This window comes from Mesoplodon mirus, assembly GCF_964341445.2.
Source record: "Mesoplodon mirus genome assembly, chromosome: 16".
NCBI lineage: Eukaryota > Metazoa > Chordata > Mammalia > Artiodactyla > Ziphiidae > Mesoplodon > Mesoplodon mirus.
In genome coordinates this window covers 41015937-41160115 of record NC_138992.1, presented here as the reverse complement: position 1 = coordinate 41160115, position 144179 = coordinate 41015937, and the positions used below count along the sequence as shown (strand labels likewise).

At 39.0% G+C, this 144179-nt stretch overlaps 2 protein-coding genes and 1 long non-coding RNA gene across 6 annotated transcripts; 1 reads left to right on the top strand and 2 right to left on the bottom strand.

Moving 5' to 3' along the window:
* Positions 1-39165: 39165 nt before the first annotated feature.
* Positions 39166-101596, bottom strand: LOC309792127. Its single transcript, XR_014291606.1, has 3 exons — positions 101516-101596; positions 40430-40616; positions 39166-39560 (listed from the first exon to the last, which is right to left on the bottom strand). It is a non-coding gene; the product is annotated as an uncharacterized lncRNA (long non-coding RNA).
* Positions 101597-101842: 246 nt separating this feature from the next.
* On the top strand, positions 101843-128934 carry CIBAR1 (CBY1 interacting BAR domain containing 1). Its single transcript, XM_082601438.1, is given in 9 exon segments — positions 101843-101959; positions 102496-102730; positions 104971-105039; positions 106012-106123; positions 106126-106154; positions 110085-110189; positions 118956-119069; positions 124132-124251; positions 126010-128934. Coding segments are annotated over 9 exon segments (897 nt in total). The 5' UTR covers positions 101843-101933; the 3' UTR covers positions 126097-128934.
* A 68-nt stretch (positions 128935-129002) lies between these two features.
* RBM12B (RNA binding motif protein 12B) lies at positions 129003-138480 on the bottom strand. 4 transcript variants are annotated; one of them, XM_082601436.1, is made up of 4 exons: positions 138314-138480; positions 137137-137202; positions 134443-134489; positions 129003-133861 (listed from the first exon to the last, which is right to left on the bottom strand). In XM_082601436.1, exon 4 carries the CDS (start codon positions 133831-133833, stop codon positions 130849-130851), a length of 2985 nt encoding a protein of 994 aa, XP_082457562.1. In that variant the 5' UTR covers positions 133834-133861; positions 134443-134489; positions 137137-137202; positions 138314-138480; the 3' UTR covers positions 129003-130848. The 4 variants fall into 4 exon arrangements, with proteins under 4 accessions (XP_082457562.1, XP_082457563.1, XP_082457560.1 ...); XM_082601437.1 differs by lacking the exon at positions 137137-137202 and having other exon boundaries at positions 138296-138480; XM_082601434.1 differs by lacking the exon at positions 137137-137202 and having other exon boundaries at positions 138314-138345.
* Positions 138481-144179: the final 5699 nt, after the last annotated feature.

Genomic DNA, 144179 nt, shown 5'->3' with positions numbered 1-144179 from the left:
CAGAAGCTCTGTTAAATCAACCCATACTGCATCCAATTCTTCTGAACGCAGTACTGATAAGGCATTGGTAGACCCAGGAGAGAAACATCTGAGACAAATTGTCAGGTATCAGAGAAAAGCAGGTCAGAATGGAAGCCTATTTTTTTAAAGCAATTTGTCCAGAAAGCCAGACAAAGGGAAAATATTGTAGAAGATTCGTGACTTCATGCTTCCATTATTAAGATGACGGTAATAATAGGCCAAACAGCAGATTTTTAGGGTAGAGGGAGAAGGAACAAATCAAGCCCATGATTCATTTTTTAGAACTTTTAAATAATCATAAAAATATGTGTGTATAGAGGCAAGTTTGAAAAATATTGAAAAGCAAAATTAAGAATCTCTCCTCTTACCATTTAGAAATAAAAACAATCATTAACACCTGGCATAAATTCTTTCAGTCTACTTTGTGTGGAGTTATATGTATTTGATGGTGATGATAATCTAAAACACACAAATTTATATATATATATATATATATATATATATATATATATATATATATATATAAAATTCTCCCTGAAATAGGATTTGTATTACATTAAATATTTATAACCTGCTTTTTTCACTAAACATTCTTGAATATTTTAATTGTAATGTTACAATATTTTAGATTTGGTTACACTCATCATCAAAAATGGTTTTCAGCACCAATATAAAGTTTAAAAAAATCTTAACACAGGATTTTGACACAAGCAATTTCCTGACATATAAGACATGTATACCCGATCCTAGCTTTGCACTATCCCATAGGACATCATGAATTGTCTGGGAAAAGAAAACAAGTAAAACAACTTCTCTAAGCTTCAGTTTCTACATCTGTAAAATGCCATAGTGTTGTTGTGGGCTCCTTATCCTGCATCATTCAGGCCTGGAATTAGTTACACAAGCAAAATGTCAGTTAAAAGGGGAGTCCTAAAATGATACAAACACACCTAAATTATTTTACAGTAACTTAAAACATAAAGAAATATTCATCAAGCTTATGAAATAGTACTAAGGCCCTTTTTTCCTTCCTTGCATAAACTACACCCATAATGTTTCTATAATTCCCAGTTTTACTTTTCTTTTGAATTTTATTTTATTTTTTTATACAGCAGGTTCTTATTAGTTATCTATTGTATAAATATTAGTGTATATATGTCAATCCCAATCTCCCAGTTCATCCCACCACCCCATTTTACTTTCTTTAAAGAGAAACAGAAGATTGTTTTACATTCGTAAAACAATCTAAATGCAAAATCCTTCTGCATTCCCCCCGCCCCCCCCACTAAATTTAACAGCAACTTGGTAGTGACTTCTCTTATTAAGACTTTCTAAACATTCAACTTCGTTTTCATAAAAGAAAAAAAAAACCCTCTTTCTTTCCCATCTATATATCCTCATTTTCCATAATATTTAATCAATTACTATAATTCCAACAAGAATAACATCTGAAAAACAGGTTTGGGAACAAGCTTAACTGACCCACAAGAGCCCATCCCTCTGCTGAGAGCAGCTGAAGGACTCAGCCCTTCAGAGAATAATGCAGTGGCCTTGAGCACCCTGTGTACTACTAGACCAGTCAGCATGTGTTAGAGGGAAGGAAAATGTCAGATACAATAGCCATGGGCTAAGTGCCCAGGTTGCTGTAAACATTAAATGAGGCAATGCATGCAAAATACTTAGCACAATGCTTGGCAGTAAATTAGCTCTTGATAAACATTAGCTAAAAAGAGAGAGAGAGAGAATAAAAAAAATAACAAAACCTGTTCTGGTGTTTGCTCACAACCATTGAAATCTAGTCAAGCTTCACCAAGATCAAGCAAAGAGAGCCTAGATGTTGAGAACTTGATGTCATGTCATGTCATCAGATCTTGAAAAGCATCTGGTATGAATCAGATGCAGCAAAGTGAACGTACTTTCTAAAATGCAAGTTTTCTGGCTCTGATGACAAGTTATCATTGGATACTTGGATCCCAGAGTCAGCTGAAACAGTATAGACTTAGAAGCTGAAAAAAATGTTGGATCAAACAGGCTAATAATCAGGAAAAAAAGAAAGTAACTGGGAACATTAAATATTGGCTGTCCTTTTAGGCCCAAACTATCTGCTTCATTATCTCTGGAATTTTTTTATGTTTATATTTGTAAATGGCTGTTGAGTGTGCTTATTTTTCACTTCAAGCCAAGTGCCAGTAAATAAAGGGCCAGTGAAGATTTAACTTAAAAGAAATTATAAACCTGCAACACCCTGGCTTTAATCAATATGTGCCATCATCCTTCTCTATCCTAGAAAATTCATCTCTCACCACCAGCCTGAGCTGAGCTGTTTCCTTTCAAGTTTTCCCTGCAGCAAAAAGGATGATAGCTAACACAGGGTTTCAATGAGTTGCACTTTGAGGACCTATGGAATGCAGTTCAATAGTAAGTAGAAGGGCCTTAACTTTCTATAAAACACAGAACAGAGCAGACACTCACAATCAGTAGATGGAGTGCAAACAATGTAAATAAATAAGAACAGTGTGAGGAACACAATCAAAATCCTTGAGAACAAGTTATTGCTGATTTTTCTTGCAGATAATGGATGTTTAAAAGATTTTAGATGAATAGGAGTTAGGGGAGTCCTAGGACCAGGGTTGTGAATGATGAGGAAATGTCATCAAAGAACTATTGCTGAAGTTTTAGTGTGAAATGCCCATTAGTAGTAAAAGAAATAAGAAAAGAGAAGTTTCCTTACATGACAATTTGGAGCAAATAATTGGGTCACAGGCCAAATCTGGGTCATGTCCATTTGGTTCAACCTTCTTAGAGTCATAGCTCTCAGAAAATCTGTGGGAAAGCTATAGACCCCAAAAGAGTTTTGCAGCATCTTATAAAACTACATGCACTTATCATATAAGCCAGCAATTGTACTGTTGGGCACTTGTCCCAAAGAAATGAAAACTTTTGTCCACACTAAAACCTGTACACTAATGTTCATAGCAGCTGTATTCATAATAGCCAAAAACTGGAAACAACTTAGATGTTCTTCAATGGGCAAATGACTAAAAACAAAATTGTGGTACAACCCTACAGTACCACTTACTGCTTAGCAATAAAAAGGAGTGAACTATTGATATGCTCAGCAACTTGAATGAATCTCCAGGGAGTTGTGCTGAGCAGAAAAAAAAAAAAAAAGAGAATCTCAAAAGACTACAAGTCACATGATTCCATTTATATAACATTCTTGAATTAGCAAATATACAAGATTGAGGAACAGATTAGTGGCTGCCAGGGATTAGGGATAGCCAGGAGAGAGGTGGACGAGGCTGCAAAAGGGGTGGCAGGAGGGATCCTTGTGATTATGGACAGTGCTGTACCTTGATTATGGTAGTGGCTAAGTGAATCTGCACGTGATACAATGGCATAGAACTACACACACACACAGGTACATGTAAAACTGGTAAGATCACATGAAGCTCTGTAGTCAGCTACCAATGTCAGTTTCCTGGGTTTGATATTGTACTACAGTTATGAAATATGTTACCAATGGTCCTGAAACACAGGACACTTCTATACATTTTATTAACATGCCCTGAAGCTATAATTCTTTCAAAATAAATATTTTTAAAAGGTAGGTCTTTATATACTGATATGGTAATATGACTCTATGTTATTAAAGTCACTATCAAATAGAATTATGGTATGAACTTCTTATCAGATTGAGAATGTGAAGAGTGAAAAGTGGAGAAAAATGAATTCTAACTTTTTACTTGATATACTTCTGTGATGGTTGATTTTTTTACTTGATATTCTTCTGTACAATTTGAAGCTTTTACAGTGTAAACATATTATTCATCATTTATTTTTTTAACATCTTTTTTGGACTATAATTGCTTTAAAATGGTGTGTTGGTTTCTGCTCTATAACAAAGTGAATCAGCTATACATATACATATATCCCCATATCTCCTTCTTGTGTCTCCCACCCTCACTATCCCACCCCTCTAGATGGACACAAAGCACCGAGCTGATCTTGCTGTGCCATGTGGCTGCTTCTCACTAGCTATCTATTTTACATCTGGTATAGTATATATGTCCATGACACTCTCTCACTTCGTCCCAGCTTACCTTTCCCCCTCCCTGTGTCCTCAAGTCCATTCTCTATGTCTGGGTCTTTATTCCTGTCCTGCCCCTAGGTTCTTCAGAATCTTTTTTTTTTTTTAATAGATTCCATATATATGTGTTACCACACAGTATTTGTTTTTCTCTTTCTGACTTACTTCACTCTGTATGACAGACTTTAGGTCCATCCATCTCACTACAAATAACTCAATTTTGTTTCTTTTTATGGCTGAGCAATATTCCACTGTATATATGTGCCACATCTTCTTTATCCATTTACCAGTCTATGGACAATTCGGTTGCTTCCATGTCCTGGCTATTGTAAGTAGAGCTGCAAAGAACATTGTGGTACATGACTCTTTTTGAATTATGGTTTTCTCAGGGTATATGCCCAGTAGTGGGATTGCTTGGTCATATGGTAGTTTTATTTTTAGTTTCTTAAGGAACCTCCATACTGTTCTTCATAGTGGCTGTATCAGTTTACATTCCTACCAACAGTGCAAGAGGGACCCCTTTTCTCCACACCCTCTCCAGCATTTATTGTTTGTAGATTTTTTGATGATGCCCATTCTGACCAGTGTGAGATGGTATCTCGTAGTTTTGATTTGCATTTCTCTAATGATTAGTGATGTGCAGCATCCTTTCATGTGTTTGTTGGCAATCTGTATATCTTCTTCGGAGAAATGTCTGCCTATTTAGGTTTTCTTCCTATTTTTGAATTGGGTTGTTTGTTTTTTGATATTGAGTTGCATGAGCTGCTTGTATATTTGAAGATTAATCCTTTGTCTGTTGCTCCATTTGCAAATATTTCCTCCCATTCTGAGGGTTGTCTTTTCATCTTGTGTATGGTTTCCTTTGCTGTGCAAAAGCTTTTAAGTTTCATTACATCCCATTTGTTTATTTTTGTTTTTATTTCCATTTCTCTAGAAGGTGGGTCAAAAAGGATCTTGCTGTGATTTATGTCGTACAGTGTTCTGCTTATGTCTTCCTCTAAGAGTTTTATACTGTCTGGCCTTATATTTAAGTCTTTAAACCATTTTTAGTTTATTTTTGTGTATGGTGTTAGGGAGTGTTCTAATTTCATTCTTTTACATGTAGCTGTCCAGTTTTCCCAGCACCACTTATTGAAGAGGCTGCCTTTTCTCCATTGTATATTCTTGCCTCCTTTGTCAAAGATAAAGTGACCATATATGCATGGGTTTATCTCTGGGCTTTCTATCCTGTTCCATTGATCTATATTTCTGTTTTTGTGCCAGTGCCATACTGCCTTGATTACTGTAGCTTTGTAGTATAGTCTGAAATCAGGGAGCCTGATTGCTCAAACTTCATTTTTCTTTCTCAAGATTGTTTTGGCTATTTGGGGGTTTTTGTGTTTCTATACAAACTTTGAAATATTTTGTTCTAGTTCTGTGAAAAATGTCATTGGTTGTTTGATAGGGATTGCACTGAATCTGTGGATTGTTTTGGGAAGTATAGTTATTTTCAGAATGTTGATTCTTCCCATCCAAGAACATGGTATATCTCTCCAGCTGTTTGTATCATCTTTAATTTCTTTCATCAGTGTCTCATAGTTTTCTGCATACAGGTCTTTTGTCTCCTTAGATAGGTTTATTCCTAGCTATTTTACTGTTTTTGTTGCAATGGTAAATGGGAGTGTTTCCTTAACTTCTCTTTCAGATTTTTCATCATTAGTGTTTAGAAATGCAAGAGATTTCTGTGCATTATTTTTGTATCCTGCTACTTTACCAAATTCATTGATTTGCTCTAGCAGTTTTCTGGTAGCATCTTTAGGATTCTCTATGTACAGTACCATGTCATCTGGACACAGTGACAGTTTTACTTCTTTTCCAATTTGGAATCCTTTTATTTCTTTTTCTTCTGATTGCTGTGGCTAAAACTTCCAAAACTATGTTGAATAATAGTGGTGAGAGTGGGCAACCTTGTCTTGTTTCTGATCTTAGTGGAAATGGTTTCAGTTTTTCACCATTGAGAACGATGTTGTCAGTGGGTTTGTCATATATAGCCTTGATTATGTTGAGGTAAATTCCCTCTATACCTACTTTCTGGAGGGTTTTTTGTCATAAATGGGTGTTGAATTTTGTCAAAAGCTTTTCTGAATATGTTGAGATGACCATATGGTTTTTAATCCTTGAGTTTGTTAATATGGTGTATCACATTGACTAACTTCCATATATTGAAGAATCCTTGCATTCTTGGGATAAACCCAACTTGATCTTGGTGTATTATCCTTTTAATGTGTTGTTGCATTCTGTTTGCTAGATTATTGTTGAAGATTTTTGCATCTATATTCATCAGTAATATTGGCCTGTAGTTTTCTTTCTTTGTGACATCTTTGTCTGCTTTTGGTATCAGAGTGATGGTGGCCTCGCAGAATGAGTTTGGAGAGTGTTCCTCCCTCTGCTATATTTTGGAAGAGTTTGAGAAGGATAGGTGTTAGCTTTTCTCTAGTTGTTTGACAGAATTCACCTGTGAATCCATGTGGTCCTCGGCTTTTGCTTGATGGAGGATTTTTAATCACAATTTCATTTCAGTGCTTGTGATTGGTCTTTTTCTATTTTCTATTTCTTCCTGGTTCAGTCTCAGAAGGTTGTGTTTTTCTAAGAATTTGTCTATTTCTTCCAGGTTGTCCATTTTATTGGTATATAGTTCCTTGTAGTAATCTCTCATGATCCTTTGTATTTCTGCAGTGTCAGTTGTTAGTTCTTTGTTTTCATTTCTAATTCTATTGATCTGAGTCATCTCCCATTTTTTCTTCATGAATCTGGCTAATGGTTTATCAATTTTGCTTATCATCTCAAAGAAGAGGCTTTAAGTTTTTTTGATCTTTGCTATCGTTTTCTTCATTTTTTTTTCATTTATTTCTGATCTGATTTTTATGATTTCTTTCCTTCTGCTAACTTTGGGGTTTTTTGTTCTTCTTTCTCTGATTACTTTAGTTGTAAGGTTAGGTTGTTTATTTGAGATGTTTGTTGTTTCTTGAGGTAGGATTGTATTGCTGTAAACTTCCCTCTTAGAACTGCTTTTGCTGCATCCCATAGGGTTTAGGCCATCATGTTTTCATTGTCATTTGTCTCTAGGAATTTTTTTATTTCCTCTTTGATTTCTTCAGCGATCTCTTGGTTATTTAGTAGTGCATTGTTTAGCCTCCATGTATTTGTATTTTTTACAGTTTTTTTCCTGTAATTGATATCTAGCCTCATAGCGTTGTGGTCGGAAAAGATACTTGATATGATTTCAATTTTCTTAAATTTACCAAGGATTGATTTGTGACCCAAGATATGATCTATCCTGGAGAATGTTCCATGAGCACTTGAGAAGAAAGTGTATTCTGTTGTTTTTGGATAGAATGTCCTATAAATATCAATTAAGTTCATCTGGTTTAATGCATCATTTAAAGCTTGTGTTTCCTTATTTTTTTTCATTTTGGATGATCTGTCCATTGGTGAAAGTGGGGTATTAAATTCCCCTAGTATGATTGTGTTACTGTTGCTTTCCCATTTTATGGCTGTTAGCATTTGCCTTATGCATTGTGGTGCTCCTATGTTGGGTGCCTAAAGATTTACAATTGTTGTATCTATTCTTGGATTGATCCATTGATCATTATGTAGTGTCCTTCTTTGTCTCTTGTAATGGTCTTTATTTTAAAATCTATTTTTTCTGATATGAGAATTGCTACTCCAACTTTCTTTTGATTTCCTTTTGCATGGAATGTCTTTTTCCATCCCTTCAATCTGCATGTGTCCCTAGGACTGAAGTGGGTCTCTTGTAGACAGCATATCTACCAATCTTGTTTTTGATTCATTCAGCCAGTCTAGGTCTTTTGGTTAGAGCATATAATCCATTTACATTTAAGGTGGTTATCGATATATATGTTCCTATTACCATTTTCTTAATTGTTTTGGGTTTGTTATTGTAGGTCTTTCCCTTCTCTTGTGTTTCCTGCCTAGAGAAGTTCCTTTAGCATTTGTTGTAAAGCTGGTTTGGTGGTGTGGAATTCTCTTGGCTTTTGCTTGTCTGTAAAGGTTTTGATTTCTCCATCAAATCTGGATGAGATCCTTGCTGCATAGAGTAATCTTGGTTGTAAGTTTTTTCCTTTCATCACTTTAAATATGTCCTGCACTCCCCTCTGGCTTGCAGAGTTTCTGCTGAAAGATCAGCTGTTAAACTTATGGGGATTCCCTTGTATATTATTTGCTGTTCTTCCCTTTCTGCTTTTAATATATTTTCTTTGTATTTAATTTTTGATAGTTTGAATAATATGTGTCTTGGCGTGTTTCTCCTTGGATTTATCCTGTATGGGACTCTCTGCACTTCCTGGGCTTGACTGACTATTTCCTTTCCCATACTGGGGAAGTTTCAACTATAATCTCTTCAAATATTTTCTCAGTCCCTTTCTTTTTCACTTTTTCTTCTGGGACCCCTATAATTAGAACATTGGTGCATTTATTGTTGCCCCAGAAATCTCTGAGACTGTCCTCAATTCTTTTCATTCTTTTTTCTTTATTCTGCTCTCCATAGTTATTTCCACTATTTTATCTTCCAGGTCACTTATCCATTCTTCTGCCTCAGTTATTCTGCTATTGATTGTTTCTAGAGGATTGTCAATTTCATTTATTGTGTTGTTCATCATTGTTTGCTCTTTAGTTCTTCTAGGTCCTTCTTAAACGTTTCTTGTATTTTCTCCATTCTATTTCCAAGATTTTGGATCATGTTTACTATCATTACTCTGAATTCTTTTTCAGGTAGACTGTCTATTTCCTCTTCATTTGTTTGGTCTGGTGGGTTTTTACCTTCCTCCTTCATCTGCTGTGTGTTTCTCTGTCTTCTCATTTTGCTTAACTTACTCTGTTTGGGGTCTCCATTTCACAGGCTGCAGGTTCATAGTTCCCATTGTTTTTGGTGTCTGCCCCCAGTGGCTAAGGTTGGTTCAGTGGGTTGTGAGACTTCCTAGTGGAGGGGACTGGTGCCTGTGTTCTGGTGGGTGAGGCTGGATCTTGTCTTTCTGGTGGTCAGGACCATGTTCAGTGGTGTGTTTTGGGTTGTCTGTGATCTTAGTATGATTTTAGGCAGCCTCTCTGTTAACGGGTGGGGTTGTGTTCCTGCCTTTCTAGTTGTTTGGCATAGCGTGTCCAGCACTGTAGCTTGCTGGTGGTTGAGTGGCGCAGGGCCTTAGTGTTGAGATGGAGATCTCTGGGAGAGCTTGTGCTGTTTGATATTACTTGGGGCTGGGAGGTCTCTGGTGGACCAGTGTCCTGAACTGGGCTCTCCCACCTCAGAGGCTTAGGCCTGATATCCGGCTGGAGCACCATGACCCTGTCAGCCACACAGCTCTGAAGAAAAGGGAGAAAAAAAAAGAAAGAAAATAAATAAATTAAATTAAATTAATAATTAAAATAAAGATATATTATTACAATTTAAAAAGTAATTAAAAAAAGAGAGATGAGAGCAACCAAACCAAAAATCAAATCCACGAATGATAACAAGCACTAAAATCTATACTAAAAAAAAAAAAAAAAAGGACAGACAGAACCATTGGACAAATGGTAAAAGCAAAGCTATACAGACAAAATCACACAAAGAAGCATACATATACACACTCACAAAGAGGAAAAGGGGGAAAAATATATATACATATATTTATAAAAAGGAAGAGAGCAACCAAATCAATAAACAAATCTACTAAAGGAAATAAGCTCTAAATACTAAACTAAGATAAGCATAAAACCAGAAACAAATTAGATGCAGAAAGCAAACCCCAAGTCTACAGTTGCTCCCAAAGTCCACCGCCGCAATTTTGGGATGATCGTTGTCTATTCAGGTATTCCACAGATGCTGGGTACATCAAGTTGATTGTGGAGATTTAATCCGCTGCTCCTGAGGCTTCTCGGAGAAATTTCTCTTTCTCTTCTTTTTTTGCACAGCTCCTGGGGTTCTGCTTAGGAATTGGCCCCGCCTCTGCGTGTAGATCTCCTGAGGGCATCTGTTCCCTGCCCAAACAGTACAGGGTTAAAGTAGCAGCTGATTAGGGGACTGTGGCTCACTCAGGCCAGGGGGAGAGTGGGGAATGGAATGCAGGGCAAGCCTGCAGGGGCAGAGGCCAGCATGATGTTGCAACAGTCTGAGGCATGCAATGCGTTCTCCTGGGGAAGCTGTCCCTGGATCACAGGAGCCTAGCAGTGGTGGGCTGCACAGGCTCCTGGGAGGGCAGGTGTGGATAGTGACCTGTGCTTGCACACAGGCTTCTTGATGGCTGCAGAAGCAGCCTTAGTGTTTCATGCCCGTCTCTGGTGTCCGCGCTGATAGCCGCAGGTCGTGCCCATCTCTGGAGCTCATTAAGGCGGTGCTCTGAATTCTCGCACACCCTGAAACAATGGTCTCTTGCCTCTTAGCCCGTTCCAGACTTTTTCCTGGACTCCCTCCTGACTAGCTGTGGCATACTAGCTCCCTTCAGGCTGTGTTCACGCAGCCAACTCCAGTCCTCTCCCTGGGCTCTGACCTCTGAAGCCAGAGTCTCAGCTACCAGCCCCCATCCACCCCGGCAGGTGAGCATACAAGCCTCTCAGGCTGGTGAGTTTTGGTCGGCATCGATCCTCTGTGAAGGAATCTCTCTGCCTTGCCCTCTGCACCCCTGTTGATGCGCTCTCCTCCGTGGCTCCAAAGCTTCCCCCCCCCCACCCTCCGTCTCCACCAGTGAAGGGGCTTCCTAGTGTGTGGAAACTTTTCCTGCTTTACAGCTCCCTTCCAGAGATGCAGGTCCCACCCCTATTCTTTTGTCTCTGTTTTTCCTTTTTTCTTTTGCCCTACCCAGGTACATGGGGAGTTTCTTACCTTTTGGGAAGTCTGAGGTCTTCTGCCAGTGTTCAGTAGGTGTTCTGTTGAAGTTATTCCACATGTAGATGTATTTTTGATGTATTTGTGGGGAGGAAGGTGATCTCCACCTCTTATTCCTCTGCCATCTTGAAGGTCCCTCTACACATCTTTTAAAAAGCAAATAAGAATAATATAATAAGAAAAATTTTTTTAAATCTGTAGACCCTCTCCCTGAAAAAAATCATATGCAATTATGTACACAATTTTAGCAATCTCATGGACCCCAAATTCCATCCATATATTTCCTAAAGATAGATATGTCCTTCTGACTAGGTATTGCTGCTTTAAAACATGGATGCCTGCATGAGTGAAGAGAAGTAGGGTCAGGGGAGCTATTACATATATTCTGTAATCACCCTGTGCTCTATTGGCTATGACACCCAGCTACCCTCAAGTGGGAAATAAAGATATTTTGTTTGTTTCTTTGGAAGTGACTAGATGTGGAACTCTGAATTGCAACTTTAGGAACCACACCAACGGTGTTCATATCCTGGTGTTTGCCTGGGTCATATGGCCAGTGAAAGGCAGAGCCAGGATTCGAACCCAAACCTTCCTGACCCTAGACCAGGTTCCACGCCTACTCCACTATTCCGTATATTGTGGGGGAAGGCGTCAGCTCCATTTGTGGACACATGGCTAGACCTCCAGATGAATTTTTTGAACGGACAATGGAAAGGCATAAAGTCAGGGGGAAATCGGAGCTGGTGAATGGAATTCAGAAGCTTCATGGAGGTTCTGTAAGGATTAGTGAAGTCACTGAACTGGATAATCAATAACAGATCATTTATAATTATTAACTTGCACATTCGTGGGCTGGGATGTAATCATGTTTGCCTGAAGAGCCAACACAGCAGTTTTAAAGGGATTCGCAAACACAAGAAAGCTGCTGTTCTCTCCAGTAAGCAATATTTTAGTGGCAAAACACCCTGTGAATGGTTGGTGAGTACAAAGCAGCAAGCATGTGAATAGCTTTTTACAATGTCACGTTCTCTCCTTCCACTTGGGAAGGAAGCACAATGCTACCATAAGCAGATACTAACAGCACAGATGCTGGCACTGATGTGAGCATAAATGCTGTCCCGCACCAAAAAAAAAAAAAATATTCCCAAAGTACCATGCCTGCATAAATCTTATATTTTTATGAATCACTGCCATTATGGCAAACCACACACTGAAAATTTGTCATAGGATGTGAATGATCTTTCTAGATAGTTTAGCTTATCTTAGACTCCTCATAATTTATACTTGTCCATGTATCATATCCAAACAGGGCTTTGCTTCCTAGATTGCTCAAGTGGCAGCCTGTATTTTGTATGGCTAAAGTTCGAAAATATAGTTTAATTGTAATCAGAGGAGCAAAGTCTTTCTGATGCCTCTGCTGCCATGTTGTAAACATCCAACCACAGATTCAACATTAATTCTTCCATTTCTTATCAACAGCAGTTTTCCAGAGCCCACATATATATCTACCATACAATTTTATGCTTTGTAAAAGGTGACCTATACTTTCTCTTCAAATGCAGTTTCTTTAATGAAAATAGTGTAATGTCAGTCCATGCAAAGCAAATGCATATTAATATGCGTTTACATCTGTCTCATATTAATATTCATGCCTGAATCCACATCCCTACACAAAGCCAATTTTCTGACCATCTGTGTGATGGCTGGTGGATGCAATGAATAAATTTTATTTGTGAGGGGAGTGATAAATCATGTATCTTCAGTTTTTCACCCACAATCTTTCCTCTTAGGTGCAAAAATGTTTTCATCATAGTTTGGAATATTTAAGTAAACGAAACAGATTAACACTTTAATATTCCTACAGATACAGGCAATTTTATGCAATCTCAACACCTCTAACCAAACGTAAGAAGGAACTATGGATTTGCTTGGTTGAATTTGACATCTCTGATTCCTATGTAAATTCCAGTCTTTTATAATAATTTTCTATATTGTTTAAAATGTACTCTAGCTGTTTTTGAAAAGAAATTTTGAAAAGCTTCTAGATGTAAACAAGGTCTCTGCAAAGAGAGTATATTCCTGAAGAAAGTCCTTTCATCCATCAAATAACTTAAAAGTTATATCAAGTACAACCTTACACAAGGAAAGATTTCAAACAGGGCAAGTTTATCAGTATTTAGATAATGATCTCGGTACTTACAATTTTACCCAAGTGAAATATCAAGATTTCAGCAGTAACAATGTTTTTGTAAATTTGGTGATCTTCTGGGGAATACTGCAACCAAATCTTAAAAACAATTACCTTTCAGGATATGAGACAAATGCAGTTAATCAACCTGGCAAGCAGAGCCCAAAAGGAAGGATTAAATTAAAAATCATATCATGGTAGGCAGAGTCTGAAAAGTATTGCATGCTGAAGAAAGAAGTTAAGATCTGATGGCTTGAACAATGAAAACTGTATCGGGTGGTCTAAGGTGCTTTCTTTGCCTTTCCAGGGATGCTTTCTATGAATTCTAAATGGTTGGGCTACTAGATTGAATCCAAACCCAAAGTTTACATTTTATTTAATTTACCTTCTCTGAGTTAACAGGGCTATTCTAAGGTCCCTAAAAATGTCACAAATAGCACAAACCACAACTTCGAGATCAAAGCAGAAATCAAGCTGCCGAAAATTTCTACTTCTGCTGTAATGGCACCAAACAGAGTGACAAGGTAAATCGAGAACCCTCAGAGCTATCAATCTCCTGTAGATACAGCCCCACTTAGCACATGAATTTTCAAAACATAAATAGAGCAGAGTCAGAGAAATTTTGTCTCAAATAAGCACCAGTTACTGACTGAGCACCTGCTCCTTGCAAGGCACCATGCTGAGAAGGAGCTTCTGGTGCCATGCTGCACTCAGAAAGCTTAGCACCTAGTTGGTAATGAAGGCAGGTTCTCCCACAAGAAGATTCTCAATCAACCATTAAGTTGGTGTATGATAAATATGAAGTGAGTGCTGTAAAAGGAATTTAAAGGAGGCTGAGATTTCCACAAGCCCAGGAAATCAAGGAATCTCATCCAGAGGAATTTAGAGTCAGTCTTAAAGGCTGAAAAGATTCAGATAGTCAGAAAAAAGGAGAAGTCATATCAGATGGGATAAGCTTTACAAAGGCTCAGAGCAGGAAGTATTTAGCAGGAGGATGCAGAAGTAATAGGGGAAATTGTGGGTAGGCCACTCTGGTTACTTCTGAGAATTAATGTTCAAAACTAGGGGAGTTAAGGGAAATGATTTTAAGTAGTACACATGTGGGCATTAAATAACATTGAATTATAAAGTCAGAAAAATAATCTCTTAGTAACTCTGTTAATTCTCCTAATTGCCTCAAGAAGCGAATCTCGCTTTGGTGCCAATATATCTTTCACACCACGCCAGTACTTGCTAAATCTCTCTTTTTAACAAAGAGAGAGCCAGCCTCAGGCTCAAAGGATAAAGAACAGAATTAATAATATAGTTTGGTTTCATGGTGTTTGTTTTTGGTATTGTTTTATTTTATACCAAGTAGAACTTACTGGTCTTCCATTTGTGGTGGTAATATAAAATTTCTTTTTAAGGAAAATGTATTTAGGACTTTTTAATTAGTTGTTTTTAAAGATAAATAATAAATTACTGAATGTGATGAAAAAAATGACTAAAGTTTGGAAAGAACTAGTCTGACATAGTAACTGGCAAGATGGAAAGAAGGGTTGGATTCAGTCCAGCAGTACCTCAATATAGAAGCTGACCAGATTGAATTACAGCCTTTGATTTCAATTCCATTTGTACTTCTAAGTATGTCGGTTTCCCTTATATATGGGCATTGCTGAGGTCACGTTTGTAAAATCTCCTTAAGGCCTAGAATTTTTTCAAAATATATCTAACTTTTTTTCATATAAATGCAAAAGGAACATTATTTAAATGAGAGGTAGAGAAAAACAGAATAGGTCACCAAGCCCTATCCATTGGAGATTTAACATAAGAGATATAAACATAAAACACTTCATCTGCAATAAAAGGATTTTGCTTTCATTAGATTGCTCAGGATTTCACACCATATACTTAAGTATGATTTAGCATAATATTGATACTTGTTTATATTTGCCACCTACCTATTTCACAGTGATATTGTAAGGATTAGTGATATAATATTTCTTAAGCCTTTTCTTCTCTTAAAAGAAACTATACACTATAAAATCAAGGTAATAGTAATAATAGTCATCATCATAATAGCAATAACTGCTCATGCATTTTCAAACATGGGCTCTGTGTTGATGGAAAGGGAAATTAGGCTGTAAGCTAAAAATACAGGCTTATCAGCTGGTTAGAAAACAAAGATGTAGGATGGTATAACAGTGATGCTATCTACAGTTTTTCAAGGTCTGGAGTAGGGTCTGAGGTTCTGCATTTGTAGCGACTCCCAAGTAGTTGATGCTGCTGGTCTGAGGCCACACTTGGGGAGTAAGGCCTTAGACTACACCACTCTTTCAGAGGCACATCTGAAATATGTGCCATTAACTGTCAGAGGACTTAAGGAAGTATGTCTAAACACACCTTGACAAATCCGTCACTGCTGCTGATGTCTTCCATTTTTCTCACCTTTGCGCCCAGTATTCTGTTTCCATTGTCCAATCCGCAACATGCATGAAAATTATTTCTCTCATTATCTCCCTGCCCTCTCATTCCCAAGCCAGAAGTGAACTCTTTGAGAGCACAAAACCATCATTTATTCTAAAAATTGATCATAGGTTGGAACAAAGATTTGTGCTCAAAAATGTTGATGTGAGAATTTTTTGTAACATCAAAAAGTAGGAAAATTGTTTCTTTTAAAATATTTTAAAATGTGGGTTATGTTCATGATATGGCATCAGGATAAAAAGCAGGATCAAAAACTATGGATGGGGCTTCCCTGGTGGCGCAGTGGTTGAGAGTCTGCCCGCCAATGCAGGGGACACGGGTTCGTGCCCCGGTCTGGGAAGATCCCACATGCCACGGAGCGCCTGGGCCCATGAGCCGTGGCCGCTGAGCCTGCACGTCCGGAGCCTGTGTTCCACAACGGGAGAGGCCACAACAGTGAGAGGCCCGCATACCACACACACACACAAAAAACTATGGATGTATCATTTAAATTTAAATATAGTGAGATTTACCCATGCAACTCAGACCAGCATGAAATTTAAAGCTTCTGAATTGTTTACTTCTGGAATTTTTCTGTTTAGCATTTTTGGACTGAGGTTGACCTCAGGTTACTCTGCCAGTAGCTGCCTTGTAGGCTTAGCCTTACTCCAGAATTCCTACATTTTTCATGAGATTACAGGATGTCCTGGAACATGGACCCTTGAGAAAACCTGAAAACCAAGTTTTAACATTGGCACTCCTGGTTCTTGCGCCTCTGGACACCCTGCTTTCCCTGGTTCTCCGGGGTGAAAATGGCAGATCTAGGGACTTCTGGAGCTCCAAAATCATCTGTGTGCCTGACAGGGTCTTGGTGCTCCGGCCAGGTTTCAAGCCTGTGCCTCTGAGGTGGGAGACCTGAGTTCAGAACACTGGTCCAGTAGAGTAATCCCAGTTCCACATAATATCAAATGGCAAAAACTCTCCCAGAGGTCTCCATCTCAAAGCTAAGACCAAGCTACAGTGCTGGACACCCTATGCCAAACAACTAGAAAGATAGGAACACAACCCCACCCATTAGCAGAGAGGCTGCCTAAAGCCATAAAAAGGTCACAGACACCGCAAAACAAACCACCGGATGCATTCCTTCCCACCACAAACACAAGATCCAGCCTCATCCACCAGAATACAGGCACAAGTCCCCTCCACCAGGGAGCCTACACACCCACTGAACCAAACTTAGACACTGGGGGTAGACACCAAAAACAATGGAAATTACGAAACTACAGACTGCAAAAAGGAGACCCCAAACACAGTAAGTTAAGCAAAATGAGAAGACAGAGAAACACACAGCAGATGAAGGAGGAAGGTAAAAACCCACCAGACCAAACAAATGAAGAGGAAATAGGCAGTCTCCTGAAAAAGAATTCAGAGTAATGACAGTAAACATGATCCAAAATCTTCGCAATAGAATGGAGAAATATGAGAAATGTTTAACAAGGACCTAGAAAAACTAAAGAGCAAACAAACAATGATGAACAACACAATAAATGAAATTGAAAATTCTCTAGAAGGAATCAATAGCAGAATAAGTGAGACAGAAGAATGGATAAGTGACCAGGAAGCTAAAATAGTAGAAAAAACTAACGCAGAGGAGAATAAAGAAAAAAGAATGAAAAAAATGAAGGACAGTCCCAGAGACCGCTGGGCAACATTAAACGCACCAATATTCTAATTATAGGTGTCCCAGAAGAAGAAGAGAAAAAGAAACGGATCTGAGAAAATATTTGAAGAGATTATAGTTGAAAACTTGCCCAATATGGGAAAGGAAATAGTCAATCAAGTGCAGGAAGTACAGAGAGTCCATACAGCATAAATCAAAGCAGAAACACATGCCAAGACACATATAAATAAAACTATCAAAAATTAAATACAAAGAAAAAATATTAAAAGCAGCAAGGGAAAAACAACAAATAACATACAAGGGAATCCCCATAAGGTTAACAGCTGATGTTTCAGCAGAAACTCTGCAAGCCAGAAGTGAAAGGCAGGACATATTTAAAGTGATGAAAGGGAAAAACCTACAACCAAGATTACTCTACCAGGCAAGAATCTCATTCATATTCGACGGAGAAATTAAAACCTTTACAGACAAGCAAAAGCAAAAAGAATTCCACATCACCAAACCAGCTTTACAACAAATGCTAAAGGAACTTCTCTAGGCAGGAAACACAAGAGAAGGGAAAAACCTACAATAACAAACCCAAAACAATTAAGAAAATGGTAATAGGAACATATATATTGATAACTACCTTAAATGTAAATGGATTATATGCTCTAGCCAAAAGAAACAGACTGGCTGAATGGATACAAAAACAAGTCTGCTAGATATGCTGTCTACAAGAGACCAGCTTCAGGCCTAGGGACACATATAGATTGAAAGTGAGTGGATGGAAAAAGATATTCCATGCAAATGGAAATTAAAAGAAAGCTGGAGTAGCAATTCTCATATCAGAAAAAATAGACTTTAAAATAAAGACTATTACAAAAGACAAAGAAAGACACCACATAATGATCAGGGGAACAATCCAAGAAGAAGATATAAAAATTGTAAATCTTGGGCTTCCCTGGTGGCGCAGTGGTTGAGAGTCCGCCTGCCGATGCAGGGGACGCGGGTTCGTGCCCCGATCCCGGAGGATCCCACATGCCGCGGAGCGGCTGGGCCCGCGAGCCATGGCCGCGGAGCCTGTGTGTCCGGAGCCTGTGCTCCGCAACGGGAGAGGCCACAGCAGTGAGAGGCCCGCGTACAGCAAAAAAAAAAAAAAAAAAAAAAAAATTGTAAATCTTTATGCACCCAACATAGGAGCACCTCAATACATAAGGCAAATGCTAACAGCCATAAAAGGGGAAATAGAAAAACCAGCATAGTAGGGGACTTTAACACCCCACTTTCACCAATGGACAGATCATCCAAAATGAACATAAGTAAGGAAAAACAAGCTTTAAATGATGCATTATACAAGGTGGACTTAATTGATATTTATAGGACATTCCATCCAAAAACAACAGAATACACTTTCTTCCCAATTACTCATGGAAAACTCTCCAGGACAGATCATATCTTCGGTCACAAATCAAGCCTTGGTAAATTTAAGAAAATCGAAATCATATCAAGTATCTTTTCCAATCACAATGCTATGAGATTAGATATCAATTACAGGAAAAAATCTGTAAAAACTACTAACACATGGAGGCTAAACAATACACTAATAAGTAACCAAGAGATCACTGAAGAAATCAAAGAGGAAATCAAAATATACCTAGAAACAAATGACAGTGAAAACACGATGACCCAAAACCTTTGGGATCAGCAAAAGCAGTTCTAAGAGGGAAGTTTATAGCAATACAATCCTACCTCAAGAAACAATAAACATCTCAAATAAACAATCTAACCTTGCACTTAAAGCAATTAGAGAAAGAAGAACAAAAAACTCCAAAGTTAGCAGAAGGAAAGAAACCATAAAGATCAGGTCAGAAATAAATGAAAAAGGAATGAAGAAAACAATAGCAAAGATCAATAAAACTAAAAGTTGGTTTTTTGAGAATATAAACAAAATTGATAAACCATTAGCCAGATTCATCAAGAAAAAAAGGGAGAAGACTCAACTCAGTAAAATTAGGAATGAAAAAGGAGAAGTAACAACAGATAGGGCAGAAATACAAAGGATCATGAGAGATTACTACAAGCAATTATATGTCAATAAAAAGGACAACCTGGAAGAAATGGACACATTCTTAGAAATGCACAACCTTCCGAGACTGAACCAGGAAGAAGTAGAAAAGATAAATAGAGGGAGACGCAGGAGGGAGGGGATGTGGGATCAGATGTATATGTATGACTGATTCACTTTGTTGTAAAGCAGAGACTAATAAAAAAAATTAAAATAAATTAAAAAAAAGATAAACAGACCAATCACAAGCACTGAAATTGAGACTGTGATTAAAAATCTTCCAACAAACAAAAGCCCAGGACCAGAGGGCTTCACAGGTGAATTCTATCAAACATTTAGAGAAGAGCTAACACCTATCCTTCTCAAACTCTTCCACAATATAGTAGAGGGAGGAACACTCCCAAACTCATTCTACGAGGCCACCATCACCCTGATACCAAAATCACAGAAAGATGCCACAAAGAAAGAAAACTACAGGACAATATCACTGATGAACATAGATGCAAAAATCCTCAACAAAATACTAGCAAACAGAATCCAACAGCACATTAAAAGGATCATACACCAGGATCAATTGGGGTTTATTCCAGGAATGCAAGGATTCTTCGTATACGCAAATCAATCAATGTGATACACCATATTAACAAATTGAAGGAGAAAAACCATATGATCATCTCAATACATGCAGAAAAAGCTTTTGACAAAATTCAACACTCATTTATGATAAAAACCCTCCAGAAAGTATGCATGGAGGGAACTTACCTCAACATAATAAAGGTCATATATGAAAAACCCACAGTCAACATCGTTCTCAATGGTGAAAAACTGAAACCATTTCCTCTAAGATCAGGAACAAGACAAGGTTGTCCATTCTCACCACTCTTATTCAACATAGTTTTGGAAGTTTTAGCCACAGCAATCAGAGAAGACAAAGAAATAAAAGGAATCCATATCGGAAAAGAAGAAGTAAAGCTGTCACTGTTTGCATATGACATGATACTGTACACAGAGAATCCTAAATATGCTATCAGGAAACTATAGAGCTAATCAAAGAATTTCAAAAAGTAGCAGGATACAAAATTAATGCACAGAAATCTCTTGCATTCCTATAGACTAATGATGAAAATTCTGAAAGAGAAATTAAAGAAACACTTCCATTTAAAACTACAACAAAAAGAATAAAATACCTAGGATTAAACCTACCTAAGGAGACAAAAGATTTGCATGCAGAAAACTATAAGACACTGATGAAAGAAATTAAAGATGATACCAACAGATGGAGAGATATACCATGTTCTTGGACTGGAAGAATCAACATTATGAAAATGACTATACTACCCAAAGCAATCTACAGATACAGTGCAATCCCCATCAAACTACCACTGGCATTTTTCACAGAACTAGAACAAAAAATTTCACAATTTGTATGGAAACACAAATTACCCCGAATAGCCAAAGTAATCTTGAGAAAGAAAAGTGGAGCTGGAGGATCAGGTTCCCGGACTTCAAACTATATGACATAGGTACAGTCATCAAGACAGTATGGTACTGGCACAAACAGAAATATAGATTGATGGAACAGGATAGAAAGCCCAGAGATCAACCCACATACTTATGGTCACCTTATTTTTCATAAAGGAGGCAAGAATATACAATGGAGAAAAGACAGTCTCTTCAATAAGTGGTGCTGGGAAAACTGGACAGCTACATGTAAAAGAATGAAATTAGAACACCCTAACACCATACACAAAAATAAACTCAAAATGGATTAAAGACCTAAATGTAAGGCAAGACACTATAAAACCCTTAGAGGAAAACATAGACAGAACACTCTACAACATAAATCACAGCAAGATCCTTTTTAACCCACCTCTTAGAGAAATGGAAATAAAAACAAAATTAAACAAATGGGACTCAATGAAACTTAAAAGCTTTTGCACAGCAAAGGAAAACATAAACAAGACGAAAAGACAACCCTCAGAATGGGAGAAAATTTTTGCAAATGAAGCAACTGACAAAGGATTAATCTCCAAATATACAAGCAGCTCATGCAGCTCAATAACAAAAAAACAAACAACCCAATCCAAAAATGGGCAGAAGACCTAAATAGACATTTCTCCAAAGAAGATATACAGATTGCCAACCAACACATGAAAGGATGCTCAACATTACTAATCATTAGAGAAATGTAAATCAAAACTACAATGGGTATCAGCTCACACCAGTCAGAATGGCCATCATCAAAAAATCTACAAACAACAAATGCTGGAGAGGGTGTGGAGAAAAGAGAACCCTCTGGCACTGTTGGTGGGAATGTAAATTGATACAGCCACCATGGAGAACAGTATGGAGGTTCCTTAAAAAAACAGAAATAGAACTACCATACAACACAGCAATACCACTACTGGGCATAAACCCTGAGAAAACCATAATTCAAAAAGAGTCATGTACCACAATGTTCATTGCATCTGTATTTACAATAGGCAGGTCATGGAAGCGACCTAAGTGTCCAACGACAGATGAATGGATAAGAAGATGTGGCACATATACACAATGGAATATTACTCACCCATAAAAAGAAATGAAATTGAGTTATTTGTAGTGAGGTGGATGGACCTAGAGTCTGTCATACAGAGTGAAGTAAGTCAGAAAGAGAAAAACAAATACCGTATGCTAACACATATATATGGAATCTAAAAACAAAAAAAAAGTTTATGAAGAAGCTAGGGGAAGGACAGGAATAAAGACGCAGACATAGAGAATGGACTTGAGGACACATGGAGGGGGAACTGTAAGCTGGGGCGAAATGAGAGAGTGGCATTGACATATATATACTATCAAATGTAAAAAGATAGCTAGTGGGAAGCAGCCACATAGCACAGGGAGATCAGCTCGGTGCTTTGTCACCACCTAGAGTGGTGGGCTAGGAGGGTGGGAGGGAGATGCAAGAGAGAGGAGATATGGGGATATATGTATATGTATAGCTGATTCACTTTGTTATAAAGCAGAAAGGAACGCACCATTGTAAAGCAATTATACTCCAATAGAGATGTTTAAAAAAAAGAAATTTAAATATAGGTAGAGAGAAATATTGATAGCATGTGTAATTACTAAATTCATTAGCATCTTGTCTTTTCTCTTCTGCTGAGTAATCATTAGCAAGCAGATGGAAATGTAATTTTCCCCTTCCCTCTTGCTGAAGAACAGCAAGGCCTCTGAGACTGGAGACTCTTGCTCCAAAATGGATTGAACATCTTTGGTATTTCAGTCATAGCAATGAGCAGTGAGCAAGCTGGACATTTTTCTTAGTGGGGTGGATGATTTAAGGGTAACAGAGAACATGGCCCAGACATAGAGAGAGAGTTGGATTTCTTAAGACTAGGAGATGGAAGAATCAAGTGATGGGTTTCTGTTCCTGGGCTGTATTTTATGTGCCCCACAGGTGTGCATGGCTCTTGGAGATCTGGGGCCTGAACATCAGCCCCTTTTGAGCCCTGACACCAGGAAGCTCCACCACTGAATGGCCTGTGAGGGCTGGGACCACAGCTTAAGCTCAGAAACTTTTCCAATTTTCCCAGGTTATTAAGCCTTTGGAGTCTTTAACAATCTCAAGGGAGTCACTGGTCAACCCCAATATCAGGTAGGTGAGGGGCTAAGTCATATTTCATGGGATGTGGGGGAAATTTTTTTAATGTGATTTTTTTCTTGCATTAAAATATTATAGGAAAGAACATATACATTTAGATAGATAGATAGATAGATAGATGATAGATAGATCGATAGACAGATAGATATACATGAAACACTAGAAGGAAATACTCCAAAATGTTAATGGTAGTTAACGTTTGGAAGTTGGTTTGTAGGCAATTTTTTTCTTCTTTATATATTTTATATTTTTCAAAAATTCTGAAAAACACCTAAGTTGCTTTTAGAATTAGGAAAAAATACAAGAAATGTCATTCTTTAAAATCAAAGCACATAGCTTATTCACCTTTTTTATATGCAGCATCTAGCCTACTTCTGGTACACACAGCAGGCAGTCAAAAAATGATAACTATATCAAATTAAATAAACAATTCAAAGCCCAGGCTATCATGGTAAGTTAATATAATCACCCTGCTGTGCAAGAAACAGTCCATGCACATATGAAAGAAAGTTATTCTGAGAATAGCTATTCTGAAAATATCATTCTATATAAGACTATTAAAATTATCATGAGAGGAGTATTATGTAAGCATTAAACAAAGGCAATCTGGGCTCATGGACAGTGTCCTTAATTTGGAGATAGACTTCATTTAGGTCCCCATGTTATCACTAAGCTTATCCTTTTGGTTAGTCATTGACCTCTCCAAACCTCCAATACCTCATCTATAAACATAAGTTCTATCAATTGAAACATGGCATTGTTAAGGTCAAATGGAGCATAGAATGTCAAAGCAATTTTGAAACTATGATATTCTATACCAGACTAGTTTTGTTATTAGAGAATGTATTTGGTAGAATGTAAAAGAAAGACTAAGAACATATTGGTTAATTATTTTAAATCATTTATCAAGCGAAAAAAAATTAAACTAGACATCCATATCATGCTCCTGCCTCTTTGTCCAGTCAGTGATCTTATATCAGCCGTTAACATAATGACAAACTAATGTGATAAAAAATAAAGTTAGAAGAAATGGAGGCAGGTTAGTGACTTCCTATACTTTGCCACGTGGTTCAATTACATTTTCATTCATTCAAGAATATTGATCGTGTCAGACATTTCTAGGGGCTGGAGATTCAGGAGTGAGCCAGATAAGTGTCTCTGCCCTTGTATAGCTTTCATTTCAGTGGGAAAGAGATCAAAAATCTACAAGTAAACAAATAAACAAGAGAATCTAAGATTGAGATACATGCTATGAAGAAAATAAGCAAGGCTGCGGTCACCACCTCCAAGATGGTCCGCAATGATCCTGCCTCCCGATATTCACACCCTTGTGTAGTCCTCTCCCCCTTATATAAAGCTGGTCTGACTGACCAGTACAATGTGGAAGAAGTAATGGTTTGTCACTTTCAAGATTAAGTTAGAGAAGACACTATGTCTTCTATTCCCGTCACCCTCTCATGTTCTGGCTCACTCTGGGGGAGAAGCCAACTGCCATGTATTGAGGACACCCAGACAGCCTATGAGGAGTCCCATGTGGCAATTGAGTGTCCTCAATAAGACACTGAGGTCCCCCTGGCAATGGGTGAACAGTCTTAGAAGCAGATCCACCAGCCGTTCAGGGGACTGTACCCAGCTGACAGCTTGACTGCAGTCTCATGAGAGACCCTGAGCCAGACCACTAGCTCCCAGATTCCTGACACACAGAAAATGTTAGGTAGACAGTAAGCCTTGTTTTAAGCTGCTGAGTTTGGGGCAAGTTGTTAGACTATTGTTAGATAACTAGTTACAGGTACGATGAAATAAAGTGGGCCATGGTTTGAGAAGAACTACTTGAGGAGATTATATTTGTTCCAAGACGTGAAGGACAAGAATGACTATGCAAAGAAAAGCTAGATTAAGGGGAGAACCAGCAGAAGTGGCAAGGACTTGGAATGTTTGAGAAGCAAACAGCCTTTTCTCCCCAGTCTGAGTCTGTGCACTGATTTGACAAATCTCCATTCTGACCCTCACAGGTACCCTAATGCTGGCAATGCCCATTTCCCACGGCCTCATCTCCCACATTTATGCTCTTTCCTCCAGGCTTTCTCAATAGAGGAACTAATGGGTTTAAAACCCCACAGTCTGGTCTATTGAGACCCCAGAGTATAGTGACCAGAAACACTCAGTGGCACCAGAGTTTCTTAGATACGAAACTCAGCTCCACGGTCTTCATCTCTCTAAACCTCATTCTGGTCATTTATTAAATAAGCCTTTCAAAGATTAAATGAAATAACATATGTAAAATAGCACAGGCCTGGCCATGGGAAATACATAGAGATGGGAGCTATCATTCAATTATTTCTCTTCCTTGCCTGGCCAAATCCCTCTCACCCTTTAGAATCAAACCAAAGGCAGATCTCATCTAAGAAGTTTCTGCCACTACACTTACCCCCTCTTTTGAACTTGTAATGCATGCATTGCCAATTGACACCCTCCCTGGGGATAGATGGCGCATGAGGGCTATTGCTCTCTGTGGAAACTACAAGGGTGTTCAGGACAATTTTTTAAACCATGGGCAGGCTTCCTTTTCTTATCTGCTACAGGCCCCAGTGACGGAAGGTCTGCTCCCTCCCCTCTCTTCTGTACCACCTTCTTGAGGTTGGTTGTGGAGTAGGACACAGCCTCTAAAATACCCACCCCTTCCTTGTTGCCACAAAGAAAAACACGGGGGCCTTTATAACCCGATGTCAGCTGCCTCATGTCCTCTTGAAACTTTCTGGAACTGAGGGGCCAAGATGGGGGACAATCTCGGCATCAATTTAAGAAATGCTCAAGCATGAATTAACGTCACCCCAGTATCTCAGGACTCTCAAAAAATGCTGTTTCCCTAGTCTCCCCTCGTTTTGATTGCTTGCTTCCAGTGAGTTCTTTCCACTGCTGGTTTGCGTCTTCCCTCTTCCAGTCATTCTCTCCTCTCCAGCCCGAATCCACACCAACGTGGGATGGGGTTCCCTTTACCTTTCCAGTCTCCCACAAATGATCACCACTGGACAGGGGTGTAAGGCAGAGCTCTGAGAGCAACAAAGGAACTTCAATGCAATCTGCACAACAAACAGCCAAACACTTATTATTACAACTCCTGTTACTAACATTCCACCAGCTCCAACCTCTTGAAATTTGTCGTCCTTCCCCAAACACACTGATAATCACCACGGAGAAAAAAAGCTTAAAAAAAAAAAAAAAAACACAGGAAGTTTAAAGGGTAAAAAATGTTACAAATTTCTTGCCATGGATTCTAGACCTATCATTCTGACTCTCTTTCTCAAATGGCACTAAAGCCCAGTTAACCAAAGATTTGTCCTTTTCTTTTCTTCTTGCTGTTGTTCTCTCTAAAGGATTGCCTCTTTTCTAGTCACCCACCTTACCTTAGATTAAACTCTATTTTCTTCAAGAACCCTCCTTGCCTTAAAGACACAAACCAGAGTTGTGAACTATTGTCTATGTGCCTACCTTCCTCCAATGTGTGATCGACATTTCCAAGCTCCTCCACAATGGAGGGTCCCACCTCCAAGGGTTCCCAAGTTCTCACCCGCCCTAATTGATGTTAACAGCTTAGCTTTCCTTCCCCTGCTTGATTAGAAATCCTTTGGGGCACATGCCTATGGTCTTTACTTTTTTGACCCTGTGCCCCCAGTACCTACTCCAAGTCATAGAAGGCCTTATGTCCTAATTGATTGATTGATTCTCAAACCCACACCCACTTATCAGTATTTGCTTTCTTTGTAACTGACCTCATCCACATTTACCCATGGCAAAGGCACCATATGTCAGTTCTTATGTTGGACTAAATAAAGAAAAGAAATTTAGAAAGAGCTTCACACATCATCTGGGTAATTATCCTGCATTTATAATAGAGCAGATTAATGTCCCTGCATTAATAAATGCCTCAAATGCTGCTGTAAGGGCTGAGCATGATTATCTGAGTTTATTACTTAACTCACTCTATTTTTAAAAATCCTGTGATCTGATGTGGCAGAACAGAAACGAAATGTTCTCTAGCTTCAGCAAGGAATAAAGTTGTTCTCTGATATGGGGGTGGGGTGATTGGCTGGTGGATTCCAGACTTGACAGCACAGCCACAAGAGCCCAAAGAGCGGGCGGTTTTGTGGTCTGCTTGGCTCCTTGCCTGGCTTCCTTCTTAACATTCAAACCTAAATCCACTTAAGCCTTTACTTTAAAATCTGGCCCTGCTCCAGACTCAGATGACAAGCTTGTCCACTGGCCCTAAGCTGAGGGAGTACAAGGAGCCTTAAGCCAATAACCTGGACAGTTGGTAGGACTTTATTCTGGGTTCCGGCTTCATTTTGGTACTGGTACCCTAGTTCCCAGACAAGTCGGTTTCTGCTTTGTAACCAAGTGGCAGTATCTTGCCCTATAGGTAAGTCCCAGCTCCCAACCCCATGTGGGCATCCATGGCAAAAAAAAATTGCCTTCCTGGAATCCTGGAATTCACCTATCCTGTCCTTGCTTGGGTTTGATAAATCTTGAGTTTAGCTTGAGCTTTCCAATGATACTTTACCCCATCTCTTCCTGCCTCCACAGACAATCCTCCCCATTGTGGATCAGACGTGCTCAATCCTTAAATCAGTGCTTCCCAAACTTTTACAATGTCCTGGCACACATAGGAAATAAGACTTATTCATTTCTGAGATGTAATTGACATATAACATTGTATTAGCTTCAGAGGTACAACATAATGATTCGATATTTGTATATATTGTGAAATGATCCCCACAGTAAGTATAAAATCCATCACCTCACATAGTTACACCAGTTTTTTTTCTTGTGATGAAACCTGTAAGATCTCCTCTTCAGTGACTTTCACATATACAAAACAGTATTATTAACTATAGTCACCACACTGCGTACACAAGACTTGTTCTCAGTCAGAGGTGACTGGCCCAAGGAGGGAGGCCAGCCACCCCAGACCCTTCCGAGCCACATACCTGCTTAGGGGACCACTACTTGGGCACACTGGTAACCCATTCATGGCCTGCCTGCAAGCTTATTCTTTGGACAGCCTGTCCTTAAGGGGCTAGGTGTCCTCTGGGTCCATTGTTCTCACAGTTGATCTTTGGGGCAGCTTGGACTTTCAGGCCTTCTTAACCTTTAGCCCTGGTTTTCTCTGTAAAGTAGTAATGTTTCTATATTGTACGTCAACTCAAACAAAGGTGTGAGGGAGGCAGGTATGAAAAACTTGAATTTTCCTCAAACCTAAGTTGCCCATTCAAAAAGCCTGCCAATTCAAAAGAATGAGAATCTCAGAGATAAGGTAGAAGACTTGAAAAAAAAGGTTTCTCTTTTCCTACCTTCCATTACACTTTTCCCACATATATTTAGTGTTATTACATTACGTGACTTTAAATAATATTACTAGCTCCCAAACACTTGGCAACTACTTTATGCCACGCAACAGGCTAAACTCTTTCCAGGCATCATCTTGTTGATTCCTCACATCATCTTTGAGGCAGAAATCATCCCCATTTCACAGGTGAGCAAACAGAGGCTGAGGGTTAAACAACTACCCCAGGAAGTGATATCCAGAACTTGAACTCAGATCAGTCTGACTCCAAAATCCTTGCTCTTAAGTGAGATCAATCACATAAAGCATTAGCATTGTGTCTGGCATATTGTAATATACTAGGTATAAAACTTATTCCAAAGACTCTTTTTTAAGCAATATCATATTTCTTTATTTTCTTTTAACCAAATTAAATCTGACTTCAAGTCCTTATTCCATAGCTGAATTTTAACCTCAGTCATTATGGAATGTCCCCTCCATTGGGAGACTCATCTCCTTAGGTCTTTCGTGTTTCTGCACATCTGGTGAGCAGAGGTACTAACTGTCCTTTGTTCCAGATCATCTTTTCAAAGATATTTCTATAGCAAACAGCCTCAGAAGATAGAGGGAGTGTCTCCCTCCAGAGAAAAGGGCAGGCATGCTTACCGTCCATTATACAAGACTGGCGTTCCCTAAGCTCAGGGTTCCTGTCCTATAATATAACCCACTGCTTGTGTAGATATCATCTGGCCCTCCTCACGTCACCCTATGGGCACTGGAACTGAGGGAATCAATACAAAAATGATACAATGGTTACTAGTATCGCTGTAATAATCTACCCTTTATCTCTGATCTAAGAGTGTAATATCTCCTGCCAGCATCCATTAAACAGTTATGCGTTAACGTATCAGCTTGGAAGTAGGATAAGGTCTCAGACCCTTCACAGTTCTTAAAGCCCCTCCCTCTCTAAAAATCTCACAAAAACCTGAGAGGCTTATATAGTACCCAGAAAACAGACACAGACCTTCAATCTCCCATCCATGTGGTCACAGCAGATGCTTTATAACTAAGATTCACTTTGTCCAGAGAGGGACCTCGACCCCAATGGCCCTGAGTCAAAGTAGACAGTGGAATCTTTGCCTTGACTAGCAAATCCTGGGCCTAGGGTCCAGCCTTCGTACTGCCATTCCCCTCTAGCCCTGCTACTCCTGGGTCCGCTGTGACAGAACAGAGTGTAGTTCTCCTCAACGTTAAGATCTTGCCAGTCTCGGAGGATTTCTTCTCTCTCCTGTTCTTCCGTCTCTTCTCTCTCTTTTTCCTGCTCTCTCCTGATCTCCAGGGCACCTTAGTATAATCACCTCAACAAGTTTCGGCTTCCACCAAAGACAGGAAGAGAAGTTCCCTTCTGGGCCATGCTTCCCCTGAGGTAAGTGAACCCAAGGAGTGGCCACCTCCTCTCTAGCACAGGAAAGACAAAACGCAGCTCATGTCTCAATAAAGGATCCTGCCATGACAGTAACCTCCCAGTGTGATTAATTGTGACTGTTCACTTCTTCTACCAGTAGTATCTCTTTACCCCATTTTTGTATCTTTGGCTTCAGGTGTACGCAGGGAATGTTTCTCTTGGTCTCTCCCTCAATTACATTGAGCCAATGGGAAGGAAACTACCTTAGCTTTCTTTCTTCCAGCCCATCAAATTAAGAACATTATCTGAAGTACCACCACAAAAAAATAAACAACATAATGATGATGATGTGATGATGACGACAATTAACACTCTCTTTGTAACCTACATATATTTCTTCTTCTTGCTTGGCTGGCCCCAACAAAGAAGTTTGGGGAAATGAGCTGAGAGAAAGTGAAACCAATTCTGCTTTAAAAGGATTCTTGACAATCTTTGGGTTTTGCCTTATTTGCAACCAATTAGGTCAACGCTGATAGACTTTAACCACTGATTTTACTGAAATGTGTGTGGCAGTTGATATAACTGCACTGGCAAGATTTCCTACAGATGCCAACTCTTCTGTTCTCCCAATTTTAAATAAATCTTCAACTCTCTTACTCCCTGAGCAGTCCTGGGTATGTGTCAGCACTTGGTTTTAATGACACAGTCTCCAACTACCTCTCCTGCAAGGCATGGACAATGCATACACCCTTGGGGTTACGAGCTTGTCTAGTTACAAAGAAATGTGGCCCTAGTTATATTTTCAGAGATCCCACATAAATAATTCTAGGCTGCAAAAGAAGCAACTGAATCATCTCTCTCATGTTTTATCCCCCTTGGAATTTGGGGGATTGTAAACTCCCTCTTGCGTGAGGGCAGCGTCGTCTTCATGCTGTCTCCCCTAAGCCTAGAACAGTGCTTTGCCCCTAAAAAAGTATTCAATAAATATTTGTTGACTAAATGAATGACCATGTGAATAAATGAATATATTTTAAGAGCTAAAAGATTAAAATATCGTTGGATTCAGATCCAACGTGAAAATGCTGCTGTTTTGGTTTTTTATGGAATCAGCCCTTAAATAAATTGTTCCCTGTAGGTTTGGTACTTCAAGCGGGTCCTCTCCTATCAACAAACCAAAATTATTCACCACCTGAACCCTGTAAATATCAGGGTGCTTTCCTTCCAGGTGTTTGTTAGTGTTATCATGCACTGTGTTTCTCAACAGGGGCACCTCCACCAGTTAGTCTGGGATAGTTCCAAGCACTGCAGGATACAACCCCGTTCCTGCCCCCACTAAATGTCAGAGGTGTTGCCCAGTGTGACTTCCCAAAACATCCCCACTTATTACTCAACGCTCCCCTTCAGAACTGATTTTAGGTTTTTATTGGTTGAATCATATCTAGGACTCCCCCATTTCCTTAAAGATGAAGTTCAAACCTAACCAAACCTGATCAAGTCCTTCATGACTTACTCCGTTGCCACTGGCATTTTTATTTCCTGCGATAGCCCCACATACCCTTGCCTCCAGCATCACCAAGCTCCCTGCCCTTGCGCACATGTGCCTTGCTCTTCCCTGTGCCTGGATCTTCACTCATGCTGCTCCCTCTGCCTAGATGTCCATCCAGTCCCTGCCCCCCACACCCACCCAACTAACTAGGACTCATCCTCCAAGGACAGCTCAAGGATCTCCTTGTTTTGGCTGCATGTCCTGACAATCTCTCCATATCGGTCGCCACTCAGAAATTTTACACTTGTTTGTTTCATTATCAGTCTCCCCCCCTCCCCCCCATTGACCACAGGGATCTCTGGAAATAGAGAGTTTGGCTTCCCCATTTCTGATTCCTCAGTACTTCACACTACATGCACTAGAGCACACCACGTAACCCACTGAGGTGTGCCGTGTGCAGTATGCACATAAAGGATGTCACTCAATAGCAATGCCCTGGGAGCCTGCCACATGTTGGGCTCTGGGAATAAGACTGACATGAGCCCTTCCCTCGTGTCTAGAGGAAAGGACAGACATTAAACTAGTAATTTAAAGTGTGGTGTGAATACTAAAAGAGAAGATACAGAGGGAGGGCTATGGGAGAGTAGAGCTTGGGGTTCTGTCATGCCTGGGCCCCACAAGGGCAGGATGAGCAGGATTAGCTGAGCAAGCTTCTTTGCTTGTCCCCTCTCAAGCTTCCTTGAGAATGCCCCCAGCAGAGGCAGGATGTGGAAGGGTCAAGAGTGACGCTCCGTTCACTCTCTTTTACAGCTTTATTAATGCATTCAGAGTCAAGTTCTGAAGTCCAGCTCCCTAGGGCAGCATGCAGGGGCCACCGTTCCTGATGCACCTGACTCTAAGCAAGTCACAAATCAGCCTCAGTTCTCATTCCTGTCAAATGGGGATCATGATCTTACTCTATGATAGACTTGCTATAGACAGGATTATCTATTTAAAGTGCCTAGCACATAGTCTGGCACCGTAGAGCCCCGTAAAGATTACCTCTTATCATTTATTATTATTGTTCAACAAACATTTATGGGCCTGCACACCATGTGCTAGCTACTCACTAATCACAGGATGAAAAAGAAGTAAGACGTGATGCTGGCACTGGAAGGGCAGGAGACAGATGTGAGCGAATGCAGGCAATGCACACAAAGGAAATGCTCCATAAAACATGGTTTGGGTGGCTGCCGTTGTTGTTGTTAGAAGTAATAATGGTAATAAACTAGTGCAATGGTGTGCCCACGGGGTTACGGTGGAATCATGGGCTGCTTCCATACCCCACCTGTGATACCGTCCTTATCCCCTAAGCCAGCCCCAGCACTGTCAGCATTAAAGACCTAATACCGGCCGCCCCCTCACTGCTCCAGTTTAGCGCTGAATGAATAAGAGTGTCTTGTCTTGTTTGCTGCTTTTTCACAAGTGGGATTAGAAAAATACATAGGCCTGTAAATGGTGTTTCTACAGTCTTAAAATAAGGGAAGGGAATGGACCTGGGAGCCTGTTCCAAGGGATCAAAGAAATATGTTTGTCATGAAAAAGTCATATATCAAAAGTGGCCAACAAATCGTGTGGCATCTTGGAGTCATTTTATTATAATTAACCTTCCTTACTGTTGGCTAAAAATAGATTTCTCCATCCCTAACCCTGACCAGACATATTAAGTCAGAAAGTCCGTGGGTGAAACGTGGGAATCTGTTTTTAACGTGCTGCCCAAATTATAATTACTAAAGAGAACTTTGGGAAATACTGGCTTGTTCCAGTTACTGCTGCTGAGAACAAAACACGCCAGAACTAAGTGGTATAAAATAACAATGTTATTATTTTCACAGATTCTGAGGATCAGCGATTTGGAGAAGAAAAAGGGAGAGTGCTTGTCTCTGTTCCTCAGTGCCTGCAAAGACTGGAGGTGCTGCCATCTGAAGGCTCCACTCTTTCAGCCAGTGTGCCCACAGCTGCCTCTCCAGCATGGCAGTCTCAAGCGTGGGTAGATTTCTTTACAAGGTGGCTGGCTTCTCTCAGAGTGAGCACCCCCGGAGAACTGGGTGAACACTGCATGGCCCCTTCTGACAGCCTCAGAATCACATGGCATCACTTCCACTACATTCTGTGGGTCAAAGCAGCCACAGACCCACCTAGATTCAAATGGAAGGGACATGATACTGTATAGCACAGGGAACTCTACCTAATGCACCATGGTGTCCTAAATGGGAGGGAAGTCCAAAAGGGAGGGGATATCTGTATGTGTATGGCTGATTCATTTTGTTGTGCAGTAGACACTAACACAACATTGTAAAGCAACCAACCATACTCCAATAAAAAATGAAAAGAAAGAAATAAATAAAAAGGGAAGGGAAATGACCCAACCTCTCAATGGGAAAAGTATCAAAGAATTCGGGGCCATATTTTTAAACTGCCATGTCTTCTTTCAATCCTTAATGTGCACCCATAAACTCTCCTTTTCTTTAGACATTCTTCACATTTGAAAGGTTTTGACAAATACCAGAGCAAGGCTATAGCTTACTGGTTCCTTGGAACCCATCAGTATTCCCAGATGATGCCTGAATCTGCTTATGAGAATATTCTGCTTTGTAAAGTTGCTTCCTAATACCTTCAATTCAGAAGCAGTTGCTGTTAATCCTGCCTTTAAACCCAATGCCATTCATCCATCCTCTCTTTGGACCTCCTCAGAGAGGTTCAGGAACACTAACAACATTTTACTCACCTTTTTGGTTCACATAAAACTAAGAATTAAAATCCTTGTAGTACACAGGTTATAAATGATGCTTTTTTTCCCAGACATTTCTTATAAAGTATTCAGTCTTACATAAAATATTGTGATCCAAAGTCTACAAGAGATTAAAGGGTGAATTTTCATCCGAATTCATCATTCACACATACAGTTCTTTTGGCTGGTGTCTGCCTTGTTTATGCATTTGAACATGTTTTATTCATGTTCCTGTATATAATTGTCCATGCTTATGTCACACAATCCATTCAAATGCTTAAATATTATAAATACACACATAATTTTATACTACTTGGGATTACATAGAAATCAGATGTGTCAGGTTTTTGTATATTTTGATGATATGACGCTGAAATAGTTGAGTCCGTAAGTTCAAATTTTGAAGCATATTAATCACTTTGTTACAGTAAAATGCACAGATGCGGTAGAACAATAGCAGTCTGTGTGATTGCTCTAGCAAGTTTTATTGGAAATGTGTGTATTTTTCCCCCAAAGCCATCTTCATTTTTTTCCTTCTATGTAAAATTGGTTCTGGAAAAAAAAAAGATTCAAATCCACATTGTCATTTTCAAGGAATCCCACTAGCTAATATGAGATATTTTATCACATTGGTAATCATATTCAGACAAAGGTTTTTTTGGACATGTGAAATTTTCAATTCAGCTCAATGGCTATAGAACTAAATCAGTGCACTGTCACAAATAGAACCGCATGGGCCCTATCGCACATGACAACCCTTCCATACAGCTCCTCTAATTTGATATCACTGCCTGTTCTAAATTACCATGGAGTTTTAAAGAATACTGTGCATTTGTTTTTGAATACGCAGTGTATTTTCTTCTAATTACATTCTGATCAGATTTCACAGAGGAAAATGCATCTGGCCTATCAATGGCATAAAATGGGTATTTCCTCAGGGGTGCGTAAAGTGTACATAAATCTCCGCTCCTGCCTGAGATTTGCAGAGATGCTAATACACAGGTCACTTGCACGCTGATTTTTTTTTGTGATTGGGGAGCAATGCTCACAAGCTCTCTGCAGTGTAATGAGATCATGGGCAGTTTGGCTTTACATGGATAAAGGTTTAGCTCTTTTGCAAGTAGTCCCTCTGCCCCTGTACGTTAGGTTCCTACATTGCCTTAATGTACCAGCCTCCCATTTCCATTTATTTGGGAAAAAAATAAAAGCAGTGTTTCCTTTAGTTTACTCAGACTGAAAGAAAAAAGTCACATAAACGCATACAGTTGTGTACTCCATAGATGATATTAAATAAATACATTATAGTGGCTTTCATTTTTAATGGCTCGATTTTTTCCTTTGATTGCCTTCACCAATAAAAGTGTGGTCTGTAGAAAAGCACCCTTCTGGATAATCCATTGTCTCATTTTAACTCATTTTTATCAAGGAATTCCCCCTGCAGCAATCTCCACTGCCAGCCATTAGCCGTGCACATCTGCCCGCAGTAATGACCACTCCTGTGTACATACCTGACTGCCATCTAATTTAGACCTCACCCATAGAACACTAATGCAATGTCTCCAGGGCCAGCTAAATTCTAGACTGTTGGCGCGTTACAGTTATCACTTCATTTGGTCCTTGAAAGTGAATTAAGAGCTCCTAAGGTTGAAAATAAGTCAAATGCTTATGCTGGGGACCCTCATCTTACCAGTGTCCAGGCTCATGTATGTTCTGACAGAGTGTGTGTCACATCACAGCCCTCAGAACTTTACTGCAGTTGTGGCCAAAATAATAGACATTTCAATCCAGTCCCTTCCTCTGTACAACTATGGGTATGTTAGTGTGATCACAAAGAAACAAATTTTGTATCAATAAATAGACCATTTATTAAAATTTGTGCTGACTTTTATTTCTCTTTGACCTGTTTTCTTACTTCTGTGAACAGGTCCCAATTTAAAGGGATTATTTAATTGAAGCAACAGAAATTGAAGGAATAATTTCAAAATTCTCATAAAATGCATCCATATCCCTGTGTTCAGACTCTGAACCTTTTGTCTTTTCTACTAAATTGTAAGGGACTAGAGAGCAGGGGCCATAGAGGGACACTGTATTCTCTACTAAGGTGGATGGACCATCAGAAGACGGTAGTAAGGACAGTCCTAAAATGCCACTTAAAGAATCTACTGAACAAGTGCATTTCTGGAGATGAGAATGGTCAGGAGACTACCACAGGGATCCAGACAAGAAATCATGATGCTTTGACTAACACTGAGGATGTCTCAAGAGGTATTTTGGAAAGAGAGGTAATAGGACTTGGATATGGACAGTGACGGTCTAGGAATGAGGCCGACTTCGATCTTAGCTCTGACGTATAAAAATCTTGGAAGTCATCACTCCCATCCTTAAACAAGAAAAATCTGGACAAACTGAAAATCACCTATCATAGAACTGAGATAGCAGGGCAAACCACCTCCCTTAAATCTAGAGAGATAGGCACAGCCCTGGGGGTAAAACAATCGAAATTAGTTTCCCTGGAGCAAAAGCCAGAGGAGCCATAAACTGGTAGGAAGCTTAACTGGTAATGGTGACAAATTGCTGGAGGCTCAGTGTAGACTGGTGTAAGAGTGAGAGATTCCTGGGGGAGGGACCCTTCCTGAGTTTTCCCTCCAGGAACCCCACCACGTTCTCACAGGGAGGATCTGAGAAAGAACTCTTCCCACTCCTAGCCCTGGCATGGGGAGGGGGAGAGCAACTGCTGTGAAACCCACCCAGAGCAATCTCCATAACAAAATCCTAGTCTCCAGAGGAAAGTGTTTCACCTCAGCGCAATTTTGAAACCTTACCTCACTTGGGGAAAGGAATTCCCTCCCCTTCCAGCCTCCTCCAGTCTTCCTGTCACACTTAAGCGGGGAAGAGAAAAGCCCATATTCATGAAGAACCAGGCTTCAAGGAAACAGACTGGGAAAACTGCAGTCCAGGAATGGAGCATGGCGCAAGGGGGAAAAAACTATACTACTGGGAGAGGGACAGAAAACCTTGTGAAGGCCACATCCTTGAGACATAGGCTCCTTATGAACCTATGACCAAGACTTAGAAGATTATAGAACACACCTCCTCCCCCACACCCTACAACTGCACCAATAGGTTCCAGTATAATAATAGTGGATTACAGCTAAAAGAGGTGAGAGATGCAAACTCTCTCCAAGGAACAGTACATAGGGAAGCCTCAAAGCCAAGAGAGAGAACAAAAACAAGGACTAGAGGAAACTCAGGCCTCTGGTACATCCAACTGGTAGCCAGATTAACATACACCCTCCCACTAAAGACCTATTTCTCTCAATTTGTAGCTCCCAATACAACATGCCTGGCTTTCAACAAAAAAATTACTAGGTGTGACAAAAGGCAAGAAAAAATAGTCTGTAGAGAAAAAAACATCATCAGAACCAGACTCAAATATGACATGGATGTTAGAATTATACAGAGAATTTAAAATAACTATAATATGTAAAGGTCTCTAATGAAAAAAGTTAGTAGACAGTATGCAAGAAAAGATGGGAAATGTAAGCATGGAAATGGAAACTCAAAGAAAGAATCAAAAGGAAATGATAGAAATCATAAACACAGTAATAGAAATGAAAAATGTCTTTGACTGACTCATCAGTAGAGGGAGTTGAAGCTCAGTCTCAAGTGATAGAGCAGACAGTGTTGGCATTCATTAAGAAAGGGAAATACAGATGGAGGAACCAGCTTAGACCAAAGATGATGTTTTCCATATTTGACCTGAAAGAGGTGGTTTCCCAGGTGGGTGGTCATGAGTGTTAATAGAGGTGGACTGAAAGGAGACATTCAAAAAAAAAAGTAATGGTTGAGATGCCAAAGAATGGCTAAGAAAAATGAGCAGTAAAAGTGCACACTGGGTTTGGCATTAGGTGATTACTGGTGATTAAAGCCAGAGCATAAAAGCCAGGGAAGCTTCCATGGGATGCTGGGACAGAACCCAGATTAGAGGGGAAGACAAGTCAAAGAAAGAGAGAAAGTGCATGCAGGGAGCCTGGGCTCCTCTTGCAAAATCTTCTCAGGAATGAGGTGTGGTGGGGAGGAAAGACAATAGATTCAGGATGAAGAGTTGGAGAGTGTTTCTAAAAATGGGAAAGTTGTGAGACTACTCATAAGTTGAGCATAAAATATTAAATATGTAGTAAGAAAGAGAACAGATTTATGGAGTAAGTACTATTCAAAATTAACTGGTAGAACTGGGACCCTAAATGCAGGAGGAGGAACCACCTTCAGAAAGAAGGAAAGGCCATCTCTTCCACTGAAAGAGCTCTCTTTCATAGCAAAAGGAGTGAAGGGGGAAATGAGGCTATGTATACAGATAAGTGTGCAGATGAAACTACCAGTCATTTTCAAACACTTTACATTTTGTACTTGAGTATCCCCGCAAAATATGTATATTTATTTATGTGTCACACAAATGCCACTGTCAATATTTATTTAACTAAAGCTTAATTTCTTTCTGTATTTAGATAAAAAGGCATTGTATACTACATACACCACATACCCCAAGATCATTGTGCTCCCTCCCTAGAACATACATCTTGAAGGTACCAGTCTGCAGCAGATTTTTTTTAAGGTTACGTGAAAGGAACTCGGTCAGCAAAAACCTAAACTCTTCTAATTTAGTTTCTGAATCAACCTGACCACCCACATGGACCTCAGAGCATCTCTCTTTAGCAACTCGTGCCCACCTACCTTGGAAACCAACTCTTGGTCCTCCAGCATCTATCTTGAGCCAAGCAACATTTGCCCAATTTCCTATCCCAGCTTCCTCCCCAGACAGAGCTCTTTGATCTGGCAAAATTATGAACAACATTTAGAGATTCACATCTTCCTAGCTGAAGTCATTCCCTCCAATGTCCCTTTCCTGTGTGTGGTGCCTAAAGGCAATCCCCACTTGGTCTGCCCTGGACTTGCAGACAAAAGCCAACAATTCCGAGCTAGTCCACAGCAGTCCTGCATTGCTGATTGAGCTTTGCTGTCACCTCCCTTGCTGTCAGCTGTCATTCTTCTCTTCCATTAGTATGATTGTGACTTGCAACTTCCCTGCCTTCTTCCACTTTTCTGCTTCTTAGCTTCTCTGGGCTGGGGACTAAAGACACCTGAAAATGTTGAGGCTAGAATACTAAGTGGGAATCAAGAATAATTATTGCTGAGGGGTGCTTCCCTGGTGGCGCAGTGGTTGAGAGTCCGCTTGCCGATGCAGGGGACATGGGTTCGTGCCCCGGTCCGGGAAGATCCCACATGCCGCGGAGCGGCTGGGCCCGTGAGCCGTGGCCGCTGAGCCTGAGCGTCCTGAGCCTGTGCTCCACTAAGGGAGAGGCCACAACAGTGAGAGGCCCGCGTACCGCAAAAAAAAAAAAAAAGTGCTGAGGGGCCCCGGCTTTCATGCAGTGACACGAGTCTCTTGCTTCATATCTTCGAGGTCTTTTCCACTTACTTTTTTGGATCAAAGCTGTGTTCCAGACTGGCCTCTACATACATGACACATCAGCGTATATATCTTGAGTTTTCTTAAAGCAAAATAAATACCAGCCTTCTTTATGACGCCAGCATCATGATCAAGCTGCAGCAAAATAAACATTTTATTGCCCCCTAAGAACTGGATAGAGGGAAGATGTTCAAACGTAATGTATTTTCCATCCTGTTTTAGCAAAGTGTATTCATAAAATTAGTACAAATGGTCACAACTTATATACTTCTGTTCTTTAAGCTTTTATGTTGGGGGCGGTCCTAATTCTTTCATCTCCTTTCATATTGTACAATATGAACAAATCGACAAATTGATGACCGTCTTCCGGGTGACCTTGACTTGGTAAAACTCAGAGAAGAGTTAAGGAAGCAAATACCCACACAGCTGATTCCCCAGGAGTGCCCCAGCTACAAAATAGAGAAGCATCTAGTAACTGCTCCATCTGTACCCACTAGCCTCATTTCCATTATAAGCCGCAAATGGCAAAATCAATGGGGAGAGATGAAACTGGAATATAAAGAGGCCTGAAACTTCTGCAAATCGCTGCTCTACCCTGGGAGGCCTGAGCAGAAACTCCTTGCAGAGTTTCACTGAGAAAGGCTATGCTATTCAGCCAAACTACTGAGCTTCTCCTCCAGGACCTTACTCCCAGAGTGGACAAATAGGCTTTGGGCAGCTCCCCAACTATCCAGGGAGGGAATAGCATCCCAGGCACCAAACTTCTGTAGGCCCACTCCCAGCGAGACCCCACGCACCGAGGGAGGGAGAAAAGCACATCTGCTCTGCTTGGTGATGGCAAATCAGGTGCTCGTCCTTAAGCCTCCAACCAACAGGATGGGATACCCCATGGGCAGGCAACAGGTGTATAAAACAGAGAGTGGTGGGGAGGCTTCTCCCAACTCAGGCTCACTTTATTCCCTGAGTAGTTAAATTCCCTCTTGCTGTCAAGGGGAGGGAGTTACCCCCAAGGTAGATTGCCTTCTAGCTCCCTGCTGCTCTCTGCAGAAATCTTCTTGGAAATATCCAACTCTCTCTTCTCCCATATTCACTTTTAATTCTGTAATAATTCATTCATCCATTTATTCCAAATATTTAACAAGCTTTTAATATGTGTCAGGTATTTTTCCAGGTGCTGAATCCCTGTACATCCTAGACAGAGAACAGAAAAGCAAATAAATATGTAGTAAAAAAAAAAAAAAAAAGAAGTCAGGTGCCATGCAGGAAAATCAACAGGGTTAGGGAAGAGAGCAATGGAGACAGAAAGGCCTCTCTAAGGAGATAAAATAAGAGCAGGGACATGAAGAGTAAGAAGGTGCAGCCATGGGCATTAAATTATAGCCTAGTGGGCTTCCCTGGTGGTGCAGTGGTTGAGAGTCCGCCTGCCGATGCAGGGGACACGGGTTCGTGCCCCAATCTGGGAAGATCCCGTATGCCGCAGAGCGGCTGGGCCCATGAGCCATGGCCGCTGAGCCTGCGCGTCCGGAGCCTGTGCTCCGCAATGGGAGAGGCCACGGCAGTGAGAGGCCTGCGTATCGAAAAAAAAAAAAAATTATAGCCTAGTGACCACAGAGACCTCAGGCCTACAAACCGTGTATTTAGAAACCAATGCTTATATATACAGTACCTCCCAGATTCTGGATATGCAGATTGTCTCCAGAGCCCTTCCCAGGTATCTGCAAATTCTCAAAGGCTTTTTTTAATTCTTCTTGTATATACTTTGGTGGGAGAGTTGGTGACAATGAAGCATTCAAAAGGTGGAAAGTGGAAAGGAAGGAGAAATTAATGGCCCTGGCCAAGACTGCAGCTAGTCACCCTCTATCTTTGACTAGTTATTCTAAGCAACCCCAGTTCTGGTGGCTCCCTTACCCAGTTGCTGATGCACCACATCCAGCCGCCACCATCACACTCATGTACTCCTTAGGTAACACAAGGCACTTCTGCCAAGTGCACATCTTGTTCCTGGATGGGATGTGACTATGAAAGGGTCCAGATTATACAGTCTCACTAAAAGCAGTACAAAGGTAAAAGGAGGTTTTCGTGGGGAAGCAATATTTTGGCTTGTGTTTTGGACAGATCACCAGCAGCAACATGGAGATGGGAAGATGGGTTAAGAGGCTGTGCCTATAATCCGAGCCTACTGACGATGACCTAAGCTAAATCCTTAGCCATACAGAAACAAAGAGGAAGATGAGTCCTGCTGACTTTAGAGAGGCAGACTCAACAAAGCTCTGCAGTTGTTTGGATACAGGTGAGGTTTCCAACCTAGGACGCTGGGGGATGGTGAAGTTGTGGAAGGGTTCAGAACACAGGAAGACAGGCAGGTCAGAATGGAAGCAGGAGATCATGGGATAGGCTTGGGACACAGTGCATTGGAGTTCCATGTAGTCAAAGCTGTGCCGTAGGTAGCAGGACGTATCCTCTTGAGAGCTACTCAGACCAGGGGTGCAGTGTTGTTCCACAAAGTCTCATTAAGCACCTGCTATGTTCCATGCCCAAAGCAATGCTATACACCCATTATTTCATTTCATCCTCTACAGCCTCATCCAGTAGGTTTGTCAGCTCCATGTTGACATATGAGGAAACTGTGGCTCAGAAAGCTTAATTTTCCCAAGGCCAGAGAGCTCTTTGTGCCATGCTCTCCCTGTCACTCATCTCCATAGCACCACCCTAGACACCCCACTCTGGGCTCTCCCATTCTGCTCTCATGCTCTGAGTCCTTGGGGAAGGAAGGTGGTCCTCAATTCTTGATGAGTTAGGAATTTAAGAATACCTATGCTTGAAGAACTCAGAAGAAGAGTCCTTCTAAGCCCACCTCACAACCTCCTACCATGGAGAAGCAACAGAGCACAGTGGTGATAGGCACAGACTCTGAATCCACCCTGCTGGGTTTGGATACCTGCCCTGTCAATTACTATCAATAGTTGTGTGACCTCTGGTAGGTTCTTTAACCTCTCTGTGTCTTGCTTTACCCACTTGTAACTAAAATATTAGTACAAAACCAATATTGTTATGTGAACATTGAGTTAACATAGAAATAGAAAGTACTTAGAATAACATCTGGCACATGATATGTACTACTTACATGGAGCTATACTATGAAGCTGACAGTCCTGTTGGAATATCTCTAGTGACATCAATTTTACTGCCAGTCTCCTTGAAATGCTGTGGCCTAATGGAAGCAGTCAGGCAACCTGGGCCCTGGTAATAACTAAGATATATCACTATAATTATGTTGTTACTGCTTCTTTTTAACTTTTTTATTTTACCTAATTAAGTCCATGCATTGATTCTGCAAAATCTTATTATTAATCTGGTGCAAAGTACCAGATTAGAGGTTGGAAGACCTGAGAAGTGAATCAGAAAAACACCTGTCCAGAAGTAGCTTACTGTATTAAGTAGACTCAGTCAAACACAGTGATCAATTTGTCCAAACAAACAGCCAACTCAGTAAAACCTGTATTTTTGGTCTAAGTTTCTTTTTCCTCAATCAGAACAAAGACATGGTTCAGAGATGGTAGTTACTGATTGGACATCAACGTGGCATCCCTATACTCTCAAGGAAGCTCAAGTAATCTCCCTCAGGTTCCATGGGGAAATGTGAGCCACAGATGTAAAGTGGCTTAACCAAAGCCACCAGGTTAATTTCCATCATAGGTGGAAACAAAATCAATCACTCCAACTCCAAATACAGTGAGCTTACCACTAGACATGCTGACTTGACATTCTGCTCCCCACTCCACTAGGTCACTGTTCAACATGCTTTTTTGATCATGTAACCCTATCAGTAAATAACAATTGAGCAGACAACACGATATATGCATTATAAATATTCTGCTATACCAATACATTAATTACATTATAAAAACTATAAAACTGTAAATTTAAGAGTTGAGATTTTTTTTTTTCTTTACCTAAGTGGATCATCTTGTGCATACCTGGAGTGGATGGCCCTCTCACTTTTAGAAACCACAGTGCTGGGTTCTGTCCCAGGAAGCCAGTGGAAACAGTATAGAACAGCTTTTGTGACTGTGTTTGTGTTCTATTGTCACTGTACTAGATTACCACAAATTCAGTAGCTTAAAACTACACATTTATTTTCTCATGGTTCCATGAGTCAGGAGTCCGGGCACAGCATGGCTCAGTTGGTTCTCTCTAAGTGTCTCACAAGGCTGAAATCAAGGTGTCTGCAGGGCTGCGTTCCTCTCTGGAGGTGCTAGGGGAGAAGTCACGTCCCTGAGGTTGTAGGACTAAGGTCCCTGTTTCCTTGCCAGCTGTTGGCCAGGGGTTGGTCTCGGCTTCTAGAGACTGCTCATCTTCCCAGGCTTGGGGCCCTTCATCTTCAAAGACAGCAAATGGTGGGCTGAATCTTTCCCAGACTTCAAATCTCTCTGATTTCCCTTCTGCCTCATCTCTCTGACAGTCAAATCACTTCTCTAAGACTCAACGTCTTTGGCAGAAAAATAGGGAAAATAACATCTACCTCAGATGACTGGTTTGAGGATTCAATGGGATAATAGGTAAGAAATTATTTTGAACACTGTGAAGCAATAGATGTGAGGAGAGGTGGGATTTGGGGGGAATTAAAAGGGAAAAGAAAGACAGGGAAGCTTTTCTCTGCATTTAAGATGATCAGTATGACTCTGATGATAGAAGAATAAGAGTTCAAAGAACACTAAAATTAAGGGAGATATTATTTGTAAAAGCATTTTGTAAATGCTATAGTGGTATATAAAAGTTGGAAATTTTTATAAAATATACACTAAATGAAACACAAATTAACATTAAGGCTTACTGAGATTTACCCTGTATCCCCAAAAGGATCATAATTTAAAATCGAAATGAGGAAAAACTGAACATGAGCCAGCATAATACCACAGAGCTACAGATATGCAAATACCATTTGGTAAGAACAAGTATGCCCTGGGCTCCACAGATATTGTCATGGAGTCAGTTACTTAACTTCATGCCCCAAATGTAAAATGGGAATAATAATAATAATAATAGTACCTACCGTAGGGTTGTGAGAATTAAAGAATTCATGTAGGATACTTAGCATGGTGCTAGGCTATAAATATTATCTATTATTTCATCATTGAACTTAAAAGAATGAGACTATGATCAATGAATCATAAAGCCAGAAATATGGCAACCAATAATCTATTGCTAGCTCACAGCCCTTTTAAGACAGTAAAAAGACTCACATATCCCTCAAAAAATAATATGCAAAAAGAATAAAAATATCTTTCAAGTCACTGTAGATAACAGGTATTTTACCCATTATGTACTCTAACCTGATGTTGTGTTTTTGTAGCTTTCAGGACATGGAGCAATAATTCAGCTAAAAGCAAAGGGTTTTATGAATTTGCAGTTCTGGAAGATGCTTCCGGCAGGTGTACCTTCATCCTGAGAAGATTTAGTTAGGGCTTGGCTGCCTAGAATGTTGACACCTGGTGGTTTTTATAGCACATGCTCAACTAAGAGTAATGGCAAAGGAGAGGACCGGGTGTAGACAGATGCATTACACTCTGGGCGTGAGTAAACTCTGCATTATCCAGCTGCACGTCACACATTCAAGTATTATACACACCACAGCAACTGTACCCCAGCTGTGGCAGAATTTCAAGATACTCTGAACTTGAATGCCCCTAAGAGACCTGTTGAGGAACCAAAAGAAAGTAAAAGTAGAGATTTAAAATATCAAATGCCTTACTGCCTGATGTGTTACTGTTTAACAGATGTAATTTAAAACGAAAATCAAAGGACTTTTCCTTTCAACGTGACAGGTCCAAGGGAAATTCTTAAAATAGAAAATATGAAGCAAATCCAAGTTAAGATTCTATGAGAAATGAAAGAAAGAAAGAAAGCACTGAAAGAAAAGTCAGTGAAAGAAGAAAAACTATAAAAGGACAACGAGACTTTAGAATGGCTGGAAATTTGGAGGAGACTATCTCAAAAAATGTATTTCTTCATACAACAAATATTAACTAAGCACCTACTATGTATCAAGCACTATGCTAAGAGGCCTCAGGGAGGTAACCTATGGGGGGAAACAAGTAAACAGAGAGGGACATTTCATGACAGGTGTAAGTAAAAACAGAATGACAGGGAAAGGACAGAGGAGGGGCACCTAGCTCTGTGGCATCAGGTAAGAAGGAAGAAGATAAACACAAGAAGACAAACGAGCGTCAATAGAAAAGGGAGACAGAGCTGCCCCGACCGAGGGAAAGTCCTTCCTCTCTGGACCTCAGTTCTCCCTGAGGTCCATAAGTGAAGGTTCCTGGGCTGTGTAATCAGCTCAGGAATCCTACGAATACTGTAAGCAGAAGATCATTTTAATTCCTCTCATTCTTCACACTCCACCTTCAATATGTGGGAAATGCTATCAGTGCTACGTTCAAAATATACTTCCAGGGGCTTCTCTGGTGGCGCAGTGGTTGAGAGTCCGCCTGCCGATGCAGGGGACGCGCGTTCGTGCCCCGGTCCGGGAGGATCCCACATGCCGCGGAGCGGCTGGGCCCGTGAGCCATGGCCGCTGAGCCTGCGCGTCCGGAGCCTGTTGCTCCGCAACGGGAGAGGCCACAACAGTGAGAGGCCCGCGTACCGCAAAAAAAAAAAAAATATATATATATATATATATATATATATATATATATATATATATATATATTTCCAGAATCTGACCTCCTCTCTCTCTCCATCCGTCATTATCCCTGTGGCCTGAGTCAACATCACCTCTCATCTGGATTGATGCTCTCTCCTCCTACCCAGTCTGCTTCTATACTCCATTCTCAAGAGCAGCCAGAGGGAGCCCATTCTCCTGGAGCAGGGCAGTCCTCTGTCCAGAATATTACAGTGCCTTCCCACTGTCCTCAGGCTCATGGACACAGTATGGTCTCTGCCCCACCCTACCTCCACTCCTGTTACACCCCCTTGCACACTCCTCTCCAGCTGCACTGGGCTATTTGCCATTCTTCCAACACTCTTCACAGGAACCCCTCTCTTTGCTCTAGCAGTTCCTGCTCTTGCCCCAGGTTCGCTCTGCTGATGTTCTCATCTCCCTCAAAGCTTTTCTCATATTTTGTAACTGAGCAGGACCCTATGGGGCCTTCCTGGGACAGACCCCTCCCCCATATCCTCTGCTTTAACTCCTCTCTGAGGTAGCCTAGAAAATAGTATCTGACACACGTTTCCTGAGTTGTTTTACAGAGTCGAAAACCCCCACCAAATGGGAGATGTTAACCGCTTGATGACCATGAACATGTAGCCCCCAGGCTACCCAACCTGCAGCCAAAAGACTGATAATGTTAACCCCTGTTACTTCACCATCAACCAATCAGAGAGTTGTGCATGAGCTGATCACATACCCTGGGATGCCCCTCCCCACCTAGCCTTTAAAAATTCTTTGCTGAAACCCATGGGGAGTTCGGGTGTTTTGAGCACTAGCTGCCCTGGACTCCTTGCTTGGCACCTGCAATAAATGCTGCACTTTCCTTCACCACAACCTGGTGTCAGTAGATTGTCTTTACTGCATGTGGGGGAGCAGACCCAAGTTTGGTTCAGTTACAATTTCACATTTTCTGTGAGGCCTACTCTGACCATCTAGGAAACCCTACAACCTACCCCTACACTCCTGTTCCTCCTCATCATCTGATAATTTACTTATTTGTTGTGTGTATTGTTTACTGTCACCATCCTCTCCTCTAGAATGGAAACTCCAAGAGGGCAGGGATCTTTGTGTGCTTTGCTAACCACTAGCCACTGTGCCTTAGAACAGTACCTAGGACGCAATAAGCACCTGGTAAGTATTTGTTGAATGAGTGAATACAACAATCTAAAGACAGATAAAAAAGCAAGCAAATCACAGGATCTGCTGGTAAGACTCCTGGTCACCCTCTTCTTCACCCAGCTCACTGTGCAGTTTAATAGAAGATAGGAGGGGAGAAGACTGGGCCCTCACAGAACCAGTGTACCAGAGAGCATGGCAGAATGGAAGAATACAGCACAGGATGTCTGAAATAGGATTTTAGTTTTGATTTTGCCACTATTGTGTGACCTGGGCTTCAATTTTCTTGTTTATAAAAGGAGAGGTTAGGTTAGATCAGGAAGAGGCAAACCTCTACCCTCGGGCCAGATCCAGCCCACTTCCCTGTTTTTATAAATAAAGTTTTATTAGAACACAACCATGCCCATTCATTTACATATTGTCAAAGGCTGCTTAATGCCACAGCTGCAGAGCTGAGCAGTGATGACGGAGACAGTACAGTCTGCAGAGCCTAAAACACTTATATACCCGGCCCTTTACAGAAAAAGTCTGCCAACCCCTGGGCTAAACCACCAGCATGTAAGAGCCAGAAAAGCAGACTTTGTTTTGTTCACCACCTTCCCCCCAGCAGTTAGACCTGTGCCTGGCATATGGCAGGTATTCAATACATATCTGAAGAACTCAGAGGTTTTCAGGCTACTCCACTGAGCCTTGAGCAGGTTAAATAATAATAGCAGTAGCTGATAGAAAGTACCACATGCAAGGCACAGCCTAAGCACTTAACTTATATCAACAACCCCATGAGAAAAGTTTTATTCTTATCACCCCCATTTTATAGATGGATAAACTGAGGCACAAGAGGATTAAGTAACTTGCCCTTCTAAGTAAGTGGGACAAGTTGGGACCTGAACTCAAGCAGTCTAATGCCACAGTTCATACTTGTAACCAGTGCACACACTGCCTCTCACCTGGCCAAAGGGGCAAGGACAACTGCTTGTTTATCTGTTTTATCTGTTGGCTTCTACACTTGCTCTTCTTTAAAGAGAGGACCTCTAAATTTTTTAAAGTTTGAAAATCACTGAACTCAATCTAAGTCACTTTAACACTCTAAAATCTAGTTTTAGCAGAGCTACTCTAAAGAAAAAAGTTAATAAAATTGCACCCCGTGCCCTGACCTTCCCTCTTCACACATGGAGCCCAAAAAACATTGTTACATGAGTCCACGGCAGGACACCACATGCCCTGAACTGCAGAAGATGGAGAAGACTCACTGCTTCTCAAAGAAAGAATAACCAAAAAAGCAATTGTAACTTTTATATCCATTGCACTCTCCAAAAAATATAGGAAAGAATAGATTCAAAGGGAATTAGAATCTAATTCAACTTTTAATTGATTCACTTATTGCAGAAGCTTAGAGGATGAGCTGGAAAGGTGCACAACACATGAAGAATTCCAAAGACTGAATCTGCAGCTGGTATAAGCATGGAGTGGCATGAAATTTCACTCCAAATTCCAAGGCTCCTGCTCTTGGCCCTAAGCTGCTCTTATTTTTCAGCATGTGAGCACATGTTTTCCAACACAGAGACATCAATAAGTCAGGCCAAGGATAACCTCTAGGTCATTAATTAAACCCTGTGTACAGGCATGCACACGATATCATCATACATAACATACGGAGCCATAAACACTACGTGGAACCAGCAACTATAAATTATGAGCATATAATTCCCTTGAGATTCATAAACCATAAAAATGAAGCTCAAGTGGTTTGTGTAGTCATTTGAATCCCAGAAGGAAATACAGCACCGTGATTCAAAAGTTGCTTATTGTTTACTTTTATATAATGGATGGATCCTACTTCTCAATTCACGCGTGCCCTCCTCCCACTGGGGCCATCCATCCTCATCCATCCATCCTGACTCTCCCTGTCAGCCTTCCCCTCTCAGCCTGGCTTCCCCCAAGCTCTCCCCTCTTCACAGAAAAGGCCCCTCCATGGCAGGAGCAGAAACAGCAGCCTGGTGGGAGTTTGGAGCTTCTCATCTTACCAGCAAATCTGAACAATTCACAAGAGCAGTGGAACTCTGTGAATTGTCAATGACTGTTTTTCATGGGACACAGCATATGTAACACTGCATTCCATGTATTATGACCTACTTATAGCTTTGGAAAAACAATGGTTATTGAGCACTAATTTCTTTCTTAAAGTATTGTTTTAAATTATTTCTTCCCATTCCCTTGTCCTCAAACTCAAGTCTCCACTCAAAACTATGATATCCTTTCCTTAAATCCTACACATTCATCCACTTATTAACCTAACAATAAGAAAACAAATATTTAGTGATCACTGATTATGTACTTAGAAATGTGCAGTAATCAGAAAGAGGTTTTCTTCTCACAAGAATGTGCAATCTGGTTTTAAAGTAAAATAAGATAAAATACACTGCAGAGCATGGGAATTGGAGTCAGGTAAACCAGGGTTATACCTGAATTCTGCTGCTTCTTAACTGTGTGGTATTAGGTGTGGCAATTTCTGACAGCAATAATTTTCTCATCAGAATAAGTGAAGATGGTAATATTTGCTTCTCTGAGTTGCTGTGAGAGTTCATAACATATACCTCTGACTTGCTACATGCCCTTGGGTAAGTTACGTAACTACTCAGTGCCTCCGTTTCCTCAGTCTGTAAAATGGGGACTGTAAGTGTCCTTCTCCTAAGGTTATTCTGAGGATTAAATGTGTTACTACATGCAAAACATGCAGAAGAGTACTTGGTACATCATATGCGCTCAGTAAATGTTCGTGGCTCTGATTGTTTCTCTACATGAAATGCCTATTCCATACCATTTAGTAGGTGTTCAAAGTATTATAAAATAATATCAGTAATAAATATGAAGTTATTTCATACCAAATTGTGTATAGACTGAAATAATTTTTTAAGCAGAGAAACACTCCCCAAAGAAGTGAACACAGGGACTCAAACACTATACACCCATGTCAATAGTAGCATCACTCACAACAGCCAGAATGTGGAAGAAACCCAAGTGTCCACTGACAGGTGAATAGGTTAACAAAGGTGGTACATACATATAATTGAGTTTTACTCAGCCTTAAAAAGGAATGAAATTCTGATGTATGCTACAACATGGATGAAACCTGAAGACATTATGCTACATGAAAGAAGCCAGTCACAAAAGCACAAATATTGTATGATTCCACTTACATGAGGTACCTAGAGAAGTCAAATTTATGGAAACAGAAAGTAACACGGTGGCTTCCAGAAGCTGGAGAGATGGGGTACAGAGTTTCAATTTGGAGAAGATGAAAAATTTCTGGAGATGGTGGTGATGGTTGCACAACAATGCAAACGTATTTAATGCCACATTGTACACTAAAAAATAATTAAAACAGTAAATTTTATATTACGTAACTTTACCACACAAAAAAGTTTAGAAACGGAGGGCACTGTAAAGAGGGCCCAAGAAGTCGAGGAAGTCTCCTTAGAGCAAGTGGTACAATAATTGCACCTTAAAAGACAGAAAGATCTGGGGAAATGTCATGTTTCCATGACATGACATGACTTGCCATGTCAAGTGAGGGGAACATGCAAGTGAGGGACCAGTTGGGAAAGGAGCAAGACGGCACGAGGCAGGCCCAGCTGGAGGCAGGCTCTCTGCTGACTGGGGAGAGCGGGACCACGGTGAGGAGGCCTGGGTGCAGCCCACACCTCCTCCTTCCTGCCAAGTTACCAGCGCCCACCCTCAAGCCATCCTGCGCTAACTTCAGAATTCATGCCACCTCTCAAACAGGTACCTTTCATCTCTCTTCACAGTTCCTCTTCCTTGGAAATCCCTTTTGTCTGATGAATTCCACTCCCTCAAGACCAGGTTCCAAGGTCACCTCCTTGGCAAAGGCTTCCCTGACTCTGGAACTTCCCCTACACTTTCTTTCCTCAGCAAGAACCAATGCTCTTCGAAAGTGGGGCTTTTATCTTTTTCCTATGTCCAGGTCCTGGCACCATGCCGGATGCATTGTTGGTGCTCAATAAATTTGTGTGGAGCAGGTGAATCCTGGGGAAGCTCAAGCAGTAGAGCTGAAACTCGATGCACTGGGTACTGGTTAAGACAGGGAGGTGATGATATGAGTGGGGGTGAAGGAAAGATAAGTCCCCAAACAAGCACACACAACGGATTGGAAGGGCTGAGAGACTGAGTCCAAGGAAGCAACCAGGAGGACCACGCCCAAGTCCAGGTAGGAAGATATGGGGGTCTGGATTAAGTAATTATGATGAGGATGGAGAGAACTATAGGGAAAAAACACCCTCCCCCTAGTAACTGATTAAAAATGAAAAGTCAAGAGCATTGATAAAGTTTTTTAATGGGTTAAATTTTTTTCTTTTTTTTTTTGCGGTACGCGGGCCTCTCACTGTTGTGGCCTCTCCCGTTGCGGAGCACAGGCTCTGGACGTGCAGGCTCAGCAACCATGGCTCACGGGCCCAGCCGCTCCGCGGCATGTGGGATCTTCCCGGACCGGGGCACGAACCCGTGTCCCCTGCATCGGTAGGCGGACTCTCAACCACTGAACCACCAGGGAAGCCTGGGTTAAAATTTTTACTGTGGATGGTTGAAATTATATGGCTTCATTGATTGAGACCTAGAGAATGGCAGGATGAAGATGTTTCGTGGGCAGAGTTCTGGTTTCCCGTGAAGCTGAGCCTCTGTGTTTACGGGAAGAGGAGAATGACAAGAAGTCCTGCCTGAAGAGTCACTCACACATCAGTCTCCAGGCTGCTACCTTTTCAACCTATTCCAGGCCCCTTTCTTTGTTATCCCATCTTTAAAGGTCCCTGTCTTCACAAAACCAATAGACTGATCTTCAAAGCTACTTCATTACCAGAACTTACAAAATAAAAATGAAGTTCAGTTATATATAACATTCAGTAGGAGATGAGTAGAAGGAACTTAACACACCTCCTTTAAGGAAAGAGTAACCTGGTCTAAACACCAGAGGGTATATTTTAAGGTCCCTGTGTGACTCTAAACAAGGGAGACACGTCCCCTACTTACCCTCTCCCCACTGTGGTGGCCTCTGGGTCAATGCTAACTTTGGCCTCCTGCCTGCCAATCAGACCGACCAGAAAAATGCCAAAGCTTAGAGGACTCACATGCTCTAACAGAAATAATCCAAGGTGCCTTCTAGTTACCTCTTAAGGGACATTGATTATTTGCCAATATACATACTGTAGCTTTGCAACAAGAAATTTTTGCTTCAGATAGTGGGAAGCTCCTAGTCTAAATATACATTGGTGGTGAGCACATTTATATCAGGGAATCATGACAGGGCAACAGACGGATACTCTTATCTCTGCCTTCAGGAGATGACTATCTCACTATTATCACCCTCCAACACAAAGGGGGAAACTGAGTCCCCTGAAAACAGGCTTTCCCATTGAGGGTAGACTGATTGATGCGGACAGCACCACTGCAGTGCTAGGAGCATCCTCAGAACAACAAAGGGCTACATATGGCCAAAAGGCTATGGAAAAATAAGCAGCATTGTTTAATAATTAAATCAGTATTGTGTCAGTGCTGGACTTCCTTGGGGAAAAAATATTTCTCAGACAATCAGCAAATAATTTGAGATGGGTGGACTACCTGCCGACTGATAATGGAGATTTTCATAAAACTCCAGGAAATGAAACTAAAAAGCAAGGTAAATCACCATCAGTTTATTTATGTTATTCGTACCATTCCAATTGTAAAACTCGATCTAAAGATGATCATCCCAGCAGGGTTACGGAGGTTCCATCTCAGTGCTCCCCACTGTTTCCAAAGACACATGTGCTCCTGCCTGGCCTCCCCACATACAGAGCCACTCGCTGGTCCCCCAAGAAGGTGACGAAGAGTTGTTCTCCCCCTTCAATCCCTGCATCACTAGAACCGCTAAACATAGACTCTCAGGATTTTAAGCCTAGGAGAGCACTCATTTACTAGTTCTCTCCCAGAAAATACAAACAAGGATCATAGAATGAATTCTGGAAAGACTCATTGATTTCTAAATGCTGGTCCTAGGACCTGTGACCATTGGGATGACATTTTTTCCAGTCCAAGGAAAAATGAGAATAAGGATGATGGGATGAGTTTTCCAAAAGATAAATTTGTTGAATTTAAAGAACTGGATTTTTTTTTCTGATAATATACGCTTCCTATATACACAGATGTGAATGTCATTTTATTCACAAAATGAAGGTAACACATCATACTAGATTTTTTAACATCCTTACAAAATATGATTGTCAATCCCCAAACATTGTTTTTGAAATATTGTTAGCTGATGAGATTTAACAGACTGGGAACTGTCCACTTGTCTAGCTTTCCCTTCTTTGCTTTAATCTTTGGGGCCACGGGCGCACTCCTCAGCTCACAGTGCACAGCCGTCATCAATCTGCACAAGGCTCCCCTTCCTGCATCAGCTTACCCTCATCCCTGCTCCACATTCCTCCTCCACTCCACCAGCTAAGTGCCCACCTCATAATGGTTACTGAAAAACATAAGCAACAGTCCATGCACATTAAAAGAGTATGCACACACAAGCAGCATCATGTATTTTATAAGTATCTATACACATCCAAGAACCTACATCAGTTCTCTCATTTTATGAATAAAGTAATTGAGGACCAAAGAAGTGAAGTGACTTGCCCTTGGTCACAAGAAGGTATAAGCCATCTTGTACTCTCTCTATTTTTCAATAAGGTTTTTGGCCATTTCCTTAAAAGAAAATACACATATACACACTTTTTTAAATTTCTGAAAAATAAAATTAATTACCCTCGTTCATTGAAATACTCATTAAATCTCAAAATCAAAACTTCCTATGAGTCTAGCTATTTCTATAAGGTTATACTGATCACTTGAAAGGTCTTGTGGACTTGATTCATCTAGGATATCACGAGTTGGAAAACAATTTAACAGGCATATTTTTAATGTGATATACATAAATTTGCTTTAGGGATCCTCAGAGGTGTTTTTGTTAAAAAAAAAAATCAGGGACCATTTTAACCAAACAATCTAGAAACTCATTTAGGATGCCTCTTAGCTCACCCCATTTTTTCAAACCTTGAGTCCTATCTTCTCTGGCATCTCCTTTCTAGATCCCAAAAGAAAGCATTTTCCTCAAGTCCCACCACCATTTGCATTCTATTTTCTACCTTCAAGGCTGGCTTTAGAAAATGTCTCCTTTAGATACATCAGAGTCAGACTCCCCCACGGACGTGTCCAGCTGAAGCCACAAGCTGGAGCACTGCATAACTCTTTTTTCACACCATTAGAATTCATGAAGCAACTGATTCTAGTATATGCACCCAAAATATTTAATTTGTTACTTCCAAGTACAAATCATAGGGTAATTTCATCTAAGTGTTTATAAAATACTGTAAAGTAGCATCCTATTGTTACCCGCCCTTCATCTACAAGAAACGATGCCTTCATTGAGGGGCTACCTGTCCCATAGGTTCTGACAAAGGAGATGGCTTAATTGAAGACTTGTTTATTTTATAATGAATAGCAGAAAAGGGCCCCGTTCTTGGCTTGGAGATTCCAAATTTAAACTGAAATCCCTCTTAAAAGCCAGTAACCAATTATATGACCTAACAGAGCCCAGCAGTATATCACGGCAAGTCTGTAAAGCCACAGGCAGCCTTGAACATCCACACTATGTCAAGAGCTTTAGTACTCCTTGGTTGAGAAGTGTCACAAGAATTAGGTTCTGTAATCACCAGCCTGAGACTAACACTGTGCAGCTTATTTCAGCAGAAGTGATGTTATTTCATAGCAAGAATGGCTTTCACTGCTATATGAAAGAAAACTTCCTTGTGTTAACCATTTGCATCCACCACTAATTATAACCATCCGACTTCTTTCTACAAACCACTCTCTGATCACAGCAGGACTATCCACTATTAAAATGCTTATTGGTTAGATTCCTTCTTCTATGGCTTTTCTTAGACCTCACCCTGATGAAATAAGCTTTAGTCTCTTACACATTGCTTCTACTGTATTTGTAAAAAATAAATCTTCAGATAAAGTACTCTATGTTTTAAAAGACAAAACAGAGACCTTCTAGATGGCAGAGGAGTAAGATGTGGAGATCACCTTCCTCCCCACTAATACATCAGAAATACATCTACATGTGGAACAACTCCTACAAAACACCTACTGAACACAGGTAGAAGACCTCAGACTTCCCAAAAGGCAAGAAACTCCCCATGTACCTGGCCATGTGGCTGACAGGGTCTTGGTGCTCTGGCCAGGTGTCAGGCCTGTGCCTCTGAGGTGGGGGAGCCAAGTTCAGCACATTGGTCTCTCCTGTCTCAATGTAATATCAAACAGCGAAAGATCTCCCAAAGGTCTCCAACTCAACGCTACGACCAGTTCCATTCAAAAACCAGCAAGCTACAGTGCTAGACACCCTATGCCAAACAACTAGCAAGACAGGAACACAACCCCACTCATTAGCAGAGAGGCTGCCTAAAATGATAAGGTGACAGACACCCCAAAATACAACATCGGACACGGTCCTGTACAACAGAAAGACAAGACCCAGCCTCATCCACCAGAACACAGGCACCAGTCCCCTCCACTAGGAAGTCTCAAAACCCACTGAACCAACCGTAGCCACTGGGGGGAAGACACCAAAAACAACAGGAAATACGAACCTGCAGCCCCTGCAGACTGCGAAAAGGAGACCCTAAACACAGTAAGTTAAGCAAAATGAGAAGACAGAGAAACACACAGCAGATGAAGGAGGAAGGTAAAAACCCACCAAACCAAACAAATGAAGAGGAAATAGGCAGTCTACCTGAGAAAGAAATCAGAGTAATGATAGTAAAGATGATCCAAAATCTTGGAGATAGTATGGAGAAAATAAAAGAAACATTTAACAAAGACCTAGAAGAACTAAACAGCAAACAAACAATGATGAACAACAAAATAAATGAAATTAAAAATTCGATAGAAGGAATCAATAGCAGAATAACTGAGGCAGAAGAACGGATAAGTGACCTGGAAGATAAAATAGTGGAAATAACAACTGCAGAGCAGAATAAAGAAAAAAGAATGAAAAGAATTGAGGACTGTCTCAGAGACCTCTGCGACAAAAATAAATGCACCAACATTCTAATTATAGGGGTCCCTGAAGAAGAAGAGAGAAAGAAAGAGACTAGAAAATATTTGAAGAGATTATAGTTCAAAACTTCCCCAGTGTGGGAAAGGAAATAGTCAATCAAGTGCAGGAAGTGCAGAAAGTCCCATACAGGATAAATCCAAGGAGAAACATGTGCCAAGACACATATTAATCAAACTATCAAAAATTAAATACAAAGAAAAAATATTAAGAGCAGCAAGGGAAAAACAACAAATAACATACAAAGGAATTCCCATAAGGTTAACAGCTGATCTTTCACCAGAAACTCTGCAAGCCAGAAGGGAGTGGCAAGACATATTTAAAGTGATGAAAAGGAAAAACCTACAACCAAAATTACTCTACCGAGCAAGGATCTCATTCAGATTTGACAGAGAAATTAAAACCCTACAGACAAGCAAAAGCTAAGAGAATTCAGCACCACCAAACCAGCTTTACAACAAATGGTAAAGGACTTCTCTAGGCAGGAAACACAAGAGAAGGGAAAGACCTACAATAACAAACCCCAAACAATTAAGAAAATGGTAATAGGAACATATATATTTATAAATACCTTAAATGTAAATGGATTATATGCTCTAGCCAAAAGACATAGACTGGCTGAATGAATCAAAAACAAGACAGGTATATATGTTGTCTACAAGAGACCCACTTCAGTCCTAGGGACACAAACAGATTGAAAGTGAGGGGATGGAAAAAGATATTCAATGCAAATGGGAATCAAAAGAAAGCTGGAGTAGCAATTCTCATATCAGAAAACATAGACTTTAAAATAAAAACTATTACATGAGACAAAGAAGGACACTACATAATGATCAAGGGATCAATCCAAGAAGATATAACGATTGTAAATCTTTATGCACCCAACATAGGATCACCTCAATACATAAGGCAAATGCTAACAGCCATAAAAGGGGAAATCAACAGTAACACAGTCATAGTAGGGAACTTTAACAGCCCACTTTCACCAATGAATAGATCATCCAAAATGAAAATAAATAAGGAAACAAAAGCTTTACATGATACATTAAATAACACGCACTTAATTGATATTTATAGGACATTCCATCCAAAAACAACACAATACACTTTCTTCTCAAGTGCTCATGGAACATTCTCCAGTATAGACCATATTCTGGGTCACAATCAAGCCTTGGTAAATTTAAGAAAATTGAAATTGTATCAATTATCATTTCCGACCACAAAGGCTATGAGACTAGATATCAATTACCTAAAAACATCTGAAAAAATACAAACTCACGGTGGCTAAACAATACACGACTTAATAACCAAGAGATCACTGAAGAAATCAAAGAGGAAATCAAAAAATACCTAAAAACACATGGCAGTGAAAACAGCACGACCCAAAACCTTTGGGATCAGCAAAAGCAGTTCTAAGAGGAAGTTTATAGCAATACAATCCTACCTCAAGAAACAACAAACATCTCAAATAAACAACCTAACCTTACACTTAAAGCAATTAGAGAAAGAAGAACAAAAAAACCTCAAAGTTAGCACAAGGAAAGAAATCAAAAAAATCATATCAGAAATAAATGAAAAAGTAATGAAGAAAACAAGAGCAAAAATCAATAAAACTAAATGCTGGTTCTTTGAAAAGATAAACAAAATTGATAAACCACTAGCCAGACTCATCAAGAAAAAAGGGAGAAGACTCAAATCAATAGAATTAGAAATGAAAAAGGAGAAATAACAACTGACACTGCAGAAATACAAAGGATCATGAGAGATTACTACAAGCAACCATATGCCAGTAAAATGGACAACCTGGAAGAAATGGACAAATTCTTAGCAAAGCACAACATTCCGAGACTGAACCAGGAAGAAATAGAAAAGATAAACAGACCAATCACAAGCACTGAAATTGAGACTGTGATTAAAAATCTTCCAACAAACAAAAGCCCAGGACCAGAGGGCTTCACAGGCGAATTCTATCAAGAATTTAGAGAAGAGCTAACATCTATTCTTCTCAAGCTCTTCCAAAATATAGCAGAGGAAGGAACAGTCCTAAATTCATTCTACGAGGCCACCATCACCCTGATACCAAAACCAGACAAAGACATCACAAAGAAAGAAAACTACAGGACAATATCACTGATGAGCATAGATGCAAAATCCGCAACAGAATACTAGCAAACAGAATCCAACAGCACATTAAAAGGATCATACACCAGGATCACGTGGGGTTTATCCCAGGAATGCAAGGATTCTTCAATATATGCAAATCAATCAATGTGATAAACCATATAAACAAATTGAAGGAGAAAAACCATATGATCATCTCAATAGATGCAGAAAAAGCTTTTGACAAAATTCAACACCCATTTTTGATAAAAGCCCCCAGAAAGTAGGCACAGAGGGAACTTACCTCAACATAATAAAGGCCATATACAACCAATCCACAGCCAACATCATCCTCAATGGTGAAAAACTGAAAGCATTTCCTCTAAGACCAGGAACAAGACAAGGCTGTCCACTCTCACCACTATTATTCCACATAGTTTTGGAAGTTTTAGCCACAGCAATCAGAGAAGAAAAACAAACAAAAAGATTCCAAAATGGAAAAGAAGTAAAGCTGTCACTGTTTGCAGATGACATGATACTATACATACAGAATCCTAAAGATGCTACCAGAAAACTGCTAGAGCTAATCAATGAATTTGGTAAGGTAGCAGGATACAAAAATAATGCACAGGAATCTCTTGCACTCTTATACACTAATGATGAAATATCTGAAAGAAAAATTATGGAATCACTCCCATTTACCATTGCAACAAAAAGAATAAAATACCTAGGAATAAACCTACCTAAGGAGACTAAACATCTGTATGCAGAAAACTATAAGACACTGATGAAAGAAATTAGAGATGATAAAAACAGATGGAGAGATATACCATGTTCTTGGATTGGAAGAATAAACATTGTGAAAATGACTATACTACCCAACGCAATCTACATATTCAATGCAATCCCTATCAAACTACCAATGGCATTTTTCACAGAACTAGAACAAAAAATTTCACAATTTGTATGGAAACACAAAAGACCCCAAATAGCCAAAGCAATCTTGAGAAAGAAGAACGGAGCTGGAGGAATCAGGCTCCCAGACTTCAGACTATACTACAAGGCTACAGTAATCAAGACAGTATGGTACTGGCATAGAAACAGAAATACAGATTAATGGAACAGGATAGAAAGCCCAGAGATAAACCCACACACATACGGACACCTTATTTTTGATAAAGGAGGCAGAATATACAATGGAGAAAAGACATCCTCTTCAATAGTGGTGCTGGGGAAACTGGACAGCTACATGTAAAAGAATGAAATTAGAACACTCCCTAACACCATAAATAAAAATAAACTCAAAATGAGTTACAGACCTAAATGTTAAGGCCAGACCCTATAAAATATAAAACTCTTAGAGGAAAACATAGGCAGAACACTCTACAACATAAATCACAGCAAGATCCTTTTTGACTCACCTTCTAGAGAAATGGAAATAAAAACAAAAATAAACAAATCAGACCTAATGAAACTTAAAAGCTTTTTCACGGCAAAGGAAACCATAAACAAGACGAAAAGACAACCCTCAGAATGGGAGAAAATATTGGCAAATGAAGCAACTGACAAAGGATTAATCTCCAAAATTTACAAGCAGCTCATGCAGCTCAATATCAAAAAAACAAACAACCCAATCCCAAACTGGGCAGAAGACCTAAATAGACATTTCTCCAAAGAAAATATACAGATTGCCACCAAACATGAAAGGATGCTCAACATCACCAATCATTAGAGAAATGCAAATCAAAACTACAATGAGGTATCACCTCACACCAGCCACAATGGCCATCATCAAAAAATCTACGAACAATAAATGCTGGAGAGCGTATGGAGAAAAGGGAACCCTCTTGCACTGTTGGTGGGAATGTAAACTGATACAGCCACTATGGAGAACAGTATAGAGGTCCATAAAATACTAAAAATATAGCTACCATACGACCCAGCAATCCCACTACTGGGCATATACCCTGAGAAAAACATAATTCAAAAAGAGTCATGTACCACAGTGTTCACTGCAGCTCTATTTACAATAGCCAGGACATGGAAACAACTTAAGTATCCATCAACAGATGAATGGATAAAGAACATGTGGGCACATATATACAATGGAATAGTACTCAGCCATATAAAGAAACGAAATTGAGTTATTTGTAGTGAGGTGGGTGGACCTAGAGTCTGTCATACAGAGTGAAGTAAGTCAGAAAGCGAAAAACAAATACAGTATGCTAACACATGTATATGGAATCTAAGAAAAAAAAAATGGTTCTGAAAAACCTAGGGGCAGGACAGGAATAAAGATGCAGATGTAGAGAATGGACTTGATGACGGGGAGGGGGAAGGGTAATTGGGACGAAGTGAGAGAGTGGCATGGACATATATACACTACCAAATGTAAAATAGATAGCTAGTGGGAAGCAGCCACATAGCACAGGGAGATCAGCTCCGTGCTTTGTGACCACCTAGAGGGTTGGGATAGGGAGGGTTGGAGGGAGACGCAAGAGGGAGGGGATATGGGGATATATGTATATGTATAGCTGATTCACTGTTATAAAGCAGAAACTAACACACCTTTGTAAAGCAATTATACTCCAATAAAGATGTTAAATAAATAAATAAACAAACAAATAAATGAATATATAAATATATAAAAGACAAAACAGCGTTAAAACTGAACAGATTTCTCATGGAATTTGATCAGTTTAGCCACATAATCACTAATCTGATCTTTACACCAATTAGAAAAGAATATCTTAGTTTTCGTCTGGTTTAACCATTTGTTGGAAGGGAGGGAGGGAGGGAGGGAGGGAGGAAGGAAGGAAGGAAGGAAAGAAGGAAGGAAGGAAGGAAAGAAGGAAGGAAGGGATGGTCCAATGCCCATCTGGCCTTGAAGGCAGGATGTGTGTCCCCTACTTGTGTACCTTGTCTTACATTTCCCCCCTCAATAGGAGCCCAGAATTGTGCACACACACTGATGATCTTTTTTCCAATCCAATTTGCCACCATTCTGAACAACCTTAAACTACATTGCTCATCAGACAATAAGCAGAGGCACCTGGCAATCCAGAGAAGCCCACAGTGTCATGATTCCTGACTTAACCTCTGCATCCATAGCTTTTCCAACATTTACTAACCATGTGGGTCAAAAGCTACATTACCAACCACAGACAAAGCTGCAACATCAGCAGCAGCTGTCTCCCTCTTCCAGACTACTGCCAGTCTTAAGAACTGGTGAGTAGAAGAATGGAAGGGAAGAGAATGAAATGGAATAGAATAGAATAGAATAGAATAGAATAGAATAGAATAGAATAGAATAGAATAGAATAGAATAGAATAGAATAGAATAGGATAGGATAGGATAGGATAGGATAGGATAGGATAGGGTAGGGTAGGGTAGGGTAGGATAGGATAGGATAGGATAGGATAGCTCTTCATCCTTCCTGGGGATACAAGCCTCTTTGATTAAGTAAAAATAAAATCTATTAAAACAGTGCTTCATAATGTTACCTCACAGTTTTCTTTCTTGTCACTTACGTTACAAGCAGCATGGATATCTTTAGCCTAAAATGACATGTGACTTGAGAGTAGGAAAAATGGCACACAATTCTCCCTAAGAAAAGATAAATGATTGTGAAAATAGATAGGTGTGGATACAGACGAATGTAATTTCCATCCTTTAAAAGAAAGAGAGAAAGCGAGTGAGAAACAAAGAAATATTGCTGGAGTCCTCGGTGACCCACACAGATCAAATTATACAGGATGGGGTAATATGATTGCCCGTTCTCAAATCAGACGGCAGATGTGCCGCTGCTTTTGCGTGAGCTGCGAGTGACAGCAGAGCCCTGCTGGAAGTCCTACTAAAAGGGAATTACAAGGGTGTGTGTTACTGCAGCAAAATTACATACAGAAGCACAACCTGACTGAGGCCTAAAAATCACAGAACCGTTGTCTTAACCTTCTAAACACTGTGCATTGAAAGAAAGGGGTATCATTTTAAAAAATTAAGATTGAGCACAGCAGTGTGACTTAGTTTGATTATTTTGTGTGCCATTAAATCATTGACTCAATTCATCTTTGCTCTTTCTTCCTCCGATGGTCTCTTCCCTTGTTTATACTGCCCCCTCGATCTTGACTTCCGATCATGAGATTTCAATCATAAGACTGAAAGTCAAGGATTTAGAAATTATTTCCTCCAAAGAACATTTTAAATAAAATATGTGTGGTAAACAGTTTTTATATACCTCAGTAAATACACTTCCATCATCAAAAACAATCTTGTAGCTTTTGAACAAACTAGAATCTTAGCTTTAGAAGAACTATAGCTTCAACCATTAGGGAATCTGGTCGGTTCAGTCAAATCATTTTACGTGTCTGAAAATGTCAGTCAAACTTGTTTTTACACTATATGGATTAGTGATTTTCAAACTGTGTTCCCAGAGCCACAGAACTCCAGAGGACAAAGAGAGATCTCTCACCCTCAGCCCTGTCGACTCCACCTGCCTATCTGCCATACCCCACTGAATCACCTGTGTCACCACCAGGTACCAGCCGCTGTCCTTTCACTCAGACCAGTGCAGAAGCCTCTTTATAGCTTTCCTTGCTTCTTCCCTGCCCACCTCCATCTGTTCTTCACATGGCAGCCCCAGCACTCTTTTTAAAACATAAACTAGTTCATATTTCTCCCCTGCCTAAGCTTTTTTTTTTACGGCTCCGCATTTTATTTCAAAGAAAATTTAAGGTCCTTGCCTCACCTTAAAAAACTCTGCATAACCTGGCATGTATCTACCCATCCTCCAGTTTGTGCCACTCTCTCCCTTACTCACAAAAGCTGCAGTTACAGAAGAAAATATTTTCCCTTCCGTGCCTTGAAAATACCAAGCTCCTTCGCACCTCAAGGAGTGCAAACCTCAGGGTCTTTGCACATGCTACTCACACTCTTTTCAGGGCTGGCTCCTCTTCATCTTCGTTTTGAGCCTCCATGCCCCCTCCTCAAAGAAGCTGTCCCTGACCACCCTATCTAAGTAGTTTTCTCCCCAGCATGGTTCTCTGCCACTGTATCCTATTCATTTCTTTCACAGCAGCCATCACAAAGTGTAATCATCAAGTTATTTATTCAATTTACTGATTGACTGACTGTACCCCCAACTAGACTGAGTTCCACGAGGAGTGATGTTAACACCCGTTCCCAGGTTCCTTTTGGGCTGTGCCCCTGCCTTATTTCATCATCAGCTTTTAGCAAAATGATAATGCAATTAATGTTTGATAGCTAAATGAAGGAAGTAAGGAAAAAATGAGGGAATGAACAAATCAGCCCATTTGTAACAAAGGCTTAAAAGGAGAACATATACAATAGGTAGGCCTGGGCTTCCCTGGTGGCGCAGTGGTTGAGAGTCCGCCTGCCGATGCAGGGGACGCGGGTTCGTGCCCCGGTCTGGGAGGATCCCACATGCCGTGGAGCGGCTGGGCCCGTGAGCCATGGCCGCTGAGCCTGCGCGTCCAGAGCCTGTGCTCTGCAACAGGAGAGGCCGCAACAGTGAGAAGCCCGCATACCACAAAAAAAAAAAAAAAAAAAAAAAATAGGTAGGCCTAACCACTGCACTCATATCATTACGGCCTGAAATTTAAATTGATAGGAATTCTACGTAATCTGAAGTTTCCTTACATGCCCTTTCCTCTCACATCTTAGGGGAAGACAAGGAAAGGGATTAGAAGAAAGTCTTGGATCTGGTTCTCCCCACTCCAACCAGCCTTGACTCCTGTTTGATGGGGCAAACCAAGGCAAGCACCTGGGTGAGCCTGAACCCCTCCGCCAGCAGCTCTCAGTGCCCTGGTTTAGGAAGCAATCTTTCCTTATTGGCCCATGGTCCTCTTTGCTTGTTGCTCGGGCAGCAAATTCTATGCTTCCTACCCAATTCTATGAGCTCTCCTGGAGCACATATAACATCTGGCAGTATCCTGAAATCACACATCTGGATGCTGCAAAGGTATCTCCATATATAACCCTACTGTTCTGCAGGGAGAAACATTATTTTTGGTTGAAATCACTTTTTCATTTATACCAGGTCAAAGGAAGTTCATTCTTCCCATTGTTCAATTTTCCTCTGAGTCGAATTTTTAATTTTGTCTCATTTTAAAATAAAATATTTTAAAATGTACTATTTTATATAGATATGCAGCTAAAAGCAAAGGCATGTATTGAGTCTAATTTACAAGAATGAATATATACACATACATATATATAAAAATTAAGTCTTATTTAAAATTCTAATCCACCATGCAATGTCAATGGTTTCTACACAACCATTTATCAATACACTTTACCATTTTTTCGATTTCAAAGAGATTGTTAACTCAAATCTGTCTTAATATTGGGAAGAAGCTCACCTACCAGAAAGTTTTAACTCAATACCAAAAAGAGAGAAGAAATTGATTTATTGTAAAAATTCTAGAAGCAAGTGATGTAATAATTTTCACAAATGATATTCATTTTAAAACTGAATGTCCTTGCTCAAAGTTTGCAGACAAGTTATAGAGCATTCTGTCACCTCTACATGCTAACAAAATTATAAAGCAATGTTCACACCATTTGGAAGAAAGCTATGTTTTTCCATTTCTGTTTCAATAATTTGGTCAAATGTTGAGAAAATGGGACCTCAAAAGAATCATAAAGTTTGGAAAAGAATGATGATTGCAGCTCTTTTAAATATTGAAGTTAAAATCAAGCCGAATGGATTTTCTTGAAAAATAATTTGTGGCAGATATAATTTAAGCTCCCAAAAGAAAGAAATCATTTCTCTGAGGATCTGGTGTTTGCATAGAAAACTACCTGGTGACCAATCCCAGCTCTGTTATATTTTATTTCTTAACGTTTTCTTTTTATTTCTTTACTGATTTATACATACTTTTCTCTTTTTACTTTAATTTCTTCCTCCTCTTTGTTTTCTGAAAAAAAAGAAGAAGGAAGGAAGGAAGGAAGGGAGGGAGGGAGGGAGGAAAGAAGGAAGGAAGGAAGGGGGAAGGAAGGAAGGAGGGAAGGGACTTAGGAGCAGGGGAAGGAGTCTTACATTCACAGTTTTTCCTAGTTCATGTGATGAGTAGTAAGCACCAAAATATTTCCTATCAAGTCAGTCACTTGAAAAATGTGAGCCTCGGCACGCTGTGTCTTTGATAGACTCCACCCCCTTTCCACATCTTCTCCCCAGATGTAAGAGGCCTGCCTTTCTCCCCCCAAGGGACACCCGCTCTACCACCCTAACTTTGGTCATGACCTATTATTTCAATGCTCTTATTTCAATTTGCCCCCCTCAAAGCAGTGTCTGACTGTTGCCTGCTCTATCTCCCTATTATCATAAACTACCTACTTTCTGTCTCATTCTTCTAGAAACTGCCTTTCCAGGAAGCATTGAGACTAGGTGGAAAAGACATGGACTCTGGAGTTAACACCTCTGGGTTTGAAAACTAGCTGTGCAACGTATAGCTGTGTGACTTCAGGCAACTTACTTAACCTCTCTGAGACCCAGCTTCCCTAGACGTAAAATGCGAATAATAATTTCTTCTGCATTTGTTGTTAGGATGTCTAAGTATAATAAACTTATTGTGAAGGGGTTTTTTACAGAGGTTGGCATATAGTAAGTACTTGATATATGAAGGTGGTAGATATTATAAGACTTAATATTTTTAACCTAACTTTCAGTTTGGAAAATGTCTGATCAACAAATAAATGTAAACATATGAAGAGTTAATATAGAATAATGTTTGAGAACCTTTACTTTGTATTTTTCATCCTAATATCAGACTTGAACCATTCCCAAAGATACTGTGAAAAAAAGTTCTAGAAAAACTTGGTTGTCAATTAGAGTGACAATATTGAGATGAACAAATGTGCAGAAAGAAGGCACCAAAAAAAAGCAGAAGTGTTCCTTGAACCAAGAGATTTAGTCATTTATTCAACAAAATTCACTTCAGGTCAGCAAACCTTTATAAAGCACCTACTACCTGCCAAACACTGGGAATAGAGAGATGATTAAAACATGCTCCCTGCCATCGAAGAATTTGCACACCAGTGAGGGACACATACCAAATTCTTTCAAAAATGATAAAATGAGTGACATGAGGGGGGTAGGCAAGGGGTCCTAAGGGAGCATACGAGAGGGACCCTTCACCTAATCTGTGGTCAAGGAAAGCCTTTCCGGAAATAGTCGACACCTGAATTGTCTTTAAAAACGAATCCAAATTACCTGTGTGAAGAAGAATGGAAGGGCAACCACTGCAGGCAGAACGAACTGCTTGAAGAGAAACAGGAAACATTAGGGCGTGTGCAAAAGTATCCAGCAGGAAAGCATTATTAGAATATCCAGTGTTCTGGGAGATGGGTGGCAAAGAAGGTCAGGCAGAGCAGAGAAGCACAGGGCCTTGTATGCTGTGCCAAGAGGCTTGCCCTTTGCTCTCCTTGTGATAGAGGCATGTCAAAGGGAGCTGACATGTGTGGATTTGGTACTGAGGGATCACGCTGGCTGCAGAGTGAAGAGATAGGCTTGGGGATGGGGTGAGAGGGAAAGGGTATGAGAGGGGAAGCAGGAATACAAGTTAGGCTTGAACGACAAAAATCCGAGAGTCCAAGTTCTTGACCTGAGAGATGCTATAGGTAGATTCATGGAATATTCAGAAGGTAAAATCAACTGGTTACACATAAAACCATGAAGAAATAATAAAGCAAATATCAAAATGTCAGACTCTGACTAATGGTTTCCCAATACTGGAAGTGGTCACAAGTACATACGGTACTTATATTAACTGAAGCTCCTGATTTGCCATCTGTAAATCAATGTAGTCTTTACTCTCTATACCTCACACATCTGTTTAATAAAATATTTTAAATTTCTGTTGTCAGTTTTTAAGAAGTACGTGGAGCTTTGGAGCTAGACACAAAGGCTAGACTCCAAAGTGGTGCTCCCTTGAAATTCTTTTTGCATTAGGTCCTATTTCTTTGCCACCGATTCTTAATTAAGGCAGATATAAGACTGTCCACACACTCAAATTATTTGACAAACTTGAATAAAATGGCAAATGTTCTTGATCAAATAATCATTTTTAACAGTGTTGTGAAAACTAAATTGACTCATCAATTCAAGCAAGATGGTTGAATTAGTTGTCCTGTTGACACATTTTCTTTAAAAAAAAAATTATCTGCCATTGCACAAAAGCCAAATATTCTTATGCATTGGAGTTTGATGCATCAAAAAAACAAACAAAATTTTCAAACTAGAGTGCCTAATCAAGGAGCTTTAATCATTAGTGAGTGACGGGAAAATTTATAATACAGTAAAAAATCCATTAAAAATTAGTTAATAGCTTTCCCTCAATAATAACCACACTGTTGAACAGAGATGTTCTAATGCATTCAGTATTTTAAAACAATGGTGGGTTAAATGTCAACCAATAGTGGAATGACTGAAAATGGTACAAGGTTTCTTTTGGAGGTGATGAAAATATTCTAAAGTTAGATGGTGGTGGAAGTTACATAACTCTGTAGCTACACTAAAATTCATTGGTTTGTACACTTAAAACAGGTGCTCTTTATGGTATGTAAATTATATCTAAATAAATGTTTTATTTTAAAGCCAAAAGAAGAAGCAGCATTTTAAATCACACACCAATCCTCTCCCTCTGAAGAAGGAAGAGATTTCCAAATGAACAACAACCATGGTCTCAGGGGTGAAGATCACTTGGAGGAACAGTCATCAGAATCCTGAAGGGATAACAAATGCCATTATCAACAACAACAAAAAACATATGGTGGGTAATTTGAAAAAAGATCAATATTCTCAGCCTCAGGAGTTTGAAATACTCTTGGGATGCTGCGGTGGTCACATGAGGACATAGTAAAAACACAAGGAAAGTCACAGGATACACATTAGCGGTGCCAGCAAAGAACTTCCATTAGGGAAAGGGCCATGTGGGTGCTCTTTGGGGAAACAATGCAGCTTTCCCGGGACTTGCTCCACATTTTGAACGAAGAATACACTGAATGTGAGTGGGCAAAACAAAGCTGGATCAGGATGGCATGAAAAAGACCAAGAGGTGAATGACGAAGGAAAGGGGTGGAGAGGCAGTGAAGAGGCACTGCCGTTGTGGGGTGAGTAATAAGGATCATGCCAGTCAAGGTAGGTTTTGTTATAATCTACCAGCAATAATAATAATCATCATCATCTATATTTGCTCTTACCAGCAACGGAGTCTAAACTCTTAAGTTCTGGGGAAGATGAAAGAAAAACATAAAAATCAACATTGTAAATAGACTAATTTTGACCTGCCAAATCCAGATGTGGAGAGAGTGAAAACATTTTAATAATTGAAAAGAGGAAATGTTTCAGAGAAAGAACCCAGTGACCACAAGCATTTAGGAGAAGAACAAGAGAGAGAGAGAGAAGATTCCAAATGGCCACTGGTTTTTGAATCTGAAGGAAGAGACAGAAACAAGGAGATTTACAATACTACAGTTTGGAAGAGAGAAAGGTTGTTTGGGATATTGAACTTGAGGACAGACCACCTAAGTGAAGTTATTTTACCAAATTGGGACTGGTTATGAGACACGTGAAGAGGAAGGAGAAAGAGGCAATGTTACCTGCACCCTTACCTTTCATTTTCTCATTCTTAGGTATAAAGGACTGGGACTGGTCCCAGAAAATTGTCTGAGTCCTCAGAACTTCAGCTTTTAATTAAAGATATTTGGTATCCTCAAGTATGTGTAGTTACAAAACAGTTAAAGTATGAATTAACAAGAATTCCAATGAACGTATAATTCAACAGCAATATATTATTGCTAGTTAAAGCAATTTTCAAGGCATGTACTATATTAGTTTTACAAGAACATTTGCTTCATGTGTTTTTCTTCTAGAAAATTAATAATTTTGGCAATGTGTTTGTGATGTTCTTTCTAACATGCGTCGTAGAAGGATATTGTTGCAACTGCTGCTTTGTGTATTCTGGCTCTCGAAGATGATTTCGCACTCACTAAGTCTGAAATTTAAATCGTGGGTTTGGCCATGGCTATTGCCAGACAGCAATATCACAGAGTTAGGATGAAGGTAAGAAATTTTTGTTGTCATTTTGGATTTCTAACTTTATTCAGAAAAAAAAAAAACCTACATAATTTCAGGCATGAATTACAGGCATGTGAGGTATTGACTAATATTTTTCTTTAAATGAACAGTTTTTGCTAGTTCTGAGAGTCTGCAGGGCATGTGCTGTTGAAACAGCTCTTTCCCAAACTAAGCAATAAATCTAGAATGACAGCTACACAAAGCCATCATCAAGTCGGGGAAGGGCTGTGTTCAGAGTGTAGGCATTCAGGTAATTGGAGAGTAAGAGGGAAACGGTGAGATGACAGGACCCTACTGTTGGAAGAGATAGCAGAGATCATTTTTAAATTATAATCTGTTCAAAATCATCATATTTGAGAGTATATAGAAGATCTTGAAGTGGTTTTAATGGTAATCACAGAGCTCATCAAAAATTTAATTTACCTCCTAAAATATTTAGGTTACCCTCTTAAACAACGGCACCAAGAACAGATTAACTTTTGTAATTAAAAAGACATTTTGCAGAAAAGCCAGTATGAATCAAGATGTGAAAAACTATGAGTTTTAGAGACCTTTTTAATGGAAATTAAAACCCTCTTTATGGGCTTCCCTGGTGGCGCAGTGGTTGAGAGTCCGCCTGCCGATGCAGGGAACACGGGTTCGTGCCCCAGTCCGGGAGGATCCCACATGCCGTGGAGCGGCTGGGCCCGTGAGCCATGGCCACTGAGCCTGCCTGTCCAGAGCCTGTGCTCCGCAACGGGAGAGGCCACAGCAGTGAGAGGCCCGCGTACCGCAAAAAAAAAAGAAAAAAAAAAAAACCCTCTTTATTTTAATTTATGCATTTACGTTTTTGGTCTTACATGGCATTTGGTCAGATACCAAGGAAAAAAAGGAAGGAAAGGAAAGAAGAACTTATGGGGGTTGTTTGTTTTGTTTGTTTTTGGTCACACAGCATGACTTGTGGGATCTTAGTTCCCTGACCAGGGATTGAACCTGGGCCCTCAGCAGTGAAAGTGAAGAGTCCTAACCACTGGACCACCAGGGAATTCCCAAACTTAAGTTTTTAAATATCCATTCAGTGAAATAAATGGAATTGTATGCTGGGAACATTTCTCACTAGAGTTACAAAAATTATAAATTTATTAATGAAAAGATAAATTTTCATCGGATTCACCATAATTTTGTTTTCCATGAAAATTCTTAAGACACCTCTCATAAAAGCATTTTTGAAATTTTTACAAAGGGTAGGCAGATCTTTCCGAAGCCAGCAAGTATATTTTAGGTATCTGGCGTGGAGATGTGTACATCTGCTCTATAATGCTCCCTTTACCTTACTGGCACGGCATTAAGAGAAAATGGCAAAGTGTCTCTGGAAAACTGATTCTGAACTCTTTTAAGACTAAAGAATGTCTTATGGCTTAAAGAGAAAGAAATATACAAGAGGCATAAAAATAAAATGGGTGATACAACTTGAAAAGTTTTTTTTTTTTTTTAATTAGAACTAGAACTTCAAATAGTTAGCTGGAAGATATTGTCAGTTAAACAAGTTTTCCAAAAGGCAGCATCTCAAACACCTCATGGAAGATGGCATGATTTAATGAGATCTCTAAGATGAGGAGCTAGTTTTCCCCATCCACCGGCATCACAATGAGAAAATAACTCTTCTACAGAAATATCCAAGATGAGGAAGTACTGTTTGTGGATTTTACATAAATTTGTAAAATTACTGCCTAGAAGATATGATTACAAACAAGTGGAAATCAAACATTTCTAACTCTAAGGTGGTTCAATACATAACTTGCTATAGGAGACCTGGGAAAACTGATGACAACTGGGAAGACCTCTTTAACAGTAAACCAGAGACATCTACTGTCTGAAAATGGACATAGCAACAAAAGCCATTTTATACATGGTTTGTAGAGGGCTCTGGGAAAAAGTGATGAGGCTGTCATAGGTGCAGCTAATTCTAGAAACCAGGATGAACCTTGGCTGCTGAGAGGGTGAGTATTCTGCAGAGACAGAAGGAAGAAGAGAAGAAAAACAGAAAGAGGGGAGTTGCTTTGGCATAAGTGATGACCCCGTAGAGATACATGGCCAGGGTGAGGTGAAGAGGAATGCAGGATCCTGGAGAAAGTGTTACCAGAAAACATTATTTTTTCCCTGAGCACTCAGCCCTTTTCAGGGAAAATCTCTCTCCTGAGCCTTTTACTGTATATAGCTTTCTTTTTCTCCTTCTTTCTTACCCTCTTCCCTAATTGCATCTTCTACAAAACTTAGGGGTGGAAATCTGTTGATGATACAGATTTTTTAAATTGCTTCATGAATTAAGGAATTTCTGGCTTTAAGACAATACGATAAACTTTTAAAACTACACTTATCCTTATGGACCATCTAGTCTTCATTTAACAGATAAGGAAACCAAAGCTAGGAAAATTTAGGTGAACTTGGAGTCATCCAGCTGGTGACAGAACTCAGACTGGATACAAGCTTTCCTTATGGACTGGGCCCAGTGGGAATACATTTTCCTGCAAGGTGGCCACTTTTACAAAATGTTCCTCAAAAGTTTTCCCACCTCCAGCCTATTTTTATTTGTTTTACATATGTTTGGAACTTCAGAGGCTTAAAAAATTATACATTTTCCTCATTTTCTTTGAGCTTTGAGGAAAATCAAAATTTAATATAAATACATAGCTGCAAGAGAAAATAAAATGGGCAGTTATCTCTCAGTTGATGTATCCAATCCAATATGTTTCTGAAAAGAATGAACTGATTTAAATATAAATTTTGTGTTTTGATGGCCTTTTTTAACACAATACAACAAAATGAAACACTTAGCTTTTTATCTTTAATTCCTTCTAATCTGTATGCAGCTTTTTGCCATAACACTATCATTCATTGTAGAATGCAACTTCCCAGAGGGTCAGGAAGTAGTCTTTAATTTCTTTGTAAAGCAAGTAGCTTAGGGTGACCTGGGAATTTACCTTTATGGTAAAGTTTTTAAATATTAATTTTAATTAATCATTGTTTTAAAGAAGATTTATTTTATCCTACAATTCGCATTGTAAAAATTAAATATGCAATGCCTTTGCAAGTCAGCTGCCATATAAACCAGAAAATCACTTCCTTTAATACATACTTTATCTGCAAGTAAAAAGCTTCAAACGCACCTTTTTATTTTAATGAGATATTTTATATATTCACATTTTCTCCCCCAGGAACATCCTGGAGAGGAAATTTCAAATGTCAAAATTAGTAACCAGGAGATTATTTTCACTGTAATCTTTTTATAAAGAAAACAGAACAAGGCCAGAGTATTGTCCAAAATCATTCTAGGTAGACAGGCTGACGACATTGAATTTAACCTGAGCCCTGTGTTCCTGGCAAACAGCAAAGGTTACAGGAATTCTCCCACTCTTTTGTGTTCTGCAAAACAGCTTAGAACCACCCTTCCCATATGACTCGACTTAGATGAGACTCATAGATGCCCCTTGTTTACCTATGGCAAGGCCAGCCTTTGCTTCACAAATGATTAGCTCAATCCCTTGACCCCACTGACAAATGGGAATAAAATGCTTGGTAACCAAACTTTGGTTAAGTTCCTCTCCTTTTTCAGTCCCTGAACTTGAACCTACTCTCAGCCTGAGACAGCATACAGCCCCTATTTATGGGTCCTCCTGGAGAAGAGGCTGGTGTCAAGATAAAACACTCTCTGATCTACTGTCCTGTATGCCATCCTTTCATCCCACTTCCCCACACCAGGCTCTTTCAGCTTTGTCCACTCCTCTTATAAAAGCCCTTTTGCCTAACTCTTAAGACACTGCAGATCTCACGGTCACTGGTTCTCTCTACAGCAATAGCCCCCTCACAACATTGCAATAGACCCTTCCCCCCTTTGCAATAATCCTTGCAAATGAAGTCTCTCCTTACTAAGTCCACTTTATAAATATTTGACAAAATCAAGAATTCTAATTAAAACTGAGGGAAGTTGACTAAATAAAGCAGATCAGGATTATAAGATAAAGTCTTCTTGTCCTAGAAGCAAAATCATACAATGTTCATAAGGGTAATCATATTTCTCAAAATTTTTTTCTGTTCTCCAAGATAAAATTTCAAAGCTTTTCAAGGGCAATGCTTTCTGGAAAATGTCTGCATTCAAATGAATAGTGAATTTTTTTCACAAATTGTTCTAAAAGTCCCAGTATTTTCCAAGTCATTCTGGAATGTCAAGTTCCCCAAACTGGTCCAGATCCAAGCTTACCTTTCATGAGTGAAAAAACTACTTATTTAGTATTAGCTCACTAAATCTTGCAATTCAGTATTGTACAGTGGGGTGAGAAATCTAAACATCTTTATTCAAAATTCCTGTCAAATTGCTCAGTACTCATTTGTTTACCAGAATAAAAATCTAATTTTTCAATGACAAAACCATACATTGTAAGGCCCAGTGCTACTGAAAATCTTCAGGACATTTCTATGGTCAGAACTGACCAATACCATATGCCATATTATGTAAACAAATACGTAACATTGGGCTCAACTGCATAAACCACAGGAGGAAACAAAAATGATGAGATGAACAGATGTCTTAGAAGCATAATCATTTCTCTGACAATCCAGGAGACAAAGACCTATGTTTCCCTTTGGTCTGTAAAAATAGGTTGGAAATCTTTATATACCCACTCTTTATTTTTTTAATTTTATCTATATACATATATATAAAACATTAATGAAACAATTAGTTGGCATTTCATAAACTTAACAGATCCAGGTAACTGTGAATTAATTTAGCTAATGCCCTTCTACACATGTTGGAAAAAATCATTCATTTCCCTTGACATCAGTTCTAGGCTCAGATCCAATGCCTGTATACTCTGATTCATTTCTACTGCATTTATTTAATGCTGCTATTTATTTATTCCTTAATTTGCTAAATACTTACTGGACACCTACTGTGTGCTAAGCACTGGGGATACGGTTCTAAACAAAATAGACGAAAATCTTTGTCCTCATGGAACATGCAATTTAGACAGAAAATGAACCAGATTAATGAGCAAAATATATAGAATATTAGATGTATTTTGTACTAAAGAGAAAAAATAAAGTAGGAAAGTGAGCTACAAAATGCAGTGGGGCAGGAGGATTTTAGGCACTGACAAGGTGTATTTGAGTCGAGCTCTCAAGGAAGTGAAAGAGCTAGCCAAGCAGATATCTGGCACTCCTGGCAAAGTGGGCAGCAAGTGCAAAGGCACAGAGGCAGGAACGCTGTCACATGCAGTGCTGAGCACTGCAGAGGATATGAAGATGAAGAAGCTCAAAGAGCTTAAAATCATGTAAGGAAGCTGACAATACAAATGTACTAAAACTAATATCCAGTAGACTGTTTTAAGAGTTGTAAGAGAGATACAAACATGATTCCACAGCAGTTTAGATTCCACAGCAACAGTATAGTTGGAAAATCTCAGCAGGCAGGGGCAGGTTGGGTTGGGGTTATGGGAGGTGGGGCGGGGCGGGTTGGGGGCCAGTCCCTAAAGGAGCTCAAATCTGAAAAGAGTCTGTACAAAGGACGTGGGCCGGTGAAGCAGCACCCACGGGGCCAACTAGAGTTAGGACCATAACGGGGGAAAAATAAATATTATGTAGATATATAAGCATATGGATATGGATATGATGTAAATTTATAAATATAAATATTCCACAATGTTTATATTATATATAAAACACGTTTGGACATATACTAAATATATCATGTTTCCCTGTGCATAGAACCTTCCTCGGGCTCCTCAAATGTATATATCAAAAGGGCCTCTGCTTATGTTTGTTATTTGAGAAAAAGAAGTGGAAAGTTCTTTGTCAAATATGAAGCCTTATAAATGGATGTTGGATCCAGCTTTAATTTAGCACCCGGAGAAGTCCAGATAATTAGTTTCTCTCACCTCTGCAAACAACCACCTTTTAACAACATCTTGAAGTGTATATAATACATTTCCCTCACGGCTCCCTACCCTCCACCTGCAGGCCTCATCCTCTGCCTTCTCCTTCCAGGGATCGAAGCCCTGCCTGCTCGGCACTCTCTGGGAACTTCTTCCTCCCAACACGCCCCCCACCCCACTCCCCTTTTCTTCCAGCCACTCGGTCTCTGCTGGGGTCGGAAGGATTCAAGCGAGAGCAAGACACGTCCATGGCCTCGACGTGAGGGAGGTTAGGGAAGGCCCCAGGAGGAAGGGGTTCATAAAGCAAGACCTGAGCCCTGGGAGAAAGGCTAAAACTTGCTTCCTGTTCTGAAGAAAGTTAGCCGAGGAAATGTTATCCAAAAGCGTTAACGATAACTGGTAGTATAATGTGTTTTCCCTCGGAGCACACTTACAATTTTTAAGAGGCTGTTCTAACTAAAATAAACCGACCTCGGGTGGTGGCCTCCTGAGAGGAGGCTCTTGGAGAGGGGTCTTTGGAGCCCCCTCCCAGCGGTAAGGCTGGGGGTCTAGGCCTCGGGCAGGTAACCCAGCCTGAGGAAGAGCTCACGCAGGACCAGCAGTCTACGGAGCAAAATTCACCCACCCCCGCTTGGCACTGGCCGTCCTGTCTCCCGCCTTGTTTCTTTTCACACCACAGTCATTCCAAGGGGAATGCTTGCATTCCTCATTTTGGATTAGTATCTGCCTGATGGTTAATAAATGAATATGAATCCTCTCAGTTTTAAAATTCATGTCCATCAGAATGTTAATAACCCTCTGCCCCAATTCCATTTCTTTCCATTGATTTGTAGAGATATGATCTGTCTCAGTTTCCCCATTAGGTTACCTAAGAATTACTGAGTTGCTATTTACTAGAAAATGCCTCATTCTGCTACTCTATGTATTATCCCTTTTAAAAGCCCTAAAAGCACCCTCAAATCTTCATCTACAGTATCTAGCAATTGTACCTTCTTACAACGCAGAAAACCTAAATTAATATTTAAGTTGGTGGTCATGTTTCCACACCACTTTCTTCCTTTTTGAATCTTTAAAAAAATATATTTAGGAGTTCCCTGGTGGCGCAGTGGTTGAGAGTCCGCCTGCCGATGCAGGGGACACGGGTTCGTACCCCGGTCCGGGAAGATCCCACATGCCGCGGAGCGGCTAAGCCCGTGAGCCATGGCCGCTGAGCCTGCGCGTCCGGAGCCTGTGCTCCGCAACAGGAGAGGCCACAACAGGGAGAGGCCCGCGTACCGCAAAAAAAAAAAAAAAAAAAAAAAAAAAAAAAAAAAAAATATATATATATATATATATATATATATACACATAAATTTTAAATTCCATTTCTAATTTTATTCCATTCTCTTGTGAAAACAGCAATTAAAATATTTGTAATGAATACACATATTCTGGCGTTTAAAAACATTACAAAATCAAAGTGGAAAAACATTAGAGGTGCTGATATTTAGATCAAGATTCAGATCAAGATGGTGATTAGTCTTTATATAAATGTATTACTTTAATTATTTTAAAATGTTCCTTTAACATGAAAGTAATTAATTTTATTCTAAAAGCATAAAGAAAAGCCCAGGAAAGACTTGCATTTTCTTATTTGGGGGCTTATTAACTACAATTAAGCAGTTTAAAAAGCTATCTGCATTTTTTCATTTGCCCTATACACAGTTCAAAAGCAATCGTTTGCTGCCCCCTGGCTGTAAAGAGATTCCTTACCTTCGAATAAAACTATTGTCTTTAAAAGAAAAAATTACTGTATATCGAGAAAGTGAAGTGGAGAATATAGAAAATGTATCACCTCCCATAGGTATCAGGGTACTAATTAATACTGATTAAGAACCTAAACTTTTAGATCAGACTGCCTACCATGTATTAGCTGTGTGACCTTAGTCAAATTACTGAACCTCTCTCTGAAGTTTCCTAATCCATATTAATAAAGCTAATGAGAATAGTAATGCCTACCTCCTATGATTAGTAAGAGAATTAAATAAGCTCATAAAGTGTTTCAACTGTTTGCACAGGTGTTAGGTATTAGTAGATGCCATATTTAAAAGCAACAGTGGGTAACTGGAAATTGTCCACCCTGACAACAACACTGCTAATCTCTCTGACCCTGCTCCATTTTTTCCTTTTGTTGTAGTACTTATTACCGTCTAACATACTGTAGAATTGGATTATTTATGACATCTATTATTCTTTGCTGGCATCTCACCACTGAGTAAACTCCAAGGGCACAGGGATGTTTGTTTTGTTCTTTGATGCATATCGCGCACCACATCAGAGTCTGGTACATAATAGGTACTTAATAAACATTGCTATTGAATGAATTTGTGGCCATAGTTTTGTCTATATTCATAAAACCTTAGACTTAAGGTTGCAAGGAGTTTTCAAGAACAGCACATTCATTCATCATACTTTTGTTGAAGACTTACTTGTGACCAATGTTGTTCAAGGGGCACGGTCTATAAAATGACTACTGCACAATTTGCAATCAAGGAGCAAACAAGAACAAAAACAAATAATTTCCATACAATTTCAATACAGTAACAACATTAAAAAAAATGTTGAGGATTAAAAATGAGAGAGTGTAAATCTCACCAGAGGAGTCAGAGACAACTGAGCTGAGGTGAGAGGCATGCTCCGGGCAAAGAACACAAGGTGTGTTCCAGCAGGGGAGCAGCTTAAAATGGAACCATGAAAGAGCACAGTATCTGCGGGACATAGAGGAGCACAGGGTGCTGATGATGGGGAAAGGAGATTGGTTGTGGTAATTATTGGCTGACATGCCCTTAGGTGTGCAAGGGCCATGTTTGTGATTATGGGTGTCAACAGAGTTTTTGCTTTGGTTTGGCTTGAGCCGGCAACGCTACAAGCTGAGAGAAAGGGTACCGATGAGGTGCAGGGACCAGGCTAAGAAAGGCGAGGTTGCTATAGGTGGATAATCCAAGGTCAGAGCAAGCAAGGAACCAGGAAATATAAAGACATGAGTCAGAGGAAATCATGGGGAAGAGGTCAAGAAGGTAACTATGGCTCTATACTGTATGGGGGTCCAAAGTATTATAAAAATGTTTTGTTGGGCCTCCCTGGTGGCGCAGTGGTTGAGAGTCCGCCTGCCGATGCAGGGGATACGGGTTCGTGCCCCGGTCTGGGAGGATCCCATATGCCGCGGAGCGGCTGGGCCCGTGAGCCATGGCCGCTGGGCCTGCGCGTCCGGAGCCTGTGCTCCGCAACGGGAGAGGCCACAGCAGTGAGAGGCCCGCGTACCGCAAAAAGAAAAAAAAAAAAAAATGTTTTGTTAAATTAAAAAGAAAAGTTTTATGGATCAATGTGTCAAAAAGACTAGCACCAGATATAGAGGGAGGCTGAACAGAATTGGGATGGCAAAAGAAGAAAAGTACCCAGCCTTGGACCAGAAGAGAACCTAGCTAAGTGGCCTCTCCAGAACAATTGGAATTATTTAACATTAATCCAGAGTCACCATATTGTCATGCCTGGGTAGAATCACAAACTTGTGTGTGTGTGTGTGTGTGTGTGTGTATTTTAATATCTAAGTTCCCTGGTTACCTAGTATAATGCATTCCACAGTGTGGATGCAGTTTTTCTCCTGATATTAAGAAGGAGAACCTGAACTGAGTGACCCTGACTAGCATTGCAGCCACCATCCTAGTGTCCAGAGAGGGCAAATCAGCTACAGAACACTAGTTAGTGGATAGTCCAAACAGATTCTCCTTGCCTGGGTGTGCTATCCCCTTCGAAGTTCAGGCAATGCGTCTAGTAGGCCAGCATGCTGACATGGTATACAAGAAGGCCAGCTGGAACTTACAGGATGATAGCATGTTAGTCCAGCACTGGGCTTTAACAATCATCATGTCCAGAAGATGGTGGAATAGTAGGAGGATGCGGAGTTCACACTTCCTCACAACTAGGGCATCTACTAGGTGCTGGTGGGGGACCTCGGACACCTAAGGGGATGGGAGGAATCCCCACACGACCAGGTAGGATGTGGGAGGGAATGTAGCCACCACAAGATTTATAATTACAAACACGGCTCATTTTATATTCTTATTAGACAGTGGTATTAGTTCACAGCAATAGAACTTGTAACTTTAGGATATGACTTGAAGGATTAGCTGTGACTCTTGGAGATCACAAATAGAAACTGCAATCATAGGGATTCCTAAAAGTTCAGTGTGAATAGTAGATAACACAATACACTAGGAAGAAGGAACATTATTCATTCTGCAAATATGAATTTAGCACCAATTATTGCCAGGAACATGCCTGGCATTTGATCAGGACTATAGACTCCTTGATAACTGTATAACTTTGACCTTGTCAAAGCATTAAACTTCTCTGAGTCCCATGGATTCACGTGTAAAATTGCCCTTGCCTGAAGAGAAGAGATTGGAATGAATGCACTCTTGAAATCCTTTTCTGCATCAAGATCTATGATTCTGTACATATTTCAATTTTGTAATCAAGGTCTCTAACTGGATATAAAACTGTATTAGAAAAGCTTACATCATAAATTTATAAACCACATTTTTGCACATAATTCACTATGAACATTTTCTCTCAGCATGTAACTATATTTCTTTAGTGTGTAAAACATTCAATTCTGTAATCAATAGTGAGCTAAAAAGAGAGAGAAAATCATATTTTGTACCATATTCTGACAGTTTTATTTTGAGGTACATAAGATTTTTTTTTCATTCATTTATTTAACACATTTAATGAGTATAAGGCCAGATGCTATACAGGAAACAAACATTCATAATGATCGTCCCTGTTCTCAAGTAACTGATCTCTGTAAAGCTTCCCCAACTTCCCTGGCCAGAGTTACTCCTAAAGGTAGAAATAGTTACTCCACTGTTCATGCCTCTATTACAATATTCAACATACTTTTTCTGTTTATATTTCTGCTTCCTCCCTAGACCATAATCTCCTTGGCAAAGGGATTATCTTATTCATCTTTGAACCCAGTACTTAACATATAAGGGATGCATGTTGAACAACTGACATGTGACTATTACCATAATCAATAAGGAAGAGATGGACAACCTGTGCTCCATATGTGACACCCTGAGAAGAACACACCATCAACTACATAGTATTTTTGCCAAGAATGCATAACCTCAGTCTGTTATTAGGAAACATCTGACAAGCACAAAATGATAAACATTCTACTAAGAAAGCGGGGCACAGAGGATTACATTCTTACAAAATATTAATGTCATAAAAGACAAAGAAAGGTTATAGAAATGTTCTATAATAAAGAAAGCTAAAGAAACATTGACAATTAAATGTGATACCTTATCCTAGACTGGATCTTTTACTGGAGTGGAAAAACTGCTATCAGGGATATTATTAGGTCAATGGACAAAACTGGACTATGAATGATAGACTAAGGTATTGTATCAATATTAACCTATGAATTTGATAACTTCATTATGGTTATGTAAAAAAGTATTCCTATTTTTAGGAAATATACGTGAAGATACTTTAAAGGGTTAAAATATATGTAACCTTCAAATAGGTCAGCAAAAAATGCTGCACGCATACATACACACACACACACACACACACACACCCATGCAAACATATGCAGAGAGAGCAAATGATAAAGCAAATGGGGTCAAATGTTAGCAATAGATGAACCTGGGTAAATAGTGTGTGCATATGTTCCTTGTACTGTTTTTTATATTTGCAGTTTTGAAATTATTTCCAAATGAAATGTTTTTAAAAGGACAAATATATATACATATATATGTGTGTGTGTGTATATATATATATATATATATATGATGCTCAACTTCACTGCTATTCACAGAAATGCAAATTAAAACAAGGAGAAAGCATTATTCACTATTGACAAAATTTTAAAGAATAGATCATATTCAGTAAAGGCAAGGGTGTAGAGAAAGTAATACTTTTCTCACACACCGTTGAAAGGAACAGAAATGTATAAGTCTTTTTAGAGGATAATTTGGCACTTAAATCTTTTAGCCCAGAAATTTAAACTTTAAACCATTAACCTTTTAAACCCAAAAGTTCAACTTCTAGGAATTTTTCTTAAAGATTGCACACACCTTGTGCACATTGATAAGGTATAAAGTGATCACTTCAGCATTGTTTGTAATAGCAAAAAATGGTAGATAACCTACATATCCAACAATAGGTTAATAGTTAATGCATAATGAAACATTCATACCATGGAGTACTAAATAGCCACTAAATAGAATGAGATAGATGTATATTCTGTTATAGAAAAATTTCCAAGTACATTATCAATATATTTTAAACAATTTACAAAATAGCCTACATAGTATTTACAATTCCATAAAAACTTAACTTGTGTCATTGTATGTTTTATATTAATAGAAATAAATATATATATACATATACATATATATATATATACATTTCTTTTTTATTGGCTGGAGTTTTATATAAAATAGTTACCACACCATATATATATATACATATATATATATATATATATATATGTATGTATGTATGTATATGTACCATCTAAAACTCTATTCAATAGAAAAGAAATATTTACCAAAAGAGAGAGATCAAGCTGGCAGAGTAGGAGGATGCTGGGTTCATCTTCCCTCATGAACACATCAAAACTGTAATGACATATAGAATGACTCTTGCTGAAATTGACCTGGGGACTAGCAGAACAGCTCTTCTACAACTAAGGTTATAAAGAAAGACCCACACAGAGTCTGGTAGGAAGTGAGGAGAAGCAATTTGGTCGGCACCTGCACCCCTAGTGGGGGAAACAGAGAGGAGAGGACATTACAAGCTCGGGGATCCTCCCAGGGGGGTAAGGGGTCCACGCTACATATTAGATATGCCGGCCCTGGGGTGTGACACCATGAAGATGAAGCATCTTAGCTGGTCTAAAACCCACTGGGGCTTATCAGAGGGCTGTAAGAAACTGAGACTCCACTCTTAAAGAGCATGCACAGAGCCTGGCTTACTCCCAGTCATAGCGCTAAGGCAGCACTCCCCAGCAAGCCAGGGCTGCCCCAGAGCACTCCTCCAGCCCGCACTGGGCTCCTGCTCCAGCCCCTCTTGCTCCAACACTGCTCCCCACTAAGAGGGAGTCTGCCATTGCCAACAAGAGTGCACAAACTTGGAGGGAATGGAGCCAGCTTGGACTCTGGCCCTGCCTCTGACCAGCATGGAGGCAGCCATTGCCAGCACATGCCTTCTGAATGCACACAACTGGAAGGGAATGAGGCTAACTCCAGAGCAGAGACCACCATCGTCATAGCATGCATCCCTGTGTACACTTGGGACGGGATAAGGCTAGCTCAGTGGTGTGACACCAACCCCTCCAGCCCAAACACAGGCTCTAACCAAGGTGCTTACCCCAGAGGAAAAATGAAACCAACACAGAAGTACAGCCCCAAGCCTCAGGCTCAGGCCACATCCCAAACCAAGGCAAAGACTACCATCACACCTGGAAGAAACCTAGCTTCCTCAAAGCTCCTGCTCCAGCCCCATGGGCCCTGCCCTAGCCCCTGATAGGGCAGTAACAGCCACTGATCATGGAGAAACCCCAACTTGCACCCGGCTCTTGCTCTAGCCACTCCACCTCCAGACCTACCCACCACCAAAGTGGTGGCTGCCAGCACACCTTGGGGAAGACATGATCCCTGCCTACTTCAGATCCAGTTCTCTGACCAAAGCCACTGGGCACACACAGACTAAAAAGGGATGCTCCCACACAAGGACACGACTTCAAAACCAAGTAAGGTAACTGAGTCACCTAATTTCATAGAGACAAAATTGAACAAAAGGAAAAGACAGAGGAATATGCTTAAAATGAAAGAAAAAGAAAAACCCTGAACAAAAAACCTGATGAAACAGAAAGAAATAATTTATGGAAAAAAAAAAGAGCTCAAAGCAATAATAAGCTGAACTGGGGAAAAGAATATATGAACACAGTGAGAATTTTAACAAAGAACTAGAAAATATTTTTTTAAAAAAGAATCAGGGCTTCCCTGGTGGCACAGTGGTTGAGAGTCCGCCTGCCGATGCAGGGGACGCGGGTTCGTGCCCCGGTCTGGGAAGATCCCACATGCCGCGGAGCAGCTGGGTCCATGCACCATGGCCTCTGAGCCTGCGCATCCGGAGCCTGTGCTCCACAACGGGAGAGGCCACAGCAGTGAGAAGCCCGCGTAACGCAAAAAAAAAAAAAAAAAAAAGAATCAGTCAGAGCCAAAGAATACAATAACTGAAATGAAAAATACACTAGAGGGAATTAACAGCATATTAGGTGATAGAGAAGAGCACATAAACAATCTGAAAGGTCGAATAATGGAAATCATCCAATCAGCAACAAAAAGAAAAACACATTTTAAAAAATGAGAATAGTTTAAGGGACCTCTGAGAAAACATCAAGCATACTAACATTTGCATTATAGGAGGCCCAGAAGAAGAAGAGAGAGAAAAGGGTAAAAAGGTATTTGATGAAATTATGGCTGAAAACTTACGGAACCTGAAGAAGGAAACAGATATCCAGGTCCATGAAGCACAGAGAGTCCCAAACAAGATGAACAAAAAGAGAAGCACACCAAGACATATCATAATTAAAATGGCAAAAGTTAAAGATAAAAAATAATTCTAAAGACAGGAAGAGAAAAACGAGTTATATACAAGGGAACCCCATAAGGCTATCAGCTGATTTTTCAGCAGAACCTTTGCAGGCAGCAGGGAATGGCAAGATATATTTAAAGTGCTGAAAGGACAAAACCTACAACCTAGGATACTCTACCCAGCAAGGTTATCATTCAGAATTGAAGAGGAGATAAAGAACTTCTCAGAGAAGCAAAAACTAAAAGAGTTCATCAATAATAAACCAGTCTTACAAGAAGTGTTGAAGGGTCTTCTTACTAAGTGGAAAGAAAAGGCTACAACAAGAAATAAGAAATTATAGAAAGGGAAAAATCCTGCTGGTAAAGGCTATGGATCAACCACTTAAATTAGCTAGTACAAAGGTTAAAAGACAAAAATTGTAAAATCAACTATAACAACAATAAATAGTTAAGGGATAGACATCAAGATGTAAAATATGACATCTAAAACACAAAACATGGTGGGGCAGCTGAAATGTAGAGCTTTTAGAATGTGTTTGAACTTAAATGACTACCAGTTTTTAATAAGTAGAAATGGTTATAGATCAACATGTAAATACAAATCAAAAAGCCTACAATAGATATACAAAACTAGAGAGAAAAGAACACAAATATAACACTAAAGAAAATCATCAAACCACAAAACAAGAGACTAAAAGAAGAAAAAAAGAACAGAGAAGAACTACAAAACAACCAGAACACAGAAAAAAAAATGGCAATAAGTGCATATCTATCAATAATCACTTTAAATGTCCATGGATTAAATGCCCAATCAAAAGACACAGAGTGGCTAACTGGAAGAAAAAATAAGACCCATCTATATGCTGCCTAAAAGATACTCACTTCTGAGCTAAAGACACACAGACTGAAAGTCAGGGGATGGAAAAACATATTCCACGCAAATGGAAACAAAGAGAAAGCTGGGTAGCGATATTCATATCAGAAAAAAATAGACTTTAAAACAAAGTCTATAATAAAAAACAAAGAAGGGCATTATATAATGATAAAGAGAACAATACAAGAAGCAGATATAATGTTCATCAACATATATACAAATATTAACAGACATGAAGGAAGAAATTAACAATAATACAATAATAATAGGGGACTTTAACACCCCACTTACATCAATGGACAGATCATCCAGAAAGAAAATCTATAAGGAAACACTGGCCTTAGATCAGGGTCCCCAACCCCCCGGCCGCAGACCAGTACCAGTCCGCAGCCTGTTAGGAACTGGGCCACACAGTAGGAGGTAAACAGTGGGCGAGTGAGTGAAACTTCATCTACCATTCGCTCCCAATCACTGGCGATCATTCGCATTACTGCCTGAACCATCCCCCCCGCCCCCTGGTCCATGGAAAAACTGTCTGCCACAAAGCCGGTCCCTTGGGCCAAAAAGGTGGGGGACCACTGCCTTAAATGACACATTAGACCAGTTGGACTTAGTAGATATCTACAGGACATTCCATCCAATACCAGCAGAATACATATTCTTTTCAAGTGCACATGGAATGTTTCTAGGAGAGACCACATACTAGGCCACAAAACAAGTCTCAACAAATTTAAAAGGATAGAAATTATATCGAGCATTTTTTGACCACAATGGTGTGAAATCAGAAATCAATTACAGGAAGAAAAATGGGAAAAACACAATCACATGGAGACTAAACAACATGTTAATAAAAAAAACAATGGGTCAATGAAGAAATCAAAGAGGAAATCAGAAAATACCTTGCAACCAATTAGAATAAAGCCATAACCTTCCAAAAATCTATGGAATGCAACAAAACTAGAGAAGTTTATACTGACAGAGGCCTACCTCATGAAACAAGAAAAATGTCAAATAAACCACCTAACCTACCATCTAAAGGAATTAGAAAAAGAACAAACAAATACCAAAGTCAGAAGAAGGAAGGAAATAATAAAGATCAGAGAGGAAACAAATTAAATAGAGACAAGAAAATGATGTAGAAAAGATCAATAAAACCAAGAACTGGTTTTTGGCAAAGATAAACAAAATTGATAAGCCATTAGCGAGACTCATTAAAAAATGGGGAAAGGACCAAAATGAACAAAATAAGAAATGAAAAACAAGTTACAGTCAGTATCACAGAAATACAAATAATCATAAGAGAATACTATGAACAGTTATATGCCAACAAACTGGACAACCTAGAAGAAATGGATAAATTCCTAGAAACATACAATCTTCTGAGACTGAATCAGGAAGAAATAAATAATCTGAAAAGATCAATTACTAGTATTGAAATTGAAGCAGTGATCAAAAAACTCCCAACTAATACAAGTCCAGGATCAGACAGGGGAATTCTACTAAACATAAAAAGAACAGTTAATACCTATACTTCTCAAACTATTCCCAAAAATGAAGAGGAGAGAAAATTCCCAAATTTATTCTACAAGGCCACTTTTACTCTAATATCAAAACCAGACAAAGACACTACAAAAAAAAAAAAAAGAAAGAAAGAAAGGAAGGAAGAAAAGAAAGAAAATTACAGGCCAAAATCCCTGATGAATACAGATGCAAAAATCCTCAAAAGTAATTTAGCAAATCAAAATCAACAACATATAAATAGGTTCATAGACCATGATCAAGTTTGATTTCTTTCTTTTAAAAAATGTTGTTTTTTTTTCTTCTTGGCCATGCCACACAGTATGTGGGATCTTTGCTCCCCAATCAGGGATCAAACCTGCAGCCCCTACAGTGGAAGTGCAAAGTCTTAACCAATGGACCACCAGGGAAGTCCCAAGTTTGATTTCTTCCATGGATATAAGAATGGTTCAATGTCTGCAAATCAATCAATGTGATATACCACATTAGCAAAAGGAAAGATAAGAATCACATGATTGGGCTTCCCTGGTAGTGCAGTGGTTGAGAGTCCGCCTGCCAATGCAGGGGACACGGGTTCCTGCCCCGGTCCGGGAAGATCCCACATGCCGCAGAGCGGCTGGGCCCGTGAGCCATGGCTGCTGAGCCTGCGCGTCCAGAGCCTGTGCTCCGCAACGGGAGAGGCCACAACAGTGAGAGGCCCGCGTACCGCAAAAAAAAAAAAAAAAAAAAAAGAATCACATGATCTTCTCAATAGGTGGCAGAAAAAGCATTTGACAAAACTCAACATCCATTTATGATAAAAATGCTCAACAAAGTAGGTATAGAGGGAATATATCTCAACATAATAAAGGCCATATATGACAAGACCACAGCTAACATCATACTCAATGTAGAAAATCGGAAAGAATTTTCTTAAAGTTCAGGAATAAGACAAGGATGCCCACTCTCACCACTTTTATTCAACATAGTACTGAAACTCCTAGCCACAGCAATCAGTCAAGAAAAAGAAACAAAAGGCATCCAAACTGGAAGGGAAGAAGTAAAACTGTCACTATTTGCAAAATAACATGATACTGCATATAGGAAACCCTAAAATCTCCACCAGAAAACTATTAGAGCCAATAAATGAATTCAGTAAAGTTGCAGGTACAAGATTAATATACAGAAATCTGTTTTTTTATTTTTTTGTTTTTTTAATTTGGCTGCACTGCACGGCTTGCAGGATCTTAGTTACCGACCAGGGATCAAACCCAGGCCCCAGCAGTGAAAGTGCCATATCCTAACCAGTGGACAGCCAGGTAATTCCCCTAAGAAAACAATCCCATTTACAGTCACATCAAAAAGAATTAAATACCTAGGAATAAATATAACTAGGGAAGTGAAAGACCTATACTCTGAAAAATATAAGACATAGATGAAGGAAATTGAAGATGATACAAATAAATATAAAGATCTCCCATGTTCATGGAAAGAATTAATATCATTAAAATATCCATACTACCCAAAGCCATCTATAGATTCAGTGCAATCTCTATCAAAATACCCATGACATATTTCATAGAACAAGAACAAATAATCCTAAAATTTGTATAGAACCACAAAAAAAACACAAATAGCCAAACAATCTTCAAAGCAAAAATGAACAAAGCTGGAAGTGCCCTGCCTCTGACTTCAGAATACACTACAAAGGTACAGGAATCAAAACAGTATGGTACGGGCACAAAAACAGACACATTGATCAACAGAACAGAACAGAGAGCCCAGAAATAAACCCATGCACATATGGTGACTTAAGCTATGACAAAGGAGGCAAAGCGATACAATGGGTAAAAGACAGTCTTTTCAATAAGTGGTGATGGGAAAACTGGAGAGCCATATGTAAAAGAATAAACTTAGAACATTTCCTCATACCATATACAAAAATAAACTTAAAATGGATTAACGACTGAAATATAAGTCTGAAAATAAGAAAACTCAAGAAGATAACCTAGGCAGTACACCCTTTGACATAAATCTTAGTGATATTATTGGCAGGGGGGGGTCTGTCTCCTCAGGCAAGGGATACAAAAGCAAAACTAAACAAATGGGACCTAATTAAACTTAAAAGCTTTTCCACAGTGAAGAAAACCATCAACAAAACAGAAAGGCCACCTCCTGAATGGGAGAAGATATTTGAAAGTCACATGTCTGATAACGGGTTAATATCCACAATATAAAAAGAGCTCATAAAACTCAATATCAAAAAAATGAATAACCCAATTTTAAAAATAGGCAGAATACCTGAGCTGACTTTTTTCAAAAGAAGACCTAGATGTCATATATATGATCATCTCAGTAGATGCAGAAAAAGCTTCTGGTAAAGTTCAACGTCCATTTATGATAAAAAAAATCTCCAGAGAGTGGGCATAGAGGAAAAATACCTCAACATAATAAAGGCCATATATGACAAACCCACATCTAACATCATACTCTATGGTGAAAAGCTGAAAACTTTTTCTCTAAGATCAGGAACAAGAAGAGAATGCCCACTCTCACCACTTTTCTTCAACATAGTTTTGGAAGTCCTAGCCACAGCAATCAGAAAAGAAAAAGAAATAAAAGGAATCCAAATTGGAAAGGAAGAAGTAAAACTGTCACTGTTTGCAGATGACATGCTACTATACTTAGAAAATCCTAAAGAAGCCACCAGAAAACTACTATAGCTTATCAATGAATTCAGTAAAGTTGCAGGATACAAAATTAATATATAGAAATCTGTTGCATTTCTATACATTAACAATGAACTATCAGAAAGAGAAAATAGGAAAACAATCCCATTTACCATTGCAATACAAAGAATAAAATACCTAGGAATAAACCTACTTAAGTAAGTAAAATACCTGTACTTGGAAAACTATAAGACACTAATGAAAGAAATTGAAGAGGACACAAAAGATGGAAAGATATACCATGCTCATGGATTGGTAGAATTAATATTGTTAAAATGACCATAATACCCAAGGCAATCCACAAATTCAGTGCAATCCCTATCAAAATACCAATAGCATTTTTCACAGAAATAGAAAAAATAATTTTAAAATTTGTATGGAAAAACAAAAGACTCCTAGTAGCCAAAACAATTTTAAGAAAGAAGAACAGAGCTGAAGGAATTATGTTCCCTGACTTCATACTATTCTACAAAGCTACAGTAATCAAAACAGTGTAGGGGCTTCCCTGGTGGCGCAGTGGTTGAGAGTCTGCCTGCCAATGCAAGGGACACGGGTTCGTGCCCTGGTCCGGGAAGATCCCACATGCTGCGGAGCGGCTGGGTCCGTGAGCCATGGCCGCTGAGCCTGCCCGTCCGGAGCCTGTGCTCCGCAACGGGAGAGGCCACAACAGTGAGAGGCCCGCGTACTGCAAAAAAAAAAAAAAAAAAAAAAACAGTGTAGTACTGGCACAAAAACAGACACATAGATCAATAGAACAGAATAGAGAGCCCATAAATAAACTGACACACTCATGGTCAATTAATCTATCACAAAGGAGGCAAGAATATACAATGGAGAAAAGACAGTCTCTTCAATAAGTGGTGCTGGGGAAACTGGATAGCTACACGTAAAAGAATGAAATTAGAACATTCTTTAACACTATATACAAAAATAAACTCAAAATGAATTAAAGACCTAAATCAGATACTATAAAACTCCTAGGGGGAAAAAAAACATAAGCAGAACACTCTTTGACACAGCAATATTTTTTTGGATCTGCCTCCTAAAGCAAAGGAAACAAGAGAAAAAATAAACAAATGGGCCTAATTAAACTTAAAAGCTTTTACACAGCAAAGGAAACCATTGACAAAATGAAAAGAAAACCTATCAAATGAGAGAAGATATTTGCAAATGATATGACCAATAAGGGATTAATATCCAACATATATAAACAGCTCATACAACTCAACATCAAAAAAACAAACCACCCAATTAAAAAATGGGCAGAAGAACTGAATAGATATTTTTCCAAAGAGAAAATGCAGATGGCCAACAGACACATGAAAAGATGCTCAACATTGCTAATCATCAGGAAAATGCAACTCAAAACCACGATAAGATTTCACTTCATGCCTGTCAGAATGGCTATCATCAAAAAGAACACAAATTACAAATGTTGGTGAGAATGTGGAGAAAAGGGAACCCCTGTACACTGTTGGTGGCAATGTTAATTAGTGCAGCCACACTGAAAAATAGTATGGAGATTTCTCAAAAAACTAAAAATAGAGCTGGCAAATGACCCAGCAATTCCATTCCTGGGTATATATCCCAAAAAAACCCCAAAAACACTAATTCAAAAAGATACATGCACTCCAATGTTCACAGTAGCATTATTTACAATAGCCAAGATATGGAAGCAACTCAAGTGCCCATCAACATATGAATGGATAAAGAAGATGTGTTATACATACACAATGGAAGGCTACTCAGCCATCAAAAAAGAAAATATTGCCATGTGCAACAACATGGATGGACTTGGAGGGTATTATGCTAAGTGAAATAAGTCAGACAGAGAAAGACAGATACTGCATGACATCACTTATATGTGGAATCTAAATATATATAACAAACTAGTGAATATAACAAAAAAGAAGACTTACAGATATAGAGAAAAAACTACTGGTTACCACTGGGGAGGGGGGCAATATAGGATTTAGGGATTAAGAGGTACATAGTATTATGTATAAGCTACAAAGATAAATTGTACAACACATGGAATATAGCCAATATCTTGTAATAACTACAAATGGAGTATAAGCTTTACAAATTGTGAATCACTATATTGTACACCTGCAGCTTATATAATAGTGTACATCAACCATAACTCAATAAAAAAAGATAATATTACACACAACTTTCAGCTTATAGTCAACAACTTAGATAACATGGACTGGTAGGGAGCATTGAGTTGATGTAAATGTATAACCAAGACTAAACCACTGTATGGGTTGTAGTTTCAAATATATTGTTAGTAACATTGATAATGTGCCATGAAAATATTATTAATAAAAACAAAATGTGAGGAAAGGGAAGAGGTAGGAATTATGAAGATGCTAATTTCCTTATTTTTCATAGGAGAGTTAAACATAGAACCTGAAATTTAAGCACATGTTTACAAAATATGAAAACTTCTATTCTTAATGACTTCCCTTTTTTTTTTTTTTTTTTTTTTTTTTTTTTTGCGGTACGCGGGCTGCTCACTGTTGTGGCCTCTCCCATTGCGGAGCACAGGCTCCGGACGCGCAGGCTCAGCAGCCATGGCTCACAGGCCCAGCCGCTCCGCGGCATGTGGGATCCTCCCGGACCGGGGCACGAACCCGTGTGCCCTGCATCGGCAGGCGGACTCTCAACCACTGCGCCACCAGGGAAGCCCCCCTTTTTTTAATCTTAGATCTTTTAGGAACTAATATCTTGTGGAACAGGAATATTATTTCCTAAATTTCAAGACCTCCTTATATTGTACTTTATTTCTTTTTTCTCTGTTATTAAATTCAATAAAATTAAAGTTAACATTTTAATTAAAAACAATGTCTTTAAAAGTATCCTATCTTTACCCCAATTTCAAAACAACTACAAAATTATAAGACTGTATAGTACTGACCCAAGGATCAACATAAAAATCAATGGCAAGAAGTTGAGATCCAGAAATTAATCCTTACATTGATGATCAGTTATTTTCAACAAGGGTACCAAGACACTCAGTGGGGAAAAAATAGTCTCTTCCATGAATGTTCTGGGACAACTATAATCACATGCAAAAGAAAGAACTTTGACCCCTCCTCACACCATACACAAAATTTAGCTCAAACTAGACCATAGACATAAATGTAAGTGCCCAAACTATAAAATTCTTGGAAGAAAATATACGAGTGATTCTTCGTGACCTTAGGTAGGCAAAGAAAGCTTTGCCTAAACTGAGCACCAAAAGCACTAGGAACAAAAGAAAAATTAGATAAACTGAATTTCATCAAAATTAAAAACTTTTGTGTTTCAAAAGATACTATCAAGAAAGTGAAAAGACAACCCATATATAGGAGAAAATATTTGCAAATCTATATATCTGATAAGGACTTATATCTAGAATATATAAAGAACACTTATAAGTCAGTAATAAAAAGACAAACAACCCAGTTTAAAAATAGACAAAAGATACAAATAGTTACTTCTCCAAAACAGATTTACAAATGGCCAATAAGAACATGAAAAGATGCTCAACGTTACTAGCCATCAGGGAATGGAAATCAAAACCATTTTGAGATACCACTTCATACTCACTAGGATGGCTAGAATCAATAAAGTCAGATAATAACAAGTGTTGGTGAGGATGTGGAGAAATTGGAGCTCTCACACACTGCTAGTGGGAATGTAAAATGGTGCAGCCACTTTGCAAAATTGTCTGGAAGTTCCTCAAAAAGTTAAACATAGTATTATCAAAGGATCCAGTAATTCCACTCCTAGGTATATACCCAAGAGAAATGGAAACATGTGTCCACACAAAAACTTGAAGGCACATGTTCATAGCAGCATTATTTGTAATAGCCAAAAAGTGGAAATAACCCAAATGTCTATCAACAGATGAATGGATAAGTCAAATTGGTATATCCATACAATGGAATATTACTCAGCAATAAAAAGAACAAAGTTCTGATACATATTATAAGATGAATGACCCTTGAAAACATTATCTTAAGTGAAAAATGTCAGTCACAAAAGACCACATATTGTATGATTTCATTTATATATGTCCCAAAGAGGTAAATCTATAGAGACTGAAAGTAGATTATTGATTGCCTGGGGCTGGAAGGATTGAGGAGAAATAGAGAGTGACCACTAATGTGTGCAGAGTTTCTTCTGGGGGTGATAAAAATGTTCTAAAATTGATTGTGGTAATAGATGTACAAGTCTGTAAATGTACTAAAAAAGATGGAATTGTACACTTTAAATAGGCAAATTGTATGGTGTATAAATTATATCGCAATAAAGCTGTCCCCAAAAAATGGATTAGGAAAATAAATTGTGGTTACAGCTATTAAAAATTTTTTTCATGTTAAGGCCAACTTGATTTATCTTAAAAATCAATGAACAAGTTTCTCTTGTTTCGAGTAATTAGATCCATTCAGAATATCTCTAATTTAAATGGTTTAGAATTGGTCCAGCTATAAACAAATAGGCCAGTAGAATAGAATGCCTAGAAACGGGCAAAACTATGTATGGGAAATTGGTATATGACAGAAGTAGTAATAAAAAAAAAAAAAAGAAAAAATCAGTTGGGATAGGGGGGTGTTGAACCAAAAATTCAATACATTAATTTGGCACAAGTGGTTATCCATATAGAAAAAGATAAAATTAGATCTTTACCTCAGAATATATACAAAAGTAAATTTCAACTAGATTAAAGACCTAATATTAAAAACTTCTGCTCTGCAAAACTGATTACAAACAACATGAAAAGACAAACCATTTCTATACAGATACTCTAAAGAAAATAAAGTACATATACATTGCAGCATATCTTGTAAATAGGAATAAAAACAACCAATATTTACCAGAAGAACGAAAACACCGTCATTTATTCATACAAAAGAAATCTATACAGTACTAAATGTAACAACATGGATAAATCTCTAAAACATAATGCTGTGTTAAAAAGTAAATTTCAAAAAGGTATTTAAAATATTATACCAGTTATGTAAAGTTCAAAAACATAAAAATAGTACATCATTAATAAACACATACATGTAAAGTAGAAATATACAAACAGGCATGGAAAGAATTACACACCACCTTGAAGATAGAGATTATTATGAGACAAAAGGGATGGGGAACAAGATGAAGGGGTAGGGCTTTAACTCATCTGGAACTTTTGCTTATTTAAAAAAAAACTGAAGTGGGCTTCCCTGGTGGCGCAGTGGTTGAGAATCTGCCTGCTAATACAGGGGACACGGGTTCGAGCCCTGGTCTGGGAAGATCCCACGTGCCGCGGAGCAGCTGGGCCCGTGAGCCACAACTACTGAGCCTGCGCGTCTGGAGCCTGTGCTCCGCAACAAGAGAAGCTGTGACAGTGAGAGGCCCGCGCACCGCGATGAAGAGTGGCCCCCGCTTGCTTGCCACAACTAGAGAAAGCCCTTGCACAGAAACGAAGACCCAACACAGCCAAAAATAAAAATAAGTAAATTAAAAGAAGGCTCAACATTAAAAAAAAAAAAAAAAAACTGAAGCAAATGTGGTAACATCTGCCCAGTAAATATACTACTATAGGGGTCAGTTAATTATTTTCTGTATGTTTGATATATTTCATAATGTAAAAAAAAAATCAAATAATGCCCCAAATAAAATATTAACACACATATAAAGATCTTATTTTTATAAGATTGCTTGTTTTCATGCCTATGTATGTTTATATATGTGTGTGTATATATATATGTGTGTATATATATATGTGTGTATATATACGCATATATATGCTCTACCTCTACGTTTTAGATAGGTAGATAGATCTAGAAAAATGTTCACCTAATATTAACATAACATTTTATCATATAGCATTGGCATTTATTTCCTTTACTATGCTTTTCAAGTTTTGATGGTACTTCTAATAACAAATATATGTCTTTTTTTTCTAAAAGTCAAAGAGTTTTGCTTTATTTTTTTCCATACCTTATTCATATTTCCTTGGTTTTTACCTAATGTACATTTCCTATTCCAGGACCCACCCCATCCAGTATATCACATTACATTTAGTTGTCATGTCTCTTTAAGGTCTTCTTGGCTGTGACAGTTTCTCAGACTTTCCTTATTTTTGGTGACCTTGACAAATTTTAGGAGTAATGGTCAGGTATATTGTAAAGTATCCCTGAACTGGGATTTATCTGATGTGTGTCTCATGGTTACACTGGGGTTATGGGTTATCAGGAAGAAGACCATAAGTTTAAGGTACATCATAAAAAGGGTACATACTAGTAACATGACTTACCACTGTTGATATTGACCTTAATCACCTGGCTGAGGTGGTGTGTGTCATGTTTCTCTGCTGTAAAGTTACTCTTTTTTCCCTCTTTGCAAGGAAGTCACCATGTGCTGCTCACACTTAAGGAGTGGGTAGCTATCCCCTAACATCTTTGAGGTCATAGCGTCTACAGAGAATATTTGGAATTACTAACATAGGAGATTTGTCTCTTCTTCTCCATTTATTTGTTTGTTTATTCCTTCCTTCCTTCCTTCAATCATTTATTTATCTTAGCATGAACTCAGGGATATTTACTTTTTAATGTGGGTTATAATCAATTACCATTTTATTTTATTGCTCAAATTGTCCCAACTTTGGTCATTGGTATCCCTTGCAATTGGCCCCTCTGTCTCTTTGACATAGCCCCCTCAGTGTGTCGTTTTGTTTTGTTTTGCATCAATTTTTCAAAGCAATATGCATAAAGATCAATGTATTAATGAGAGAGATGCTAATAGATATATTAATAACGCTTAGTACACTGTCAAGCACACTCAATCATAAGTAAAATTACTGATATAACTTAGCTAACAATAGTAGCTCAACAACAATATTATTAAAAAGTTCTACGTTATTTTTTGAATTTTTCACATTGGAAAACACTGATAGATCTATTAATAGGAGTTAACCTCTGTGGAGCACTTACTATGTCGGGTACCATGCTAAGCGCTTAACATCTACTGTTCCATTTAACCCTCACAATAGCCCTATGGCTAAACCTTGAGGAATATAAGGTTTAATTTCATCACTCTAGGAGTCAAGGATGGTGCTTCTCAAAGTGTGGTCCCTGGACCAGCAGCATCAGTATCACCTGAGAATTTGTTATAAATGCATATTCTTGGCTCTCACTCCAGACCTCCCAAATCAGAAACTCTGGGGTAGGGCTTAGAAGGTTGTGTTTTAACATGCCATCCAGGTGGTTCTGAGGCATGCTAACAGTTGAGAAAATGATGGAGCCAGAATTTAATTCCAGGTATGAGGCCTCAGAGTCCATCAAAGCCCATGTGCTTTATCACTTAATAATACTCCCCCACTTAATTACTAAAAAGAAAACCGGCTATAGGTGATCTCTACTTAAAAACTGGTGTTAAATGAGATAGGATTCTAGGGTAGTTTCATTCTATACTCTTGGCTTCTAGTGCTTGACCAAGTAATTTTTAATACTAAATTCACCACTAGAAGGAGCCCTTATATCCCCTCAAGTATTGACTCTTTAAAGCAAAAAATAAAATCATACAAACCAAGAAATGCCTAAAATTTTACTGGAGAGAGGTTTTATTTCTGTGCATCAGCATTAAAACAATTTGTTTAAGCTTCTTAACATGGGACAGCGGCATCTGAAGTTATACTGTTTAGGCATAAACACTAGCAAATAAATACAATATATCATGGTTGGTCATTTAACATCTTTCTTCATTTCTAAAATGCGACAGACACTTCCCTGGTGGTCCAGTGGTAAAGAATCTGCCCTCCAATGCAGGGGATGCAGGTTCCATCCCTGCTCAGGGAACTAAGATCCCACATGCTATGGGGCAACTAAGCCCACGCACCACAACTATTGAGCTCACACACTTCATCGAGACGCCTCAGCTAGAATGAAGCCCATATGCCGCACCTAGAGAGAAAACCCGAGCAGACAGTGCGCCTTAACGAAAAGATCCTGCACGCCTCAACAAAGATCCCGTGTGCCACAACTAAGACCCGACGCAGCCAAAAGAAAAGCATAAGGAAAATAAATAAATACTTTCTTAAAAATAAAATGGGACAAAAGGGTAGGGGAGGAGAAAGATTAACAAAATAATAACATAATTTAAATAAAATAATCTAATTTAAACATCATCACCTCTAAAGTTCTAAAGAATACAAAAAAAATTTTAATGATCCAGTTATGTGTATAGTTGTCTCTTTCCACGTTATTCAGAGCACTTGCATTAAAGATTGGTAAATCCAGCATCTGGTACATGATGAGTTCTCAGTAAGTAGGGCTAAATAAATGAGTGAATGAAGTTAATGTAACTCTTTGTCTCCACTGGACCTTTCTTAAGCCATCCCGCATTGGAATTTATTCAATTTTATGCAAAATAAGATTGTGCTGTTTTTCACAATAAATATACAAATATCATATAGTGGTTTAAGAAAAGGCAGTTGTAGTTTAAGAAAAGTCAGGTTACACTGCTTGTAACCTGGAACAATAATCCCGAGAGATTTTGGAATGCTACAACCAATGATGGGCACACCCTCTCCTTATTCCAAACATGAAATGACATTCATTGACTACTTAGTACTTTATTTATGTTTACATTTGTTTAATAACTTTGCAAAAAAGCATCATGGAGGGGGGTGGATCCTGGTACAGTGGAAAGAGCACTGGAGAGAGAGGGAAGACAAAGGATTTAATTCCAGCTCCCCTACTATCTCATCATGTGACCTTGGCCATGGCACTTGGCCTCCCCAGGCCCCCAGCTCCTCTTCTATGAAAGGTGTCCTAGGAGAAAGTATAGACTATAAGAAAGAAAGTTTCTCCAAGCAGTGCAAAGACTGGAGAACAATTGTACTGATGCATGTTTTGAAATGTCTGTTGACAGGAGAATAAGATCAAAGAGACTAAATCTCAGGAGAAGGGTTCCTAGAACACATTCAGCCCATACGTTGGGTGGAGACTGAAAGAGTGCACTTCAATATATATTTATTCAACAATTACTATACTATATATGAGGCATCTGCTAAAAGATTTGAGTTACATGATGAATAAGATAGTCCTTGCTATAGCACATCAATATCTTCACACAGATACCAGGATAAGGACTTTGATGGTTAATCTGTGTCAATTTGACTAGGCCACAGGATGCCCAGACGTTCGGCTGAAACATTACTCTGGGTGTGTTTGTAAGGGTGTTTCTGGATGGGCTCAACACTTGAATTGGTAGGCTGAGTAAAAGGGATTGCCCTCCCTAATGTGGGTGGGCCTCATCCAACCAATTTAAGACCTGACAAGAACAAAAAGGCTGAGGAAGAGGGATTTCCTCCTGCCTGACTGTGTGAGCTGAGATTTTGGTTTTTTCCAGTCTTCAGACCCAGCCAGAAACATCAGCTCTTCTTGGGTCTTGAGCCTGCTAGCTTTCATACTGGAATTCATGCCATTTAGCTCTCCTGGGTTTCCAGCTTGCTGACTACAAATCTTGGGAATTGGCCTCCATAATTATAGGAACCAATTCTTTATAAGAAAACCATATATATGGTTCTCTCTGGAGAACCCTGACTAATACAAGGACCAAACTCCTTAGCATGGCCGAGATGCCCTACAAGACCTGGCCCTACCTACCCTCCCACTGCAACACATATCATCATGCCCATTTCCTCTACTCCAGCCTCACCGGTTTTCTTCCATTTCCTCACACACACCATGCTCCCTCTGTCATGGGGTTTTCACTTACTCATTCACTGACAAACTCAGCTAATTACTGAGTTCCTACTATGAGTCAAGGACTGTGGTGGTATGGAAAATCTAACATGAACATGACAGCAAAGTGCTTGGTTTCATGGAGAATATATTCTAGTCATGGGAGGTAAACAGCATATAAACAAAGAGTAGCATGTGCTTCAAAGGAAACAAAAAAGGGTGATATGGTAATAGCTAGGTGATCAGAGAAAGCCTCCCTCTGTAGGTCTCTTTTAAGTAGAATTCTATATGATGAAAAGGGGCCAGGCATGTGGAGATATGAGAATGGAGTGTTCTAGGCAGAGAAAACAAACACAAAACTGACTCTGAAATGAGCTAGATATATACCTAGAGACAGAAAGAAAGATATTGTAGCTAGAGCACACTGGGGCAGTGAGAGAAGGTAGATGGGGAGGCAAGAGTGAGATACAGCCTTAAGAGCCAGAGTAAGAATTTAAAATTTTATTTTAAGTACACTGGGAGTGTGTCTTAGTCCATTGAGCTGCTATAGCAAAAATGCCACAAACTGGGTAGCACAGAAAAAAAAAAAACCCAGAAATTTACTTCTCACAATTCATGATCCAAGATCACGGCACTGGCCAATTCAGTGCCCGCTGAGACCGTCTGCTCAGTACACGATGTCAGCAGGAGCTAGAGAGCTCTCCGGAGTCTCTTGTATAAGAGCACTTAATCCCATTCATGAGGTCTCTGCCCTCATGCCCTAAGCACCTCCCAAAGGCCCCACATCCTAATACCATCACCTTAGTGGGTAGGATTTCAATATATGAATTTTGGGGAGACACAAACATTCAGACCCATCCAGCAGAGGCTCTGAAAGGTTGGCATGATCTGACCCACATCTTTTATTCTGCATTTCGATGTGTAACTATGGACATGAAGAGACCAGTAAGAAGGGTTTGCAGTAAAGGTGTATGATGCCAGTAGTCTGGATTATGGTGATGTAGAAATGAAGAAGGAATGGTTCAGGATACGTTTTGGAGGTAGAACAGGTGAGAACTGCCAGCATGCCTGGGGAAAAGAAAGGATGACTGCTAGGTTTCTGACTAGAACAATCAGCTGGAGGTTGGTACCATTTTCTGAAAGATGGAAGTTGAGGTATAGATGGGAACAGGGTGGAGGGGGGAGGGCAATTTGCCTGTATTATCCCTCTCTTTGGACTGTTTTTCCTTCCCTCTTCACCTAGTTACCCCCTTCCCAATTTTTGGATCTCAGCTCAAACGTCACTTTGGTCATTTCTCCAAATAGTTCAAAACAAACGTCTATATTCAGTATATGCTCTCTTGGTGTCATCTATTTTTCCTTAGTACTTGTGTCGCATTGCAAACGTGGCTACTAACATGTTGCCTTTTTTGCCCCTGCTGACAGCCTTCCCACCAGAAGACTTGGTAGCGAGACCATCCTAGATCATCCAGCCACCAGCAGACACGCCAGCTGACCAGGAATGTATGAAAGAGCCCAGCTGAGCAGACCCAAAGTAGAAAAACCACCCAGCTCACTCACGGAATCCTGAGTTTGCTAAAGCATTGCTGTAAGCCACTAGGTTTTGTGGTAGTTTGCTACACAGCAAAAACTGATACAAGAGCACACAACTCAGTTACAATCTTACATGTATCAATATTTGTTTGATTAGTGCCTATCCCTCCAAGTGGGCTCTGTAAGAGCAAAGACTATTCTGGTTTTAAGTTACCACTCCATGCTCAGAGCTGGACATAACATCTGGAACACACCAGGCAGTCAATGGATAACTTCCTGAATGAATGCAAGGGGAGAAGAGAGGCATACACTGTAACATGAGAGAATAAAAGTTCTGTAAGAGAGGTAACATAGGACTGGGGACATCCGTTTGTCCAAAACAAACTTTTATCAGCACCAAGTGCTGAGGAATACAAGGCCAAGATTACATTGCCTCTGCCTCCAAGAGCTCAAAAGTCTAGACTATGGGACAGGACACAGTACAAAATCAACAGAATACACGACTTTGGAAGGGGGCCCTAACGCTGTCTGGAAGAGGGAAGGGTGCAAGTTGTCACGGGAGGGTTCTTGAAAGAAATAAAGCCTAGATTTAGTCCTGATGGTGTTTACTTGGAAGAGCAGCAGAAGCGAAGGCCAAGGATAGGGGGTTTTGTTTGTTATTTATCTCGGGTTATATCGCAAAGGCTTAAGTGTCTCCTCATCAAACTCTAAGGCCCTTCAGGGCCGGGAAGGTTACGGGCGGGGAGGGGATTCTTATCTTTGTATTATTCCCAGTGTCGAACATTATTTTGTCCACAAAATGGGAACTCGGTAAATATTTGCTGAATAAGTGAAAAGCTGAATAAATGAATAAGGCGGAAAGCACTGCTCCTTCCAAGAGCCCACAAGTTCGGCTTCAACACAGAGAAGTGGACGATGAGCACAGTTTCTAAGACTCAGCGTTGCATAAGCAGAGACTGGCCCCACTGGCCTCCAGTTTTCCCTCCCTCCTCATTACCGTTTGACCCGCTTTTCTCCTGCTTTGCTCACAGTCCAGCATGTAGGGACGGAGGCGGGAGTTTGGTGGCGGGGCGCCTCAGGATGCGGAGAGGCCCGGCAGCCCCCAGCCTTCCGCCGCGTTCCAGACGCTCGCGCGGGCAGGAGCGCGCAGGTGGACGTGCCGGCCGGTGGGCGCGGGTGGGCGCCAGGGCACCTCTCTCGCTTCCGCACCCTCGCCCTGCCGGAGCCCTTGCCGCGCTCCGGGACGCCGGCGTCGACCGCGCGGGCGCGCGCCGCGTTGCCGTGGAAACGCCGGGGCCGCCGCGGCGGCGCGCTGGGCGGGCTCTCGGCCTCTCGCGCCCCCGCGCACGCCCGGGCGTTTCGGAGCCCCTGTCGTTGGGCCCCAGCCCCGGGTCTCCGACCGTGCGCAAGGCAGGATGTTGAGGCGCAGCTTGGAAAACCGGTAACAGCCCCGGGGCCGCAGCTGCCCAGGGCCTCCACACACGAGGGCTCGGGTGGGGGAGTGGAGCCTTCCTCCGTGGGCCTCCGCGCCGAGCTGCGGCGCGGAGCCGGGGGCTGGACAGTCGCCGCCGCGCTCTGGGGCCTACCTCCCTGGGCTGCGGCGAGCCCCGGTGGCCGGCCCTCAAGCTCCCCAGGCGCCGGCCTCCGCACTGCCGCGGGCGGTGCAGACGCCGGGTGGAAGCCGGGCGCCCGGGCAGCGCAGCGCGGAGCTGCTCCGGGAGCCGCCACCCCGCAGCGGCGCCGCCGGCCGGAGCCAGGCCTCTTCGTGCGCCTGCACTGTGGGATGTGGAAGCCAGGCCCCGAATGGGGACCTAGAGGAGGAGGATCGGCCTTGGGAGATGGTGGGATTTTTGAAGGTTTGCGCCGTCGAAGCTGCAGAATACCCCGGGAATGTTGGCATAATCAAATTAACGTGAAGATGAAGCCATCTCGTCTCAAATGAGAATGACTTGCTTTTTGTGTCACCTTTTTCTCTAGGGATATTCAAACCAGACAGCTGCAAGATGCTGTCACAAATGTGGAGAAGCACTTTGGAGAGCTGTGCCAAATCTTTGCTGCTTATGTGCGGAAAACTGCCAGACTGCGAGACAAAGCAGACCTCCTGGTGAATGAAGTCAACGTGTATGCCTCTACAGAGACCCCGAAGTTAAAGCAGGGCCTGAAAACCTTTGCTGACGAGTTTGCCAAACTTCAGGATTATCGACAAGCAGAGGTATGGAGTGAAGTCACACCGTCATGTTATGAATGAGCCCTGACGTAGTGGACGGAGGAGCCCTGAAGACTTGTAATCTACCTAACTGCAGTGGCGAACACGCTCTTGATGATAAACGTACCTTTTCATGTCGGTAACATTGTGTAAGTCTATTAAAGGGACGCTTCCTGTGATTTTACCGTTTTCAAACTGAACTCTAGGGTGTCTTGAAGTACTGAATTTCCCCACCTTACTTGCCAACTTTGGGCCATGAGGTGGCTATTTGCAGGGCGTAGTAAACGTAGTACCCCAGGGAAGAAAAGGAGCATGATTTGTGTCTTGTGTGCAGGTAGGTGTATTTTAAAGTATATATGGAGATGGAAGATGTTGGAAGTGGTAATGTGAGTGAATAAGTAGTAAATGAACAAAAGATTTTTGTTGCTGCTTCCGTGCTCTGGAAAGTTGACCAATGTTTCGTTGAAAGGCGGGAGGGGGGGGAGGGGGGGCGGAGTACAGTATTATTCATTCTAGTCACCATGGTATTATGCATACAAACCAGTAGTGAAATTTTGTGGAGTTGTTTGTTTTTTGTGGGTTTGTTTGGGGTTTTTTTGCTTTGGGGTGGGGGGAGGGAAGAAGGGGGTGGTGTAATGGTTTAAATTGTTAAAGCCCATTTACTTTAATACCTCTTCAGCACTTTCACTTATATTTACTTCAGGATTCAAGATACAGGTCAGAAATTTTCACTTTAACTTTTAACTTCTCGGAAGTTGCCCAATTAGGGCTGCATTGCTTCTTTTGTACTTTTCTCATCAGTGCTTTTCTTCCTTTTTAAAAGCCTAAAACAAATTTCAATTATCAAAAAACCCTCAAAATCAAAGAGAAGATAATGATCTTTGAACCTATAACTGCTAATCATACAGAACTTTGAGTAGTAATTACTTTTGGGGGTACTTTGGGGGAAAATGTTTCGTTCTTGTCATATGATATTTATTCTGTAATAAACAAGCAACTCTCAGGTATGTGTAACTGGGAACTTAATGTTTCAAAAGTAGTTTATACTCACAGATAATACTAGAACCCTACGTTAGCCAATAATTTCAGTGCCCCTTTCTAGAAAACCTTTATGCTATTTATCAAATAGCAAACTGAATTGATTTACATTTGTTCTTTTTATTTCACTTGCTTACCAAATGGTGGAGGTGCTAAAGAACAATGAACAAAAGGTAGGCTACAAAAAGGAGAACAGAAAAAAAGACTTGGCTAATCTTTACACTGAATAATCAGTGTATGGATTATTTGAAATGGAATAAATAATCCTGAGTATTCATGGATTTGATTTTAGGATTCCTAATATTAAATGCTCAATGAGAACTTGATCTTCTCCATTTTCCTAAAATTTTTTAAAATGAAACATTCATATACATTCTGTTTATAGAAACTAAACAAAAATGAATATGAAGCGATATACACTCACTGATTATATACACCTGTATCATCAAAAAAAAAGCCTTTTTCCTGCTACAAAAGTAATACATGTTCATTTTAAACAATTAAATACATGTCATCTTGTATTAGCTATCCTGAAAAAGAAAATTTTAATGTCCAGGAGTTATTTTTCTTATGCTATAGTTGTATACTTGCCTTTAAAAAAAAATCTGTTTCTTTAGTGCCTTCCACTAGTGCTATTAGTAAAAGGAGAAATTACTCAAAATCTGATAAATATTGTAATGTTTAAGAAAAACTGTTTAATACTAAATAAAAGAGAGATCAACCATACAGTATAACAGCTCAGAAACACTATTTATCTTGTTCTCTAAGTGGTCTGTAGGCTTTTTTGCTTTTGAGGATTGTGTTGTTTTAAATGTTTCCAATATGCTATATTTTTCAGCTTTGATTTTCTTATCTGGAAGGTTGGGATTTTACATTTCGAATATAATGTATGTAAAGTATCCATCCAAGTATTAAACACTCTGAAAGTGGTAGCTGTAATAAAATTTGAGGTGTCTTAAAACTTACCAAAAGCTTTTATTGCTACTGCACAGCTTAACAGTTTTTAATGTATTTGAGTTTAGATTCTGAGTCTTATCAGTTTCTGGTGGTTATTTTATTTATAAAGGTAACTGACAATTTAAAATTTTTCAAATATTAATCAGTGTAGTAATTATGTTCAGGTTCGACAGCACAGGTTTTATTTCAGAATTTAAATTTTGATATGTCTATGTTTCTTTTCAGTTATATTTTATAATAATTTTCAATAGGTTGAAAGACTTGAAGCCAAAGTAGTTGAACCTTTGAAAGCTTATGGAACCATTGTAAAAATGAAACGAGTAAGTAAATTCATTTTTTCTACTATTATTAGGTATTCTGGCAAAACATATGAGGTTTCCAATAACTGTCCTTTTAATAAAAGGTACAGAGTAGTGTTTAGTCATTCTTTTTACACACTCTGAAGCGTTCTTAGAACTTTGAGAATAAGGAAGTATTTTTATATACTACTGTAGCATCATAAAGCAGTTTTATTTATTATGGAAACTTTAAAATATTTAATATTTATATTCATGAAGAATATATGGACAGAAATTATTTTACTAAATGAATTTGTTTATATTTTTGTTTTAAAGCAGGCAATAACACGTAAACTAAAAGTGAATGTGACAAAGTTTTTTTCTTAATTTTTTTATTGAGGTATAATTGACATATATTAGTTTCAAGTGTACAACATAACGATTTGACGTTTGTATATATTATGAAATGGTCACCATAAGTCTAGTTAACATCTGTCATGATACATAGTTACAAATTTTTTTTTCTTGTGATGAGAACTTTTAAGATCTAGTCTCCTAGCAACTTTCAAAATGCAGTATAGTATTATTAATTCTAGTCACCAGGGTATACATTACATTCCTAAAGCTCTATTTTTTAAATCAACTTTACTGAGGTATAATTTACATGCAATAAAATTCTCCTGTTTTAAATGTACACTGAGTTTTAATAAATGTGTATACATCTGTAACTACCACCACAATCAAAATTTTATGTGTGTGTATATACATATATATAAATATATATATAGTTTTGCATTGAAATTGTGTCATTATTTGAGAGGATATTAAACTACACACATGCACACAGTCTCACACAAAAAGACACACACTGATTATGCAATGGTAATAATTCCTGTGGTAATGATGCCTGGATCAAATAGGGAGTGTTCTTCCATTCTTAAATCAGAGAAGTGTATATTTTACTCCTTAAATAAGAGATTTTTATTAACAACAAAAAAAAATGCCTGTTTGCAGGATGACCTCAAAGCAACATTAACAGCAAGGAATCGAGAAGCTAAACAGTTAACTCAGTTAGAAAGAACACGTCAGAGAAACCCATCTGATCGACATGTTATTGTATCCTTTGAACTTGGGTCTTTAAAAAGATATTTTGTAAGGTATGCAGTACAGAAGTAAATATATATGGAAATTATGCATTTCTACTTTAAATGTGCAAAGAATATGAATGTAAAGTTTGAAAAGAAACACATGCATTTACAAATTCTCACTATGGAAATTAGCTAATTTTAAAGACAATACACAACTTAATTCAGTCTTATGTTGTTTTCCACAAGATATTCAAAATATAAAACACTCATAAGTGTAGATTTTTTATAAAGAATAAATATAAAATTCTAAGATTTTTTTACATAAATGATGACTAAATACTAATTATAAAGTTAAAAATCTATCATTAATCCTAATATATCAATGCCCTCTCAGCCCTGCATTTTGAGAAAAGGAAGGAACAATTTTTTTCCCGGTAAAATTCCCTTCATCTTAAAAAACAACAGCTATGTGAAACCACAATTATGACTTCCAGCCAAGGACCCTCAGGATATTCAGGAGTATAATTGAGGTCCACAGCTGGACACAGATCTAAATAGGATTGTCTACTGTAACAAGGTTCTTCTGTTCAGAATGATTATTTGTTAAACTAGAATGTGCCTTGTTCAAAACTAAACAGGGCCTTCCCTGGTGGTGCAGTGGTTAAGAATCTGCCTGCCAGTGCATGGGACACGGGTTCGAGCCCTGGTCCTGGAAGATCCCACATGCCGCGGAGCAACTAAGCCCGTGCACCACAACTACTGAGCCTGCGCTATAGAGCCCACGAGCCACAACTACTGAAGCCCGCGCGCCTAGAGCCCGTGTTCCACAACAAGAGAAGCCACTGCAATGAGAAGCCGGTGCACCACAAGGAAGAGTAGCCCCTACTTACCGTAACTAGAGAAAGCCCACATGCAGCAACGAAGACCCAATGCAGCCATAAATAAATAAATAAATAGATAGATAAATAAATAAACTAAATAAAATAGCACCTGGCTAATTGCCAGCAACTGGGATAGGTGCAGTTGTATATAAAGTACTAACTTATCCCGCTGCCTCTTGTTCCCATTCCTTATGTCTCCTCCCTACTTCCTTAAGGTTTTTTACAGCCCACCTTTGCCAGAAACCACATGAGGATTGACTCTGGGGACATTTGAGGTTCCAGAACACCTCCATTTCTGAGGGGAATCCCTTGATTAGTGATTTTGGGGCTGCACCAACAGCCTGGTCCTCCTTCCTTTGGAACAAAGATACATACGCCCAACCTTGTAATAAAAATGGGCAGTCACTTGGCTGGGATCTACAAACTGGAGATTATAGAGTCTGGGTTTCAAGCAAGTCAGACAAACTAGAGAATGCTGGGAAATCTGACAACTATGGACTAAGGCAGAGACTAGAGAATATCACCAGTTTTTAAGAAGCTAGAGGTCAAAATTTTGCTGCTTTGTTTGGAGGAGGGGAGAGTACATAAGGGCAGAAAAAATGTCACATCTGGAATCTTGAGGAGGTGGTAAGATTGATTCAGGGGTATTGCTATGGACACTCGATGTGGAAATAAATGTCTTCCTAAGACAGAGATGCCTCTGACTTTGGTACTTTGCTGTAAACACTGCTGTGGAGGAGGCTGTCTTATACCATAGACAAAGCAGGTCAGGAGTTCACACGGGGAGATAAAGCAGCAACTGAATGGATTATGGCTGTAGATGAATTGCCACGCTCAGTGGGAAAGGTGTAGAACTCCAGTGGATTTTGACAACCTGAAACCAGAAAATAAAGGACAGTCTACGTATAAATGCATCCACTATTATAAAGATATTCTATCATAGCATCAAGAATATTTACCAGGATAGACCCTTAAAATTCATCTGATCTTCAAAAGAAGTACATTAAAGTTCAGTATATAAAATAAAAAAGTAGTTCTGGTATAAGAGGATGGGGTAAAGAAGAATCCCAGTGCTCTGCCTGGACCCCCTAAGGCCCCTGGTGGCTTCTGAAAAAGCTTCTTGCAACAGTTAGAAAAACACCAATCTGGCTCACTCTTTTATAAGCCATTTTGCACTCATGACTAATTTCATTAAATATACTGATATCCTTATTCATAAAGTTGTATCACAGTATTTTAATCAAAAGTATCTCCTACCCAAATTGGTATGTTATAGGATTTTGAAGAATTTTCAACAGAAGGAAGAAACAGAAATCTGTATCCACTTTGCTAAAAATAGCTGTGCGAATTTGGGCACGTGGCTATGCCCGAGTAAAAGGATTTGAGACTAAGAAATGAATCGTAGTTGCTGGGGTATGGTAGAAGGTTCAGATACCCATGTCCCAGCTGTGGCTTCTGCTTCCCTGCTCTTTGCTAATTTAGCCAACTCTACCTACCCTTCCAGATTTTAAAATGAAACTGTCAATAAACGGGGAGGGAAAAGACGTTAAGTCAAAAGTAAGTAGTCACGGTAAAGAATTTCACAAGTCACGTGTACTGAACAGTATTAGAAAAATGTCTGCTTGAATATTCTCATTAGTAAAAGGTTAACATGCATCATAACTGTTAGAAATTTTTTCATAATAAATCCTGCGATAGTTATATTTTTAAAAATCTGAACAGTAATAAAGAGAATTGTTTTTGATTACTGGTTATGATTAAAAGCATAAAAGTTTGCATGGTTTTAAGAAAACTTTACACCCTATATAGCAAACGTACACACACACAGATATATATAAATAAGTTTTAAATGCTTAGTTTCTTGAAATTGTATATCTGAATTAACCTAGTTGTAAGAGTATATAATCAATATAAAGTTATGATTAATGTATAATCTAATTGCAAGAAGATATTCTGTAATAGCATATGATTTTAATTTATTGGAAGAAATTGTTCTATTTGAAATGTATTTTTTTCCTTTATGAAAAATTTCAGTCACAGGTGGGTAATAAAGTGATGTGTGAAGAGATGGACCCCTATAGTAAACCTTTTTACTTATTTCAATTTATACATTTTCTTGAAAAAGAAAGCAAGGGCTTAAATGTCATAATATTATGTGTCACAAAGCTTTGATTCACAACTGCAAATTTTTCCTATGGAGTAAATATTAAGATGATGATATGTGATACTTTTGAGTAAACATAATACTAACATAGGAAACAGAACATTATTAGAAAGAATCTAATCAGAAAATTGGGCCATGTTTTTAAAAATATATTTTTGTTTAACAAAAAATTTTAAATATTTTGGGGCAAACTGTTGTCCTTAAGGAAGAGATGATTTTTTTAAAGAGAAATACATGATTAGATTGGAAATGTTCTGCACTTTACAGCACTGTAGCCACTAGCTATATATATGGCTATTGAGCTCTTGAAATGGCAACTAGAGTAACCAGTTTTTTAATTTACATTTGATTTTTATTAATTAAAATGTAAATAGCTACATGTTGCTAGTGGCCACCATATTGATTGTACAACATGGATCTAGATAGTATGAGTACTTTGAAGGAAAGTATTAGATTTTCCATCTAAGTTATTAGTTGCTGATATATATTTTTTGTAATAAGCATTAACTAAGTAGTAATAGTGTAATATTGTTAGCTTATAAGAAGAATATGCAAATAGAAAATCCATGCTGAAATAAATATTTGTAGTATATATTCTACTCTACCTGATTAGGATATTACAGAAGTATAAACATTTCATGTATTTAGAGAACTAGAAGATTGAAAATATCTCAGTATTTGTGGGGAGGAAGGGTTAAAGGGGAGAGAGATAGGGAGGAGAAAAGGAGATTATGATAAATGGCAGAGACAGTGAAATATGTGAAAGCAGTAGAAAATATAGAAAATTGTTTTACAGTAAATCATCATTTTATTTTATGTGGTAAAGTATATTTTGAATGATTGACACTGTTATGGCAAAAAGCCAGTACCGCAGTGGTAGCGTTTACAAAAAGACTCAGTCGAATGGATTCTGACTTGAGTTTTTCCTGTACTTTGGCGGGGACACTTTTGTAGGCAGAAACTGAATTACAAAGGGCCACAATGGATGCTGCTCGAACAACTCGCCATCTGGAGGAGACTATTGACAGCTTTGAAAAGCAGAAAATAAAGGATATAAAGGTAACAAAGTAACTGTTAAGGTTCAAAATATGTTTTCAAACATTATTTTTTATTTAAATTTATGACAAATTTAAATTACTGATTTTTTTAGTCCATAAATAGTCTGTGTGAAAAAGATGTAAACAAAAATATATCAAATGTTATTTTCTTATGGAAACAATGGTATTTAAAGGGGCTCCATTCCCAACCAAAGGCCAGATATTCAAATGTTATTACAAATAGTGTTAATCATAGAAAAATGACATTTATTATGTTTTTATGTATCAGGTACAGCTCTAGGCACTTTACATAAATTATCTTTTAATCTTTACAGCAACCCCATGAAAATGAGGTGGTGTTATCATATATTATGTAAAAAAAAAAAAAAATTAAGCAGAGATATAAAGTAACTTTTCTCAAGTATCATAGCCAAAAGTCTGAACTATAAACCAATTATGTATTTTAAAAATCTGTGCTTTCCATTATGATACACTATCACTAATTTTTATAGCTTATAAGTTTCTAATACCTACTTAATATCAAATAATTAAGAGTAACTAACCACATAAACTTGCATCCACCATGGTATGGTGTCACAAGAATTGACTTCTTATAACACATCAGTAGACTTTCAGGATCATGGACTTGAGAAGGTCTTCAGTGACTTTCTCATAGGCATCTTGGAGAGATTTGGAGGATTACTTATGTTATGTCCTTTAAAACAAGTCATCTAAGGATGCCTTTTGGCTCACTGCAAATTTTCCTGGAACAGCTTTTAAAGAAAAGTATTTTTTGTCATTTTAATAACTTATTAACAAAGAAAGTATCCTGCTTTCAAAAGTTATGTTCTTATCAATAAAATAGGTATTATCTGCCACTTAATTGTATCATTCCTCTCTACAATCCATGAAACAATATTCATTTGCCCTTTTATTTTTTTTAAATTTCCTATCATAGTTTCATAGGATTTCAGAACTTTGATTTTTCTGATAGCCAGGCTCAAAGGTCTCTACTTTGGTCCTGAAGATTAAAAAAAAAAAAAATTAAGCCTTTCAATTCACTCTGCACTCTGCTGTGTAGATTGCTACTCAGGAAGAGCACCTCAGGAGCTGCCCTGAGACAAACCCTTTTACTGACGTAGGAGAGTGTGGGCAGGGCATAACATTTTACAACTGCTGACATCCTCTCTTAAACTGAGGGAGAAGGGAAGTAAGATTAAAATAATTAGATTTAATCTGAAAAATGAGATTGGAGACTTGTGGGGTATGTCTGATCCATTGCCACCTAAGTAAGGGCTTCTTTAGTGAGCCTGATGCCTCACTCTACCACTGTTCTTCATGCCTGAAAACTTCTCTTTTACACATGGCAATCTGTGTCTGATCTTCAGGCTCACTTCAGTGTTCCATCTGCATGCTGGCCAACTCTGCAGGTGCTTTTAATCCCATGAGCATCACCAATTACAAAACGGGCAGAGACAGTGAGTGCAGAATTCCCAGCTACAATTCCTACGACCTGGGATTTCCTGAAGCAGTAGGACATGGAGTAAGGGACTGCATAGTGGAGGGTGCACAGAGAAGAAAAGGGCTTCCAAGCTTCTCTCTTGGCCCGCTATATCATGACCCTGGAAGAGGGAAGTCTTGTGGTGGTCACATAGAAAAAAAAAAGACAGGAAAAAACCTACTTTTTTAAAAATGGAGAGATAATTCATATACCATACAATTCTCCTATTTAAAATGTACAGCTCAGTGGTTTTTAGTGTGTTCAGATATTTACAGCCATCATCAATTTTTATCATCTCAAAGTGAGGCCTAGTACACTTTAACTTTTACCTTCCTGCTCCCCCAGCCCTCACCCCCAGCCTAAGCAACCATCACTAATCTCATGTCTCTTTGGATTTGGCTATTCTGAACATACATTTCATATGAATGGAATCATAAAATGCATGGCTTTTGTAACTGGCTTCTTTCACTTAGCATGCTTTCAGGGTTTATCCATAGTGTAGTATGTATCAGTATCTATTCCTTTTTATGGTGGAATAATATTCCATTGTATGGATATTAACCACATTATGTTTATCTTTTCATCAGTTGATGGACTTTTGGATTGTTTCTCCCTTTTGGCTATTATGATTAATGATATAAACATTCATGGACAAGTTTTTGTATAGACATATTTTCATTTCTCTTGGACATTTCATTTCAGTTCAACCATATTACCTGTTGAACTGCTGGTTCATATGGTAACTCTATCTTTAATTATGTGAGAAACTGCCGGACTGTTTTCCAAAGTGGCTGTGCCATTGTATTTTCCCACCAGTAGTATATGAGGGTTCCAATTTCTCTGCATCCTCACCAATACTTGTTGTTCATCAGACTTTTTCATTATAGCCGTCCTAGTGGGTGTAGAGTGGTATCTTACTGTGGTTTTGATTTGCATTTTCCTGCTGATGCTTATGGCCATTTGTATATCTTTCTTGAAAAAAGTGTCTATTCAGATCTTTTAATTGGGTTATCTTTTTTTATTGCATTTTAAGAGTTCTTTATATATTCTGGATACAGATCCCTTATCAGATATGTTTTGCAGTTATTTTCTTCCATTCTGTGAGTTCTTTTCACTATCTTGATGGTGTCCCTTGAAGCACAAAGCTTTTTAATTTTGATGAAGTCCAGTTTATCTTTTGTTGCTTGTGCTTTTAGTGTCATATCTAAGGATCCATTGCCAAATCTGAGATTATAAAGATTTATCCCTATGTTTTCTTCTAACACTTTTACAGTTTTCATTGTTAAGTCTTTTATGCATTTAATTTTTGTGTATCATGTGAAGTGAAGGTGTTAAACCCCATTCTTTTGCGTGTGACTGACTACCCAGTTGTTCCAGCACCATTTATTGAAGAGACTGTTCTTTTCTCATTGAAGTCTAGGCACTCTTGTTGAAAATCAGTTGACGTGGTTTTGTTTCTGAACTCCCATTCTTATTGATCTGTGTCTGTCCTTATGCCAGTACCACAGTGTCCTGATTAATTAACAGTGCTTTGTAGTAACTTTTCAAATCGGTGTGTGAGTTCTATTTTTTTCCTTTTTAAGATTGTTTTCGCTATTCTGGATCTGTTGTAATTTGGTATGAATTTTAGAATCAGCCTGTCAGTTTCTACAAGTCAGCTGGGATACTGACAGGGATTGCATCAAATCTGTAGGTCAATTTGAGGAGTACTGCCATTTTAAGATTAATTCTTCCGATCCGTGAACATGGGCTGGTTTTCCATTTATTTAAATCATCCTTAATTTCTTTTAACAATGTTTATCATTTTCAAAGTGTAGGTTTTGTGCTTTTCTTAAACTTTTTCCAAGGTATTTTATGATTATTGATGCTACTGTAAATGATTTCATTTCAGTTGTTCATTGCAAGTGCACAGAAATACAGCTGATTTTTGTGCACTGATCTTATATCTTGCAGCCTTGCAAAACTCATTTATTAGGTCTGATGGTTTTTTGCAGATTCCTCAAGATTTTCTACATACAAGATCATGTCATCTGTGAAAGTGTACACTTTTAATACAGACCCCCATGACTCTAGCAAACTCCCAGAAATATGATTTCCAGAGATTAATACCAGAGTCTGTTAAGGTTATGAATCTCTGTTCTGTATGTCTTTCCTCCTTACTGTCAAATTGTTCCTTTTCCAAGTTAGGCCTCATTTGAGATGTTTTATGATAAAGAGGGATGCACAGATCCTATACCCAAAAGCCTCGAAAATCAGTCAGAAGGGTTACTTTACCACCCCCTTATTTCTAACAAAAACAATATTCAGATACTGTCATGTTGATTTTACCATGTCTGACAGACACTTCTGTTTGTGAGATAAATTTTTGGAAAAGTCAAAACTGTTGATCCCGCTCATGTTTTGGGAGAAGCAGACACAAAACATTTTTTTTTTTTAAGAACATTCTTATTGTACCTGTTATCAGGCTACTGCTTCAGATGGAGGCAGAGCTTCTGGGTCTTTCTTTAACCTCCCTGGGGGTAGAAATGATTGGCAGTAGTGAGCACTGCTCATAACTGTATTAACTGTGTTTGAGGTGGGGTTTAATTGACAAGTACATCTGAATTTTAGCAGCAGTGTTAATTAGTAAGGTAGCACAATTTTTAGGAAAAGACTTGATAGGAACCTTGCAAAGAATCTGTCTTTCTGAGAAAAGCTGGTATGAACTTAGCTGTATAGAATGTGGAAGAAAACTCACAATCCTATTTGTTTCCCATGTAATGGAAAAAGTCATCAGTTATATGGTGTCAAGGAAATTTCTGACTTACGAAAACGATCTTGACCAGGGGTCACTCCTGGAACAGATAGGGACAGGAATTCAGTATTGGTAAAGTAGCTGACGTAAGCAAGAAATAGCTTCAAAACTTAATTTTTAGTAACTTTATTTTTCTTATAAATAAATATGAAATCACCATGACTTTTTTTCATAAAATTATTGAGAAAAATGTAATAATTCCACTGCTCAGAAATAAGCCGTTAGCATTTTGGTTTATATCCTTCCAGACTTTCTTTCTATGAAATATACACAAGAAATATATTAATAATAATAATAACAACAAATATTTCTTAGACATTAACTATGTCACACATTCTAAGCATTTTATATGGATAAACTCATTTCCTCCTCACAGTGTCCTATGAGAAAGGTAATATTATTACCACTATAGTTTTATTTAAATGGGACCACACTATATGTAGCATCTTTTTAAAATTTAATATATCATGCATATATTTGTGCTGAGGAAACAAAGATCCATATTGTCCGTTATGGCATCCTCATATAGTATTTTGCTACATGGATGTATCAGTTTATTTAACCAGCCTTCATTGATGGACATCTAGATTATTTTTGCAATTATAGATCTCATTGCATCATTAAACATCAGCCTTTTTTCTGGTCCAGTTATTCTTGTGGGATAAATTACTAGAAGTGACATTCTCATTCAAAGAGCATACACACTTTCAATTTGGATAGCTGTTTTTAACTTCTGTCCACAAAGCTTTAACTAGTTAACATTTCTGCAGAACCTTACATGAGCACACCAATGTAACAATAGACGAGTAGAAGTATTTTTAATAATAGCCAATCTAATAGGTGAAAAATCAGTATCATCTTAATTTGCTACAGTTACTACTGTTGAGGCAGAGTATTTTTTTATATATTTAATGACACATTTTTTCTTTAGTAAGTTACTCACATTTGACCTTAGCCTACATTTTTATTGAGTGTTGGCATTTTTCTTATTAATTTGTAAAAATTCTTTATATTGAGAAAATTAACCCATTATATTAAAGAGAAGATATGCTGCAAATATATTTTCCTATTTTGTTGCTTATGGTATGTTTTTACCACCTTAAAGTCTTATTTTTGCTGCCAGATCTATTGATCTTCTCCTTTTTGATTTCTGCCTTGGTGTCATGCTTAGAAAGGAGCTTTCATCCCCAAGATTATATAATTATTTGCTCATATTTTCTTCTAGTATTTGTATGATTTTTTTAATATTTTATTTTATGCAGTTGTATTTTGCACATGGTATGAGGTAGATGTCTAACTTTATTATTTTCAAATGGATAGAAAGTTCTCCTGACATCATTTATTAAATAGCCTCTACTCTGGAGAGCTGTCATTTCCCCTTTATTTGCCAAAATTATTAACAAGACCTTTTATGACTTTTTTCTTAAATATTCTGCTTTCTAATTAAACCGGATGGAGGCTTTAATGTTATGATAAGGAACATTTTCTAATTTAGCTGGTTTACTCCTTGGGCAATAAAAACAGCAAACTTGTGCTGAGCATTTACTCTAGGCCAGTTACCATACTGTACCTTTTCTTGGATTACATTTAATCCTTAAGGCAAAACCTAAGATGTTGAAATTAAGGAAAAAGAACAAACTGTTTAATATTACACAGCAGATTTGTTTCCGTCTTAATTTGAACCCAGGTTTATCTTAATCCAGAGCCCCTATTTTAAACTACTAGGCTACCTGCTTTGCAGAATACTTGCCGATGGGTAGAGAAGTTCATATTAGCTCCCCCACCCCCCCCACCAATAAAAATTAAGTACATACCCAAATGGCCTTCTAGTCACACAAAATAAAATTGAAAATGAGGAAAAAAAGTAATGTGTGAATGCCTCTGTCCCTGACCATACTGACCCATTCCAGATTAGCAGATTACATGAGATCATTGAAAGCTATGTTTATTTGAAGAAAATTTTTTCTAAATATGAATGGATATTTCAAAGTTCCACCACCTCTCTGGTGACTCACTGAAATTATTTTATTTTAAAAACACAATGTGTTTATGTTCTTTCTTATAACAGTTGTCATCTGATTCTTCCTTGCTATTATCCTTCTCCTTTCTGCCCATTTTCCCATGTTTTATGAAATTCTATCAATAGCTAGAAAGAAAAAGTATAACTGGTAGTTTTTCCTCCTTACTATACTCAGGGATATAACTGTCCTCTGTGATAATCTTAAGGCTTCATGGTTCTTGGGTCAAAAATTCCAAGTCTGGATTACTACCTTAGCAATGCCACTGATTCTCCATCACTGTTTTTGACAGAAGAGTTAACAGGGCCTTTCCCATCTTAAATAGATATATAGTATATGTTTTGTCAAGAAATAAAAGGTCAAACCATAAAGGATTAAACCAAAGTATCACAAAACTTGAGAGTGATTTTTCACTCATGTTCCAAGTAGTAAATAATAGCCATTTACTAATTAAAGCTACTTCTTAAAATGTTTTTTATCACTAATTGAAACTAAATTTTGAGACAGCAAAACGCTAACAGACTCAAAGTTGAGCTCTGTCTTTTAAAATGAGAGTGTAATAGATTCTCTTATCAGAGGATATGGATAAACCAAAATAATGTATCATTCTTCAGTGACAGACATATCAACATATTTTCAGGGCTTGCTTATGAGCTAAGGGGAATATAACTCCTATAATATGCTATTATTAAGAAATTGTTAGTTCAGAGATGACATCACATTCAGAGATTTTGGCATCAGGGATTTAATAACTATATTCAAATATTCAAAAAATATTTTAAATTATTTTGAATTTTTTCCATATTCCTCAAAGTTACCACAGTGGAATAGACTTGAATTAAGCCTAAACCTACAGATTTAGGTGTAATAAGGCTGTAAATGTTTGGATTTCATTAGTTATTAAATAGTGTGCCAGTCTATTAAAGATTTAGAATGTTCATTTGTAGGACTATTTAAAAATAGGAGTAATACCCAACTTAACTTGAGCGATTTAAGCTTAACCCCTTACTTTCTAGCTAGTCAACTATCTTAGGAAGACTGACAAGAGAAGTACCAGCCCTAGTCAAAAGCCATTCTACCTCTAAGGTATTCCTATCTGGAGATTTTTGGTGTGGAATCCAAAGTTGCACCTTGGCATAATGCTGTTTATTAGTCAGTTGCCAGTCCAGTATACCAGAGCACTTTGTGACCTATATGAAGTGACAGTAAAGGTCATCGTCAGTTATAGTTATAAGTCATTTATCCCAGAGCCCAATCTTTGCATTTAGCCCTACATATGTGCTTGGCAGCTCAGAAGGGTTACTTTCAACTACAGATTTCCACGGAGTAGCAATCAGAAGCCTGTTAGTTCTCCCTTAAATATTTTTCTAATCCTTAAGAATGGAGATGGAGAGGGGAAAAAAATCACAGGACACTAAGGGATATCTGTATGGCTACTTTCCAAGGTGCAGGACCACTCCTATCTGGGTGGTTAACACAGGAGAGCAGAAATGAAGGAAAATGAGTATTTGACTATTGCCTTCTAGCCTAACCCATCTCATCTATATTGCCCCTTAAAGGACAATGCTTGAGTATTTTCTGTCCTATTCTTATTCTGCCCACTTCTCTTTACATTAATGCTGATTTTTTATTTTGATAAGGGACAAGATAACAAAAGGATAGATCCTATTTTATTGAAAACTTGTCTGGCTTGTATACTTTCCCTACCTACCGATTATCTCACCTCTGCTTAGATCAACATGCACATCTTTATTCATTCTCTTTGCTCATGACCTTCCCTACCGTAAGTTGTCATCATCATGCTCATAGAGTTTACCTGTAGTTTATTTGCAAAGGAAATAAATGATTCCAGCGACAGTACAATGAGCAAGAGCTATAACTTTGAAGAATCAGATCCAAGTCTTAACATTATAGCTGTGAGAACACTGGACAAGTCATATATTTGTAAACTCGAAAGCTCTATGCAAATGTATGGTGCTATTATCAGTAGTAGGAATATCATTATTACCAAGTAATCCCTTTGTGGTTAGAGAATACAAGTATCATATAAATATGATGGGATAGAATTCTTGCCTAAAAAACATTCTTTTAAACATCAGTTGGAGTTGCTAAAAAAAAACAGCTTCAGAACTAAACTGCTTTAGCTAATACTTATAGGCACTGAGCAACAAGAGTACATAATGACATACATTTTAGTCAAATCTTTTTTAAAATCATGAATATCTAATAGAAGAACCGACTAAAAAAGGGAAGTAAATAATAAGATAGGAAATATTTTGTGTAATTTGAAAGTTTTGCTGCAGAAGGTCTTTGCAACTATTTTTATTCCAGTTATCTTTTGTACTTCATCTGCCCTGTGGAAAAACAGATACCTCTGTGTCTCATAAAATGCCAAGACTATATAGTAAGGAATAAATTTACTAAATTCGTGAAGCAGTTTATATGATTGTTTAAATTCAAATCCTTTTTTTTTAGACTATATTTTCAGAATTTATCACTATCGAAATGTTATTTCACGGCAAAGCTTTAGAGGTCTACACTGCTGCCTACCAAAATATACAAAAGATTGATGAAGAAGAAGATATAGAGGTAAGACTATGTCTATCTAAGCTCAGTTCTTCTATTGATATGGAAATGTTTAAAAGAAAGCATTAGTTTGGGTAAAAATAAATTAGAACACTACATGGTTTAGATGTTATTGTATGCAGTTCCAAATAGCTGAACCTGTATGACTTTCTATTTATTTCTGTTTATTTTTTAACTGTTCAAATTAACCATGGTAGAGTTCCAAGGATTAATCCAAGGATTAATATCTAGTAAAACATAGAAATAAAGCCATTACATGAAATAATGTATCATTTTGACTAGTGATATGTCACTTACATGTACTAAAAATAGCATTTATTGATTTGAGCTAACATTTGAGTGTTTATGCCACAACACCCAAAGCTTGACATGCATTTTCTCTCTCACTCCTGTGATGTAGGTACTGTTATCATTCTCGTTTCACAACTAAAGAAACAGGTGTAGAGGTTTTAAGTAACTTAACTTGCCCTTGGCCACTTAGCTAGTAAATAGCAGAATCTGGCTTCTAACTAGTTTTGTAGGACTTAATCAGTAAGCTATGAAATAAATGTAGGTTTGCTTTGTACGGATAGTTAAATGCAAATAAATCTTACTGGCCAGCTAACATTAGAGCAATTAAATATCAAAGCCTGGTTTCAGCAAGCTCACCTGAAGAGTTAATGTCCTACAATATTACCTTCCAAAAGGGGAAAAAAAGGCAAAGTATTTTTGCTGAAATAGATATACTCTGTCTACAGTAGAAGTGAAAAAGGGCACGTACTCTCAAGATATAACCAGAATTTTGTATTAATAAGTGATAGAATTTGACAGTGTCTGTCATTTCGTAATTTTGAAGATTCCATTTTTTTTTTAACTAAAGTATCTATAAAGAGATCCCCTGGACCTTCACTTCCCACTACTCTACTGGTTCCAAGAAACTTGAATTCAGTAAAACCAGATTATAGCTTGGCCAAAATGAAGAAAAGTACATGTTTTAGTATGTGTATATACATTTTCCAGTGCCAAAATCTGATCTCAGTTTTACCTCAGTTAAGCATACATGATCGTATTTCTATTACTGTTTGGTAATAGATGGCTTAAGTGTCTATTCCCTCCAAATACTAAAGCTAAAGTTTCTAAATTTTTACTCCTTTTTATATACTATTTTTTTAAAAAGATCAAGCTTTTATCTGTAATTTGTAAAAGTAGCAAATGTTTATATAGTGATTACTTTGAACCAGCTACTCATCTATGCATTTTCATTGTATTATTTTAACCCTACCATCAACTTTAATAAAAGTATTTATTATCCTCACTTCTGTGGATGAGAAAACTGAGGCATGGTGAGGTTAAGGAACCTCCCAGAGGATCCCATAGCTAGTAAGTAACAAAGCTGGGAGCCAAACCCAGAAGTTTGACTATAGACATTGTATTTTTATCCTATCTATACCGCCAGAAGCATGGTTCTTGATGAGTGACATCAACCATTTCCTACAAGAAACAACACTACATTGAGTGGCAGGTTCAAAATTGATCCCTTGCTTTTCCTACCAGACTTAAGTTTCCTTTACAAGTATTTTCATTCTCCTTTTTCTAATACCCTTGACCCAATACACTTGTCACTAAAGTCACTAAAATTTCCTTCAAGCCCTTTGGACCCCAAGATTTTCCTTCTCATTCCAGAGGTCCTAGATGTCTTTTTTGTCACACCACTTCCTTTACCACTTCTCTTACCACTGTTCTTCATCAGCTAGCTAGGTAGCTTGTAGGATTCATTTAAAAAAATTCAAGATCTCAGGGCTGTGTGGTAGATTAGTTTTTGAGTATGAACTTCCCCATTTTTTCTAATGGGGCAGTATTGAGCAAGTTAACTTTTTCATGCTTCAGCTTCCTCATCTGTAAAATAGAGATACTTATAGTGCTTACCTCATAAAAAGTACATGCATCAACTGTTTATTGAGCACCTGTTATATGCCAGACAGCATTCTAAGTGCCAAGGATTTAGCATTATAAGAATTGGTCCAAGTTGTCAAAAAGCAGAAACTTAAAAGGAGTTCAGACATTTAAAAAATATACTGTGTAACTATTTACGTTTTATAATGTGAAGAAAAAAATATAGAAAGAAAAAAATATAGTGTGCTCCAAGTGTATGTGATGGAGGATTCTAAATAGTCTAGAGAATCAAAGAATGACTTCTTAATCAGAAGTTTGAGGGATAAGTAGGATACTTGGCAACAGCTTTCAGGCAGAGAGCTCAGATAGATACATATACAAAGGTCCTGAGATGTAATGAACTATAGGCCTAAGCTATCACTACGATGCCATACAGAAATTGTGGAAAGGAGAAGAGAGCAGTCTGGGGAAAGTTGTGTGGGACAAGTCAAAGTAAAATTACATCAAACAGCTACCAAGATGAGGAAGGACCATTTTAATACAAGTTTCTTGGAAACAAGTAGAGAAAATATGCAGAGAGGAACAGAGAAATAAGATGCTGTTCTTCTTAGATAGCAGTACTGACTTATTCAGGCAGCAGCTAATTTTTTGCATCTAGTTATCAGAAACCATCTTACCTGATTTGTTCTTCACATAAAAAGTACTGTCAGGCCCATATTCCCCTTCGAAAGATCACCTCTGTACATTCAGTTCAGAGCATATTCAGATCTTGAGACTCACTCCTAGAAGAGATCTTGGACCATATTGGAAATGCATTATTGCCAATAAATTAATATTCCTGTAAATCTGTTGTTTTGCAGTAGGAGACTAATATTCAACTGGTTTAGACTTTTACCCCAAGGGTTGTAAATTATCTTCCATTTCCCACTTTTATCTTTGCTAGAAAAGCTAAAAAAGGAATGTTGTTCTAACAAAAATATATTTCTTCCAAATACCAGTGGATTGAGTCGTCCAGTTTTGATATCATACCAGGATGTCTGGCACCAAAATATAATTGGGTCCTCAGTAAACTGTTCAATAACCTAATTACTAGCATGCCTGAATTGCCCTTAAACCAAGTCATACCTCTTGCATTAAGTTTCATCCCTTGATTCCTTTTGTGTCCTGCACTTCTTTAAGGTTTAAAGAAATGTGTAGAGACATCCCCTAGTTTGGGTCGTTTTTTCTCAAAACACCCAGATTAAGTTCATGTTAACATCATTCATTTACCAGGCTACTGTCTTAAGCTGGAAGGAACTGCAAAGATAAAACAAGGCTTCTTGCTCTAGAGGAACTTAAAACTAGTTGTAGAAACAGACATGTAATTACAAAACAGTGAGATAAAAGCTGTACTGAGGGTATAAACAACAGGAGCTACTGACTAGAGAACAGGGGAAAACAGAAAAAAGATGGCATTTGACTTGGCTCCTGAAGGATGAGTAAGTGCGCTGAAATTCCAGGCTGAGGAACCAGCACTGCAAAGTCACAATAGTATTACATGTTCTGCATATAGGTATATATGCTACAAGTGAAGTATAATGGGTAGGTTTGGGTGATTGTAAGCCTTGAATGTCACCTAAGGCATTTAGACTCTCAATAGTCAGGAGCCAAAGTTTTCTAGTAGAGAAATCATATTTTGGTCTGTAGTATGCTAATTCTAAGTAAGCTAAAGATGTATAGAGTCAATAAATTAAAATAGAACTACCTCAGGTGAGAAATTTAGGGAGAATGCCCAGGCTTCTAGCTTGGTCTAAGGTTTTGGTAATGTCTTTCACTGTAAAGGTGAATCCAGAGCTACACTGTCCAGTATAGTAGCCATTAGGCATATGTGGCTACTTAAGATTAAATTATACTTAAAAATTCAGTTTGTCAGTCACGTAAACATTTCCAGGGCTCAGTAGCCATATGTGGCCTTTTTGGACAGCACAGAACAGCAAGCATTTCCATCATCTCAGAAAATTCTATTGGACAGTGTTGGTCTAGAACAGAAGGTACTGGGGAGCATCAATATGGCTATCAGAAGAGTCTGCAGAGAATTGGTGGAAGGGTAGCCATTAAACACTACGTAGATCTTTCAGAGAAAGGTGGCAAAAAAGGTAACGTGGCCTAAGGGAAACCCTTTAAAACTATTTCAGGTATATGCCGTAGAAAAGGGGATGTGAAGAAACAGAGCAGGTAGCACATGAAGAGTTTAGTGACGGCATGCATGGAAAAGCAGCTTCAGGACAAGGTCAGCTGAGGACAAAAAGACACCTTTGGTGACAGCAAGACCAATTTCAGTGGAAGGGGAAAGCCTAATTGTCGTTTGTTGACAAATGAAGTAGAATGTTTGAGAAGTTTTTTAAACAGTAAAGTTATACCTTGAAGTAATTTTTTTTTAACGGATCTTGCTTGTTTGTGGGGGAGGAAAACTGGAGAAAGAGAGCTTTTGTTTGTTGAAGTTTCGCTAAAGGGAAAGTGCACCTTGGAGAGAATCAGAATGACATTTGCTTTAAAAAAGGAAAAGGATAGGGTGAAGAGTTGAGGGAAAAAAAGAGGGAATATGAAGAAATTCACATCTGACAGACTTGCCTTGTTTATGTTACAGAAATGGTGGAAAAGCTACAGGTAGGGAAGCTTAAGACCACAGTAAGATTTGGAACTACTGCTTTAAGGAAAAAGAACCGACAAGCGATGGCATTCCAGATCCTAGTGAGATTGGAATCCATAAATTAGAGTGGCTCCATCTACTCTTGTGATGTACTGTGAAAGCCACCAGTGAATTTAAACTGATAAAGAGTTGAGGATAAGCAGAACAGAAAGAATCAAAGGTGTGACTTAGTCTTCCCACTGGCTTGCATACTCTGAATGTAGGAACTTTTCACGTTTCACCAGCAAAAGCTCTTAAGTGATTGTTTCAGGGCCCGTCGTCATCTTAGGTGGTTCAGTAGAATTTTTTAGCTTACATCTTTCCAACTTAAATTTTTTTTTAATTTTTGTTTTAAATTTACAATAAATAAATGAAACTTTGTCCCCAGTGTGGGCCTCAAGGGGAGTTGCTTAAAAAAATTCAAAGCTAAGGGGAACTTAACATGATAAACTAAGGGGAACTTAACATGATTTTCTAGATTTCCATTGTTTAGTATCACTTTATAACGTTTTATCATTGCAACAGGTTTTCCGAAATTCTCTGTATCCACCAGATTATTCATCCCGTTTAGATATCGTAAGAGCAAATTCAAAGTCACCTCTTCAGAGATCACTGTCAGCTAAGTGTGTATCTGGAACAGGACAGGTGAGCTAGAAACCATAATTTAAAGGAATGTGAGGTGAGCTACTGCCTTTGGAATTGTTCAGTATTAAAAATGTTTCCCTTAAGTCACAGGACTTCGAATAACTTACCCTCTCTTACCCTCTTATGTAAAATAACAGAAGACTGCACTAGGTTCGGGCTCTTAATTCTTATATCATCTGTAACGTATTACTCTCTGAAGCAGAACACTTGGGAGCAGAGGTGGAAGGGACAGGAAAATGCTGATCTACGTTTGTTCTCTGGTACAGCATGAAGAGCAGATTCTGAAATCAAACTATTTAGGGTTTAAATCCCACTATCACAGCTTACTGGAAATGATACCTAAAAAGGGCTTTTGTTGAACATTCTCATAGATCCAGAAGCACATATCTTTAGGGTAAAGAATCAATTTTCTTTTCTTCTATATCCAGAAAGCCTGAAGTACCTGGTATCTAGAACAGGGAGGGGTCAACCACCTTTTTCTCTAAGGGGCCACACAGAAAATAGCAGGTTTTGTGGGCCATATGGTTTCTGCCCCAACCAAAAGCAGCCATAAACAATACATGAACAAACCAACAGTTGTAATAAAACTTTATTTACAGAAACGCCACAAACTGGGCTATAGCTTGCCAACTCCTGATTTAGAAAGCTATGGCCTTTTCCATATCTAGCCTTCAGAATTCAAAATTGAGCAAAATATTTTCAAAATATAACTTTCAGGTAAGTGTGACCCAGTACCTTCTGTTTTCATTTGATTCTCCTCTAGGCATTTATTTACTGCTTTTTATTTATGCATCTCTCCCCCTAACTAAATTATATTTTTATTATTCCAGTACTAAGTGCCTTGCACATAAATTCCATAAATCTAGTAGTATAGTACTATAATATTATAGTATGCAGAGTTTTGACCTTTTAGAGCTAATAATATCACCTAAGTTAGCCAAGATCTGTGTAGCACTTTAGAATACATAATCCCAGAGTTTCTCAACCTCAGCACTGTTGGTTACACTAGTTAAATAGATATTAACTTTGAGCCAGATAATTTGGAGGTGGGGAGGGAGGCAGGGGTACTGTCCTGTGCATTGTAGAGATGTTGAGCAGCATCCCTAGCCTCTACCCACAAGATGCCAGTAACACACACACAAACACACACCCCAGTTTTGACAATCAACAGTGTCTCCAGACATTGCCAAATGTCCCCTGGGAGGTATAGTCACCCTCAGAAAAGTTTGAAGCAGGACGACCCAAGTGGCAACAGTCAGGACTTAAAGCCAAGTAGTGAATTCAGATTCTCAACTCATTACATTTAAATCACACTACTTTTAAAGTTTAATATTTCAGTTGCCTAGTTGAAATATCCTTGTGTTTTTGCCATCCCTTTAATGACTCTCATTCAGATACCTGTTTTTTTGACCTAAGAACTGTTTAACTTAAAATATTTTTTGACATTTATAATATACGGAGACTATACTTTTCTCTGAAAGTCGGTTATTGAAGTACTGGTACCCAACTGGAATCAAATGGCTAATTTCACATTTTTCTTCAAAAAATAACATGAATGAAAATTTTTTGCATCTGTTTTCAAACCTTAAAATACAATAATTCATAGGGAATTTTCATTACTAAAAATTACTACTTATGGACATTTTTCTGAAATACTTGTTCTACGTGTACTTCTCTATCAGGGCGTATTATAAAGATACCAAGCATGTAAAAATATTTTTTAGTTAGTATTATTTAAAATGTTTTAACTTTTAACAGGTATCCACCTGTCGACTAAGAAAGGATCAACAAATAGAAGATGATGAAGAGGATGAAGACTTAGATGTTACAGAAGACGAAAATTAAATTTCTTAAGTAAACTGTGCATTTCCATTTTCCTCTTAAATGACTTGGAATCCAGAATGACTGAAACTGTAAAACTTTATACTGGCTGGAAATCCTACTGGAAATGGAGAAATTATTAAAGGAAATGTATGCTGACCAAAAATGAAGGTTTTAAAAAATATTACACACCAGTCATTTCAACATTCTGTCTAGCAGCATGTGATCTTTTTGTATAAGTTCCATTTTTTTAAAAAGATTATGTATGTCAGAAGTATTTCATATTAATGCATTATACCTAGTTGAGGTTACACTAGTTAAATAGATAACAACAACAACAAAAATCTAACAATTCCACTTGCTTCCTTTAGGTTAAGACACCATGCTTTCAATACCAGGAAAGGGTCCTAGATAGTCATTCTGATGAAATACAAATTCTGTTCCATAAAGCTTTAATCAAAAAGCCAAGTTTTCTTTTTTTACTTTTTTTTCACTTCTACTACAACCTGAAGTTTCACCATTCAATATATAAATTTACTTTTCAACGAGAGTATTATAGTCACTCTTAACAATAATAGGACACTAGGATATTGGTGTTTTACAACTATACATAAAGCATAAATTTTAGCTTTAGAAAGCTACATTCAGCTTGATTCTGGTTTTAAAACGAAGCCACTGTCATACTAAAGCGCTATATATGGCACTACATCTTTTGCAAAGCTATGATTTGGTGGAATGTTGCCCTAAAAAACATCATGGAAAACCATAAATCAGTAAAAATTCTATAAAACTTTTACCAGATTACCATCTAATCAATAAAAGAGTGTACAGTCACTCTGGTTCCTGAAAATATAAAACAATTTAATCAGAGCCTTTCAGTATGTCTGATGCTTTTATTCTTTGGATGGGGAATTGTACTTCTGTTGTTTCATAGATCCCAGTCAGGCATATAAAAATAAGGAAATGATCATTTGGGATTACCACAAAAAGATAACAGAAAAATAAAACTTTCCAGAAAGCTTTTTTGACTTTGTTATTCATGATTCTGTTCTTAACAAAGCACTGCTTCATGAAAATAGCCCTAAGTGATAAATTTACTTAGTTTTTAAGTAAAATATTCAAAACATTTTAAAATCCTAAATAATTTGATATTCTTAAAAAACTGAGGATATCACTGCATTTTTATTTTCTCAGTATTTAATCTTGGTATTTGTAGCTGGGAGAAAAAAAAAACAGTTCTAGTATTGCTCTTGCTGCTTAGGATAGCAATTCACTTCTCTTGAGCATCAGTTGCCCTATTTGTAAAGTTAAAATAGTGCCTGATATATAAAGCAATCAGTAAGTAATTCTGATATAAAATGTATGCTTTGGCTACTTCAAAAAAATATTCTAAGGACAAAAGGAATATTACACAAAATACTTTTGATGTCAAATTAAATTTTAGACCAGACGTAGGTTGGCAAACTCCTTAAAGGGTTACACAGTAAATATTTTTACAGTTTGTGAGCTGAGAGAGAAAATCAAGGCTATTACATAGGTACTTATGTAACCCTATTTAAAAATGTAAAAACCTCTTTTAGCTTCCTTATAAAAAGACAGGCTATAGGCGTCCATTTCTTATCTCCGAAATAGGTTTATTAGGGTTATTGGAACTAAATGATATAGTTAATTCATATGTAATTAAACATCATAAATACACAGTATCACAGCTCAGTAAATATTAGCTTACATTTAATACAAAGATGGAGGTGATAGGGTCACTGCTTAATAGGTGATATATGGACCAAGAGCCAATGCTCTTGACAAGTGTTTTCAGTAAGTGGTTAAGTGTGTGCTCCTAACACAATGATTCTTACCTATCTCTTGGTTGGGATGAAGTTTACTTTCTAGGCATGATCTATATTTTTCAGAATACCTCGAGTCAAAAGTGTTTGGCTTGGGCTTCCCTGGTGGCGCAGTGGTTGAGAGTCCGCCTGCTGATGCAGGGGACACGGGTTCGTGCCCCAGTCCGGGAAGATCCCACATGCCGCGGAGCGGCTAGGCCCGTGAGCCATGGCCACTGGGCCTGCGTGTCCGGAGCCTGTGCTCCGCAACGGGAGAGGCCACGACAGTGAGAGGCCCGCGTACCGCAAAAAAAAAAAAAAAAAGTTTGACTTTAAGATAATTAAAATGCCACTGGATATTAAACTAGAGAACCAATATGCCACTATACCTGATACATCTAGGAGAGGAAACAAAACTGGCTATGAGATAGATAATTATTGAAGCTGGGCGATGGGTATATGAGGATTTAGTACACTATTCTCTTATCTGTTTGAAATTGGTGGTGTGCTGGTAATTGGCTCTCTGGGGTGGAAAATGCCCTGATTTTCTGCATTTACCAATTTCCATGGTGTAAATACTCCTGCCATGGCCAACTTAAGTTATTGACATATCACTGAAGGCAGAGTTGGGAACAGATACGCAAAAATGGCTCCCAAGCAGTAGAAGCCAGCTTTCTGTAATAAACTTTTTAAAGTTAAAAAATATATTAAACCAAAGATTATGGAGTAAATTAACTATTCATATCAATCCATTAATTTTACAATCAAAATACAAAGCCTGTGTTTACTACTATTGTGATGGCCTCTTATCTACCACCACCATCCCAGCCTAGATTGAGAAGCAGTTCAATATTAAGTGATACTGCACTTTAAGCTTCATCTTAGCTTTTATTGATATATATTTAAGATGCATTTTTAAGTCTTCCCATATACTCCTCAAATAAATCATCTAAATAATCTCTGAGCAGTTAAAAATATCATTTCTTCCTACTGTCATTTTCCTAGCTGCTTGTAAGCTTACTAGTTTCAAGAGCCATACTGATGTGCTTTTCTGAACCAAATTTACCATTTTATTCATTCCACTAGCAAGAACGACACTCAACATAATTAAAAACACACAGAAACTTCTGTTGGTTTTTATTAGACTTCTTTAAATCACTAAAGATTAATCCAAAATACTTATAGCACTAACTGGCTAAATACTGACAAAATATTCTACTTCTGCCATACCCTATTATTAAATGACTAAACTACTGATATAAATTCAAACTTTATTCTTATTTGCTCACTGTGGGAAATATCTAAATCACAGAATTAAGGAAAATTAACTTTGTTTTATGTAAACTATAAAAGGCCAACCAAAGTCAAATCATGTTTCATAAGATGAACAGTTTTAAATTAGAAGCCAATACATAATGTTTGTCTCCCAGAGAAACCCTGGATGTTTTAGTTACTTTGTCTTTTATTAACAATGCTTGGGCATACAAATTTTACCTTTTCTTAATGCTATTTTTAAAGCAAAAATGGAGGTAAGAAAATATCCTTTACTCTTGAAAATATTTTTAGCATGGTCTTACTAAAATTAAAAACAGCATTTAACAAAGTTAGCAGGCAAAAGTATTAAGAGCATGAACTGGAGTGTGTAGTCTGTCTGGGTTGAAACTGGCTCCATGATTTACTAGCTATGACTTTAGGCAAGTAACTTAAACTCTCTGAATTTCATTATCTCATTTGTGAAATAGAGCTAAATACTCTTAAGCTTCTTAGGGAATAATTAAGATTGACATTATGCATGTAAAGTACTTATACTGCCTAGCACATAGTAAGTGCCCAGTGTAAGCATTAACATTATGATGGTATAGAAAACCAAATCCAGTATTTGCAAAATGTCTACACTAAATGTCAAATATCAAAGAAGTCAAAATTCAATCTCACAAAAGTCGTTATATTTAGTCATTGAGTCTTTGGATAAAAAGTTTTGAAATTAGGAAATGAGAACCTAATTTTAAAAATACAAGTTATATGAATCATCAGTAAATTCTTCCTAGAAACACAAACTATGTCCATTTATCAGATTCTTCCCAGCATTAGCCTGAAAGTCCCCTTGTACCTATAATTACTTTTTATTTTTTTTTGTCTTTAAGTATTTTGAGTAAGTCTTATCAGTTTGGTTGATGAGATGTTGGAAGAAACCACAGAACTATACACAGCACTAATACACTATTATTACAGAATGTTTGGTCTCTCCTGTCATAAATATTACCTTATACAGCTGTTGGAAACCTTCATAAAAGAAGCTATAATTCTTTTTTCTCTTTATACAAATACAAGTTAGTTGGTCTATTCAGTTGCAATTTTTTTTATTTTTATAAAATCTTGAAAGTTATGATCATCGAAGTTTTAAGAATTTCCTAAGCTTTTTACATAAGTAAACTTCAAGTTCACAGTCTGTCAATTTTGAACTATTAAGGGGAGGCTTAACACAGTAATATCTCAGACAAGGAAGAGGGCATTAATTCTGCAGGCAGTTAGCAATGAAAATGCTAACCCTGAACAATCAGTCACTGACCATTTCCTTATACAGTTTGAGTAAAAAGATGCAGACCACAGAATGGAAACAAAAGTGAATATAAAACTTATCTTCCCCAAATACAGTTCTACTATACAAGTTTTGACGTTTACCCATGACATCAACAAAAATTAATGCACTCAGGGAATTAGTTCTCTCCCCCACTGGTCAAAAAAAAAAAGCCATATATATTTTTAAGTTAGAAAAAGTGAACGGCAATTTGCAAGCAAAAGAAAACCAGATTCACGTTCTACTATTTACATGTGTTCTATTCACAGGTCAAAATTAAAATGTTTCTTTTCATTAGTAAAAAATAAACACAAAAAAAATGCATTTTACTGCATCAATACTGTGGGGAGGTAATTCTGAATTTAGAAATGCTCTCTAGAGCAAAATTAACTTAACTTTGCGGGGGCCAACTGGCCTATCATTCAGATCTTTAATAGCAGCCATAGCTTCATTGTAGTTTATCATGGCAACAATGGCTTCCCCTGTAGGTAATCCTTGCTCGTTATACTGTATTGAAACTGAATCAGGTATGATTCTGTAACCATGGAAAAAGTCTAGAATTTCATTAACATTAGCTTTAAATGGAAGATTCATTATCTTAATGGGTGTTACTCTACCTGAATTACAATTTAATTTTGGATCAGGCATAAATCTCCCCTCAGGAAAACTTCCCATATTACGCTTTCCAAAATCAAACTTGCCACCTTCTGGGCGACCAAAATTCACAAAAGGGCGATGACTTCTAAAATCATCAGGGGGGCTCCTAAACTCCTCACCAGGAACTCTAAAACTGTCAGTAAGTCTAGGGTCCTCCTCTGGAGCTTCCCTGAGGTCTTCCTCCGGGAGCCGCCTGAAGTCCTCATCAGAAGGGCTTCTAAAATCTTCCTCCTGGGGACTCCTGAAGTCCTCATCAGGAGGGTGCCTAAAGTCTTCATCTGGAGGGCCCCTGAAATCTTCATCCAGTGGGTGCCTAAAATCTTCCTCTCGGGGGCGCCTGAAATGCTCCTGGGATGGCCGCCTGAAATGTTCCTGAGGCGGCCGTCTGAAATGCTCCTGGGGTGGCCTTCTGAAATGCTCTGGGGGCGGCCGCCGGAAATGCTCCTGAGGTGGCCGCCGGAAGTGCTCCGGAGGCGGCCTCCGGAAATGCTCTGGGGGTGGCCGCCGGAAGTGTTCCGCAGGTGGCCGCCTGAAGTCCTTCTCAGGAGAACGCCGGAAATCCTCCTCAGGAGACCGCCTGAAGTCCTCCTCGTGGGGCCGCCTGAAGTCCTCCTCAGGAGGTCGCCGGAAGTCTTCCTCTGGAAGTCGCCTGAAATCCTCCTCAGGGGGCCGCCTGAAGTCTTCCTCAGGTGGCCGCCTCCATTCCCCCGGGGGAAGCCGTCTGAAGTCCTCCTCAGGAGGCCGTCTCCAATCCTCCTCAGGTGGCCTCCTGAAGTCTCCCTGGGGGGCCCGCCTCCAGTCCTCCTCAGGGGGTCTCCTGAAGTCTTCCTTGGGAGGCCGCCTGAAATCCTCCTCAGGTGGCCGCCTCCAGTCCTCCTCCCGAGTGTGCCTGAAATCCTCCTCCGGAGAGTGTCTGAAGTCCTCTTCCCAAGGGCGCCTGAAGTCCTCCTCAGGAGGCCGCCTGAAGTGTTCCTCCCGAAGGCGCCTGAAGTCTTCAGGGGAGTGCCTGAAATCCTCCGGGGAATGCCTAAAGTCTTCTGGAGGGCGCCTTTCAGGAGGTCGGAAATCCCCCTGGGGATGCTTGAAATTGTCCAGTTGCCTCAAGTCCTCTTGCTGATGCCTAAAGTTTTCAGAAGGGCCAACCGAGTATAATGGTAGATCATTTGAGTCAAATGAAAGGGAATGATCATCTCTATCACATGACTGTGAATGGTCATGCATTCTCTCACTGGACATTGAAGAAAAATTTACACCAAACTCCCGCATTTGTACCTCAGATATGAGCCTTAACAATACCTCTGTCCCCAAGAATCTTCGTCGGTTTAAACGTTCAGCTTTCATGGCCTGTTCTTCTGATCTGAATTTCACCAATGCTTCTCCTAGACCAACTCCCTTGTCATCATAAAGCAAGTAAATGTCATCCTCAGCAAGAGAAAAGTCTGCAAAGAACTTCTGCACTTCAACTTTTGTAACATCAAATGGAAAATTTCTTATATATATGCACAGTTTCTGGCCAGAATAGCCTTCTTGAGAGTATTTTTGTGAAACGTGTCCAAGCCTCTCTTTCTCTGTTGACGCTGGTCTTTTCTTTTCATAACATTCAATGAACTTCAGCATCTGTTTTCTAGAAACTGGATCAATATGAACTGGACGATACTGTAAAACAGTCTTATGTAAACCCAGAGCAGTGTTATAGTCTTTCAGAGTCTTGAACATCACAAAGGCATATCTTGTTCTTCTTTCATCCTTATATAAAAACCTAATCTGTTCATTAGTCAGATCAGTATCTCTAAAGAAATTTCTCAAATCTTTTTTGTTAATACTTAGGGACAGATTTTTTAAGTGAACATAAAATCCAAGAGGAGAACGAGAACGTGTTCTTCTGGGAGACTTTGAATGAGATCGTTTCCAAAAATGTCTATCATTAATTCCTCTTGGTGGAGAATGTTCTTCAGTCCTCATAGAAATGTCACCCTCCTTAACTGCATTACCTCCAAACTCAATCCACTGTTGTTCCGAGCCTTGCATTACTTCAATAAATCTTGAACCCATAAAACTTCTATGACATTTAAGACCTCCTGAAGCATCAATACATGAAGCAAATTTTACTATGGCATCACCATTATTTCGGCCATCATGATGCTTTAAGAAAATTACTCCATCCACACACAAACCAGAGAAAAAGACACGTACATCATCTTCGTTTACTAAGTAAGGCAAGCCTCGTAGAAACAAGTAAGGATTCTCTGCCTTCAATGGCCGTGTCTTTCTTGGCCTTAAATCACCTTGTCCTGTACCATTAGTATGAAACCCAGCATCTTGATTAATCGGAGAGCCATATCCAGAATTACTTGCTTCTTCTTTAGTAGCCTCAACAAAATTAGATAAGCTGCCAACCCCTGGTGCCCCAGATCCTGGTCTCTCTCGTCCCATGCGATCAGTTCTTTTCATTTCTATAGTCTTCTGCATTTCTGCCTTACTACTAAGAAAAAGCTCTACAGATGAATCCTTGATAAACCCTCCTGAACGACTTACGGCACGTCTTGCATCTTCATCTGTTGCAAAAATAATAAAAGCCTCCCCAACTTCCCCTCCAATTATATGCACTCCTCCATCAGGAATAGTCAATCCCGTGAAGAAGTGACGAATATCCACAGGCCCCGCAATAAAAGGAAGCCCCAGTAAACGGATGACTACAGCCATGCTGAGCTCAAACCACAGCAATAATGACCTGCAGACAGAAAGGTACACATAATAGCAAGTCTTATTTTTGAAGTACCTAATCCCAAACTAAGCTTAATAGTTACTTGGTTCCTACCTTCTTCAGCATTTATAAATGAAAATAAGACATGAGTTCACAAAGATATTGACTGTATCTAATTCTTAAGAAAAAAAAAGGAATAAACTTTCTCCCAACTAAACATACAAATAAATAAACCAGCTACTTTGAAGAAACATTTCCTATCACCTAACCTATACAGTATGAGCATCAAAAACATCACATCTTCTTTGTAAGTCTGCCAAGTGCTACTTCACAAGACCAAACAATTTTCAGACGTATCTTCTACTGAAACATGGGAGAGAGCTTTGGTGATTAAAGAATTTTACCAACCACAACGAATTTTACATACTTAGAAAAGACATCTATGGTCAGTATATAATTGCTGCTCATGATAATAAACTGCTTACCACTAGTGCATCACTGACCAGACATAAAGTACAGAAGCCATATGTACCTAGATGTACTATTCTACTTTGCATTTTTTTTTTTGTCAAGCTTCTGTGAAACGCCTTAAGCTCTGGGTATCTTACCTTTTTTTATTTCTTGGAGACCTGTTAATTCTGTAAAAGCAACTTAACTGTGGAAAGAAAATGAAATATAATTAATCCTTGGACCCTGCAATTTATCTTAAACAACGCCAGATTAGGATATTCACTTCAGAATTACCTATTAAAAGTGAAGCAGTATAAGGAAGCACAACTAAGGGCATTACAAAATGGTTATCTTTGTTCCAAGGGGAAATTAATCATCCTTCAGCAAAAAGAAGGTAGAGATTCCAAGTAGACATCGGCAAATTATTTAGAAACAAAAAACCTGAAAATTTAACAATCGGTCCTTGATTGGAAGTGACACGAGGAAAAAGGTGATGGACATGTTATATATTTTGATTGGAGTGTTGGTTATATGGTTGTATAAATTTATCAAGGCTAAATGAATTCTATCCTTAAGGTCTGTGCATTTCACTGTATATGAATTTTATATCCACTTTAAAAAAAAAAAACTGTTCTACAAGTAAAATGACAATTTAACACCCAAAATTCCCAAAACACCTTCTATTCATTTCCACCTATGAAAAGACCAACATCTAATTCATTATGTCCAACTCTCCTGCAAATCTCCTCCCTTTCAAAACATAAGACCAAATCAAATTAATAAATGATACAATGAACACGAATGTTTCAAATTCAAAAACCAATTTTTAAAGCAATAAATCCAAGACCAATGGCTACCATTTGGACACAATTTTACGTTCTACATATACACCTCACATTTCTAAACATGGAACCAAATTTCCTGATTCCACTATAATTAAGACAAATAATAAAATATCCCTAAAATCTAAAATCTCAATTACTACTACTCTTATACTCAACTATTGCTACTCCTTATCTTAAACTCCTAAAAAACTATTAAAATTCATCTTAAGCCAGAAAGAAAATATTCAGATAAACACAGAATCTTATTATGCTAATAAGTTTATTCCATTTCAAACAACTATCCTGCATTCTACCGAGGAAACCCAAATGACATTGTAGAAAGGTAAAAATATAGTAAGAATATATTAGTTTGGGGCTTCCCTGGTGGCGCAGTGGTTGACAGTCCACCTGCCAATACAGGGGACACGGGTTCGTGCCCCGGTCCGGGAGGATCCCACATGCGGTGGAGCGGCTGGGCCTGTGAGCCATGGCCGCTGAGCCTGAGCGTCCGGAGCCTGTGCTCCGCAATGGGAGAGGCCACAACAGTGAGAGGCCCACGTACCGGAAAAAAAAAAAAAAAGAATATATTAGTTTGGAATGTTTGGGGATATCAGTATTAACAACTGAAAAATCTCAATTTAATATTCCTTAAGGAAATTACATCTAATACTTTCAGAGGTACCCAAACAAAGTAGTCTAAACCAAGTAAGTTTTTAAGACCTGCTAAATTAATGATTATAAGTTTATGTTTTTAGTGTGCAAATAAAGGTTTTAATTCAGTACTTACACCTAAGTACCACTCATCCACAAAAGTGGTGTCTGAAAACATGTTCTTTGAGGTCTGCAAGGCTTATTTTCCTTTGAAAAATGTCCAAAGATTACTTTTTAAACTACAAGCTAAACTAACAAGGATAGCAAGAAATTAACTGGCACATTTTACACATCTGAATTATCAATGCCAAACTGATATTAAAAATATTAATTAGTTTTACTATAAAATATTTGCATGGTATATGGGGGAGGGGCAGAGGACATATGGGAAATCTTTGTACCTTCCACTAAATATTACTGTGAAACTAAAAAACCGTTCTAAAAAACAGTCTATTAGAAAATACTGCACTGTCTCCCCAACCCCACACCCACCCCCACCCCCGCCAAAAAACGTGTATAAGCTTAGTTTCTTCAACACACCAACATCCACACCAACATTTTAACAAAAACTACAAATGGCTTCTGAAATAGTTGTCCACATTACTGTTCCAAGACTCCTTCCTATGCAAAATGACTTAGCTCCTTTTTTGCTTTTAAAATATTTTAGAAAGCAGTGTAATAACATCATTTTGTCCCTCCTAAACTTTTTTAAAAATTCAAAAGGGAACAGAAATATATCTACAGAAAAAGCTGAGAACATTTCACAGAATAATTAATGCCAAATACAAAAAAAATGTCTTATAGGGGCTTCCCTAGTGGTGCAGTGGTTGAGAGCCCGCCTGCCGATGCAGGGGACGCGGGTTCGTGCCCTGGTCCAGGAAGATCCCACATGCCGCGGAGCGGCTGGGCCCGTGAGCCATGGCCCCTGAGCCTGCGCGCCCAGAGTCTGTGCTCCGCAACGGGAGGAGCCACAACAGTGAGAGGCCCGCGTACCGCAAAAAAAAAAAAAAAAAAGTCTTATAATTTATCCTCCCTAATTTGTAAACAATATTCTAAGTAGTTCCACAAGTACAAATTCGTGAATTGCAATTCAAGTAGAATATATAAAATGTTTCTTCTAATTTGCCACAAATATAACTATTGCTTAAACTTTTCTGCCCTTGAGATAGAAAAGTAATGTACCATTTATCCCTCTAAAAAACACACCTAGGAGACCACCTATAAGAAACTAGCTCTGAAAATGAGCATCTTTCCTGTGGTTCCCATGTTATTTCCTTAAGCAAATTCCCCAGAAATTCTATTCTTAGAATATTACACAAAAAAAGTAAAACACAGAAATACCCTAAAATACTCTACACTTAAAATTTTTCTACTTACGAATGCAACAAAAGTATTTTTGTGGCTGTGTTGGTTTGAAGACAGTGATCTGTTACAACTTCTAACCTATGAAAAGAAGGAAGTGGGTCCTTAAGAGCTCATTTAAGGGCAAGTCGCTGAAATTAACAAGCTCATTTTAAATAATTTTGCTAATTTTATCCAACGATTCATCCCACTTAATCATCATTATCACAAAAAAAAACCCACGAAATGTGCATTCTTCTCATCAAGACTGAAAGGGAAAAGGGAGGAAGGTTAAATTTAAATGGTATTATTTCAGATCCATTTATTTTAACTAGAGAATAGCAAGTCATTTTCCAGACATGGTGAGGGGGAGAACACACTGCCACTATTTCTTAAAACCTAAAGTTAGGATGAAGCACATTTGAAGCACAAACGCAAGAGTTTCCCCTGCAGAAAATAATCTACCCCAGTCCACAATGATTCTTTATGACGATCTGCCTTTTATCCTTTTATAATGTAGATGGTTAAAATAAAAAACTAAAGGCATGACGACATAGAGCCAAGTCCCCAGTAGGAACCGTAAATGAAGATGAATCCACACGGCACAGGAATTCCCATAACATCCGTCATCCTCAAACGGATCATCCGAAGGCATTGCTTCTATAGCCCAAAGCCTTTGTCCATACTCCCAGGGGTCAGAGCTTCCTTCTTTCGCACCAGGCCAAAGTTGCTACGTGGGATCCGATGCTGTAGCCAGACCTTCAGCCAAAAATCAGCCTTCATATTAACCTGGACCGCCCAACCTCCATGCCTTTCCGTTACACCGTCCCAAGGGCAAACATTCCGCCCTAACTCGCCAAAGCGTGAACTGTCCCCAAATCTACCTGAAACACTTTGGCTCCCCTCAAGCCTAATGAGCCAGGCCTTCAGCGCTTTTCTGCCACCGCTGACTACGATGACATAGCAAAGAAAAAAAAATACCTATGCAATCCTTCGAGATCTTCACTCTCAAGCAGACTGGCAAGTGCACACACACCACCACATGGACGGGGGAGTCGGTATTTAGCAAGGAAAGAGGGTGCCCTAACGACAGAAGCTACGCTAGTTCCTGGCGCGGCCCCGCCTTTCCCTGTGCTTCCGTCCCGGCCGCCAACCCCTCCCAGCCCCCGGCGCCCCAGGGGTAACTGCTTCGCACTTGGCAATAAACACACACCGCTGCTGCCGAGTCGGAACCACAAAGCTGGTGGCGGGGGGCACTCCTCGTCGCAGCAGCCTCCCCAAAACAGGCAGACCCCTCAGTGAGCCTAGAAGAAGATGGCGCCCACTCTCCCCTCTGCTCCGGACAAACGGACGTACAGTTTGTCTGCCCATGCGCTCTCCAGGCGTAACCCACCACCCCGGCGCCCCGGCCACGTTTGCGCACGCGCCCAGACGCTCACCTACTTCCCGTCGTCCAGGGAAGGGAGGTGGCTCCCAAGAGCGCGCTCGCTCGCCCTGGAGTTGCTGAGCTCCTGCGCATGCTCAGATTCCAACCAAGCCGGGAACTTCAACAAGGGACAGGAGAGAGCTTCTGAGACAAAGTTCGGGGTTAACCCGTTGCTGCGGTGAGAGGCTTCAGTAAATAACAGCCCAAATACACTGGACAAACGTTCGTGATTCCCAGGAGTTAAGAAAAGAGACGCAAAACCGGAGAAACTTTTGCGATTTCTTCATCTTTTCAGCGCTGCAGTTATGTGTTCTAAGCATCTAACGAAAGCCTCTTTGTAAATACTTTTAAAAGACCAGAAAAATGTTAGTGTTGCTGCCTTAGATGTTCCAGGTACAGTGCCAACATCCAAGGGGCTTAATAAGTGCATACATACTCAACTTTAGGGACATTTATGAAGTCTGTAAATGTCTTTATACAGTTCTTCCTACCTTTGGGTTTTTTGAAACAGAACACATAAGCCAATTTTGCAAATTGGGAAGCGAAAAGCACAGTTACAGGCACGTTCTGTGGTGCCTGCTTTGTAAGAACTGGTGAACAACCTTGTGTTTTATTATTTGCAAGTAACAAAGCAGCCCACCACGTTTTATAATTACAGGATACATTTATGGGTGGATTCAAGGCTCACTAAGAAACTATTACTTTAAAGCATTGTTACATATGAGAGAAAAAAATGAGTTTTCAATATCTCCTCTCCCTGCAAAATACCCATTCTCTTTGAGAAAGAAGAGGTAGTTTAACAAGTGAATAAAAGGTGGTTCTCTGAGTGAGCCACCATTTACTCACTTGGGCAAATTACTTAGCCTCTCTATGCCTCAGTTTCCTCATCTGTAAAATGGGGATAATATTAGTACCTGCCTCTTAAGGTTGCCAGAAATGTTGAATGAGCAAATATATGTAAATATCTGAGACTACATAAGTATTAGTGACTTGTTTCAAATGTCAAGGTGATCCCATAGACAAGCAGCAGATGTCACCTCAGGGAGCTAGGCTCAATGAATAGGCAGCATTTACCTTGATTATTTCCAAAACTCCAGGGTTTGGTCCTAGCCTAGCAAGCTCAAGAACCTGAATTTTAAAACTAACATCTATTGAGAGTTTATTATGTGCCAGCCCCGGTGTATTATCTCATTTTATTCTTACAACTACTTTTAGAGGTAGATACTATTATTTTTCCTATTTTACAAATAAGAGAAACTGAGGCATAAAGGATTGCATAGCTTGCCCAAGGTTACAGAGATAGTATTAACCAGGAATTGAACCCTAGTTGTGTGCTTCCAGAGAACACTGCTCTGAATTATACAGGGAGAGTATGCTATCTTCTGAGGCAGACTCCATGTAAACAAGCACACAGAAACAATGCTCCAAAATGTCAATATTGTCAATATTAATTCACAAGAAGAAACACTAGTAAAGTGAAACTGAGATCAACTCAGGCTGACCAGCACTTTATGGCTGTAAACACTCTCTATATGAAGTCAAATGATGAGAGGGTTGTTTGCTAAGCATGAAAATAGAACATGAGTTATCTAATGTCAAAAACTGTTTTTCAGTTAAGGGTACCTAAGAAACCCATCTAACCCATCTTAACAAAAATAAAGCTGTCATTTAATGAGCACTTACTATAACGCTCATCTGAGCAAGTGTGCTTAGATCAGACTCCTTCCCTTGGAGAGGCTTAGACAGATAATGCCAGCTGCCCTTGTTTTTCAAAGATGACCATCCCCCTTCTAGTCACATAGATTTTCTCCGAACAGAACAATATAGTGAATGGCTGTTTTTTTCTAGTCTGCCTTCTGCCTTTCTCTGATGACTACACCATTACAACCAAAAGAAGAAAATTCCAGTCAAGGTAATTGAGTTTACCTATATGGTATTCTGGCTATTGAACAGTTTCTTGAGCCTTTAGTGTGTCAACACGAAAACATAATCGTTTTAGAAAACAGAAAGAAAGTTTCTGGAACAGCGAAACAGAAGACTATGCCCTGAAACATGGTAACCACACCGAGCCATGACCACTCTTTGGCTCTGCCTGGGCAATTGGTCAACTTTTCTAGGCATGTTACCACAACTACAGCACTACTTACCCTCCTGCATGATTTTTGTATCAGTCAGTTTTCAGCTGTCCTTTCTAGGTCTTCGGCATCCACAAGAACAGCCTTTCATCACTTGCTCTCAGAGTTCCTCCATCTTCTAAATTCCAAGGACCCTCTTGCAAACCCTGACTTCCATTCAATTCAACTGGTATTTATTGAGCATGGACTGTGTGTCCAGAACCTTGCTAAGGCTCCTGAAAGACAAAGCTGAAGAAATCACGGTCCTCTTTCCTCAAGAAGCTCATACTGTAGCAGAAGAGACAAGCCCACATGTGCAGCCAGTCATCCCATACAGGAGGACATGTAGAGCATAGGAATTAGGACCATGGGCTCTTGGATCAGCCAGATTCAAGTATAAACCCCAGCTCTTCCACTTCATGACTATGGACAAATTCCTTATCCTTAAACTTCTCCATTTGTAGAGGAAGTTAACAGTACCCACCATGCAGGGCCATTATGAGGACTAAATGAAATAATGCTTGTAAAGCATTTAGAACAGTCCCTAACACACAGTAAACTCCATTACAGTTGTCCCTCGGTATCCTCAGGGGACTAGTTCCAGGACCCCTTCAGATACCAAAATACAGGGATACTCAAGTCCCTTATATAAAATGTCATAGTTTTTGCATATAACCTATGCACATGCTTCTGTATACTTTAAATCATCTCTAGATTACTTATAATACCTAGTACAGTATAAATGCTATGTAAATAGTTGCCAGTATGTGGCAAATTAAAGTTTTGCTTTTGGGAAATCTCTGGAATTTTTTCCCAAATATTTTCAAACTGCAGTTGGTTGAATCCACAAATGTGAAACCCACGGATATGAAGGGCCAACTGCATAACTTAGAAATCAAGAAAGTAGGCTCAGAAATCAGAATACCATAGTTCCAAGCCTAATTCTGCCACTTGCTAGCTGTATCATTTTAGTTGAAGAACTTCAGTTTCTTCACCCATCAAATGAAGATAACAATAGTAGAGTTGTGTAGATAAAATCATCTTTATATATAAACATTAAAGACCCATAGTAAAGCACCAGGAAAAGCATATAACATGAAAATCTTACATGTCTCTCTGGTGGCCTGTATGCTCCTTTCCAGTTTGTCCTCTGCAGTGGTTCTCAGGGGCTCACCTACAAAACCTCCAGGAATCACTGGAGCACTGTATGGATACTACTTGTTAAATAAAGGAAGTTGCTCAGTTGTGTGTAACAGAAGTCAGATCCGAAAGACTTAACAGAATCAACAAATGAATGATGTGTGGTCAATTAGAATTGAACAGGACCCCAGCATTCTAACTTGGATAACTTCTTGCCTGATGTAAATGAGAGTCTTGTCTCCATGGTAGAAATATGGAGGAGACTAAGATCCTGAATATTCTATGGATGCTATAGTTAACAAAAAGGAGGCATGCAGGAAGGGTACTGGATAAAATCTCTGGGTTTCAGTGATGAAGCTATGACCCCCAAATCTCACTGTAGAACCTATTTCTAGTGAACAGGCAGGACCATGTGTGAAACAGGATGTCTCCTTCTGCTTAGGCTTCCTTTCCCTGTGTTCCATCCAGTCCCAGGAACATAAAACAAAAGGAGGAAGCAAGAGGAAGACCTAAGAGTCTACAGAGAAATTCTGAAGAGAGAACAAAAGGAGAAAACGAAAAAAAAAAAAAGAGAGAGAGGGAGAGAGAGAATCCAGAAGACCTTGCATTGGAAAAAGCAGTCTCATGGAGCCCTCACTCAACTGCATAAGAATGAACCTTGGGTCTGGAACACTTCCTTACCAAGGGTTAAGGAGCCCACACAGACTGTGCGTGGTTTATTACCTTGTGTGGGAATATGTTTCCTTGTTTCAATCTCAATGAGTACTCTTTTGTCTCTGCTTAAAGCATGTGCCTCATATGGTACCTGACCAACCCCACTGTTATGACTGTCCTCTAAGGTGAGGGAACAGGGTTCCTTTCACTGCAGCATTAATGGGTGCAGCGCCTAGGCTAATTACCCTGTATCAGCAGCAGGGAGAGACCCTCTAGCTATGGGGTGCAGATGCCCACTATTGAAGCTGAGCTTGCTGTGCCTCTTCTCTATGTAAGTTAAGTGCTGTCCCATCCAAGGCTTGACTGCATTGTATTTTTTCTTTTTCTTTTTTTTTTTTTTTGAAACTCCAATCAATATCAAGATGCAATAGGCAGAAGTGTTTGGAGTTTTCCCCAGGATCAATAATTGGTGCATTGTACTCTGCTTGACACCATGCCATGTGGACACCAAACAATTCTGTCTGAAAGGACTATGGCCAGAGGCCTCGTGGTCTAGGTCTAACCCACATTGGTCCTCTGCTCCCTTCCCAGGGATGAAATGAGGGAAGAGAGCATTGAGCTCCTCGTAGAGTTCGGAAGATGACAATAAACTAGAGAATGAGGGAATGAAGCAAGTTTTGATCTTTTCCATTTCAACACATGTGTATTAAATGTTTATAATGTATTACACACAACTCCAGGAGACAATGGTGAACAGAAATGGACATGGTATTTACTCTCGTGAAGACTATAGTTCAGGAGAAGAGAGAAAACTAGTGAAAGAACTATTCAACTAAATGTAAATTTACGACAGGGCTAAGAGCTGTAAAAGGGAAATACATGTTCCTCTGACAGTATTTCATAGGAGGGCCTGGCCTGCTCATGGAAGTCAGGAAGAGAAGTGACAGATGAGCTGGAAGGAAAGGAAGAATTAACAAGGTAAAGGGAAATTGCTGGGAAGGGGAAGGGAGGAGAGGTGGTGCAGGCAGAGAAGTACACAGGCTCAGTGGCAATCAGAGAAATGAAAGAAGACCAGTGTGGGCAGAGTGCACAGGACAATGAAAGGCTGCAGGAAGAAGTCAGACCCTGCTGGGGGTTACGGTTCATGTTAAAGACTTTGAGCTTTCCAGTGGAAAACCAATGAACTATTTTCAACAGAGAGGTGACATACTACACTTGCATTTCAAAAGATTACTCCAGCTGAGGTCTGGAGAATGGATTAGACTGTGGCAAGAGTATGCACATGAAGACAGGTCAACAGGTTATTTCGACTTCCAGTTTAAGGTGACAGTTTGAACTGTAGTTATTTTCACTCCTTTCAGAAATCCAAATAAAATATCAGAAAGGGAACTTTCAAAGGATTTCTGACAAGAATGAAGATGATACGGTAGGAGACAACAGCAATAAAACTTTGCAAGCCAGAATGAGATGGATAGGTGATCGTTTCCTTTGTGAATCCAAGAGGATTCTGAATTGACAGTGAAAAAAGCTAAGAAGCAACCTTATATGCACCAAATAAGTCCTCAAAGGCTTAAGAGGCCTCAATATCTTCTGCTGGGGAAGGAAGTGAAAACAGAGTTGATTGAACATCAATTTATAAAGCACTGAAGACATGCACTTAAGGCTCTTTCCTTCCAGTACAAGAAACCTGTCTCTCCCCCACTATAGCAGAAGATTGAAGGTTTATTCTCTGGAGAGAGCACGAC

Coding starts and splice junctions, on each gene's coding strand:
- RBM12B (XM_082601437.1), bottom strand. CDS start 133,833: ATGGCTGTAGTCATCCGTTTACTGGGGCTTCCTTTTATTGCGGGGCCT.